This window comes from Canis lupus, chromosome 11, assembly GCF_048164855.1.
Source record: "Canis lupus baileyi chromosome 11, mCanLup2.hap1, whole genome shotgun sequence".
NCBI classification, from domain to species: Eukaryota; Metazoa; Chordata; class Mammalia; order Carnivora; family Canidae; genus Canis; species Canis lupus.
The window spans coordinates 11,834,448-11,978,626 of record NC_132848.1 but is presented as its reverse complement, the minus strand read 5'-3'; the positions used below and the strand labels follow the sequence as shown (position 1 = coordinate 11,978,626).

Here is a 144,179-nt window from a genome sequence, read left to right as displayed (position 1 = left end):
TGGGAAAGTTTTCTACCTAAAGTTGTGTTCAGTCTTGGGTGACACTGGTCATCCAGGTACTCTGCCCTCTGGAAGAGGTCCTGAGATTTGTTCTGACTCAATCTTATTCCCACTGCCTCAGTGCGTCTGCAGGGAAGGCATGTGTCCCAAGCTCAGCCAGTCAGCCTTTCTCTTAGGACTTTGCTGAAAAGAATGATGTGAAGACAAAAGAAACTTTTAAAAGCTCATGCATTCCAGCAGCTACACCTTTAACAATCATGAAACTTTTATCCTGGTTCTTACCTCATTTCCCAGCCTGATTTTCTGGTCTTCCTTTCAACTATGTGAATTCCCCAATGCCTTTCTGATACATGATTAAGTTAGCCACAGCCTGATTCTCTAGTTTGCCACCACAAAATGCTAACTAAAATTCTATTGTTAAAACTTAAAAAAAAAAAATCACTTAAGGGCATAATGGGAGCCAAATAAAAAGAAATAATTATCTTGTTTGTAGTCAGAAGGATTTGATACTTTAATGATAAAAAAAATTTTCTATAAAATCAATATGATAGTAAACCACCAAAAGGCTTGTTCCCAACTAAAATTTAAAAAGAAAAAAAAGAATAACTCTACTAGATATTGAAAGGCATTATTATACCCCAAGATGTCCAACTGCAGTAGTGGATTATTTAACTAAGGATACATCGATAACTATTTTGGGGGAAAAAAACCCTTCATATATCAAAAGAAATTCTAGAGAGATAGAAGATGTAAGTGTGAAAAATAATCATAAAAATTTTAAGAGAAAATAATATATTAATGTACTTATGTTCTTGGAGTGGGAAAAGCCTTTTCAAGTATGAATCAAAAATTAAAAGTCATAAGGGAAAAGACTGATTAATTTGACTAAATATGTTTTAAAAATTCTCTGTAGAGCAAAAATACCAAACACATGACCCCTCAACTGAATTGATTCCCAGTCTTCCCCCAGCCCTATAATATCACTAGCAATTTGCCATGTTATCACTTTAGTCATTTCTTTTTAAATCATAGGAAAGATACCATACCAGTGCTTAGTTATGTAATATTGATCCAGATTCAGGAATCTGGTGACAGCCACCTTGAACTGAACCACGTGCATTATTGAAATCTGTGTGAAATAATGAAGGCAGTGTTTTAAAATACATATTATATAAAAAAATACATATTATATGTCAAGGCAAGTGCTTTGCATCTATTGTCTCATTAAGCCTAATAAATCTGCAAAGTAAGTACCGCTATTATACCCATTTTACAGGTGAAAAAATCGAGTTGAAGAAATAAAATCACAGGCATAGTTATTAAAATGGCAGAGTGAAGACTTGCACTCAGGTCTATGAACCGAATGTGTGTTCTTAATACCTTTTGGTCCCACTGTTGATGAAATGGAAATATGACGTATCTCTATTTGGGAGGCTCAGTGAGCCTAAGACCAGGTGCTTCCCCTTGTTCTCCTCTTCTGAATAAAAAGCAAGCTTCGCTGCACACAAACACACATTTACTCATTCAAAAACCTTTACTGAGTACCTATTATGTGCCAGGTAGAAGTTGCAGCAGTTAGCGAACAAATCAGTGAACAAATCAAAGTGTCTGCTCTTAAGAGAGGAAGTAGATGGTACAAGACAAACACGTAATATGCTGGATGGCAATAAATGCTATTTAAAAAAGCAATTAAGGAGAATAGAGGGTGATAGAAGGCAGGGTGGGTGATTTATTATAATGGACGATCAGGGAAAGCTTCTCTATTAAGGGGACATTGGAGCGGCTACTTGGGGCATTAGGCAACCAAGCAGATATTGAAGAACAGAGTAATGAGCGTGAGATTTTCAAATGCAAAGGCATGTGCACTCCGGACATGCTCGAGGAGCATGGGGTGGTGGTGGCCAATGAGGTCAGGCACAGAGCAGAGGCTAGAACACCTGGGAAAACGTCCTCCTGCCACATTCACAAACAACCCCCTGTAGGGTCAGTGTCTGCGAGACAGCGCTCGGCTGACTTTCAAGCCGAAGAGTGTTTTATACCGTCACGCTCTGGGAAGAGCTGCACGAACTGATGGCAGACTTGAGTCACCTACCCTGCTGTACCCAACCAGAGAGACACACTGTCCCTTAGAGAATGGGAAGCCAGGAGGTGTTTATGATTAGCGTACACGTCTGCTAGGTAATCTTTCCCATCAGTGTTTTTATCAAGCGGAGTAGACTAAACAGTTGAAATGATCAAGTAGCTTAATTGCACTTGGGGCCTTGACCCCTACCGTGAAATGAATTCTCTCCACTTGGACTAGGTTCTGCATTTGAGATTTACATGTGCTAGTGCTACTGTCATTTGGGTTTAGAATTACTCTGATTGTCCTCCTTGTGGGTTCCTGTTAAAAAGGCGACTCACTTAACTCTCGATAGTTAACACATATTGAGTGGAAGTGATGCCACGGATTCTGTATTTTGTTTCTGAATTCAGTTTGGCTGTCATGAGATGTCCTATAAAAGCTTGTGTTTAGACCCCAAGTCTGATCAAAAATCAATGTCAAAAGATGAATTTCACCAAAACAAGAGTAAGGGATTGAGAAGATAACCTTTAAAAGAGAAGATTGTTTTCACTGCAGTTGAGTTACTGTACTAAGACATGAAATTCCTAAGGAGCAAGGATTGGCAAAAAAAATGTATTTTTTTTTTCATATAAAAGGCCAGAGAGTAACTATTTTAGGCTTTGTGGACCATGCAAATGTCTTTTATAACTTCTCAACTCAGTGTGAAAATAGTATGCAAGTATGCGTAATGGAAATGCATATTTCCATTTCATGCATAGTATGCAATAGAGTGCGGCAGGGCTTGTTCCAATAAAACTTTATTTACAAAAAGCAGGTGGCAGGCCGGATTTAGCTCACAGGACATAGCTTGCAGGCTCCTGTCATAGAGCCTCTGGTTATTTATTTTTACAAGTGCTTAGGAAAACAGGTAGGTAGACAGAAAAGTAGCACAAGTTCTTTCTTTGGTCTCCTGGCTCATGCATATCCAAATTAAATGTAATTTTCAAAAGAAATCCAATCAAGCTAAAACTAAAATAAATACCAAATAGAAATAATAAGTGGGGCTCAGGGGACAGATGACCTTTGCAGTCTTAGGACCATGGAAAATATTTTGGTGCCTAACCATGGCAGGGAGCACCCTACTTTTGCAATGGGTCATAGCAACTGTCTTGTTAAGAAAGGTCTCCGGTCCTATGTCCCCTCCCTCCTTTGTTGTGTGTGTGTGTGGAATTTGATGAAGATTTGGGAGCATGGCTATGGCACTTGCATCAACCTTCTGACCGTCACAGACTTTTCTGTCTAGGGCAGGCCAAACGTACTGGCTTTCTCCGGGCTCTAGCCGTGGAGACCCTCCTGGCTGTCTCCCCAGTCCCATTGTGGCCGCCTTCCTCGGGCTTTCCAGGACTTCTGCACACAGCATATGCAGCAAGTCCCATGAGTCTGAGGCGAGGCCCAGGTCACCAGGAGGGTGCTCCTCCAGAAAGAGGAAAGAGACAGAGGCAGTCCTGTCTCCTATATCTGCTCAACTCAACTATAAACCCTTAGAAGGTCAAGGTCGTAGGGTATATTCCTCCCCTCTGCCCTTTGAGCAGAGGCTGACATGGACCTGCCTACAGAGAGGGTGCCCCATGAGTGCCGGCTGGAAGGAGATGCCCGACACCGGCTGCCACATATCTATTGATCACTCGGGGCCTTTTGAGGTCTTAACACTCAGCAGCCTTCACCGGCCTTTCCCTCCTCTCGCCCCACATATTGCTTCACACGCCAGCCAGGAAATAAGCCTGGAAGTGAGATGCTTTACATGCTGGGAAATCTCAGAATTTTGCTTTAATGGCCCATCGAAGACACATTTAGGATTCTGTACCATGAAATCACACGAGTCCTCATTGACAGTGGTGGTGGAAAACCCAAGCACAGAAATAGAGAAGATGTGGGCAGTCTGGTGGGACCTTTGAAAGGTGCATGTTCTCCTTCACCACTAGTTTTTTGTTTTCCTTTTAAGGTTACAGTCACAGATTGTTCTCAGAAAAAGGCACAGGTTACCCGGGGCGCTGGAGGCTCTGTTGTCAGCAGCATCGCCACCCGTCTAGGGCTGCTCCCTTCTCTGCGTGGTCCAGGTGAGAGTTTGCCCGTGAGAGCAACTCAGGATGTTGGGAACACAGAAGTGAAGCCGAGAAGTGGTTGTCGGCAGATGTGGGGGCAGAGAGGAGATTCCCAGCTGCTTCCAGAGAGTTCTCGAGAACCATCGGCTTCGCTGCAGCAGACTGAGGCTGTTGAAGCTCCTCTGAGGTTCCTAAGAATTGCAGTAGCTTCCAGGCAGGCTTCTGAGAAGCCACCTGCTTAGGTGGTGCTGCCTGAGATCACCAGTGCGACAACCGTGATCTCCAGCGACAGCTTCCCTGATTTCTGCGTCCTCAGAGTCCCCATGAAAACCCCTAATTCCATGTTGAACCCTTTATCTAGCCTGAGCCCTCTATCACCGCAGGTAAAGACAGGGTAGCACATGGGTCACATCACCCTAGCACTTACTTTCCTGTTGGAAATTCCTGGGTGTCACGGAGAGCGGCCCCCGGGAACCAAGTGCTGGATCCCATGGAGTCTAAGATGTGCTTGACTTTGAGCCATACAGGCGCCAACAAGAAGGGAAACGGCCCCGGATCCGGAGGCCCACAGGAAGCCCCTCCATGAAGCAGGGAGAGCAAGCAGCTCTACCTGCGGTGCAGGCATAGACAAGAAATGAACACACCTGACGCCAAAGGAGGGGGAGTCACTGCAAAGGGGGGGGACGCAAATCCCCCCCAGGGGGGAATCTCCCCTGCATGCTGCTCATGTAGTTTTTGCATTCACAACGTCCCCTGCCCCAGCACCCCCCCCAGCCTGGGGCATCCCCCGTGGCTGGCCTCCCCCCACCCCGAGATGGCCCTCCCGTCCAGGTGCAGGGACTATTCCAACAATTGGAAGATGCCCTCTGATGGCAGAGACTTGGATCGTGGAGGAAGAACCCTGTGGGTCTTAGGATTACAGAAGACGCTGGAAGCGCTGCCTCCTGGCTGGGTTCTGCAGCTTCCCACCAAGACAAGGCTGGGGGGGGGTCCCCTTTGGATGAGCCACAGAGTCAGCAGGCTCTGCTCTGGGCCCAGACCATCTCCCCTGTCCCCCACCCTCTGAGCCACCCTCCCCGGTCCCCTCCAGCTCCCCAGGCCCCTGAGCCATCACCACCTTGGAGCTTCAGCACCCATCAAGGGATCTGCTCTGGGGTGCCCCCTGCCCCCCCCGGGGTGAGCCCTTCCCCGGGGAAGCTTTCCCTGGAACCTCGGCTCCGGGGCACCTGCCCTGTGCTTGCACAGCACCTGCCCCGTAGGGGCTGCAGGGCGGCTCCGTGGTTTGCGGAAGCAGAGCCTCAGTGAAGGGCTGGGCCCAGCGGATCACCCTTCTCCCTCCTCGGGCCGCAGTGTCCCGCTCAGGCCAGCAGGCCACTGTCCCCAAGTATGCTGGCCACGGCGCCCCGGCAACAGGCAGGAATAAAACACGGTCCCCGCCCGCGAATGACAGTCCTCAGAGAGAAGAGCAAAGAAAGTCAGCAGGGTGGCCTGACTTGAGCTGAGAGGCCCAGGAAGGGGTCCCAGGGCTGAGTATCTGAAGAGCCCACCCCCCTCACCCCCCACCCCACGAGACCCAGTTACCACCAGCCTGGTGGTGCAGGAGGTAGAAACTCATGAACAGAGACACAGGGGCGTGAGAAGAGAGCTCTAAGGAGGGAGGGGCAGGTGCCCCAGAGACCCGGCCTGGCTGCTGGGGGGAGGGAAAGAAGGAAGGGGTGGAAGGGAGGGGGAGGGAGGGGGAAGAAGGGAAGGGGAGGGAAGGGGAGGAGGAGAGGAGGGGAGAGGGTAATGGGGGAGGGAGGAAGGGAGGGAGAGGGGAAGAAGGGGGAGGGGGAGGAGGGGAAGAGGGGGAGGGAAGGGGGAGGAAGGGAGGGGGAGAAAGGGGGAGGAAGGGAGGGGGAAAAACAGGGAGGAAGGGAGGGGGAAGGGGGAGGAGGAGGAGGGGAGGGGGAGGAAAGGAGGGGGAAGGGGGAGAGGCAAGAAGGGGAGAGGAGATGGGGAGGGGAAGGGGGAGGAAGGGAGGGGGAGGAAGGGACAGGGGAGGAAGGGAGGGGGAGGAGGGGGGAGGAAGGGGGACAAGGGGGAAGTGAAAGGAGAGGAAGGGGGAGGAGGGGGGAGGAAGAGAGAGGAAGGGGGATTAGAAGGGAGAGGGGAGGAGGGGGAGAGGAGGGGGGAGGAAGTGAGGGGGGAGGAGGGGAGGAAGGGGGAGGGGGTAGGCGCAGAGGCTGTCTTGCTTTTAATCATCAGCTGGTCATGGGCGGGAGCACCTGTGCTTAGTCACCAAGCACCTAAACCAGGAAGGAGGGAGACGGAGGAAAAAAAAAAAAAGAAGCTAGAAAAGGAGGGGAGGATTTTAAAAATTTTTTGGTCGTTGTTGTCTCATACTCTTGATCTTACGCTCATTTTCTTTAAATTAAACCTAAGCTTCCAGGGTGCCCATCAACCCCAAGGAGACGCCCCCCGCCCCGCGCCCCAGAGCAAGGGCCCGCGTGGCTTCCACGTTGGCAGCTATTTGACAAGCGGCTCCGGCGGGGGGCGGTGGGGAGGCGGGAAGGTCTCGGGGGCACAGGTGCAGCCCCCACCTGAGCAGCGCGGTGCGGCGGGTCCTCGGCCTGGGCCACGGCAGGCTGCGCGGGACCCACGGCCTGGCTGCCTCCCCCCACCCAGCGGGGCCTGGTCAGCGCAGGACGCTCAGTAGGAGGCTGGCAGGGACCCAACTCCGGCCGCAGGGAGACCTTCGGGAGGCCCCCTTTTTGCAGGGGGGGCGCACCTCCCAGCACCTGGGGGGGTCACGGAGGTTTGTGGGGGAGGGGGCCGCCCCTCTCTGCACCCCAGGGGGTCACGGGGTTTGGGGGCTGCACCTCTCTGCACCCCGGGGGGTCACGGGGTTTGGGGGCTTCACCTCTCTGCACCCCGGGGGGTCACGGGGTTTGGGGGCTGCACCTCTCTGCACCCCGGGGGGTCACGGGGTTTGGGGGCTTCACCTCTCTGCACCCCGGGGGGTCACGGGGTTTGGGGGCTTCACCTCTCTGCACCCCGGGGGTCACGGGGTTTGCAGGGGGGGCCCGGAGGTGGCTGGGACAGAAGGCCTGGCAGGAATGCGGACCCTCCCGAAGGCTCTGCTGCCCTGGGGGTGAATCTGAAGTCCGACCCCCAACCCCTTCCCGCCACCCCAAGAGGCCAGAAGGCAGGGCGCCTGCGCAGCTCCGCGGCTGAGCATCCGCCTTCCGTCCTGGGGTCGAGTCCCGCGTCGGGAAGCCTGCTTCTGTCTCTGCTTCTGTGACTCTCAAGATGAAATAAATTTAAAAATCTTAAAAAATAAAAGCGAGCAAGCCAGAAGGCAGCTGTGTCGCCCTCGCTCTGGCCGGATACTGCGCAGAGCTGAACACCCAGGGGACCCCCGGGAACCTGCGCTGGGTGGCGGCGGGGGGCCAAGCCCCCACAGGGCGGGGGGGGGGAGGCCGGGAGGGAGGCTGATCACCAGGACCGCGTCCGAAATACTCGGGAGCATCCAGGGCCACTGGGCGCGTGAAGGTGGCGTGGAGGATGCCCAGGGGAGCGCAGAGGCCGGTGGGCGGAGGAGAGCCTGGGCTCCCGATCAGAAATGGCCAAGGGAGGCGGGGCCTTGCGTCTTGCCCTGTCCTCCTTCCTCTTATCAGCTGGGAGAGGATGCGGAGTGGGCGCAGAGCGTGGGAGGGCAACAAAGCAGTTCTCTGTAGTAAAGCAAACAGGAGGCTGTGGTTCCCCTGCAGAAAGCTGAGATCTCTCCTCCTTCCCCGGGCAAACGGGGCCCCCTCACCCCAGCCAACACTCCCTGGGTGGGATCAGAGTTCAGGCGGTCGTAAAAACGCCCAGAAGACACATCCACGCACAAAAAAAGACTTGCACAGGGATGTTCAGAGCAGCGTTGCTTAAAATAGCCAGAAGGTGGAAACAACCCAAATACCCATCAACTGATTAATGAGTAAACAAAATATGTTATATGCAGACAATGGGGCAGGGGAGCCTAGAAACAGGAGGGCAGTACTAATATATCCTGCCATAGGGTGGGCTCTCGGAGACCTTATGCTAGGTGAAGGGAGCCAGCCGCGGGACCCTGTAGGACCACATGATTCCATTCCTGTGAAATGTGCACAACCGGAAATCTAGGAGCTAGACATTCAATTTATGGTCACCCAGGACTGAGGGTAGGTGGGGGGGGTTGGGGGGGAAGAGGGTGGTTGCTAAGGAATACTGGACTGCCTCTGGGGACGATGGAAATGGTCTCAAATTGGACATGTTGGTGGTTCTACATCTCTATGAACATCCTAAAAACCATTCAATTGTACTCCCTAAATGGGTGAATTCTGTGTCACATAAATTATATCTCAATGAAGCTGTGTTTTTGAAGGCCTGATGGAAGCCGGTGTTTGAAGTCTGACCCCCCGGGCCTCAGTGCCTCCTCCGTGGTACCGTGGTCAAAGCATGGCCTCCTGCAGCCACACCTGCTCAGCTACGGGTGTAGGCCTCTTGCAACACTGAAGCAATGGACAATCAAAGCAAAGAAGAACACACCTAAAATAAGAGATTTAAGGTAAACAGAGCGTGCAGCTGTCATCTCTCCAGTCACCCAGTCCAAGCGCCCAGGAGTCATGCTTGGCACCTCCTTGACCCTCGTCCTCCACATCAGGTCCGTCATTGAGTCTGTAGACGGTGTCGCCCAAACACTTCAAATCTGTCCCCTTGTCCCCTTCTCCGCTGCTGAGCCCTGGTCCGAGTTATCACCTGAGCCCTCTGAGAGCATCCTACCTGGCTCCCTGCTTCCACTCCTGCCCCTTCTGGCTCATGCTCCATTCCACAGAGCAAACTTCCGAAACCCAAATATAACCAAGTCACAATCCCCAGTAACTTCCCACGGCTCTTAGGAAAAAGAAAGATCCTTAAGCTCGCCCACAAAGTCCTGTGGCCCCCAGCCCCTACCTTACCTGCTAGCCACGTGTTGCAAGAGCCTCCCCCTTGCTTTCACGCGCCAGCCACACCGGCTCTCCCTCGTGGTCCTTCAGAGGAACCGTGCTTCCTGATCCCACAGGCCCTTTGCACCTGCTGTTCTCTTGAACAGAAAGACCAATCACTGCCAACTCACTTGGGTCCTTTTTATCCTTCAAATTTTAACCCAAGTATCCCTCCAGTGGCTTCCCGTTACCAAAAGCGCCTGTGCCCCGTCTCCTACCCTCAGTCGTGCAGTCTGTTCATCCCTTCATAGCATTAGCACAGTCTGCCCTGGATTGAGTATTTATTAATTCTCTCCTGGAATGCAAGTCTCCTGATCGTGTCCCAGACTTCCCAGTCTCCCCCACACACCCGTGCCAGCTCCGCGCACAGAACAAAAGCTCAGTGTAAATGTAAGGAATGTGAAGTCCATCTTCAGACTCTTCACAAGTGTTTGTTGTTGTTGTTGTTGTTTGTTTTGTTTTTTGTTTTTTTCCCAGCTCTGCTATTCCCCAGGGCCCTATATCTTCTGGCTGCCCTGGGGCCTCCAGGCATATCCTCTAACCTGGCCTGGCCTATCCGGGAAAAACCACCTTCAGCCTTCCTACTGCCCCTTCCTCATCCCTGCTGCTGCTGCCCTCAACTACAGCATAAAAAGAAATCCCTCCTGGGCGGCTCAGTCGGTTCAGTGTCTGCCTCTTGATTTCGGCTCAGGTCACCACTCAGGGTCGTGAGATCGAGCCCGGTGTTAGGCTTTGTGCTGGGCGTGGAGCCTGTTTCCCTCTTCCCCTACCCTTCCTTCAAATTCCCACTTGCCTGCTCTCTCTAAAAAGGAAGAAATCTATATCCAACCTAATTAACTTCACCAAAGTGAAAACATGGCTAGCCCCTTAAACAGTTGTGGGAGTGATGTTTCTAGAGGAGCATCAGTGCGAGGGCCCCATCTACAGAGAGGGCAGAGGTATGTGAGGGTTTGGCCGGGTGCTAATTACCCCGCTTCCCCAGGGACGACTGTCCTCAGCTGTCCTGGCCTTTCACTGCCCTTCTCCTGCAGTCTCCACGGGGTCAGCAGCTCCCAGATGAGGACAGGGGAAGAGGCGGACACAGCTTCGACTATTTGTACGTGGGGGCATCCTTAAGGCCAGGCTCTGGATTTGGGGAGAGCCTATATCACAGTCCTAATGAACATATTTTTGTTTAATTTTTCCTGAACTCCGCGTCCAAAACTTACCCAGATCGTTGGCTCGTGTCACATCAGATGTTTTATGGTAGAACCGAAAAAAGAAACCACTCTAAACAGCCAACTCCATGCCTAAATTAATCTAGATCAAAGGACTCCAGATTTGGGGGGTTTGCTGGCCTTTGGGTCGGGTCATAAGCTCAGGCTAGGTCTCACCACGCGTGTGTCCTCTGGGCAGAGCTTCCCAAGGTCTCTTCACTCAAGAACCGTTTGGGACACTTATTACAAAGGCATTTTCTCAAGCTGCCAGCTTGCTGAATTATAAGCTTTAGGGCAGGGACCACTAGGTCTCTAGATTTGTTAGAGGTTATGGGGCATCTCCTCCAGGAGAGGCGGTGACTAGAGCAGCAGCGGTGCTTTTGTCCTTGGTGGTTACGTGCCTGTAAAACCCTTGTGGGAGTCCTACTGCTGGAATTGCCAATCCAGCAAGGTGGGACCCATGAAAGTGAATTCCTACCAAGGTCCTGGGTGATGCTGATGCTGCTGGTCCGGGCCCCACACTTTGAGAACCACGGTTTTAGAGCAAAATTCTTTGAAAGAATTGTCTGTGTTTGCTGCCCCCACCTCTCCCTTGCCATGGCCTCCTGAACCCACTCCATTTGGGTTGGACTCCCTTTCACTGTGGTCATCAGTGACCTACTCATTGCTAAGTCCAGTCTTCCTTCATCCTCCTTGGCCTATTCAACATGCCTCATTTCTCCCTCAACTGCGAAATATTTCCTCACCAGATGCCCAAAACACTCCTCTCTCTCACTTTCCTGGTTTCCCTTCTATGTCATTGTCTGCTCCTTCTCAGTCTCCTTGGGTTGGGGACCTCCTTCCTTTATTCTCTATACTCACTCCCTACAAAATCCAACCTATAGCTTTAAATGCCACCTGTATGCTATGGGTTCTCAAATGTACACCTCAAACCCGGCTATCTCTCTAGAACTAAGTATGAATTGTATATATTTTCATTTATCCGATTGCCTGGTTAACACTTCTGCCCATTTCCAGATCTCAAACTTACACTCCCATGCGCCTTGCCTCCACCATCCTACTCCTCTCCCCATCTCAATAAATGGCAACCCCATCCTTTTCATTGCTTAGGCCAAAATTATTCGAGTCATCCTCAACTCCTCCCCTTTTTTCACAACTTATACCCAATCTATTAAAAACCTTATTGGACTTCAAGGCTCATCAGCAGTCACCACCTTCACTACCACCACACTGGCCCAAGTGACTCTTGTTTCTTTCCTGGATTCTTGCAGCCACCTCCGAGCTGGACCCCTGGCTTCTGTTCTTGCCTGGCTTTGGTCTACCCTCCATGCAGCAGTCAGAGTGATCCTGCAACACGAAGGGATCAAAAATCATCTTTAGAGTGACCTGCAAAGCCTGTGCAATATGTGCATCCTCTTTGTCCCACGTTGTCATCTGTCACACTCTGCTCACCCATGCAGGTGCGGCTCTATTGGGGTCGCTCAAATATGCAGGACACCTCAAGTCTTAGCACTTGCTGGTCCCCCTGCCCAGAATGCTCTTCCCTTACATGTCTGCACAGCTCACCACTCTTCTCCTTCCAGGCCTTGCTCAAATGTCATCTTCTTGGAGAAGCCTTCTCTGACCAGGCTCTTTCAAATTGTTTAAGAACTCCACCTCTCATTCCCTGTCCCCTCTCATTTTTTTTCAGAGGACTCCTTCACTTAATTCTCTTATGTTATTTATTGCTTTATTCCCTCCACTGGATTGTAGGTCGATAAAGACACAGATTTTGTACATTTTATTGATGTATCCCTAGGCACATAACTGGCATTGAAAAACATTTGTTGAATGCACCAATGAGATCTGATTTTTATACCAGGTGCTCTGTGTAAGTCATCTTACTTATCCCCACTTCCCAGCTGAAGAAACTAAGGTTAATTGCATATGTAATTTGTTTAAGGTCAGTACAACCTTCAGGGTGAGCCCTTATTTGTCCGTGGCCTTGAAGGGTGATGCCAGAACTTTCTGACTGACTCTCATTGGATACTGGAACCTGTCCCCAAATGATGGGTCATTCTCAGTCGTAAGTACAGCTGGACGTGCACAAACAGGTCTGTTTGGCTCTAAAACCCCCTGATTTTTCCACAGTGCTACCATACCCCTACAGTTTCCATGATAGCCACTGAATATATTTAGTTAACTAAAAGCATTCCTTTTTTTTTAGCACTTTTTATTTAAATTCCAGTCAGTTAACATAGTGTAATATTAGTTTCAGGTGTACAATTTAGTGATTCAGCACTTCCATGCATCACCCAGTGCTCATCACAAGTACCCTTTAATCCCCATCTCCTATTTCCCCCATCCCCCCACCACCTCCTCTCTGTTCTCTGTAGTTAAGAGTCTGTTTCTTGGTTTGCCTGTCTCTTTTTCCCCTATGCTTATTCGCAGCTGAAAGCATTCTTCATTGATTGCACACTAACTGGTCACTCAGTCCAGTTCTCTGTCCCAACGCTCAATGCTTTCCAGATTTCCTACCTGCAGATTGTTTATTCCCACCCAGAGGCTTGCTGAGCCACTTCTCGATTTTGAGCCTGGAGTGGGGTTTGACTGGAGACAGAGCCTGCTCCTTCAGCCAGTAGGGAAACGGGTCCACACAACAGGGCCACTTCCAGCTTCCTTCTCTAAATGTCTCCTGGTCTTGCTTTCCACCGGGTCCACATGAGGATCTTCATAAAATAAAAGGAAGCCTCATTTTATAAGAAAACACAACCAAAACAAAACGTTTTCCAGGGAAGTTGGCTCTCTCCCTATCTGCCCCCATCTTCTTTTCTGCTTCCTCTTGTGGGGTCTTCTCAGTCTCTACCGAAGTAGTGCTTTGGCCCCATCGACAAGGAAGCCTCAGTTGTGAGACTTGGGATGACTTCTCCTGCGATTCCTTTGCTTTTCCAAAACTGCCTTGCAAAACCTCTACTTCTCCGTCCTTCTTTTTAGCTTTCCAGCTTTCCAACTCTCTAGTCTCCCTTCTTAAATGATTCTTCTTAACAAGAATGCCTCGAATTCCATTACGAGTCAATTAAAAGCCTCGAAATGCCTAAAACTATAGAGAGAATTTAACTTGTCTTAGGAGACCTGCTGGAGGAGGTGTTGCTGGTCCTTGTCACTAAGAATTGCAGTGATTCGGTGACGAATTACATCTATTGCTTAAGCAATGAATCAGAGGATGTTGGCGACACCCTCTTAGATATGGACAAATAAGGAATATTCCCTTGAGGAAGGGTGTACCCGGGCAATGTTCAGAGGAGAGACAAAGGTCAAGCTCCAGATAATCCCCAGGAGCATTGGTCAGCACTGCTGCTGTCCAACAATCAGAACTGGGGTTACTTAGAGCCATTTTCTGAGAAGGCCCCATCTACTATCTTCTGCACCTGGGAAGGCCCTGGGTGAAAATAGGGAAAATACATACAAAAAGAGCAGGGTCTCTGCTCAGAGAGCACATCTGGGCCTCTCTTAGAAACCTTCCCATCATGGCTCCAAGCATGGAGTAACTTTCTAACTTTGTCCTCTTGTCTGTCAACATGATCGAAAGTACCAAATAAGAATGCACCAGGAAATAGCAAATAGGTGGTCTTTCCAGTGCAAGATGCATGACAACTGACCATTGTAGTCAAGGGGCCTGTCTCAGGAGGAGAAGGTCCAAGGAGGGACTAATTACGATTTATAGAGGCCCTAAGCATTAAGAAGGATACAGTGCTCTCCTCCTCGTAAAGTAAATGTTTAAATACAAAATGCAAGCCATAAAATAAATATAATACAGTCTATTTTCCCCCATGATATCAAGTAATTTGAAAAGAAAAAAATACCGTGCCTCTGACGTCCTGGTGCCCTAAAACCACGCACAGGCTTGGAATAACACAGCCGTTCAAGGTAGAGGTTTTCCCCATAGAGGAACTCGCCTGACGGTAGGAGACATTTATCCAGATTCATCTATCCCTTATTAAGTACCAGCTCTCTGCCAGATGCTACACTCAGCAATTTTGCATAGTTCATTTCCTAATCCCAGCAATACAATTTTATGGCAATCTGGGGACAAATTCCATCCATTCTATCCAAATGAGAGTAAACCAAGGAGTTTGGTAACACCTTCCCAAACTGTGGACCGTGTTTCACAAACAAGAGAACTAAGTGTGTTGGTGAATCTACTAAGCATCGAGGTGCCAAAATAGGGTAGACATGTAAGTGATTTCTGAAGGAAAAAACAGGAATAGGCAGGGAGAGCCTCAGACATGATGCAGGCCCAGCCCTGGAGAAAGGGGGTGGGTCAAGGAGGAAGATTTGAGGGCTGCAGCACAGATCTAGGAAGGGCACAGCCAGGCTCAGGGCGTCCTCAAGCCAAAGGTGCTCATTGGAGGAGTCACGGACGTGTCCAGAATGGGTCTGCCTTGACGTCCCACCATGCATCACTGGTGGGGAAGAGGCCTCAGGAAGTTTGGCTGGGGTGGATCCAGTGACTGGGGAAGGGTTGAGGGAACAGGGCATCTGTCAATTATGTCCCTGCAGCAAGAGAGCTGAGAGATGTTTCCTCAGTTGCCACACTGAGGGATTAGAGAATTAAAATAAGTTTTCCTGTTCCCCTAGCTTGTTTCGGGGTGAAACTGTGATTCACATCCAGGCTTTTTGGATCCATGTTCCAGATTTTTCTCACTATACCAAGCAGATCCCTTATTTAAGATGATGTGGAATTGTGGAATTTTAGGTTATCTGAATTTATCTGTTAAATGTTTTTGTTTGTTTTTAAAGGTCTCCTTTCGACGTGTTGCAGTCTGCTGGCTTCCAAGTTGGGGAGTTTTGCCAACTACCAGGTTGCCCTGTGTAGAATTCTATCCAGGTTTCTGGGTATAAGCTGGAGTCAAGAGAAAACACGACACCCTTGAAAAGTAACCGAGCATCATTGTACCTCAGGCACCTCTGAAATAGAACTTGCATTCTTGTTGGAGACACGGCATCCTGCCCTATAAAACATCTTTTCTGCAGGCTGATGCCATAAGATAATGAGCAGACACATCAGCTTCTAGCTGTGACAAAGATAGGCTTTTCTGGCACGTTCGAGCTCCTCTTTCTCTCCTGCTAAGGAAGAGGTTTGGTAGCACAATAAGCCATCAACGTTGTGTTGTCAATGATAGCGAGAGAAAGGTTTGCTAGGTGGATGCCATTCTCTGAGGAATTCATTCGTTCCACAAATATTTACCGAATGCCCACTATGTCCCAGAAACTGGAAACGTGGTGACGAACATGGGGACAGACAAGGCCCTGTTATGAAATTTTCCCTCTGGTGGGAAGACAATAAACCACAAACAAACAATACCGAATAGTAGTAACTGCTGTGAAGAATATAAAAGATTACAAGAGGCTCAAGAGGAGTGGGGGAAGCTGGGGGTGCTTACGTAATGAGCCAGAGAAGGCTTCTGAGCATGGAAAGGTATGGATGGAGTCATCCACGTGAAGATGCAGGGGGGGAGCATCCCGGGAACAAAGAACCCTGGGGAGGAAGGACAGCACTGGAAGGCAGGCACATGCATCCTCATTTGAAGCCATGGAATGGGGGTCTGTATGGCTGAAGCCGGGAAGGTATGCGGGGTGGGGGCAGAGGGTTCATGGATCAGAGAGTTAGATGGGGGCCAGGTCACACTTTTGTACTTGGAAGCCACTAGAGATTTCTAAGCAAGTAGTGTTAGAAGCTGATTTAGAGTCGTGGGGAAAATGCGTGTGGGAGGCCAGAGTAGAAGTGGAGAGGCCATTTGGCTGGGATTGCGAGGGTCCAGAGGGAGATAATGGTGGCCATGGTGGAGGCGAGGTGTGACCAGGCTCTAAATGCCATTGGCCTGCTCCTGCACAAGCCTCTTGGGACCCAAGCTCATCTACTCAGGATGGAGACTGAAATAATGGTCTCTTGGCCCTGAACACAAAACATGTCATCTGAGATGTCAGTAGGATGCAGTGTAGACCTGGGGTGAGACAGAGGATCTTAACCGAAGACAGAGAAGGAAGCCAAAGGCACGGTCCCAACTCGCCTGTGCATGATTGAAAGGGGATCAGATTCAAAAAGCAAAAAACCTATTAAATTCTATATTTTGGGACTTGGGGTGCATTTGGGATCCACTGTTGCTTCTGGGCATGGCGTGTGGCTGCATAGCCCTGGAGACGCACGGGCGAGTTACGTGCTGCCAGGAGTAGCTACCAATTATACAGCGCTCACTAGGCAGCGGGTGCCAGCTGCTTTGCCTCTCTCATCTTATTTAATTCTCGGAGCAATTCTGTACTGTAAGCTCATTATCCTTACTTCATAGATGAGGAAACTGAGGCACACAGAGGGTAGTATATCAAACCTGATTACTCGGACTTTGATGGGTCTCTTCTGCTAAATATGAGTGGGGCTCCAATGACTCCAAGGACATGGGACCTCAGCCTGCCAACCACAGCTGTCCTGCACTTAAGTGCACCGGGGCCATTTTGAGGGGCATCTTCTAAGACCTGGAGCTGCGGTGCCACAATCACGGAAGTGAATTTTCCCACTAAGGGTGTTGCCAATAGACCCTGGCTATCAGACCCAATAGAAGACCTTAGAAAAGGGTGCTGAGGTCTCAACAATCAGAAATTGTTGGTCCCCGATGTCATGGCCCAGCTCTAACCAAGGTACTGTTGATTCTCATGGGGACGCTTAGCAATGAATTCATTTAGCGATTATTTACTGACCTACTAAACGCTGGGCACGGTGCTAGACACCCAAGGTGATGGGGGAATAAGACCACTCTGCCTTCAAGGTTGTTGCAGGTTAGTAGGAATACCAACCCGGTAGCCCGCCTAACGTTCACAAAACAAGAGAATTAACAACATAAAATATGTGTGTAAATATTTAACCAGAAAACCACGGGACATAGAAGAGAAATGTGTTAGCTGAACAGAAATTAGGATCTAGAATCCATGTGGGTCGGGGCAGGCAGGGAGAGAGGGATTTAAAAGAAGAAAGGGGAAGATTACTAAGGTCACAATGGAGGAATTTGCAGTACATCTAAGGATGCCAGACATTTCACTGAAAAAGGTAGCATCTGGCTGTATTTCTGCCTGAGGCCACTGTCCTCCTTTGAGGCTGAAAGCGCTTGCCATCTGCTGGGTAATGCTAATGTTAATACAAGAAGATTTTGCTTATGACTTGTATTCTGCCCAGGAGAGGTGGATGGCAAATCTAATAACACGTGGAATGGAGGGAAATATGTTCTTGGGAAGCTCCCAGGCTAAAATCCGACTGCTCTTAAGACCTCTTCATGAGACCAAGGGCAAGGTTTGCTCAGGGATCTTTTACCAATAATTTTTGTATTGGGAAAAACACAGATCTGCAGCAGAAGGACAAAAGTTGGGACTTTGAGAATTCTGGGGCTCTAATTACCCTTCTCCCTCAACCATCCCACTCGCTCAGACGAGTGAAAGAGTCACTTGGGTAAAGAGAAGAGGAAAACAGGGAAGGTTCTGGGGAAGGTCCCACCCTTGCTTCTGAGCTAGAATTGCTCATCTGGGTCGTATTACAGAGGTGGGGACAAAGTTTCCAGAGGGCTTCATTAAAATATTTTCTGGGAAAGGGAATTGGAGGCTTCTTTCTTCATTTTGTTGGCATGGATTATTAGTTCTTTGACACTTGGGAAAGAACACTGAGTCTGGGGCTTTGAGAAAGAGAAGGCTGTTCTGGGTAGAGTGCCTCCTCCTGACACCAGCCTCTAGAACAACCATCTGGAACATACCTCTTCATCTTTGCGATGAGTAAGAACTCTCCCACCAGTCATAATACTGGATTTTTGCTATTTAAATTACAAATACTTTTATCTTATTCATCTATATTTATTCTTTTTTTCATCTATATTTATTCTAATTCTTTAGCACTAATCTGTTCTACTTTTATGTATAACTTGAGATAATGATTTAATTTAATTTTTCCACCTGATTAATTTTTCCAGGACCACCTGGTTTTTTTTTTGTCCATTCCTTCAGTAATATGAAATACATCTTCATCATACACTAAATATTTTATATACTTAGGTGTGATAGATTGCAGTACCACAGAACCACAATCCTGACAAATATTTCAGAGCCCCTTCTTATGGTGCCCTGCCTACAGGAAGGGAAGACATATGAATTCAGGGATAGCCATATAACTTGTGTTGGTCAGTGAAACACAAGCAGGATTGACATGTGTCACTTATATACAGGGACTTTGAGAGCCAGTGAGTGGCCCTTCATGGTTTTTTCCCCCTTTGTAACAATACCATTACTGTTTCCAGACAGATACTGCTCCATCAGCCCACGTCCTGGACAAAAGCAGCATGGGAGAGGATAAGTACTCGGGGGGAAAGCTAAAGAGTTGGATTAAAATTGTCTTGTACACATTTAGTTTTGGAGTTTAGGTATTATCTTTCCTCCACTATCACAAGAGCCTTGGCAACACAATGGGTTCTCACGTGATTGTCTGCATCACCATCTCATAGATGACCATCTCTCTCTCTGCCAATTCCTCCATTTGGGCCTGACTCAGAGCTCCATTGTGAAATGGTAACATTGGGCTGCCAGAAATGATGTGGGAAAGTGAAGAATGGAATTTACCTGGGGAAATGCTGAAAGGTAAGGGAGGTAGGAAGCCAGTAAAAATTGGTCAAAATCCCATTTCTTCTAGTCACGGATGCTGTTTATTCCTCACGAACTCAAGAGTGTTTAGAGAAGTTGCTGTGGCAGTCACTCTGTAAGGCATGGAACTTTCTGAAAGGTGGCAGTGTAATTTAAGCACCACCGGGTCTGGAATGGTTGGATGCAGAAGCTGGAGGGGTTTTCAGGGGCAGGAGTTCTTTAATGCTCTCCCTCCATCTCAAAGTCACTTGCCCATCTCCCAAAGGACTGAGTGCAAATCCTTGCACCAGCAACTCAGGGGACATGACACTGAGGCTCTGGAGAATGTTCAGGTTTGCATTTTTCCAACTTCAAAACCTCTTCACAGCCTCAGACTGAGCCAGTAAGAGCTGATGGATTCTAGTCAGAATCACGTCTGAATGTAGTTAAGACCTAATTCTGCACCTTTGCCTAAATTTTGACATTGAATGGCAGCCAAAATGTGACTCTCTTTTGAGCCTGGAGTCAGGGTAAACTGTACTGTTTCAAAGAGCATTCCTACTCCAACCCCCCTCCACAGCCACCTCCACAACTTCGTAGAGATTCGCAGACGTATAAATCAGAGTTGGCTCAGTGTAGAGGAGGATGGAGAACTGGACACCACCCAAACAGAGAAGTCATACCCAGAACAATTAGTTACCAGCAACGTACATTCCAAACAGCACATCACAGAAACAGGAATCCCTAAGTTCAGGGCAATTAAGAACAGAAGCAGCTGGAAAAACAGGGGGAAAAATGGGTAACGATCCTAACATAAGGCTACATTTTTTCTGTTGACTGATTATTTCTGTGTCCTCTAAATTCATATGTTGAAACCTAATCCCTCCAAATGTGCTAGTATTTGGAGGTGGGGCCTTTCGAAGGTACTTAGATCGTGAGAGCAGATCCCTCACGAGTGCAATTAGTGCCCTTATGAAAGAGACCCCAGAGACCACCATTTCCCTCACCCCTTCCACCATGTGAGGATACAACAGACCACAGCCATCTATGGATTAAGAGGCAGGTGTTCAGCAGACACTGAATCTGCTAGCACTTTGATCTTAGACTTCCTAGCCTCCAGAACTGAGAGCCATGAATGTTGTTGTTTATAGGCACCCAGTCTCTGGTATTTTGTTATAGCAGCCTCAACAGACTAAAACAACTTTGAACAGTAAAATGAAGAAACAGAATTCTCTCCAGCTATTACAGGAAGCCCTACTTGAGAAAAGGACATTCAAAAACTGCACTGGGTGCAAGAAAAGTGCATCAGTGAATTAGATTATAGAAAGCCAAAAAAAAAAAAAAAAAGAGTACAAACAGGACCAAATCAAAGATATTCTCATTTAGCTCCTTCCTGAGAAGAGGTCCAAAGGAACATGTTACACCTGATAGGGTAGTGGTTATTGGTACCGTCCTACTGATGGGGATGTAGACTCAATGTGGTTCTTACTCCCTAGCTGAGGCTTAGTCATTCTGAATTAATAAAAAATAGCTTTCTTCATAAATTATTAAGGTAAATAATCTCATGAGGCTTTCTCTAGATGGGTATCTGAAGTAGGTAGACCCCACTACCAAATGAGGTCAGAATTCCAGTCCCCAGACTGGACAGCCCAGACAATCAGCACCCTTACAGAACTGCAGCAGAGCAAGGCTTAGTCCTGCCTGGGTGTACTACAAATTACACTTCCCGTCTCTAAACTCCTTTCATCCTCACAACACTGTCACAAGGCAAGCCGGGTCGATATTTTACAGATTAGGAAACAGAGGCACAGTAAAACCTGGGTCACAAAGTTGGCAAATGGCAATGCTTTACCATTGAAACGAACTCTCATGTCCTTTTAGCTAGCCCCTGCCACCCAACTGGGAAGATCTTCCAAAACAAGGTTGCAAATAGTCAATGTTCAAGCCAACAAGGAAAGATGTGTCCTAGACACTTTTGAGGATGGTGTCCAAGATTCTTTGGGATCACCCCTGAGCCCAGGGGTGGGACCTCAGCAGCCATACCTAAAACATGAGATCTTATGGCACCCTGGCCATGGCTGATGGATCCAAGTGGATGCTTGATCTAATGTAGGACATTTTGAATGTGTCGAAAGAAAGAAGAAGAAAGAAAGAAAGAAAGAAAGAAAGAAAGAAAGAAAGAAAGAAAGAAAGAAAGAAAGAAAAGGAACCATGAGAAATCCAGAGAGAGGGAGTCATGGAAGCTAGATTTTATTAGGGGCAACTCTTTCAAACAATTTTTCCTGGATGCTGTAAGATACTTCAGTATCTCCATTCAACTTTTTGGAAAATATAATTTAATCTTTAAGATATTTTGCCTAACTAATCATTTCTTGTGACTAAAGAGTCATAGTTAATAAACACAATTTTCCCAGTCTCTCCCACTCCAGATCTTAAACTTATCTTTCCATGTAACACCTGTTGCTTTTATCCAAACGCAGTTCTCTCTTCACTGATTATTTTCTCTGCGTTTGTCTGACAATTGGAAAGTTGGGGTACTTTCTATTTAGGCCACATTTTCCTTGGACTCACCAACTATTGACCTTCTCAGATGATCATGAAAAAAATTAGAGGCTAGAAGAGAAAAAAACACACTTACGTACTTAGGAGGAATGAGTGGACCGGCAGGAAGCCAATGGGATTGTGAAATCCCTGTTAAATTAATAAACTCCCTGTCAACTTGCCTCAGTTCCTCTGAACACTGAGAAGACACTAGCAGTCTGTCTCGGGCCCACCAGAACCAGCTAGTTGACTCACATTGCAGGTTAGGTCAGTTCAGTATCCTTAAATCACCTCCCTTTTGAGTCAAGTTTGCAGTTCACGTAATACCAGATCAGCAGGCCGGTAGGTAAAACGACACTTCGAAGAGTATTATGAGCTCTAAGCTTGCAAGTGGAGTTATATTAAAAAAAAAAATCATCAATTTAAAACTTAATCCCTCTTTGCTTGGACTCAGGGAGACAAGGACAAACTTTGGGCGGCTCTTCTATTTGATAAGGCTGAGTGCAGTGGCTATAAATTAGAAAATAACAAATGGAGTGTTAAGGAGGCACTTGCGGTGCCCTAGAACCTTCCCACTTTTCCAGAGTCCTGCAGGATTATGGGAAAGACAGATTGGGCAGAGACACCAGAAGGGAGAGGCCTGTACAAGCGCCTGAAGGACTTCACACGGAGGCCTTTGCATCTGTAGGTGGTGCCAAGCATGGGTAACCAAGAGTGCATGTTATGAGCCTCCGGTGTCTACTTCAGCATGGCTAAAGGTGCTCTTAATTGGTTTTCTATCCAGAGGCATTAAATTAACTTTAAAAATATTGCTTACTTAGTTCAACGAAGGAAAATTGGATTTAGATTTAAGAGTTGCTGTGCAGATGCAAAATAAGCTCTAAACCTTCACATTTTTTACCACAGCATATGGGCAAAGCAAACTGCAAATGATTTTGCAATTCTTGATTTGAATGTAAGTACTTTTGCGTCTGACACCAGCATACTTTTTCACTCATTCAGGTTGATATTGGGGGGAAAGAGGAGTGTTAGGGAAATAAAGTCAGATTTGGACTCTGCTAAGTTGTTAGTCACCATGCATGGCTAAACCATCTCATTTAGGGTGGGCCGATATCAGAGTCAAACAGATCAGGGCCTTGCTATTTTTTTTATTTATTTATTTATTTATTTATTTATTTATTTATTTATTTATTTATTTATTTATTTTTAAAGATTTTATTTATTTATTGAGAGAGAGCATGAGCAGCAGAGGGCAGGGAGATGAGGGTGGAGAGTGAGAGCAGAGGGAGAAGGCAAAGACCAGGTGCTTTGGGGCTTGATCCCACAACCCTGAGATCATGACCTGAGCCAAAATCAAGAGTTGGACACCTAACTGACTGAGCCACCCAGGTGCCCCAGGCCTCGCTCTTTTTGTCAGATATATTCAGATACAGAGAGCACTGAGCAGAGAGCTGGGAGACTCAAGTCCAAAGCTACACTTTGACAAGCCAACTGAAATAAGCTCATGGGTGAGCCTTGAAAAGAACGGCTCTGGAGACCAGAGTGTCTTTAAATCTCCTTCCAAGTCTATATCAGGCTTCTAAATGGCCAATTTCATCATTATTTCTCATTACCCTAAAATTTGGATGACATTTTATCTTCGAAAGTTTTGCACAAAATCCAACCATAGTAAACTCTTATTTCTTAATCCTCAGATGGATTTCCTGGTTGTTCAAAATAGTTCGATGTTGATCTGTGTTCAAGGGACGAGGCAAGCTCCGCCATCTTAACTTCTCCCCCTTAATAAACTCTTATTTATCTAAAATCGAAACACCCCTGGAATTCAAATAATCAGAATAGTTTTAGTCAGACCAAATAATATTCACAACAATGGTTAGTCACTATGTTGTATATCATAAGTCAGCTTCAGAATCACAAAGAAAAGAGTTTGGTTTTATGAAATGTGTTGTATTTCTCTTCGAGGGAAATTCTCAGGAAATGAGAAACCAATCAGAGTAGCTCAGAAGAGACAAAATATCTTCCATTAATCTACCAGCTTCTCTAAACCTCAGTAGTGAAGCTGTGGTTTGCATTGATTTTTTTTCCCTCTTGTAAGTAAATCTCCTTTCATTTTGCACTTGCCTCATTTCCATCAGTTATTCTTGGCATCCAGAAAAGACATAATGCTTTTGGTTTTGTTTTTTTACTGAAATTAGAATCCTGCCAGGCCAGCAACACCAAGAAAAGAGTCACAGTCAGCTTTATTTCCTCGGATCTTGAAAAGAATTGACCCAACTTGAATGAACAGTTCCTTTAAATCCAAAATCACGTTAGAGGAAACTTGTTTTTGTTTGACAATAGAGAGTTAAGTGCAGCATTTAAAATGTTTCTCTCTTCCTGGAGGGAACACAGTTACTCAGGAAAGATGCTCAGACTGGGCCACAGGCTGGTCCCTTACTGGATACTGACGACAGGCTGTTCACCAAGATGCTCTCCCATGTCCGAGGCCACACAGCCTCTCTGGGGACCCAGGGGGGTTCACCCGGGGAAGCCTCTGTCTCCCATAAGCACAACGTGCCATGGAGCAGAGAAAGGATTGGAGGAGACACCTCCTGAGCATTATTTGCCTTCAGGGAAAACATCAGAAGGGGTTTTACTTTAGGGGCACCCGGGTGGCTCAGTGGTCAAGCGTCTGCCTTTGGTCCAGGTCGTGATCCCTGGGTCCTGGGATCGAGTCCTGCCTTGGGCTCCCCACGGAAAGCCTGCTTTTTGCTCTCTGCCTGTGTCTCTGCCTCTCTCTGTGTCTCTCATGAATAAATAAATAAAAATCTTTAATAAAACAAAAAGAAGGGGTTTACTTTAGTTTTCCTTTTCACTCTTTTTTCTTAATTATTATTTTTTAAGGTACTATGTAAAAGTGGCCAAGTCAATCAGACTCCAGAGCTGGACAGGCTGGTTTCAAACCCCGGTTTGGCCACTTACTAGCTGTGTGACCCTGGGCAAGCTATTGAACCTCTCTGTGCTTCCTTTTTCCCTCATAAGATTCCTGTTTCTTAGTGTTGTCTTAAAGATTAATGTGTTCAGACCCATGGCTGGCAGGTAGTAAAGGGTTGCTTATAGATTCTGAAAGATCCTAAAAGTTTTTGGTTGTAATGAATCACCCACTTAACTTCAGTTAAACAACCTCAGTGCTTTCACATACGTCAGAGAATGTGAAATGGCAAGCTCTCCGAAGGGCTGGCTTGGTTTCTAAGCCACCTGGCCCCAATCTACCTTTCCCATCTCTTTGCTCACAGCTCCCCCACCCCTCCCCTCCCTCCCTCCTGCCCTTCCTCCCCACCCCCTAGCCCCCCATCCTTTCAGTGCTCCAGTCACCTTCCTCTTCCCCATCAGAGACCCCTGATCTCCTCAGGCTGCATTGCTTCTCCCTGGGGTGCTCCTGGGAACATCCTACTACTCTTAGGATACTTTTCCGCCTACTAAGTTTCGTCATTAGTATTTTAATGCTTCTTTTCATCTCCTAGCCTTCCTAGACTGGTCAGTCCTTGAAGACAAGGCTACGTGCTACTCATTTTAGTAACTCCAACAGTTCTGCTTCACACAGTCAGTCTCAAATTAGCTTTTGTCAATAAATATACAAAGTAAAAGTACACAAGCAAAAACCACGGCAAACAGAAGTGAAGTAGACAGTGGGCTCCGGAGTCAGAAAGACTTTAATTCTGTCTCCGTCCATATCTACCGGAGAACCTTGGACAGTAATTCTGTTTCCCATCTCCTTATCAATAAAGAGGAGATAATCAAGGTTACTTCTCTTAAAGGGCTGCTGTAGGATGAAATGAAACAATGTGTAAAAGGACCTAGAAGCGCACCTGGAACTTAATAAGAAGTCAGTAACTATCAACTATAGTTGTTGCTGCTATGGTCTCATGACTTCCCTCGTTTTTATAATTAGCCTGGGGCTCTTTTGTTTATATGGAAGCATCCTTCCACCCACCAAATGACTCCTAAGGAGAAAAATGTATTCTGATGCAGTACGATCATTAAGGGTAAAAATTATGATTCTGAGCTAATAAAAAAGAATTCTTAATATGTTAAGCATATCTGTTTAAAAATTCAAGGAAGTAAGTTTGGTATTTTAGAAACATGTCCATCAAACTAAGAGTATAAAATGTCAGCACTTCAGAAGACTTCCCATCTATGAATCACATTGTTAATATGATCTATAGTTCACCTGTATTCAGGTGTGTAAAGGTCACCTGGCTACTTTCCCTTGGTACAGTTAAAGAGAAATGAGGCACAGAGAAATGTTTGGCTCCAGGATAACAGAATTAGTTGCGTTAGCTTATCCAAAAAAATCTATTCATTCTCAAGTCCTTGTCCAAATACCAACCGCAGAACCAACTCTCATTTAGCTGTTTTAAGCATGCCTTTTAAGGCGTATCGTTAAACTGAACCTTCTAAGATCCAAATCTACAAACAATTAAGACGATGTGATTCAAATATATAGCATTCTGGTGGTCTTGCTTGCTGAAAGACCCAGCTTCAATTAATTTATCAATCCAAACGCAGTCAGGAGACACAAGCTACTCTGGTGATTTTAACAGAGAGGAGGTAATAGAAAAATATTGTTATCTAGGTACTGAAACACTGAGAAGACAAACAGATGCTGTGGTGGAAGCAGCAGGGCAGGAAGAGCTACCCTCCTAGGCCTTGGAGGAACAAGGAGAAGATGTGGGGCCATGGGGCCCAGTATGGACATCTCAGAAGGGCCTCTGTGTGGTGGGTTCTGGTTTCTCTGAGCTCCGATGGAGGATGGCTCCATGGGCCTGGGGCCCCTACCTGGCAGCCCTGGGCTGCTGCTCACACCTCTGATTGTGAGCCTGGGGAACCTCCAGCTTGGAGTCCCCCGCTGCTACCAGAATGACGTGAGCCGGTGGGACCAAGAAGCTTGGCGTGGGTGATCCCACAACAACAGGAGACAAATGGCAAGAAGGAAGGCCCTGCTCCCTCCTTTGGGTCTCTATCTAGCACCTGCAATTGGCAGAGGTGAACCACACAGCAGCTGGCAAAGCGGGAAGAGCTTTGCGGAGACAGCCTGCCCTGGTTGGCATCACAGTAAAGAAAAAGGTGGGTTGGGGCTCAGAGGTAGTAACTGAAGTGGTACAAGTGCCCAGGGGAGGAGCAAATTAAAAATACTTTGCTTTGCTTTATCATTGTTTATATACCCAATCTAGTGATCTGTCTTCTATACTTTTCTTGGCTCCTATTTGCATACTTTAAAAAAAATCATAATTGAGGTAAAGAAAGTTGACCTCCCAATCCAAACATGTGTTTTTATTAAAACCTTAGATTTAAAAAAGGGGTGATTTTCTAAAGCCTAACACCAGAGTTTTCACTTCACCCGGAAGCCCTACAAAATTATGATTTATCCACCGTGCTTATTTTCGTAAATGTTATTTATCTTCAAGGAAAGAATATATATGAATCTGTAATTTTAAATGATTGAAAGCTAATGACCCTAATGGACTATAACGCATCAGTAAATAATTATAATGGATGACTTTATGTAGTTATTATTAACCATATACATATAGTAATGAGAATCACTAATGGAACCCCCCCATAACTAGAAAATTCTCCATGTTTTTATCATTACTGTCTTTGTTAGAAATGTTACAAAGGATGAATTGTCCAACACAAGTCATTCCTAACCAAACCTATTACAACTTGATTTCATTTTACTCAAAAGTAACTAAGATGTTGCATTCAGACTCAATGGAGATCAAATCTGAAATACCTGGTCGGAGAATAGTACTCCTCTCCATTGAGGAGTACTATTGATTCAAAAAGCATTCTTGGGGTGGCTATTGCATGTCGTCACTGAACATGACTTTGTAGGTTAGGGTTAAAACAAGGTCTCTAATTCAAGAAGCTGATTGAAATATCGGCTTTAATTGAAAAAATGCTCCTAACACATCTCAATGGGCCCGATGCAGGTGACTGATCACCTCATGGCCATGGGGCATTTGGAAGCTCAGCTGTGGCGCATCTCCCAACATCCCCTCAGCAACCTGTGACTCTGTGATTCATTTCCCTCCGTGGACTGTGACAGAGTTGGGATGCCTGGGTCATACAATAGTCTACACGTGTCTCTCCATGTTTGTCCCTTGCCTTGGGGTTCGATGACACAGACGATGACTAGCGTGACATGAGAGGCCACGTGTGGAGACAAACAGAGTGACATCACTCTTGAGTTTCTACAGATCAGAGACAACCCTCTCGCATCTCCCCCACCGCCAGCCTGGACCTTCTTCCCTGGACTCTAATAGGAGAAACACACCTTGACTACACTTAAGCTAATATACTCTGAGTCTATTTGTCATCAGGGTTTAGCCCACTCTAATACATAGTTGAAGACCAATCCACTGAATAGAAGAATTTCAAGTAGTAGGGTTTGAGTTCCTAGAAGGGATAAAACCTAATCTGGGTGTTAACTAATTACAACCTCAGTTGATTTAGAGCCTTGCTGTGCCAACGACAGTCCCGAGAACTGACAAGTACTGCTAGCTGTCACAACAGCCCTTCGTGTTACGTCTTCTTAAACCTCACTTTGTAGAGGAAAAAATAGAAGTTCAGAGTAGTCGGGGTTCTTCCTCGAAGTCATAAAGCTATAATGAATGGTAGGCCTATAATCTGAGCACAGGTATTTCTTTTTTTCAAATTTAAATTCTATTAATTAACATATAACGTATTATTGGTTTCAGAGGTAGAGCTCAGTGATTCATCAGTCTTCTATAATAGCCAGTTTAGCACAGGTATTTCTGCCTTCAAAACAGCGCACTGGAGTGACAATAGCTGTGGCACTTTTGCTTTCCAGTATTAACCTCATTAAAAAAAAAGTCCACCTTGCTTTCCTGTTCTTCAAACCCATCATGACTTCTGAAATCTGAACCACAGTGCTCTTTTTGTCATCGATGCTACAGCATTGGGAAAGCCCAGAATAAATAATCAAGGCATCTAGGGCTGAAAAGGAAGCAACAACAAAAAAAAACCTCAGCCATCAAGGCCATCCCTAAGCTGCAGCCCAGTGTATCTGAAAGAGGAATAGAATGGACACCAGGGAGCAATAAAGTGAGTGACCCTTCGTACTTATAAGGAGTCCCAGGAGGATGAGAAGGGTGAGAGGCAGGGACCTTGGCCACAGAATAGGAGAAGAAACCCAATCAAAGGCAAATACACATTGCTCAAGATCACCAGCATTTGCATAGATAATCAAGAGCTAACTGTAAGTCATTTGTTTTTGGCATCTGGATGGCCCCAGAGGAATTCAAGGCAAATAAACAAATGTAGGCCTGGGATGTCTACACAAAACCACACCCAAGAGCTCCTGGGCCTTGGGAAACTATTCTGAGCTTTGGATAGGAGAGGTGGGCATGCAGGGGGCTTATGGACAGTATTTCTCATGTTGTCTTTGAGCTGACATGTTTAAAGTGTTAGAACTGGTAGTGGGTTTTTTTTTTTTTAATTTTTAATGGAGCACATTTATAAGTCATTTATACTGCAGATGGTCCAGTAGCCCAGATTGCCATGAAATAGCTAAATAGAGCCTTATGTTCAGCCTGCCGTACTCTAAGACACTCTGGAAGCCCTTCCCAGAAGCCTGCAGTTCTCCTTAACCAACAGTGACAGCCAGCAACCAACAAGGTGAAGGTCACTCCATCTGGGAGAGCCAAGTGCTTTCACTGCAGAAGCAGAACAGCCGCAGGAGCTGTGGACGTCCTCAGTCCTGTCCGCCCAGAGCGCCTGCACTATCTCCTAGGCACTGTCTTCACCCACGTCTTCCAGGCAGGGGGTCCAGTGTGTGACCATGTTGCAAATTCTGGCCAGGGAGTCGGGGACAGAAGTGACAGTGGCACTTCCAGCCCGGAGCATTTCACTGCTGGTGCCGGGCCTCCCACAATCCTGTTTCCTTGTGCCCACAGCAACGGGCAACATTTGAGATGGTGGCTGCTCCAGGAGGGACGCAGGTCTGCAGCAAAAAAGGCACATGTCATTTGAAGCCTCTGGGAGTTTGCACTTGATTGTCACTGCAGCATGATTGCGACTTTCATAGCTGGTGCCAGTAATACAGTGTCCCTGAGTGCTCCAGTCAGGGCGCTTCACCCATTGTCCCTTCATTCTCAGGGCACCCGCTTGAGATGACACCTATTGTATCCTCACTGCATGGATGAAATGGGGAGGGACAGAGGAGTCGGAGAAGTGAGGGTGGCACAACCAAAACACAGGGCCGGAGACTTGACCCCGGGGCTGGGCTGCCTCCTGCCCAGGTATCATGTGTTTGCACACCATCGCCGTGACAACACGTGATAAAACTGCGTGTCATCGTCGAGCACATACATGTTAAAACCTGCAGGAAGGACACGGCGACACATCAAAGTCACCATATGCTACCATCGAGTTTAACTCTTGTTTGCGGTGCGCTGCAATTATTTTATGGGGAAGGAAGAAAAACAGAATCCGAAGTAATTGCACCCCAGATGTCACTACGCCAGTCGCCACGTGGCCTGGCAATTTTTAAAAAGCAGTTGCTGGCACACGAAATAAATAACCTGTGATCGTGGAGGCCGCTCAAGATCGGGGTCTACGCCCTTGAACCTGGGCTTCCTGAGTCACAGTAATACCTTAAAAAAAAGAAAAAAAGAAAGAAAATCCAGGAACTGCGAACATTATCTATTTAGCATGTTTCGTTTTAGATTAAACAGATTTTACTCCCTGTTCCCTGGTAATTATATATAATTAAAAAGCACGGAGGAATGTGCGTAAAAGCACAATGAAGTAATAACCATGTGAACAGCGGCTTATTTTAACTCGCCGCCAAGGGGAAGCTGCTTTTATTCAGATTAATTTGTGAAAGGGCTGATGAGAACATGACAGGGAGGCAGAAGGGAGCGTGTTCTTCCAAGTGGCTTGGCTCGGAAAACGCGATTCACCAAACGCGTCTAATTGCACGCGTGTCCACAAGGCATTGCCACTGAACCTGCCTTGGAGGTCACACCCCTGAGGGACGGCAATCCCTTAGGGAGACCCACCCTAGAGAGGTTCTGGGACCTTCCAGAAGCCAGATTGGCTGGGACCACGGTCCTGCAGCAAGACCTGGTGAAGCGCTCCACCTGCCGGGGGTCGGGGCCTGGGCCTGCCCCCCTCACCCCAGCTCCCGCGCATCTTCCAGAAACGAGATCCATCTGCAGACCCTGACTCTGCTCATCAAGGCATTTCCTTGCTAAGGAGCAAGGCGTCGGGCCTCTGCCTGCAGCCAGGAGCTGGGCTGGGCACCTGGGCCTGCAGAGCCTGAGGCAGGAGCTCCCACCCCACAGCACTATCTTTAGAGCAGCTGGGAAATAAGGCTTAAGCTAAGGGATCCGGAGCGCTCTCCCCTGATTCTAAGTGTGAAGACGGAAAATACAGCATGGAAGGAAGGTGGGAAGGGCTGGGGCTCTATCACGCTTTTATTTAGTTAGTTTTTTTAAGATTGATTGATTGATGGATTCATGAGAGCCGCAGAGACACGGGTAGAGGGAGAAACAGGCTCCCTGCGGGGAGCCAGATGTGGGATTCGATCCCGAGACCCCAGGATTGAGCCAAAGACAGATGCTCAAACACTGAGCCACCCAGGAGCTCCCCCATATCATGTTTTTATTTTTTATTTAAGTTTTTTTTTAAGATTTTATTTATTCATGAGAATACACAGAGAGAGAGAGAGGCAGAGACACAGGCAGAGGGAGCAGCAGGCTCCATGCAGGGAGCCCGACGTGGGACTCGATCCTGGGACCCCAGGATCAGGCCCTGGGCTGAAGGCGGCGCTAAACCACTGGGCCACCCGGGCTGCCCTATATCATGTTTTTAAACAGGGTGGCAAGAGAATGTCACTAGAAAGTGACCTATGAATAAAGCCTGAAAGAGAGTGAAGAGGAAGGCCCAGAGCTCCTGGGGGAGGGCGCTGCCAACCCAGAGGACTTGAGGTGGCAAGACCGGAAGGCACAGCAGGAAGGCATGTGTGGCTAGAGCCAGGAGGGAAGTGGTAGGGGGTTGGTCTCTGCGGAAGAGGGCCCGAGTATGGAGGGTCACATAGGTCGCTGAGAAATGACAGCGACGGGGCAAGTCCTCGAAGCATGCTGAGCATGGGAGGGTCATGACCTGACAACGACAGAATCAGTTTGGCTGCCGTGTTGAGAACAGACCCCAGGCCAGCAAAAGAGCAGGGAGGCTGGTGCCCAGGCTAGTGCAACCCGTCAGGCACAGGGTGACAGCGGTCTGGGCCAGGGTGGCAACCCTGGAAGGTAGGGGAAGAGGCCAGATTCTGGATATGCTGTATCTTAAAAGTGGGAACGACAGGATGTGTGAGAGATCAGATGGGGAGTGTCCGAGATGGCGGGGCTGCAGATGGCCCCCCGCCCTTGGCCTGGCACCTGGAAGCATGGAGTAGTCAACAACTAAGGTGAGAGAGACAGAGGAGCCACCTTGGGAGCCCAGTTTGGGGCATTTAAATTTGAAATAACTATCAGATGACCAAGTAGAAATGTCCAAGAGACTAATAGTACTGGGCCAAAGGGATCTAACAGCTAGAAAGACACGCTTAAGCCTCATTAGCATAAACCTAGTATTTAAAGTCAAGGGAGTGAATGAGGCCACCAAGAGGAGTGTAGAGGAAAGGTGCTCGAAGCCTGGATCCTGGGTCACGCTCACGTTCCAGGTGTGGAAGATGAAGAGGAACCAGCAAAGGGCATCTGAGAGAGCCCCACCAAAGCAGGCAGAAAGCCCAGACCGCTGATCTGGGAGTCAACTAGCCAGAGAGAATCACATGATTGCAGCTCTGCCTACTTCGGTGGTGTTTTGAACTACAATGAGAGGACAAATGTGAAACTCTTTAAAAAAAAAAAAAAAGGTCATAATCCTGTATGTCTCTAAGATCCTCAAGAGCGTCCCAAGTATGTATGCAAACTATGCAGATTGACTTGAAAAATAAGTATACACACCCTTATTCTATTGATTTAAAATGCATGAGTTCAAATGAATCAATCAACCAAAGTTTGGGAGGTGGGGCTCTAGGAGTCATAATACATTAAAAAAATATATGCAACGAGTTATAAAAGCCACCAAGATTCATAAACATTGTTGAGTCTCTCTGCATCCTCCAGCCATCCCACCAATCTTTCCGTGGCTGCAGCAGCTTAAATAAGAGAAAAATATTTGCCGTTTATGGGATCAGTGTCACTGTGGGATTTAACTTCCAGTTCTCTACCAGAGGCTACAGAGCTGTCTCTGGAGAGTTAAGAACCAAGGATGAGCCTGTGTCCCCATTTCCCCTAAAGACAATGACATCCTACATCTCGCAACTCTTAACCTTGTGTGGTACCTGTCATATATTTAAGACCTATTTGTAGGATCGTGCTATTTGTTTTTATTGGACTTTGAGCTTATAATGAGCTTATGAGTCTTTAGGTGATGGTGATGACAGATGCTCCTTCACTTATTCGGCAGAAATGCTAGAGAGGCAACATAAAGCTCTTGCTTGGGGCGCAGGCTCTGGCTTCAGACCCCCCAGTTCAGATCCTAACTGCGCATCTATAAAATAGAGGTAAGCCTTGGACCTGCCTCATGGGCTTTTTGTGAGGATCCCATGAGCTGGTATTTTATAAAGCTCTCAGGACGGTGTCTGGCTTGTGGTCAGTGCTACAGGATGGCTGGTTTTATGCGAGGAAGTACTTCACACATGCCCACCATGCGCTCGATACCGACATCACAATGTCAGCCCTGAGGAGACGATGGAGGATAATACAAGATCCATACATGGGTGGTGGTGGGAGGGCAGAAAATAAGCAAGGAGATAGATGAGTGGGGGTGTGAGATAGATAAATGGTAAATAAATAACACGGAGTGTGTAAAGTGCTAAACACAGACATGCAGCGGGCAGCGAGTGGCTAGGAGCAGGGGCAGGTGAGGGAAGGCCTCTTTGAGCAGGAGAAATCTGAACCAAGGCCTGAGCACTGCCGGGCACCGGGCACTAGAGGAGCCAGGGCTGAGAGGACTCCCAGCAGACCCAACCACAAAAGCAAAGAGATACAGCCATGAAGACGAAATAACCAACTTGATCTCAGAAAATACACCGTCTAATTAAAGGTGGGGAAGGCGGATGAGTCAGACATGCAGCGCCAGATGAAGCCGTCCATTCAGGAATGGGCAGGAAACCTACCCACGGGGAAACTTCCACCCTCATGGGCAAGTCTCAGGATGTCCTGATGAAGCATTGATCAAGCTCGATGCAAGAGCTCTGACGTGATTCACCGGCGCCTTTCTACAGGATTCAGAAGTACGCGTCCTCCTTGTGCCCCCCGCTCATCCCCTCATTGATATGTTCCTATCATCTTTTTTTTTTTTTAAAGATTTTATTTATTTAGTCATGAGAAACAGAGAGGAGAGAGAGACAGAGGCACAGGCAGAGGGAGAAGCAGGCTCCATGCAGGTAGCCTGACGTGGGACTCGATCCCGGGTCTCCAGGATCATGCCCTGGGCTGAGGGCGGCACTAAACCGCTGAGCCACCCGGGCTGCCCTCATCTTTTGGATGTGTGCTTTGAGCCAAGGCAGGACAAGGGAGAGGCCAGCTCTTTCCTGGGATGAAATGGCTGATTTTGCCCACCTCTAGCTGCTGCTTCACGTCCTTCCTGCCTTCAGGAATGGCATGAATTCAGATAAAAGGGTTACCTGGTCCAACCTTCCCTGTCCAGGACTGTCCTCGAATGCTATCACTCGGGAAGGAAGGCTTTCAGCCTCCCTTTCTGCTGCGCGTTCTGGTGAATGAGCTTGGATCTTCCTGCCATCCCCAGCCCATGGCTTCGCTTTATTTTTGACAGCTATGGACCTCTCAGAGGAGCCAGACAGGTTTGCAAACCAGTTTAGTCCCAGCAGACCGACACAGCGGGAGCTCACCTCTACACCCGGGGATCTGGGGCAGGGCCCGCCCCGCCTGGACTCTAGGAAGTCGGCCCAGGCTCCCAGAGAGCCCTAGGCATCCCGTCTAAACAGATACATCAAGCTGCTCACTCAGAGAATAAAGCTGGCTCTCCCAATATAATTACAGGGCGGCTGATTTATTATTCTGAACTTTGGTGCATGGCAGGGGGAGTGTTATTTGTGCCAGTTTATAGTATTGGGCCAAAAGATGAAACAACACGCTCGTCTGATTGGTTCCAAGAATCCATTTGCACAAACAGAGCTCCTGCTTATGCCAATGTGTGCTCAGGGATTATGCCACATGGCCTGGTCTCTTTGGCAAAGCCTCTTGGAGAAGGAAATTACAAGTCTCCATATATTCAGAACCATTTAATAGCTGGCAGGCTACTGCCAACCACCTGAGCTACTGCCAAATCTCCTAAAATATCCTAAAGCGTCCATCCTTGTCAGGTTAGCTTTATACATAAATAAATACACCACAAATGACAGCTGCTACATTTTCTCTAAAGGAAAAAAAAACAAAAAACAAAAAACAACCAAGCATTTATCTCTAGCCCTGGTCCCTGTCAGGGTAAACATGCTAAACCCCGGATGGGGAAAGAACTCTTTGTAAAAGATTGTGGGAGGCCCTAGGAGGCCATTGGGGAACCGACCAGGGAATGGCAAAGACCAAGATTAGAATTACAGCCCTTCCACCCAACAGCTTCGCATCCTTCGGCAAGTTTCATGACCTCTACAGACCTCAGTCAACTCATCTGTGAAGTGGGAATTAAAATGTTGTCGTGGTGAGTGATTGGTTCTAGATAAGTCACCTGTACAAGAAAGGTATCCGATAAACGTGTCTCAAAATGGTAGGGGTCTGATGACAAATCTCCTATATTTGGAAGTTCTCTATGAAGCATTTTTATTTTTTTTAATTTATTTTTTTTCCATGAAGCATTTTTGCATTTATGTTTACCTTTCCATCGTAGTTTCAAAATTACTGTAGCCAAATTCTAGATGAGTTGGAAGACCCACCTGGATTAGACTTTAGAGCTCAGTTTGGAATCTGTGCTCGTGATTAGATGGGCACCAAGTAGTACTACTTGATCTGCCGTGAGCTAGAGTGAATAGGAGAAAAGAGAGTCGCTGTAAGGGAAGCATCCAGACCAAGTAAAGGTTCATGATCCCATGCGGGTTGTGTGCATAAAGGTTCTAAGGGTTCAGAACAGAGAAAAATGGTGGGAGAACCAAGTGACCCCAGCCCTGGCCCTATAGACACGAACAAGGTAACATATTCACACCGTAGCAGTGAGTTCTAGTTTGTCAGGCTTCATTAATATTATTATTTTGATTATTAAAGGTTGTGTAGGCTTGTTTCTAACATGAAAAGTCGTTTTGATTTCAGGGTTGTTTGTAAGGAGTAAAGACATTAATACCTGATTTTAGGCTTCACATATTTAAGTCAAAATAGAATCAGTTCTTATCGAGAGTGGATATTTACTCAAAAATTTTCCCATAGAACGGGTTCACAGATTACTCAATTTTCTGAAACCTGGTAATATCTCATTCACCGTTACTCTAATTATTATGAGGGAAATGAAGAAAATGCAAGGAATAAATGGACTTATGCCATTTTAAGTGAGACACGCAGGCGAAGTGACAAAGCAGGTCGTAACACGGCACATATACTAATGATTGACACGGTGTCGAAAAAATTTTGTCCAGGAAGGACAACATGATGGAGTATTTCAAATAGTAATTATTACGTTCAGGTGATGAGACTATGGATGACAGTGTTTTCTATTAAAAATTTTTCATTTGTCTTTAGTAAAGATGAATTTTATAGTCTTAAAACAAGTGTCTCAAATGCAAAGAGCCCCTGCAGGAGGGGGTGGGCTTGCGGCTGGTAGAGGCTGATTCCAGGTCAGCTGCTGCAGGAGGTGGGGGGAGCCCCTTCCTCCCCAGCATTTACATTGCCCCCCGCCCCCTGGTTTCAGGAGATTCCTGTACCACGCTCTTCAGATCTTTAAATGCTCCCCTGGTGGCTTCAACAGATGTGATTTACAGGGCAAGTTTCTCGCTTAAAACACCTTTCTGGGAACTCGCATTCTTTTTCGTACTGGTAAGTTCCAGGAACTGTCTATGCAGCGGTGAAGGTGGTCCCCCTCCTCCGTGTCCTCCCCTGGCGTGTCTCCCTGGCTCACTCCCGGCAAATGAGCAATAGGCCCGCTGGTGCTGCCTCTCTAGCACGACCCTGGTCACCTTAGCCTTCTTTCTGGCGTCCTTCCCCAGGCATTAGTCACTGCACCACGCCTGTGCCAGACCTTCCCCAGCTGGGCTTCCAGTGTCCTGCACCCCTTCCTCCTCCGCACTTGCTTTAGACGGCATGGTGGGAACCCTGCCTATGCCAGCTGCTCTCTTTACGCGCCTGAGGCTAATGGGGTTACACACACACACACACACACACACACACACACACACACACACACGTATTTATGTCCTTGTTTGTTTGTATTTTAAATACCCCACCACCCCGAAGCACAGGAGTCAGTGTCTTCGAAGCTGGCCCTGACATTGGGGATTCCAATGTCCAGCCAAAGTTGGGAACCACCTGATTCCAAAACCTCCCAAAGCAGAGGCAGGACCCTAAAGGACTGAGGACACACACCCTGAAACCAACAGCCTGAAATGAATCATGTCTCCACTGGGAATCTGCTAGCTGTATAACCTTGGGCAATTTATATCCCTTAGTCCATCATTTCCTCATTGGTAAAGTGGAGAAGATGCTGAGAGTGCTACCTGCCTGGTAGGTCAGGGCAAGGATTCAGTGCAATAAGGCTGTGAAGTACTTAGCCCAGCATACGGGGGGTGCTTGGCGCAGGCTGGGTCCTCCTGGTGATGATTGTTACTACTCAGTATCCCGTCATCACATGACTCAGGGGGACCCAGGACGGCAACTTCAGGAATAAAGGAAGAGGAGAGAGGCACCCAGGTGGCTCAGGGGGTTAAGTCTGTCTTTGGCTCAGGTCATGATCTTAAGGGCTTGGGATGAGCCCCATTTCGGGCTCCCTCTCCCCCTATGCTCGCTCTGTTTCTCAAGTAAATAAAATCTTAAAAAAAAACAAAACAAACAAACAAAAAAAGACAAAGTTTTAAAGGAAGAGGAAACTTGGATCTGCTCTGTTGGATCCGGAGGGAAGGCCAAGGCCGAGGCAGGTCCTGCTTTTTCTCGGAAACAAGGTCGGATGAGTGCTCTTGTCCTGAACAGATCTCTGCCGGCCGCCAGGCCCTGCCAGGTGCTGCTGAGAGGGATTCTGGGGAGACCTGAGCATTGGCCACACCCGTCTGGGCCTCCTAAGAGAGGCCCCCCGGAGCTTTAAGAAGCACCTGGTGGGAGCTTTTCATATCTGCAAGATGCCATTTCTGTGACCCTCTCACAAATCGGCCTGATTTTCGGGGAGGCATGTGTGCTGCAGCCCTCCCCAGTCTTGGGCAACCCTCAGGGCACCCGAGACTGGTGAGGCATGGAGGGGTGTGTGCGGCCCTATCCAGCCAGGGCTTACGCCCCCTCCAGTGTACTAACCCTCACCTCAGGATAAATGCCCTCCCACGCTCCGTGCACAGCACACCTGCCAGTGTTTGTTTTCAACTGACAGTGTTGATTGAGCGTGAGGCCCAGTAGGGGATGTGGTTACAGGGTGATAAGGGCTCTGAGCAGCTCAGCGCACAAGAGGAAAATCCCAAGCTGGGTCATGAAAACTGAACAGCCCCCTGCGCCTCTGGCTTAAAAATATCTTTACTGAAATTATGAAAGTGCCACAATAACAATAAAGCACCAAATGTCCCTCTCTCCAAGAGCTGAGTTTCCTTTCGCCACACTCCACCAGCCTGCAAAGCAGTGTGGCTTGGCGTGACACTCAGGGGAGGGCACCCTGTGTTTCTTAGAGACCTTGCAGGTCTCCCTGGGGGGCGTGTGCGCAGAGTTCACTTGGCCGCGAGCCTCCTTCTCTTTCCTCCGCTACAGAGAGGATGATTTGCATGCACGATCTCTCCCATTCCTCCCAGGGAGCCCATCACCTGCCTATCCTGGTGGTGAATTCACTGATGCATCCTGTGTTCAATTCCTGAGCATGAATGACGTGTCAGGCGGTGTGGGAAACCGGGGAGTGGGGTGGGGGACACTGTCCCTGGAAGCCAGTGTGTGAACAACCAGGCACAGCCAAGGAAGGGTACACTCTGGCAGTGACGTATGTTTAGGGGAAAGGAGATTTTCACAAACCAGATCGATTTTTCATAAAGAAGATGACTCTTGAAATGGAGTGTTGAGTGATGAAGAGGTGCTTGCCAAGGTGGGGTGGGGTGACAAGGGTGATGTTACAGGCGAAGTCTTGGCAAAAAGTGAGCTGCAAAAGAGTCTGGTGGGGTGGGGAATTGCTTGCAATTCTGACCCTTTAGGGGGTCTGAACCTAGATTGTGGTGCATGTGAGGGGGCGCGGGGCTGGGGAGAGAGGAGAGACCGAAGCCATTAGAGAACAATGCTTTTGGCTACCAGAGGGGATGAAGAGTGGGTGCATCAGAGCTGTATGATATAAAGGAATTCAGAGTTTAACCTACAAACATAGAGGAATCAACACTGTACTACCAGTTTTAAGCAAAACTCAATCAAATTTGGTCCAAAAGAGTTATTTGTGCAATTAGGAGATGAGAATAGGTGATTTCATCATTTGCTACTTTTTTTTTTTTTTCTTAAACAGCGTTAGATAACAGATGTGCAAGCCCTGGGTACAATCCCATTTCCTTGTTTGCTTCTTAAAGCAGCAGTGCTTGAGGCTTCCGGACAGAAGTCGTTGGCTTTAACTGGCAGCCTTCTTCTTAACACCTCTTCCATTTAGACAATACAGATTGGAAAATTATCACTTGCCAAAAGCTTTCTTTCTTTCTTTCTTTCTTTCTTTCTTTCTTTCTTTCTTTCTTTCTTTCTTTCTTTCTTTCTTTTTCTTACTGGCATCTCTATTAAGCTTTGATAAACACGCACCTGGGGTTATGTTGTCTCTCTCTTTTCCCTTGGGCTATGATTTTCTAAAAGCTTTCAAGATTTATTCTGTTGTACTCTTACCACTCCCTTACTTTCCTTTCTCCCTCTATTGTGCATTTTTCTTCTTTTCTTTTTTCTTTTTCTTTTCTCTCTCTCTCTCTCTCTCTCTCTCTCTCTTTTTTTGTGTGGACCTTGGTTATCATCTGGCAAACAGAGATTATATCATGAATATTTTATAACCCCACCGTGCCAGCATAGAAGATACTATTAATAGCTGACTGGCTTAAAAGAATATTTCCACACGCCTAGCACATGCCTGGCATGGAGCAGGTGCAGCATTAGAGGAAAACACATTAGCTGTAGAATCAGAAAGTACAGGAGTTCAGCCCTTGGCTAAGTCATTTAGTCATTAGTGGTCCTGAGCAAGTCATTTTACACTGAGCCTCAATATCCTCATCTGTAAGGTGGAATTAATAATATCATGGAAGGATATTTTTAAAGAAAAGAGAAAATCATGACTCCCCTAGAGAGATCAAATGAACACACGCTAAAGATTTTATTTAACAGATCAATGTTAAATTGGCTCAAAGGCGAAATGAAAGAAGCACAAACTTATACGGTGTAAAGCAATGTCGGAGTGAGTTTACAAATAGACAGAAACTGGCTTTTCCAATGAGGGGTTGAGCAGATGTCAGTATATATTTGTATATCTGCAGACAAGAGTCATTTGCATTGCTCTCGGTTGCCTATTACCTACAGAGCAGTAAAATCGCCTAAAGACAATGAAAGGCTCAGAGACCTGAATCAGATCATTTGAAAGAGTGTGCACTAAAACAATGTGTGGTCCTCTACGGAAGCATAAACTTTGTTCTGTAACACCTAGCTGGCATCCTGTGGTCACCAACGATTAGATCTCACATAGGTGGAACACCTTGCATAGGTCCAAGAATATACCAGATGCCCAGCAAATGATAACTGGTTTTATTACTATTATTATAAGTTATAAAAGAAAATTGCTTCTTTGGTAAGTTTTTGCTCATCTAACCAGAATGTGTGCTCTTCCATCACTATTATCTAAAGGCATCCAAGAGGGTGCCCGGGTTAGTACTCAGTTGGTTATATGAAGGATAATATTCCAATGAACTGTGAAATAGAATTTGAAAACAATTGATGATTAATCTTGTGAGTTAAGAGAGATGGTAAAGGAACCTAAATGACTCCTGCCATCAAGCTCTCTTTCTGAAAGTCAGTGGACCTTGGGGCCCAGTCATGTAAAATGAGGGTGGTTAAACAGTCCGACTCGACTCTGCTGGAGGCCAGTGTGAGTTCAGTTGAAATGAGCATTTGCTTTACCCTGGGTCTAAGTCCTTATTCAAACACAGATCTCATTGATGCCAGCCTCGATTTCCCATGTGCCTGCTGTGACATCCAGTAGCATCTTCTTCAAGGCACCAAACCCAGAGGAAGATGGCACCACTGCTGCTGGCAGTTCGGTTCTTGTGGGAAGCAAACTTAGAACAAACAAACTCTGTTTCCTGAACTTACTCATTTTAAATGATAAGGAAGCAGAGACAGAAGGGGAGCTCTGTAGGGTGAGTGTGTATGTGTGTGTGTATGCATGTGATTAAACAGTAATAAATAAAACAGCCATCCCAAATTTAAAACCATGTTCCTTGCATAAAGCTAAAATAATTCTCCGGTGATAAGGAGGAATGTGGGGGTGGGATATGAATAAAAATTGGGTGTATTTTAGAACCGTCTCTGATTTTAGTGATTTGGACCCCAAAGTGGTTTCACTTTTCTGTTCCTTCTTTTTCTTTTTGAAAGCCTTTCATGTTAGAATGGTAATAAGGAATCATCCAATTTGTACTCAACATTGGACTTGGCTTCTAATAATTTTTGGGAGTTAAAGAAAGAAATTTTTCTTTAAGCCCAACAGAGTTTCTGGAGCCCCAGCCCTCCTTGAACACCTTCCAGCACCCTACTTGGACTGTGGAGGAACGCTGACCTAAAGACAAACTTAACCTGTGCTACCCTGATTCCCATAGCTGCTCATAACTCTTCCGTGGATACAAAGAGCTCTTTGACCAGAAGGAAAACTGTTGTGGGAACAGGTAGGGGCCAGGGTGGTGGGAAAGGAATGTTGGCTTTAATCAGGAATACAACCCTCAACTGTGGGTAAAGACAGGGCTGGTCTTTTGATTTTAGGGTTATCTACAATTATTGCATGAGTTCCTGAGAAAGATCCATTCTGCCAAAAATAACTCCACTTTGCAAGAGAATGCCAGAAAATCCACAATTTTGAGTTTTAGTTCAGTGACTCAACCATCTGTTACTTTGCAAGGATGCTTGTCTCCATTTCTTCCTTGGATTTTCAGGGAAAGAAACGGCCATCTAATCTAGTGATTCTTAACTTTTTTTTTTTTTTTTTGGATGATGGATGCCTTTGGAACCATCTCTGATTTTAGTGGTTTGAATCCCAAAGTGGTTCCACTTGTCTGTTCTTTATTTTTTCTTTTTGAAAGCCTTTCATGTTAATGGTAATAAGGAATCATCCAATTCCTTCTTTTTTCTTTTTGAAAGCCTTTCATGTTAGAATGGTAATATGGTAATAAGGAATCATCCAATTTGTGAAATGGAGTGGGAGGGGAAATAGATCTAGAAAGCTTTGGGATCTAGAAATCAGGAACTAATTCCTAGTGGGGGTGATTTCTTCTGTGCTGCCTGTGAAATGAATCAGATTTCCCCCCCCTTGTTACAAGGAAGATTTCCCAAGAGGAAAACTGGCCTACATTAGAGCCTTTTCCACATCCCCAACCCTCACCCATGGCTAAAAGAAGTGAAGCTTATTAACTGGCAGTACCACCAAGATAGAACACTATGCAGAGGGGATCAAGGTTCTGAAGGGTAATTCGAGTCTTGATGCTACTGAGAGAGAAGAGTAATTTGAGTCTTGATGCTGGGCAGGCTAAAACTACCACTAAACACACTTCTACATAGACATCTGCATATCATGTGAGTGGGGGAGCCATGGACCCTTGGTCTAGACCCCAGCTCTGAAAACCCTATGATCAATATTTAAATATTTAATTCTCTAACATACTCCATCTCCTGAGAGTATGGCTGTTGTTAGAGGACCTAAAACCCAAGAAAAAATAGGGTACCTGACAGAAAAAATAACAATGAAGATACCAAGAAGTGATAAGAAGCAAATAAAGGAGGCGGGAAGAGTAAAACCAAGTTTTTCCCAGGCCTGATCCTAGTAGTCTCTATGTAGAGATGTATCTACTCTGTCACAGACTCTTATATCACAGATCTCCTGGACATGCACTGACCCAGTGGTAATATTACACTATCTAGAGTTTCAGTGAAGATGATCATGAGAGATCTACTGTATGCAGAATAGTGTCCTGGAGTGGGCAGTGCTAAGCCCAGCCTCTGGTCTTGACTTTTGATCTTGCTGGTATAGGTACAGCTCCAGAGAAATTCATGGTGGGAGGGAGTCTTTCATCCATCTTAGCAGGGAAGGGGCATGAACCTGGCCTTGTAGTGGCCTAGGACACATACCTTGAAGACAATGGACACAGTGCATATCTCTAAAACTGCTTGTTCTGTACATAGCTGTGGCCATTAGGGTAAAATGAGATTCTCTTAAGTGACTTCACCATTTCAGACCTTTATAACTCTACTTCTGAATAGGTGGTACAGGTACCCTATGAGGCCCAGTGTGATTTTTGCTCCTGCCTACTTCTCCAGATGTGTCTCAAGCTCCTCTCACTCTCACATACTAATCTTCAGCTACATTGGCTTCCCTCTAAATTTTTCATCTTCCATAAGACCTTCCATAAGGCCCCATCACATGTGGTACCCATGGCATGTACCATACTGGTAAAGTATGTGTGTGCTAATCTATTATACTCCTGCCTCCCTAACCTAATAAATTCTGGAAGGGTACAGACCACACCTGTCTCATTCACTGCTATAACTCCAGTGCCAGGCACATGGTAGGTGATCACTGAATATTTGTAGAATGAAAATTGTACAGTATTACACTGAATGGGAGGAGCTACAAAGGCAAGTAGTAGAAAGGAAAATTAGTTAAGATAGTAAATCTAGAGAATGATATACATGCTAATAAGTGTGGAGGTGGAAACAGATATAAAGCATGAGATGCTAGCAGAATTGTGAATTATCTTCCATTCTTTCAACCTTAGGAATGAAGGGAGCTGAGAAAGCATATGGAATGTAGCCAAAGAGAATTAAAGTTTTAGTTAAAGCTAAAAGCTCCCATATCACATTTGGATGTTGTCCTGGCAACAGAACTACCATCTTATGATAATGATATTATAATATGATAAAGCAAATACAAATAATTTAACAATTTATCAGTAATGGAGAAATAAATGAACTAGTTGGCTTCACCATTGGGGATAATCTCAGAGGAAAGCTTGGAGGGGTCTCCATGTTGCAAAGGATGCTGTCCTAGAACTTGAGTTATGTACAAAAGGGTTAAACCAAGTCATGGAATCTGACACCGATTTTAAAATCTCTGTGGGGAAGCACATAAAGCTATGATCAACAAAGATGGTTTTAAATAATGAAACAAAATATGAGACGTGCTCTGGATATCAGTTATCTTCTAGCACAATTATGTTGTGGAACCCACAACTACAAAACCTCAGTGGCCTAACACAAAAAACATTCATTTTAGCTCACAAGTTCATGGATCGATGAACAGTTTTGGTGGTCCAAGCCCTGTGTGGCTATTTTGGCTAAGCTCACTCACAAGGGCAGCTGGTGAGTTGACTGAGCACTGGCTGGTCTAAGCTGGTCTCAGCTTGGATTGATGCTACCCTGTACCACGTCATCTCTCATCTTTCAGCACACTAGCCTGAGCTTATTCTCATAGTGAAGGCAAAATTCCAAAAGAGGAATGGAAGCACACAACGTCTTTGGAGGCCTAAGTTTGGCACACTGTCACTTCCACTACATTTTAGGGGCCAAAGCAAGTAGCAAGTCCAGTTCCGATTTAAAGAGTGTAGAAATGGAATCAACTTCTTGATGCAATGACCTGCAAAGGTATACTGCTAAGGATACAAATACAAAGAGGCTATTGATTATGCCCATTACTACAATTAACCTACCATACCAGAAATCAACTTATTATAAGGCTATAGTAACTAATTCTGCATGATACTGGTGAAGAAGTATATAAACAGAATAATTATATAGTATTATGATCCAAAAGAAACTCATATGATAATATCATGACAGAGGTGGCATTGAAGATTCTCGATGGGGAAAATTATATACTTTTCAACAAATGATGCTATGACAATAGGCTATTCAATAGGGGGAAAAATGGATCTTTACCTCACATCATACACAAAAATCAGTTCCAAGTTCATTAAAAATCTAAACGTAAAAAGCAAACTTTAACACTTTTAGAAGAAAATATAGGAAAATATCTCTATGGCTTGAATGTTGAGAAGGATTTCTTAAACAAGACTCAAAAGGTACGAACCATAATAAAAATGTAGGTAAATTTGATTACATTTTAATTTATAACTTCACAATGAGTTATCACTTTACACCTGTCAGAATGGTTAAAATCAAGATCACAAGAAATAACAAGTGTTGGAGAGGGATATGGAGAAAACCGAACCAACGTGTACTGTTATTGGGAATACAAATTTGTGCAGCCAATGTGGAAAACATTGTATGGAGTATGGAGTTTCCTCAAAGAATCAAAAATAAATTTACCATATGGTCCAGTAATTCCGCAACTGAGTATTTACCCAAAGAAAATGAAAACACTAATTTGAAAAGATATATGCAGCCCTATGTTTATTGAAGCACTATTTACAATAGTTAAGATGAGGAAGCACCCAAGTGTCCATCCGTAGATGGATGGATAAAGACAATGTGGTATATATATTCAATGGAATAGTACTCGACCATAAAAAATAATGAGATCTTGACATTTGCAACAACATGGATGGACGTAGAGGGTATAATGCTAAGTGAAATAAATCAGTCAGAAAAAGACAAATACGATATGACTTCACTCATATGTGGAATTTAAGAAATAAAACAAGTGAACAAAGAAAAAAGAGACCAAAAACAGACTCTTTTTTAAAAATTATTTATTTTTTTTATTGGAGTTCAATTTGCCAACATATAGCATAACACCCAGTGCTCATCCCATCAAGTGCCCCCCTCTGTGCCCATCACCCAGTTACCCCCACCCCCCACCCACCTTCCCTTCCACCCCCCCCCCAGTTTGTTTCCCAGAGTTAGGAGTCTCTCATGGTCTGTCTCCCTCTCTGATATTTCCCACTCATTTTATCTCCTTTCCCCTTTATTCCCTTTCACTATTTTTTATATTCCCCAAATGAATGAGACCATATAATGTTTGTCCTTCTCTGATTGACTTACTTCACTCAACATAATACCCTCCAGGTCCCTCCACATCAAAGCAAATGGTGGGTATTCGTTGTTTCTAATGGCTGAGGAATATTCCATTGTATACAGACCACATCTTCTTTATCCATCATCTTTCAATGGACACCGAGGCTCCTTCCACAGTTTGGCTCTTGTGGACATTGCTGCTATAAACATCAGGGTACAGGTGTCTCGGCATTTTACTGCATCTGTATCTTTGGGGTCAATCCCCAACAGTGTAATTGCTGGGTCGTAGGGCAGATCTATTTTTAACTCTTTGAAGAACCTCCACACAGTTTTCCAGAGTGGCTGCACCAGTTCACATTCCCACCAGCAGTGCAAGAGGGTTCCCCTTTCTCCACAGCCTCTCCAAAATTTGTTGTTTCCTGTCTTGTTAATTTTCCCCATTCTCACAGGGGTTAAGTGAGATCTCATTGTGGGTTGATGTGTATTTCCCTGTTGGCCAGTGATGCGGAGCATTTTCTCATGTGCATGTTGGCCATGTCTATGTCTTCCTCTGTGAGATTTCTGTTCATGTCTTTTGCCCATTTCAGGATTGGATTGTTTGTTTCTTTGCTGTTGAGTTTAATAAGTTCTTTATAGATCTTGGATACTAGCCCTTTATCTGATAGGTCATTTGCAAATATCTTCTCCCATTCTGTAGGTTGTCTTTTAGTTTTATTGACTGTTTCTTTTGCTGTGCAGAAGCTTCTTATCTTGATGAAGTCCCAATAATTCATTTTTGCTTTTGTTTCTCTTGCCTTCATGGATGTATCTTACAAGCACTTACTATGGCCAAGTTCAAAAAGGGTGTTGCCTGTGTTCTCCTCTAGGATTTTGATGGAATCTTGTCTCACATTTAGATCTTTCATCCATTTTGAGTTTATCTTTGTGTATGGTGCAAGAGAATGGTCTAGTTTCATTCTTCTGCATGTGGATGTCCAATTTTCCCAGCACCATTTATTGAAGAGACTGTCTTTTTTCCAGTGGATAGTTTCCTGCTTTGTCGAATATTAGTTGACCATAAAGTTGAGGGTCCACTTCTGTATTCTCTATTCTGTTCCATTGATCTATGTGTCTGCAAAAAACAGACTCTTAATACAGAAAACAAACTGGTGATTGCCAGAGCAGAAGTGCATGGGAGGTGGGGTGAAATAGATAAAGGGATTAAGAATACACTTAAATTGATGGACACCGAGAAATATATAGAATTGTCGAATCATTATACTATCCACCTGAAACTAATATAACACTGTATGTTAATTATACTATCATGTAAAAATAAATAAGGTGTTAAAATATAAAGTTGACTACATTATAATTTGCAACTTCTCTGCAAAGAAACCTCTAAAAAGTTGAGGAGAAAAGCCGTAGTCTTCAGGAAGATATTTATAGAGCAAATAATGGAGAAAAGGTTATAGTATTGGGAACTAATAAAGAACTTTCCAAAATCAATGGGAAAAACATAAGTCAATAGGAAAAAAATGAGTGAAAATTAATAAATGAAGAAAGAGGTAATTCATAGAAGAAGAGACCTGAATGGCCAATAAGCATATAATAAAGGGACTGACCTCATCGGTAAATGGGCAAAGACAAATTGGAACAATGATGAAGTATCATTTCACAACCATTAATTTGGTGAGGATGGTGTAGGCTACTACCAAGGGTTAATGTCAAACCACTAGAAGTCTTACGTGGAGTGGGTTGGAACTGCACTCAGCATCACTCTGTGGACAGCAACTTGGCAATATCTAGTAAAACTGAGTATGCATATATGACCCAACAATAGATATACCAGAAAGTTTCTCATATTTTACTCAACTTATGCATGAAAATATTCATCATAGGATTATTTGTAATAGAGAATGGGAAACATCCTAAATGTCTACAAATAAGAATATGGATCACTATGTGTTGACTTATTCGCCTAGTAGAATATGGTACTACCATAAAAACAAATGAACTAGAGGAAATATATTAACGTGGAAAAAGCTCACAAGCATCAGATTGAACAAAAAAGCAAGCCCCTGCAAGATGTTTACAATATAACAGTTATATCAAGTTTAAAGACATGTTGAACCCCACATGTTTGCTGTTTAGGAATACATACATATGTAGTAAAAGTTTGAAGATAGGCGTATGAATGATACATAAGACATTAGGATAGTACTGGTAGGTAGTTACCTCTGGGGAGCAGGTGAGGTTATAAAGAAGAGAATGTCCTTGGGAAAGATACAAGGAGGTTTCAACTGTGTCGATAATGTCATATATCTTTTTTTCTTTACATTTTATTTTTAAGTAACCTCTACAGCCGACATGGGGCTCGAATTCAGGATCCCACGATCAAGAGTCACATCATCTACAGACTGAGCCATTCAGAGGCCCCCATGATGTGACATTTCTTAAGCTGAGTGATGTTAACATGAGTGGTTTCTTTTAAAATATTGTTCTCCATATGCTACTTGTGTGTCTGATATATAACTTAAAAAAATCAGTAGATATCTAAGAGTCTTGCCATGAAAGAGAAAAAGAGATGATGGGAAGAAGAAGAACTCACCTGATGTCAGAGCTTTAACTTCTATGTGTCTTTGGGTCTCCTTGCCCCAGCTTCTCTCTCTGGCCCACAGAACTTGCCCTGTAATGTTAGAGAAATACAGTAGTAAAAAGATTCCATGCTTAAGGAAGTTTTTAAAAGTGCTGGGTTAAATAAAGTTAAATAGAGTTGTTTTCAGCAAAACTTGCCAGAGTATTTAAAATGCTAGTGGGTGCCATGAGTCTCTGAGCGGGAGATAGAGTGATCCTTCCTTCCTCCTTCCTTCCTTCCTTCCTTCCTTCCTTCCTTCCTTCCTTCCTTCCTTCCTTCCTTCCTTCCTTTCTTTCTTTCTTTTCTTTCTTTCTTTCTTTCTTTCTTTCTTTCTTTCTTTCTTTCTTTCTTTCTTTCTATTTATTTATTCATTTGAGAGAGAGAGAGAGCAAAAACAGGGGGAGAGGTAGACAGACAAGCAGACTCCCCTCTGAGTGGGGGGCCTGACGTGAGGCTTGATCCCAGGATCTTGAGATCATGACCTGAGCTGAAGGCAGACACTTACCTGACTGACGCACCCAGGCACCGCACTGGCACCATTTTTTCTTGTAGGACATCAGGGCAACAGTTTCTATGAACTCTATTTTGGGAAATGTGCCCCCAAAAGTTTCCTTTCCTGGTCATCTGCCTCTATCCCCATGTCTCAGTCTGCCCCCCAAATAATTCCACTTCTTTTTCCACACCTGTGCCTTTTTCATTTCATAGCCACTTCTCCATACCACTCTCCCACATTTTTGTCTCCCTTTCATGGAGGCAGCAGGGCACCATGAAAAGAACACTCAGCTTGAAATCCTGGGCCCTGTGAGACAGGGGAACACTAGTTTCTGTGCCTTGTTCTCTGTCCACAAGATGGGGAGATTAATCAAATCCCTCCTAATAGGAAGACTTGAAAGTATGAACTAGATGCTTTTTTGAACTTACTGTTGACTCTTACTTATAAGAGAGGGGGAAAATAATAGTTTACCTGTCTTACGAGACAGTATTATTATTTTTGGAGACAGTGTTCATTTCCTAGGACTGCCATCACCTGAATGGCATAAGCCCTAGAAACTTACTGTCTCCCAGTCCTGGAGGCTAGAAGTCCGAGATGAAGCTATGGGCAGGGTTGGTTCCTTCCTTCTAAGGATGGAGAAATCTGTTCCAAGCCTCCTGCCTGGCTTCTGAAGGTTTGCTGGCAGTCTTCAGTGTTCCTTGGCTTCCGTTGCACCACCCTGCTCTCTGCCTTCATCTTCACACAGTGTTCTCCACGAGCACAGGTCTCTTTCCAGATTTCTCCTTTTTCTAAGGACACCAGGCATATTGCATGCATATTGCACTCTAGTCATCCAGCATGACTTCATCTTAGCTAATTACATTCACAATGACCATTTTTAAAATGTGGTCACATTCTGAGATGCTGGGGGTTAGGATTTCGACATAGGAATTTTTCAGGGGACACAACTCAGCCCCTAACAGAGACCAATGAAAATAATATCTATGAAAGTACGATAACATTCTTGTAAGGGGTTGCAAACTGTAAGAGTCTGTGTTTGTCACAAATGATCACATCCTAAAGCACCTAGTAAACTACGAGGTTGCAGCACACGGCCAGAACTTGGCTTGGCACAGCTTAGACAGTTTTGGGATGAACAATGTTAACAGAGCTTATCCAGGGACTCTTTAAAGCAAGTGCTCTGTTGGGTTCTAAATCTATCCTCAGTAATTGATTGCTTTACCTCAGCTAACGGAGAAAAATCCATTCTGCGAAGTTACTAGATCCATGGAGTTTATATATAAAAGGAGCTACAGCAGTATGTGGAGAGATTAAATAATTGCTTGGAGGCAGGGATTCGAAGAAATTTCCCAAATTAGCCAGGCTGTTTCATCATTAAACTAAACAGAGAATCCAGCTCTTTTTTAAATGCAGCCTTGTGCCTCACCCGCTGACCCCAGATGCGTGTACTTTCTTAATGGGTGACTTCTACAACATTGTTTACCCTACATAGGAATTCAGAATGACATTAGGGCCACCTTGAACCTAGTGAGACTGTTCGTGACCAAATGACCTTGTTGTTAAGGTGAAACAACATAGCATGGCGGTAAAAAGCATGAATCCTCAAGTTCAGCTGCCTGGGTTTATGTCCTGGATCTACCTGGGAGGCCTCAGGCAAGAGATTTCTGTGACCTTCACCAAATAACCTTACTGGCTTGATAGGGCTGTGATGAGGATTAAACCCGACAATCCATGAAACAGAACAGTATCTAGAACATAGACTATGTTTAGTAAATGATGGTTATTCTTACTTGATGATAAAACCTCAGAAAAATCACTTTGAGATCATCTGGCCCTTTTAAATTGTGGATGGTAAAAATACTGATACCAATCATCTCAACCGTCATTTCTGCATATCATCTCGAAGTTCCCAGGACACTTAGAGTGAGATATAATTTTGTGTCGTGCTGTTTAAATATAAGCAGTTTCTGGGTTCCTACATAGTTGTCCGAAATGGTGGTATAAGATTCCATTGAACTGATACAGCAGACCTTACCCAGCAGTTTTCTTATAGTTAAGCATTCGGAATTTTTTGGTTTTGTTACTGTACGTGCCACTGACTAATATCACTTTGTACAAACCTATCATTTTTTCTCATTAAGACAGATTAACCAGGACAATCTCCCTTAAGCTTCTACCTAAGGGCCTTTGCTTCCGTTGACTCCTCCTCCATACTATTGTGACCTAAATTACCTTCCTTATAATTTACTCCCTCAAGCTCCCCAAACTCTAGTTACAATAGCTAAATCTCCATTATTGTTTCTTATTCTCCCTCTACAGATTGCTGGCTCCCCATGCCGCTCCTTGCTCTGTCATGTACCAGAGACACTCATCCTCCCTCCCTCTCTTCCCAGAGCTCACATTCCACTTCCAGGGGCATCAAGTAGGAGGACCTCAGGTTAGGGCCACTTGCTATACCTTAGCCTCCCCCTTCTCACACTGGGCATGTACTCAAAGTCTAAAAGGGAAATAATGTAATTCTTCCTAAAGCATCCTTCCTCCTGTTCTGTGTCTGCCAAACTCCTACTCATCCTTTAGCACTCATCTCAAATGCACCAACCCCCAGGCATAGCTCACTGCTCCATCCTTACTGTTCCCAGGGCACTTGCTACGTATCTTGGTGTTCTCAACAACCAACAGTGATTGCACTGTTGTAGATGCTCAAAAATGCTCAAAGAACAGTGACTATACATTATAGATGAATAAGTCAGTTAAAAACAGATCTGTGTATAAGAAGTTAGAAACTGCTTAAATTGCCTGTCTTGACAGGATTGAAGTATAGTGGCTGATAGAAAAGATTTTGAAATCAGATAGATCTGGGGACGTCTGGGTGGCTCAGCAGTTGAGTGTCTGCCTTGGACTCAGGGTGTGACCCTGGGGTCCCGGGATCAAGTCCCGCATCGGGCTCCCTGCATGGAGCCTGCTTCTCACTCTGCCTGTGTCTCTGCCTCTCTCTGTGTGTCTCTCATGAATAAATAAATAAAATCTTTTTTAAAAAAAGTAAAGAAATTAGATAGATCTTGATTTGAATAGTAACACTGCAATCTAAGTAGGAAGCCTTGAGAAATGTAAACCAAGTTCTCTGAGTCTCAGTCTCCTCATCTGCAAAACAGGATCATTTCTGTCAACCTTCTTGGAGAGGTAATATGCAGATTAAGTGGATTAAGAGACGCAAAGTCCACAACAAACACATGGCTTAAGTGGCAGCTATTAAGACTAGCAAATAAGATGCTGGAAAGTCAAGCTGGCCCAAAGTATTGTTCCCCACTGGATTTTGTCAGTAGACCCCAGGCTCTCATTTCTTAAAATACAAATGGGGGCAGTACCATTAGCTTACCAGGAGGACTAAATAACACATGTTTTCAGTGAGGTTCTGGCATTAGCATTGGTGGGTACATTCTGCTCTGGTCTCTTACTATTTTTTGCTCTTTCTTATCAGGGATCCTCATTTAACATAAAGTGTTGCTAAAGGCATGCTCCATCCCAGCCTGTCCAACTCCAGCCCACCTTCAAGCCTTTTCCACAGCTGATTCGTTGTCTGAGATCCATCTCATTTTTGTCTTTTCTTTGAATTCAAAATTGTTTTTAGCCAGTCTGGCCAAACGTGTGAATTCAATTTGTGATCTGGAAGGATCGACATTATCAAGTCACAAACAATCATGACTCATGGGTTACAACCAATAACTATAGGTAATTTAATAAAAGATTAGTGACCCTAAAGAAAGTGGAATTGTTACTAATAGATGAGGAGCAAGCATAGTGAGAAAATGGGGGTCTGAATGGCACACCCAAAATATGGCCCTGAGCAGCAATAAGATAACAGACTGTGGGCATCTCTTGGGGAAGGAGAGGAGCATACACAATGGGGAAGAAGGGAAAAGAAGGAAATCCAAGGGAAGAGTGGTAGCCCACTTCAGGTTTTGTCAGGGATTAGCCTTCCTGTGCCTATTGACAGCCAACACTCACTTGCTAGGTTGGTAAATGGGCTGCTGGCTTAGGGAAGCCAATGCCACCAAGATTGGATCAAGCCTGCAGGCCTTGGTACCACTGGCCTAGTGCCTGGTAGTGCCAGGCATGCTTACTATAAGCTATCAGAACATCCAGGGGCTTGCTGGCCCTAGGAAGGCTCTTTAAAAACTCAAAGCTTTGCATTTGATTAAGGTGCACAAGATACAAGACAGAGTATTAAAATGTAAAAGTCTGCTAAGGAATAAAACCAAAGCAATGCCAAAGAATTTAATCTAAATGCAGACACATAATAAAATCATAACTCTGCTTGGCCCAGATGCCTGAAGCATCTTGAAAGAAGGCACATTTCTGCACCTGAGTAATGTTAATCTTGGGTTTAGGAGGACTTGAGGTGAATGTGGAAAACTTTGAGACTGTTAAAAAAAAATCACTTCGGGTTACAATTAGGTCTGCTAGTAAATCAACCAAATATTTATTAGAAAATTGCAATGTAGAAGACATTGCAAAAATGTCTTTTTTTTTTTTTTTGCAACGATGATGACAACAACCAATCTTTATTATGGTACTTTATAGTTAACACCAAGCTTTTTACATGGTGGAGGATGCTCATTGATCTCCAAATAATATGCATGTGTGCAATCTGGTATGAGGCATGATTTTCGCCCCTAAAAAGCTTACGGTCCAGCAATAAAAGAAAGACGTGACCACAATGTAATATAATACAAGCTGGATGATGATTAAAGCTATAATAAAGATAATAAATTATGATTTCAAGGACTCAGCTACATAAAGGAAGTATAATTTAAAATGTACTTTGAACTTTTGATAGGTAGAGGTGTGAGACAGGCATTTCGAGTAAAGAAAACATCACGTACAAGGGCAGGAAATGGAAAATTGCAGCATGTGTTCAAAGAATGATAGGAAACGCAGGAAGAGTAGGTTGTGGTGGACATCTGTTACTTTTGCCTACTCAATATCCATTCTTTATTCTCTTGACAGTGGTAAATATTTCCTTTGGGGAAACCTATCCATTCTCTATTCTCTTCAGAGTGGTAAATATTTCCTTTGGGGAAACCCATCTACTCTTGGTAACTAATGAGTGGAGTTGACCCTACTGTTGGAGTCAGGACAGTCTAGTGATCATCACTTGACCAATCACTACCTTCCATCTCCCTGAATATAACAATTACTTCAAAGCTGGGCACACATCTCAAGTTATCCAATGTCTCAAGACTAAATCTCAGAAATTTTGTTGGAAGTTTAAGAAAGAGATAGTCTCTTTCCATGAGATTGGTAGCCATAAAGAATAATGAAAAACTAGAATTTCCAATGGTCTCTCTGAGGAGAGTGACTGCCATAGAGAAAAGGCATCACATTTATACACTTGGATCTTGTCACATCTAAAACAATCTGCTCCTTGACTTTTCCAATACAGGAGATAACACTTTCCCCCATGGGTTTAGCCAGTTTGCATTTTTTTTATGCAATGCCAAGCTGAAAACAGAGAGGGCCTTGAGTGCCCCCATCATGGGAGTTCATTCTCTGGTCGACAAAATTCACAGGATGTTTTGGAAGAGTGATGGATTTTGTATTCCATGCCAAAAAACAGTTGGATGCAGTGTTGCAGATGAGAAAACCAAGAAAGTGACTTCCACAGAGGCAAAGCCAGTGGCAGGAATTGTTGGCTCTTTGTGCACTCCCTGTGTGAGTTCCATGGAATCATCATTGCCTCCATTTCTGAAGCTTAAGGTGTGTTAGCATTTTTCTACGCATTTGCACACATGTTAACTCACATGATGTTCACCCCAATCCTATGAGAAAGGTCCAGTGATGATCATTTAACACTCACACCAACTTTATGAGGAATGTCCAGCTATCATCTCCATTTCTCAGAAGATGGAATTGACACATAAGGAGGTTAGCAAACCTCCAAGTTTCCGCAAATGACCAAATGGCAAAAAGTAAGATTTGGACCTTGGGAATCAGGTCTCAGAACCTGTCTTCAAAGAAGATTGCCAACACCGTAAAGGCTTGGAAGTGCCAAATTATCTTCCCCAGTCGTCTATCCTTTCCTCCCACTAGCCTGGATGCCCAAATTTAGAATCACTTTTTTGACCTAGCGAATGCAGTTGGAGGTGTCGCTTCAAGAACACTCCAATTACACTGTTACTTGAGTAGGAGAATAGGATGCTGGCCTTTTCACATCAAAACAGCAGACCTTTAAGGGAGACAGGTAAGTTTTGAAGAGAAAAATGTGGATGTTGGGGTACTATTTGGGGAAATGTCCATTTTCCCTGGTGCTGGTAGAAGGGCAAATGGTGTGCAGGTGAGCAAAGAAGTGGAGTGGGGGGACAGAGAGAGAGAGAGACTCGGCCTCCTAGCAAAAATGCCATACCTCCTTCAAAATGCAGATTTTTGTCAAAATTCCCAAAAGCACATTCTTGCAATGTTATGCTCACTTCCATAAATGGCCCTTGTCTGTGTTGTTTCAGTCAGTCCCTGGATACGAGGAGATGAAGTCAGGCCTCCCAAGTACTGTCACTGTCAAGTACTTTCTCTCTGCCAGACCTTCCCACAGCCCCAGATGGTCTAGCTTCTCCTTCCCTGTCATTTCCTGAGGGGGTGGGAGAGAGGCAAGAGTTAGAGAAGAGGCAAGAAGTATAGAATTTGCCAGTACCAGCCCTGGCTCTCACGCAACCCACCCAGCAGGGTGGGTTTCAAACAGACCATTGGTTGGGAAGTGGTTGAAGCTTGGCCCTGTGCCCACGCCTCCCTGCCTACCCACATTCCCCTGCAGGAAGTACCACCCACTTCCTTCTCACCTCAGGCTCTCCATTATCATAAGGATTCTCATTACATTTTCATCACACTGATACAAATGATTAATTATGCACAGAAGTCATAGCTTCCTAGGTCACTGGGGTGATCACATCAATGGGAGCATTTTGGAGGAGAACCTGGAGAAGACATCATGCTTCCAGAGTCCTTTGTTTATTCACTCATTAAACAGATATTTACCACGAACCTATAATATACCGGGAGAACTCTCGATGCTGGAGATAGAGGGGTGAATTTTCACAGAATTTTATTCTTGTAAGTATATAAGCTTGTGTCAGGTGGTAACAAGTGCTATGAAAAAGAAATAGAGTCTGGGGTTTTAATTTAGGAAAAGGAGGAGTCCACACAGAGGGGGAAGCACTGAGATCCTGGGCTGAGTGAAAATCAGAGTGAAGATCGTGTCAGGCTGAAGGAAAGGAAGGAGGCAGAGCCATTGCTGAGGACAAGAAGGCTTGTGTGGCTAGAGCACAATGACCAAGTGGAATAGTCATTGGGAAGGAAGGTGGAGAAGGAGCCATGGATCAGATGAGAATTTTGTATTATATTCTTAAAGTAATAGGGAGCCATGGAAACATTTTGCTCAGAAGAGTGATGTGATGTACTTTCAGGGACGCTTGAGGCAAAAAAAAGAATGTAAGACAAGGAAGCAGGAAGACCAGCTGGGAGGCTGTGTAAAGGCTCAGGAGAGAGACGAAGGTGGCCTGAACCAGGGTGATAATGGTGAAGGTGGGGAGAAGTGCTAAAGTTCAAGACATGCTTTGAACCTAGACACCTCAATCTCACTTTGTGGCTGTGTGGCGGAAACCTCTGGTGACTGTTACTTGCCTTTGACTCACGTCTGATTTCAGCTGTGGCTGTGGTGGACAGTTCCCAGGAGCTCGCTCTCACCTGGTGTTACCTCTCCAGTACTGAAGGGGTCCTCTCTACCTGTAGGCAGGCTGGGGGGGGGCGTGCAGGGCAACCCTCAGCCAACAGGAAACTGGAGTCATATAAACGCTCCAGCTGTTTTTCAGGTAGAAGTTTCTAGAAGGCATTCTATAGACTTCTCAGAGGTCCGCCTGTATCGGTGACCTCGAACACACACCTTCATGTTAACTGGTCCTTTTTCCCTTGCTCCCCCTGCTTTCTCACTCCTGCCTCCTAGGATCCCCTCCCAAATAAACTGCCGTCACTCAATTCCTTGCTGCAGTCACTGCTTTGGGGGAGCTCAAACTAAGGTAGCAAATTTGCCTTCTCTACCTATCTCTCATTTGCCAACAAGTCCAGACATCTATAGTTCTCTCTCCATGCTCAAGGCTCTAGAGAAGAACATCCAGGAGATACGAACCTCAACCTCATAGTCTAGTTTCTAGTTTTCTTCCAGGGATCTGTGAAGTTTGCAAGCAGAAACAGAGCTTTTCCTCAGCTCCTTCAAAACCCCCATCATCCATCCCCACTTCAAAGGTCAACATCTAGAGCCCACCTTGTGGAAATTTAATGCGAAAGCAATTGCGCATTATAGGGAAAAATAATCAGGAATGTCTTCCAGCTGAGAGAATATGGGATACTGTAAGGAAGACATAGTCTTAAAATATGTAAATGACTTTGTAATGGACCTGAATGGACACACTGCCAAGTTTATAAATGATAAAAGGACAGGGATATGGTTGAGTGATAATTCGGCCGAGAGATAAAGTGTTTAAATGAGAGTTGGCAAGAATCACTTAAAGCGCTTTGGCTGGTAGGTTCTGAACATTCTTTATTAGAAATGACTATAGATTAAAGAGATATGAGACAAGTAAGTAATACAAAGCAGAAGAAATCCTTAAATCAAAATAGACATTTTAATAACTATGCTTTAAATAAATCCCCCGTCTGAAGTCTTCTAATGTTTAACAGCTGCAAATAAATATGACACCAGGAGAATCTAATCAAATAGTTTAATAATGCAGGAAACAAAAAGAGCAAAAGGGAAACTGAAACAACCCATTTTCAGTCCCTCCAGGATTTCAATTTCTCTCTTTGGCTCTCCCACCCAGCCTCCCAACACCCTACGGGTTGGGCAGCCTCCTGGTTGAGAGCTGTGGAGCCAGCCAGCCAGACTGGGTTTGAATCTCAGTTCTGTCCTGTTTCACCTCTGTGTGCCTGGGCAAGAAATTTAACCAGCCAAGCCTTAGTGATCATGTCCACAAAATGGGACCAAACTACCTGATAGGGTCGTTCCAAGAGTCAATTGGGCTCCAACCTGTGAAGACAGAGTCATTAGTGGATGAGGTATCAGCTATTGCTTTATGACTACCACGTTGCTCAAAAATAGTTCAAAAAAGAGGGACTAGAGGAAAAGAAAGAGAGAATGAAAGGCAGACAGAGAAGACAACGGATGAGAAGTGTGCCCTGAAGGCACTGAGTCTGCCATCCAAGTAGGGCCAATATTCGGGCAGAGCACCTTGGCAGGCTGACCAGCTGGCCTCAGTTTAAGTCAGTACCAATGCTCCAACGAGTTGATAAATTTTGACTATCATCCCTGCCTTGGCTCGCACATTATTCATCCATAAGATACAAAACTTTAGCATCCTTTAAGAAATCAATATGGTGACACGTATCAAGGGCTGTGAGATTGTTAAAGCTTTGCCCCGCTCATGGGAATTTATTCAAATACCAAGGAAGAATAAGCTACAGACCCACCGAGGCCTAGGGAGAGGTTATCTACGAAGGCAAAACACCACAAGCAGTGCTAACTTCCAGCAGTTATTGTCACTCCTGACATCAGTGAAAATCATGTAGCATTAAAATTATAATTGTGAAACTCAGAAACCCACAGGGAACGTGAGGTGCTTATAGTATAATAGTAAAAAAAAAAAAGGTAGCATAAAAATTGTGAATATATTCCAAGGGAACACATAAGTTACACATGGACGGGACGCACAGAATGTGCAAGGATAACCGTGTCCTTCCTTTGTTCAAAACTGTTTAGTATGTTTGTTATAATATTTTAACAATTAAAAAGGGGCTGGGATTTGGGCTTTCTCTTCCCCAAACCCCATGCTCAGAGGCAAGGAATAATATCTGCAGAGCACGGGCCAGAGTTCCTCTCCCAGAGACACTATTATCCCATTCGGGGGGCTTTTGTGCAAATGAGGAAAAGCAGCCCCTCTCATGAAAACCCTCCCTAGAATGCGGACTTTTCTTTCATACTGAGGTCTGTTCCGAGCCTCACCATCCTCCACTGGAGGCTAGTGAAATAGGCTTCTTCCAGGAATGTGTTGGCAGGATTACCAAGGGGTGGGGGGCGCTACCGCAGACCCAGAGATTAATTATTTTCGGCGGCCTGCAGGTGAGAATTAGGACGATGGTGGCTGAGTGAACAAACACGAGGGGGATAGAACTGAATTAGACGGTATAGAAGTCAGATCTGCCTCCCCTTGACACCAGCAAGTTGGGTACTTTCTAAGCATTCCTCTCCTGCCTACTGAAGATTATATTTAGACCAACCCAGGAAAGATTGCACCCGAGATCCCACAGAAAGCTGGTGATGTGAGTCCCAGATGTAGAAGGAAGCGAATTTGCCACCCCGGGCTGTCTGCACCTTCAGAGGCAGCGCCGTTCCAGGTCTCCGGCGAAGGGGTGAGGACAGGTGTCCCCGGGGCGGGGGGAGGCACCGGACCCGGGGTCCCGAGTCCACCGGTGAGGGCCTTGGTAGCGCTCTCTGCTCCACAGGCATCCAAGGGGCACAGCGTGGATCCCGGGCACCCAGCCCCCCCACCCCGGATGGCTGGTGTCTTTCCAGGGAGACCTCGAATGTGTAAACACGTCCAGGAGCACATCACACAGTTTCTGTCAAAGGGAGCTCTTCAACGCTCAGCAACCCGGGGTCAAGGACTGGGTCTTTGGAGCCATGCCCCCCCCCCCCCCAAATATCTGAACGACATGACCACTCAGGCGTCCTGAAGAGAAGCAGGAGAATGCAGCTGATGCTCCGGGTAAAGAACAAGCGAGAAAGTTCTTGCTCCCCTCCTTGGTGCCTCTACCCACCGGTCCCATCAGACTCTGCGGGCAGTTGACCTTGCCACAGGCGTGGAACCACTTTCACTAGAAGTTTGGATGGAATCGGTTTGGGACTGAGGCACACGGTTATGTGAGGTCCCTGGGCTCGGCGCACAGAGTCCTGCACCTCGAATGTTCTTTTCACATCCTCCTGCAGGGGTGTGTTGAGGCAATGACCCCACTGACCTGGCCCGGCAGCTGTGATTCCTCCCTGGTGACTTGAAGTTCATGCCCGACCAAGCCCCAGGAGGCCTGAGGCAGGGTGGCACTGCCCGGGGGTGGCACTACCCTCACTCCTGAAACCTATAATTCGGGATCTTGCAACTACAGGGCTTGCCTCGGGCCTGCTGGCCTCCAGCTTGTGGCTCCTGATGGCACAAGTACTCGCCAACAGGGAGAGCCTCCTGTGTGCCTGGACAGTCCGAGCAGACCTGCCCGGGGCCCCAGCGATCGGGCCACTGGGTGCTGGGACCGGGGGCCAGGCGACAGGGCCGTGGCCGGCAGCCCCAGGACACGCCTGCCAGGCCAGGCCGTGCTCTGCCCTTCGCACGCATGTGCTCTTAAGTTCTCTGGAACAGTTCCCCACTTCGTGCTGTGCTGGGGTAAACAGGAGGCCGTCATCGGGAAGGTACTAGTACAAATGTCACTGTGCACGTCACTGCCCCCAAAGCAACAGCAGCCTCCTCGAACGCCAAAGGATGTCGAGAAACGGGTGAGGAGGCGCTGGAGACAGAAGCCTAGCTTTTCTTTTCCTGGTCGTGCAGCAGACAGCTTCTCGTCCTGGCAGCCCTCCAGCTCCGCTTTCCCTTCTAGAAGTTCTAGGTCCTGGTGGCCTGCTCCCGGGAAGCACAGTCACAGCCTGCTTTGAAGAGGCCGGCCGTGGGTACAGCGCCCAGGGGAGCCCCGGGCAGGCTTCGCCCCGCTCGCTGCACTTTCTCAAAAGAGGGAGCCACCTTCTGAGACGTGCTGGTGGCTGGCAGTTCAACTTTCAGTGTGTCACCGCCTACGAGCCACAGGCTTTCAGCTGGGTGACCTCTGCCTAAGGCAGATCTGAGAAGGAGCTTCCAGAACGGCAACGTGTCCGCGATCCACTGGCTGGATCCACCCAGCTGGGGAAAGGTGTGCTAACATTAGTTAGAGCAAGCTGTGCCATCCTCTCCGCCTTGCCTTGGGCTTCCTCTGCCCCCGGAGGATGGCCACCCATGGTCACGGCCAACTCCCAACTCTCCAAGATTCAGATCATACCCTTCCATTCAACAAACAGGGGTTAAGCACCCGCTCTTGTGCCATCGCTCAACTCGGCCTCCCAGGAAAGATGACAGTTAAAGACTGTTGTGTGCACCTCTGGGGGCTCTATCTGTTAGGGGAGTAACTTCACTTGGATGGGGTTGGGGGATCACAGAAGGATATCACCTCCTCCCCCAGATCCTTCCTGGCTCTCCCAAAGCCGTCCTTGCTTATTTGCTCCCATGTCTTTCCAAAGGCACGTATCATCCCATCAGGCCACTGCATGGGATTTCCACGTGACGCCTCTCCCACACCTGCCATCCTGCCATTGCATCGAGGGGTCTTCAAGGTCATGGGTTATCTCAGTTACCTGGTGAAATGGCCAGTGAGTGAAATAAATTCTCTACAAAAGTAACTGTTGTCTACCCACCCCAAAGTGTGATCACTCCACTTAAACATCTTTGTTAGGGCCATCTCACAGGTGACCATGTATTTTACTCTTTGGAACGGGAACGTGTAGACGAGTGTGACTGAGCAGGTGAGCGAAGGCTCAGTTAGGTAGGTAGTAGGGGCGGGTGAACGGAGCCACTGACACGAGGGAAAGAGCAGGGAGTGCCTAGAGCGGCTGCTGAATGGGGGTGGGGGTGAGGGGGGCATGCCAGCTGCCAGCAAGGGCGAGGACAGAGGCCAAGGAAAGGCAGGTGTCACACAGGTACTTCTGAGTCATTCACGTCCCAACTACTAAAAATGTGTGAAAGTTATCTCAATGCCAGGGAGACGTGTGGAATCTTATTAACCTCTTTGCACACGTGCCAAACGCTACAGCTTGATAGTAATTAGCCAACCCAGGGCGGTAACGGAACAATCGGGTGAGAATGCCCTAGAACAGTGCTGCTCCGACATCAACGTGTCCGTTAGCTGAGTAGCCTGATAAAATTCAGATTCTGACGTAGAAGTCAGGCGAGGCAGAGAGTGTGTATTTGGAATAGGTTTCCAGCTTCTGTTGGTCCACGGTTCTCACGTTGAGCAGTCAGTTCTAAAAGATGAAGAAGGACAAGCTGTGAAGTCAACAAATGACACTATTACTCTTCTTTTTACATTTTCACTATTTATTGAAATTTTTCTGATAGTGGAATTAATACACAGTGTGATGGTAAATTTGGAAACCATGCAATGTGCAAAGAAAAAAAAAACAAACCCCGAGTCACCTTCAATCTCGTCATCCAGAGATAAGCTATACAGCTTATTTTGATGTTTCCGTCTCATCTCTTTTTTTCTGTTTTTACATCATACCCTCCTTACATTTTTTAATCTCAATTTTATTTTCTTTTGCAGTTGTGAGGGTAATATGCAGTTAGGTTATTTGAAAACATATTTTATAGGAAGCCACTCCACAAGTATTGTGAAGGGCTCCAGGCACTCTTCTAGGCACTCAGGGTACAGCAGTTGAAGAAAGAGTCCCTGCTCTTGTTTTATAGTGAGGGGAAACAATCTGATAATAAATAAGATTAAATGGATACAATTCTCAGTTTTTAAAAAAATTTTATTTATTTATTCATGAGAGACACAGAGAGAGAGAGGGGCAGAGACACAGGCAGCGGGAGAAGCAGGCTCCATGCAGGGAACCCAATGTGGGACTTGATCCCGGGTCTCCAGTATCAGGCCCTGGACCAAAGGCAGGCACAAAACCACCGAACTACCCGGGCTGCCCAACAATTCTCATTTTAAATGACTGCATTATATTTTATGTTACAGCTGGTCACAATATAGTTAACCTCTTTCAGAGATGTAATTTCCTTTCTTTTACTAGTGTGTGTGTGTGTGTGTGTGTGTGTGTGTGTGTGTGATATACTATATATAGTATCCTAGTATCCTGATTTCCTTCAGGTAAATTCTTTTTAAGTGGAATTTCTGAGTCACTGAGTATGTGCAATTTTTAAGTTTTTAATACATGTTGCCAAGTGGAACCCCGGCAATGTTGCACCACATACACCCCTACCAGCAATCAGGAGGGTGCCCAAAAAGCTTCGCCACATCTTTTCCAGTATTTGTTGTTACTTATTTTATATTTGTCATGTTATTTAAATTCCCCTTATACCTATGAGGTTAAGCATTTTCACATGTGCATAAGCCATTTGCTGTTTTCTTTTGGTCAGGTATCTTTTCCCTTTGCCCACTTTGGCTCCGAGGTATTGCTCTTTTCTCCTTATTAATTTGTAACTGTTCTTTATATATTAAAGATATTAACCCTTTGCTCTACATTTTGTAAATGTTTTTCTATTTATTATTTATCTTTTTATTTTGTTTCTGTTTTTTAAGAAAACATGTTATTTAGAAGTATGTTGCTTGATCTCCACATTTTAGGATTTTCCAGTTATCTTTGTTATTGATTTCTAATTTAATTCTGTGGTCTTAGAGCAGGCATTGCATGATTTATATTCCTTTAGACTTGTCAAGGTGTGTTTTATGGCCCAGAATGTCATCTATCTTGGTGAGTGTTCCATGTGAACTTGGGAAGAATGTGTATTTTGCTGTTGTTGGATGAAGTAGTCTATAAACGCCCATTATATCCAGTTGATTGATGGTGCTGTTGAGTTCAACTAAGTCCTTGCTGATTTTTTGCTGGCTAGATCTGTCCATTTCTGAGAGAGGGTTGTTGAAGTCTTCAACTGTGTTAAAGGATTCCCATATCTCTCCTTGCAGTTCTATCATTCTATCAGGTTTCGCCTCACATTATTTGACACTCATTGGTTAGGCCCCTACTTCTTGGATAATTGACCCCTTCATTATATGTAATTCCCTCCTTTGTCCATGATAACTTTCCATGCTTTGAAATCTATATGAAATTAATATTTCTACTTTTGCTTTCCTTCAATTAGCAATTGCATGATATAGTTTTCTCCAACCACTTGCTTTTAATATATTGGTGCCTTTATAGTCAAAGTGGGTTTCTTATAAAAATATGCGGTTGACTTGTTTTTTATTTTTTTTATTTTTTTTATTTTTTTTAATTTATTTTTTATTGCTGTTCAATTTACTAACATACAGAATAACCCCCAGTGCCCGTCACCCATTCACTCCCACCCCCCGCCCTCCTCCCCTTCTACCACCCCTAGTTCGTTTCCCAGAGTTAGCAGTCTTTACGTTCTGTCTCCCTTTCTGATATTTCCCACACATTTCTTCTCCCTTCCCTTCTATTCCCTTTCACTATTATTTATATTCCCCAAATGAATGAGAACATATAATGTTTGTCCTTCTCCGACTGACTTACTTCACTCAGCATAATACCCTCCAGTTCCATCCACGTTGAAGCAAATGGTGGGTATTTGTCATTTCTAATAGCTGAGTAATATTCCATTGTATACATAAACCACATCTTCTTTATCCATTCATCTTTCGTTGGACACCGAGGCTCCTTACACAGTTTGGCTATCGTGGCCATTGCTGCTATAAACATCGGGGTGCAGGTGTCCCGGCGTTTCATTGCATTTGTATCTTTGGGGTCAATCCCCAACAGTGCAATTGCTGGGTCGTAGGGCAGGTATATTTTTAACTGTTTGAGGAACCTCCACACAGTTTTCCAGAGTGGCTGCACCAGTTCACATTCCCACCAACAGTGTAAGAGGGTTCCCTTTTCTCCGCATCCTCTCCAACATTTGTTGTTTCCTGCCTTGTTAATTTGCCCCATTCTCGCTGGTGTGAGGTGGTATCTCGTTGTGGTTTTGATTTGTATTTCCCTGATGGCAAGTGATGCAGAGCATTTTCTCATGTGCATGTTGGCCATGTCTATGTCTTCCTCTGTGAGATTTCTGTTCATGTCTTTTGCCCATTTCATGATTGGATTGTTTGTTTCTTTGGTGTTGAGTTTAATAAGTTCTTTATAGATCTTGGAAACTAGCCCTTTATCTGATATGTCATTTGCAAATGTCTTCTCCCATTCTGTAGGTTGTCTTTGAGTTTTGTTGACTGTATCCTTTGCTGTGCAAAAGCTTCTTATCTTGATGAAGTCCCAATAGTTCATTCTTGCTTTTGTTTCTTTTGCCTTCGTGGATGTATCTTGCAAGAAGTTACTAAGGCCGAGTTCAAAAAGGGTGTTGCCTGTGTTCTTCTCTAGGATTTTGATGGAATCTTGTCTCACATTTAGATCTTTCATCCATTTTGAGTTTATCTTTGTGTATGGTGAAAGAGAGTGGTCTAGTTTCATTCTTCTGCATGTGGATGTCCAATTTTCCCAGCACCATTTATTGAAGAGACTGTCTTTCTTCCAATGGATAGTCTTTCCTCCTTTATTGAATATTAGTTGACCATAAAGTTCAGGGTCCACTTCTGGATTCTCTATTCTGTTCCACTGATCTATGTGTCTGTTTTTGTGCCAGTACCACACTGTCTTGATGACCACAGCTTTGTAGTACAACCTGAAATCTGGCATTGTGATGCCCACAGCAAATATCATTCTCAATGGGGAAGCACTGGGAGCCTTTCCCCTAAGATCAGGAACAAGACAGGGATGTCCACTCTCACCACTGCTGTTCAACATAGTACTGGAAGTCCTAGCCTCAGCAATCAGACAACAAAAAGACATTAAAGGCATTCAAATTGGCAAAGAAGAAGTCAAACTCTCCCTCTTCGCCGATGACATGATACTCTACATAGAAAACCCAAAAGTCTCCACCCCAAGATTGCTAGAACTCATACAGCAATTCGGTAGCGTGGCAGGATACAAAATCAATGCCCAGAAGTCAGTGGCATTTCTATACACTAACAATGAGACTGAAGAAAGAGAAATTAAGGAGTCAATCCCATTTACAATTGCACCCAAAAGCATAAGATACCTAGGAATAAACCTAACCAAAGATGTAAAGGATCTATACCCTCAAAACTATAGAACACTTCTGAAAGAAATTGAGGAAGACACAAAGAGATGGAAAAATATTCCATGCTCATGGATTGGCAGAATTAATATTGTGAAAATGTCAATGTTACCCAGGACTTGTTTTTTAATTCACTCTGACGATCTCTGTTGGTGTATTTAGGTCATTGATGTTCAAAGTGATTATTGAGGGCAGCCCGGGTCGCTCAGCAGTTTAGCACCTGCCTTCAGCCCAGGGCATGATCCTGGAGACCCAGGATCGAGTCCCACATCGGGCTCCCTGCATGGAGCCTGCTTCTGCCTCTCTCTCTCTCTCTCTCTCTCTCTCTCTCTCTGTGTCTGTCATGAATAAATAAATAAAATCTAAAAAAAAATCCTCTATTAAAAAAACAAAGTGATTATTGATACAGTAAGATTAACATACACCCTACTTGTTACTGTTTTCTGCTTCTCTGTTTTGTTCCTATTTTTGTCTTCCATTCTTTTTTTGCCTTTGTGGTTCTAACTGAGCATTTCATAAGATTCCATTTTCCCTCTTTTCTTAGAATATCAGTTATATTTTTACCTCTTTTAGTGGTTGCCTTAGAACTTACAATACATACTTAACAACTAATCCAAGTCCACTTTCAAATAACACTATGCCACTTCATGGATAGTATAAACACCTTATCATAACAAAATAATCCTAATTCTTCCCTTCTGTCCCTTGTATCTTTGTTGTCATTCATTTTACTTATGTATAAGTATGCATATATATATATACATATGTATGCTTGAATATATGAGCATACACAATAGAATACATTGTTGCTATTATTTCAAATAAACTGTTATCTGTTAGACCAATTAAAAATTAGAAAAATAAGTGTTTTATTTACCTTCACTTATTTCTTCTTATTGTCCTGCCTTTCTTTATGTAGATCTGAGTTTCTGGCCTATATTATTTTCCTTCTCTCTAAACAACTTCTTTTAACACTTATTGCAAGTAGTAACAAATTCCCTCAATTTTTGTTTGTCTGAGAAAGTATTTCTCCTTCAATTTTGAAGGACAATTTCATGGGGTACCGAATTCTAGGTTAGTGGGGTTTTTCTTTCTCTTAAAGAAATACTCTTTTAAATACTTCACTCTCTTTTTGTTTTCATGGTTTCTAAGTAGAAGTCAGCATAACTCTTGTTCCTCTATAGGTAAGGTGTTAGTTTTTTCTTGATTCCTTCAAGATTTTTTTTTATCTTTTATTTTCTGTACTTTGAAAATGATATGTCTAGGCGTTGGATTATTTTTGCTTCGTTTTGTTTTTTTTTTTTTTTTTTTCTTGGCATTTATATTGTTTGGTGTCCTCTGAGTTTCTTGGATCTATGGTTTGGTGTCTGACTTTAGTTGAAGAGTAATTCTCAAGTCATCGTTTCAAATATTTCTCCTGTTCCTTTCTTTTTTTCCCCTTGTGGTATTCTCATTATGCATATGTTACATCTTTTGTAGTTGTCCCATAGTCCTTGGATATTCTGGTGTGTTTTTTTTGTTTGTTTTTTTCAGGCTCTTCTCTTTGCTTTTCAGTTCTGGAGGTTTCTACTGAGATATCCTGAAGTATAGAGATTCTTCCCTCAGCTGTGTGCAATCTACTAATAAGCCCATCAAAGGAATTCTTTATTTCTGTTAGAGTGTTTTTGATCTCTAGCATTTCTTTTTGGTTCTTCCTTAAAATTCCCATCTCGCTGCTTACATTGCCCATCTGTTCTTGCATGCTGTCTACTTTATCCATTAGTGCTCCTGGCATATTAATCATAGTTATTTTAAATAATTCCAACACCCCTGACATGTCTGGTTCTGATGTCTCCTCTGTCTCTTCAAAGTGTGTTTTTTTGCTTTTTGGTATGCCTTGTAATTTTTTCTTCATAGCTGGACATGATAGACTGGGTAAATTGAACTGCTATAAATAGGGGGCGTGGGATGGGAAGAGAAGCATTCTATGGTCCTATGATTAGATCTCAGTCTTTTAGTGAGTGTATGCTTATAGACTGTGAACTTCACAAGTGTTCCTCAGTTTTTTCTCTTCATCAGGTGCGACAGGATGGCTAGATTGGGCTGAAGTTGGGTATTTTCCTTCCCCTACGTGGAAGGTTGGGGCCAGCTGGAATGTGGTGTTTCTCTTCTCCTGGGGTTAATTAGATTCTAACAATATTCCAACAGGTTCAGAATTGGCTAACTTGTTTCTGCTGAGGGAAGGCCTTATTAAGAAGAATGGAGTGCTCTAGCAGTATTTTAAAATGGCTCGTTTCTCCTCAGCCTGATGGAAGCACATCAAAGGTTTTTTTTTATATTTACTGTGAGAATTGGTCAATCTCCTAGAGGTAAATCCCACAAAACAGTGGGGGCCCCCTCTATGATGGGATCTCCCTAGAGTTTTTGATTCTCAGAGTTGCCTACACTGGGCCTCCAAAAATTTATCAGTTTAAGTGTTCATACCCTGGCTCTGCTTCCCATGGCGTTTCCATCATGATTCTCCACTCTGGTAAGCCACAGCTCCCTGTTTTAGCCTGTTTGTTTTTCTAATCTTGGGGGCAGCAGTTTGCCCTGTGTCCTCCCCTTTCTTAGGAATCCAAGGAGAGTCATTGACTTTTCAGTTAGTTCAGATTTGTACTTGTTTGGGTTGAGTGGCAACTTCCAAGCTACTTATATGTGGGACCAGGAACTGGAAATCTGTTTCTGTTTTTTAAAAGCCTATATACCTTGTGAATTTTTAGGTAAATCCTAGCTATTAATCTTGTCCACTGCGAATTTGGTGTTTATTTTTATATTTGGAATAGCCTTGCCCACAGCAAGGTGGGAAAAATACAGATCCATGTTTCTAGTTCTGTAAAAGCGTCTTATATTATCGGTATATGGGAAGCTTAGAAGACAGTGTCGCAAAGACATTCTCCTCTCCTGTGACATGGTTTTTTAAACATTGGTTGTGCAATGGGTTTCTTATTAGAGAACCAGGAACAGGGAAACACTGAAAGTTGACATGTTTCAGGATAGTAAGAGGCGTTGAGAGGCCAGCTGCCCTTTGTTCCATGCATGCTTCTCCACAGGAGGGATATGATGGGGTCTTTCATCTATGCTTGGTATATGGTAGACGGAGTAATACTCTCCCACAACGTGCATATCCTAATCCCCGAAACCTGTGACTATGTTACCTTCCATGGAAAAGTACTTTGCAAATGAGATTAAGTTGAGGAACTTGAAATCGATCCCCCTCCCCCCGCCCCAGGGCCCAAAGCAATCACAAAGGTCCTTTAAAAGGGGAGACAAATGGAATATTACTCAGCCATTAGAAACGACAAATACCCACCATTTGCTTCAATGTGGATGGAACTGGAGGGTATTATGCTGAGTGAAGTAAGTCAATCGGAGAAGGACAAACATTGTATGTTCCCATTCATTTGGGGAATATAAATAATAGTAAAAGGGAATATAAGGGAAGGGAGAAGAAATGTGTGGGAAATATCAGAAAGGGAGACAGAACATAAAGACTCCTAACTCTGGGAAACGAACTAGGGGTTGTGGAAGGGGAGGAGGGCGGGGGGTGGGGGTGAATGGGTGACGGGCACTGAGGGGGGCACTTGACGGGATGAGCACTGGGTGTTATTCTGTATGTTGGTAAATTGAACACCAATAAAAAATAAATTTATTATAAAAAAAATAAAAAGGGAGACAAAGAGAATCAGAAAAGGCAATGAACAATATAAGCAGAGGTCGGAGAGAAAGAAAGAGAGTCTGCTAACTTTCAACATAGAGGAAGGGGCCAAGAGCCAAGAAATGCAGGTGACTTTTTAGGGACTGGAGAAGTCAAGGAAGTGGATTCTCCACTAGAGCTTCCAAAAGGAATGCAGCTATGCCAATACCTTGGTTTTAGGGCTTCGAACCTTCATAACTGTAAAATAATAAACCTGTGTTGTTTAGGCCATTAAGTTTGTAGTAATTTGTCACAGTAGCAATAGGAAATTAATATAGGATTGTCAGAGTACAGGTCAAGTACAGGCCCAAGCCCCGCAGTGGTTTCCGAATACCGTTGCTTCCTAGCCCCTGTCCAATTTAGTTGGCTACTGCCAGGATAGTAGAATGGATTTCACCAACATTGCATGGTCTTAGAACACTGGTATCTTACCCAGAAAGAGCTGGTTGGAGTCAGGTGCCTCAGAGTAAAAGGGCAGGACCTTGAGGCTTTTGGTTCTTGCCCTTGAATTAGCCCAGAACATTCCTATAAGTCATCAGAATATTTCATTCTGATTGGTTTCTGACAGAGACAAAAATTTCTCACCTTTTAGGATTCCCGTGAGGATGCAGTGAGTTAGTACATACCCGTGTGCCCCTTAAACCATTGCCTGGTACCTTTTAATGTTTTTAGTAGGTGTTAGCTGTTATTTGTGTCAGAGTTCTCCAGAGAAACAGAACCAATAAGATGGGTGTGTATATTCTGTATGGAGGTTTATTTTTAGAGAGTGACACAGTTGTGGAGTCTGACAAATCTGAGATCTGCAGGGCAGGCCAACAGGCTGGAGATCTAGGGAGTAATATTTTTTTAAAGATTTTATTTATTAATGAAAGACACAGAGGGAGGCAGAGACCTAGAGGGAGCAGGCTCCTTGCAGGGAGCCCCACATGAGACTCAATCCTAGGACCCCAGGATCATGCCCTGAGCCGAAGGCAGACGCTCAACCACTGAGTCACCCAGGCATCTCTAGGGAGTAATTAATGAAGTCTGGAATTCAAAGGCAGTCTGGAAGCAGAATTTGTCCTCCCTTGGGGACTTCAGGCTTTTTCTTTTATGGCCTTCCAATGATTGGAAGGTGTCCATCCACAGTATGGAGGGCAATCTGCTTTATTCAAAGGCTATGGATTTAAAAGTTAATCACATCTCAAAAAAATCCTCACAGCAACATCTAAACTGCTATTTAACCAAGCCTCTCAGTGCCATAGCCTAGCCAAGGTGACATAGAAAATTAGCCATCATGTGGTTATTTGTTTCCTATCTTATTTCAGTGGCTAAGACTTCCAGTAAAATATCAAATGGTAAAAGCAATACTGGGCATCCTTGTCCTATTTCCAGTTCTAACAAGAATGCTATATGAGGTCTTCATTTGCTATCTCAACTAAGTACAACTAAGAAACTATTCTCTAACCCCACTTTAGTATATTTTTAATCCTAAATGGGTACCATCTGCTAAGATGATTATATAATTTTTCTCTTTTGACTTATTGAAATGATGTTTTATTTATAGATTTCCTATTAATAAACCATTCCTTGCATTCCTATGGCAAATCTTGGTCAGACTGTAGTCTTTTCAGATGCTGCTGAGTGCGATTTCTTTGTATTTCAGTTCATTTTCGACTTGTATTCCCAAGTCCTTGTCAGTTGTCTGAATGGTTTTATTTTTATTTTTTATTTTTTTTTATTTTTTTTTATTTTTTTATTTTTTATTTTTTTTTGGTTTTATTTTTAATGGTTTGAGGTGGAGGGTCTGTTTGGGTGATCTTTGTTAAAATTTGGTGTTTTCGTTGTTCTCTCTTCATAAAGTGGGTTGGTAAGGGTTCCATGTTTCTCTGTGCCATGTAGCCATTCATAAAACACAGGACTAAATGTGTTCTTGTGGCAAGATACATAGATTATCTCATAACAAAAGTAATTTAGTTCCCCCCCACCTGGCAAATTCCTTTCCGTTGACTCTGTATTAACATATTAATTCAATATTACATTAAACATCAATTTAATATTTTTCAATGTAAATTTCCCTTACAAAAACATGACCTTTTTTTTTTTTTTTTTTTTTTTTTTTTTTTTTAAACTGTCTTTTGGATCACCTACATTCTGGAATTCTCTATAAACCTCCCAACTTAAAAAAAAAAAAAAAATCCCTAGTAAGAATAGCCAGCTGTTATTCAAGAGGGGTGGCCATCCAAACCCTGGTCTCCTTGTGAATCATCCTACTTTAGGAGTCAATCCTATATTCTTTGACAAATGGTAATTTTCCTCTTCAAAAGCATCACTGTGTGGAGCTTCTCCTACACTGAGACCAGCATAGGCTGACTCGTTTTACACTTCATGTGGTTTCCTACAAAACAAACTCAAACAAACAAAAGTATAAAATACGTGTGGCCATTCCTGGCTTTTAAAAAAAGCCAAGGTTTGGCCTGGGTGGTCTTAGTATCATGCAGAACTCGAGGCTTTTCTTTAGGGGACTCGGCTGCCACTGAGAGGTCTGGGTGACTTTTGTTTAAAAGTGAAGCCAGCAGTTGGAACAGTAAATTCTGATTCAGAATTTAAAAGCCAGCCCTGCCACCCTGCATGCTGCCCTCTTCCCAGCAGATGGCTCAGATGATGATCTCCAGCGAGGCCAAGAGCCAACTGCAACATTGGTCCAATATTCACTGAGGCCAGGCTTTATACTTAAGCTGCTTTATATTTAACTCTTATTTGCTTTCTGGTGATGCATTTTTTTAACTAGTCACACAACTGAAAATTGTTTTCACAAACCGGCATCATTCAAACAGTGTCCTGGGGCACACTAGGGAGGTCAGTGGGTGTTCGAAGAGGGGGAAAAAAGATTCTCCAAATAAACTTGGGACACGCTGGGTTAAACAAAACTCTACTGACTTGGCTGCACAACTCCACAGAGTCATGAGTACACTGATATTTTCTGTGACCTCTGAAACTTTTCTCCTGCAGTACACCTAATAACATTTCCAAGGACGCTGTTACTGGGCTGAATATATTTTGAGGAATATTATCCTGAGTAATTACAGTTGTTATCATCTACACTGAATGCTTACTAGATACTAAGTACCGTGTTGGGGATTGTACATGGCATATCTCACTTAACCCTTACAACATCCCTAGGAGATGGGCATTATTCTATTCATTGCACAGTGGTGTCCTGGTTAAGTAGTTGGCCCACAGTGATGGTACCAGTGCATCACAAACCCTAATTTGCATCCAGGTCTGTCTGATTCCAAAGTCTATGTGCTTAACTGGTAAGCTACATTTGTCTTTGCGCTACTACTCTTTGAAATAGCCGCCTCATAAATTACTATATTGCATTACATTAGCATTTGCTTTCTCTCATACTCTGAGAACTAGCCTCATCCTCATGCCCTGAGAGCCAGCCTGGCAGATCCTTGGGTCAGTGAGCACCTTCCCACCATGCTGCAGCCACTCAACCGATGAGCGCTGCATCAAGCCTATTGGGAATGTACGGTGGTTTCTGCCTCTGTCTGACATTAATGTGTGTCAAGAGGTGTATAAACGATGTCACCAGGCCTTCTACAAAGAAACACCCAAGGACACCAAGTTGGATATTAAAGTTTGATAGCATCTTCAAGGACATAGTAGAGGAAAGAGAGGGTAAAGCTTAGTGGGTAATTAGGGGTTGGTGGAAATTCTTTGGCAAATGAAGAGCACCACACCGCTGTGGTCTGGGAGGAGTGACCAGCCATTGTGTGAAGCTCTGGCTGGAGGCTTGCCCATAACCTCAGGATTTAAAGAGGAGAGAAAAGTGAATGCCAAAAACTTGCTGGAAACACCTCTCTGCAGGAATCATTCCATGCACTGCCATGATTGCTCCCATTTAAAGATCCCATCCCTGGTGCTAATGGGATAGCCTTGTGCTGCCTCTTTTAATAGCTTCCATATTTCTCTATCCAGTGGCCAGCCTTCTTCCACACTGCCCTACACGGTCTTCCCCACACAGAGGTAAAAAATTTACAATGATATAATTTTATATATCAAAGAACTACTCTGTGAGGGCCATGGCAACATGTTCTATGGGAAGAATGCCCAGTTTAGAAATCTCCTATCTCAGGAAATCTGGGGGTGAAAATTGCTAGACTTGGAATATGTAGCTTAAGGGAACCCTCCTCCTACAATCTTCACTCTTAAGGTGTCTCCTCACCTTCCCTATTAAAAAAGGTGAGGTCTTTTCCACACATAGGAGTTAGCGATTGTTATGTAATAAGCCACCCCTACTGCTAGTGGCTTAAAATTGCTCGTACTTGTCACATAGGACGAGTCTACAGATTGGTTGGGGAGTTCTGCCTGGGGCTTGACTTAACTGATCTTAGCTTGGCATACACAGGCATCTGTGGTTGGTTGGTTAATCAGGGGGCTGGCTGGTCTAGGACGGCCTGAGCTAGGAACACTCCCCTCTGCTCTCTCTACCTCATCCTCCAGCAGGCTAGCCTGGGTTCATTCTCATGGTAATTATAGGGGTTGAGAAGAGGAAAAAAGCAAACTCCCACATATAAGAAGTTTTTAAGCCTCCGGTTGTGGTACATTTGCTAACATTCCATGGGCTAAAGCAAGTCTTAGGATGAGCTCAAGCGGAATGGAAGGAAAGAGCAAAGCCATAGGGGGAAGGCCAGGGTAGGCACTCTGGTACATCAAATGGATCTCTTGACTTGAATTCAAATCATATGCTAATAGAATGATAAAAGTGGCTAGGTATATAGCAAAGAACTATATTAACCTTGGCCCTACGGCGACTCACAATTCTAGAATTAACCTAAGATCTAATTCAGACCCAATTCAGAATACTGGATTGACCTCTTTGTATAACTTTGACAACTGACAGAGATCAGGACATGCCACCCCAAAATATACCATTTTGGTGTAAGTATTATTTTAAACTGAAGACATTTTAAATTCAACAGAGACAGAAAGGCAGCTTTGTGGTGCTTTCCTTATCTGACTAAAAGCAGAAATTCCTGGGAAATCAGTCTACCATAAATTCCCTTGTTGGGGTGGTTCTGTTCCCAGGACAGAGACCAAGAGTAAACCTAATGTAAATCCTCTCTCCAGGGCAATTTTATGGCCTTGAAACACATGAAAACACACATACCACTATAGACAAGCATCACAAACTTCTGTATCTCCTTTTCTCCTAAAATTTCATTTCATTCCTTAAAAAAATTTCCCTGTAGAAGCCTTTTCTCCCCTCTCTTTCCCCTACTAATTTAGGCATATAAGCCCTAAATCTACCCACCTCTTTAAGTAACTCATCATTGAGCACTCCTGCATATATGTATCTAGATGTGTAAATAATAGATGTGTATTAGATGTGTAAATAAATGTTTTCCTCTGTTAATCTGCCTTTGGTCAATTTAATTTGTAGGACTCAGTCACTCAACATAAGCAGGTACAAGAAAAGTTTCCCTCTCCCATACAGTACCAATTCTATGACCCACCCAGGTCAGGAACCATACCCTAAAAATTCCTTGCTATTTAAACTGCTTAAATTGGAGTCTTCTGTTGTTCATAGCTAATAATATCCTTTTTTTTTTTTTGGAAGATTTTATTTATTCATGAGAAACACACGTAGAAAGGCAAAGACACAGGCTGAGGGGAGAAGCGGGCTTCCTGTGAGAAGCCTGATGCAGGACTCAATACAAGGATTCACAATCCTGGGATCACAACCAGAGCCAAAGGCAGACACTCAACCACTGAGCTATCCAGATGCCCTTAATAATATCCTATCTAATTGGATATTGTGTTGGAATTGCCTGTTGAACAGCTGAAGGGAGATATCAAGGAAACAAATGCACGTGTGAATCTATATTTGAAAATAGACATAAGGGTAGGAGATAGAAATTTGGAGGTCCTAGGCACGTAGATGTCATTTAGAGCCATGTGACTAGATGAAATCCCATTGGAAGGAATGGAAAAAGAGCAGAGAAAATAGCTCAGAACTGAGTCTTGGGGAACTCTAACATTTAGAGTTTGAGTAGGGGGCAAAGAGACTCAGTAACCAAGGAGGTAGGAGGAGATCAGAATGGTTGATACAGAAGCTCAAGGGGAAAGAAAGGATCTTGAGTAAAGCGGACTTGGATTATGTTGAACCCTTGTGAGAAGTCCTGCTCTAAAGTCTTTCTGCATCTACAGAATTTCATCTCTTCTAGAACCCACACCCTTGCCCTCTATGCTCCAAGTTACTGGACTTCCTTTTCTTCTGTCTCCCATCTCCCAGCCATGCTCTCCTTACCTCTGTGGCTTCACCTGTGATTAAACCTCCACATAAAACATGCCCCCTCTTTACCTCTCCTCTCCAACTCCTGCTGCTCTTCTGGGTCTCCGCTCAGATGCCACTGCTCTGGATCTGGCCTCAGGTCTCCTGCAAGATGCTTCCAAAGAGCGGGGATCCCTGGGTGGCGCAGCAGTTTGGCGCCTGCCTTTGGCCCAGGGCGCGATCCTGGAGACCCGGGATCGAATCCCACATCGGGCTCCTGGTGCATGGAGCCTGCTTCTCCCTCTGCCTGTGTCTCTGCCTCTCTCTCTCTCTGTGACTATCATAAATTAAAAAAAAAAAAAAAAAATTTAAAAAAAGATGCTTCCAAAGAGCTCCACGCTTCCCCTGTTGAGTTAGTCTGCTTGGGCTGCCTTAACAATACTACAGATGAGGAGGCTGAAGCAACAGAAGTTTATTTTCTCCCAGTTCTGGAGGCTATCCATCTGATATCAAGGTGCTATCACTGCTGGTTTCCAGTTAGGACTCTCTCCTTGGCTTACAGGTGGCTGGCTGCCTTCTCACCATGTCCTTGCATGGCCTTTCCTCTGTGTGTGTGTGGAGGTTGCTCTGCTGCCCCCCTTCTTAGGAGGACATCAGTCCTGCAGGGTTAGGGCCCTACTCTTAAGTCTTCATTCAACTTCAATCACCTCCTTAAAGGACTTAGCTCAAAAAAACAGTCAATTGGGCTTTAAGACTTCCACATGAAAATTGGTGGGACACGATTCAGTTGCTAACACTCCTCAAACATGTATTGGAAGACAATGTCTCTCTTCTCTATTTGACTATAAGTGCTGTGAGGCCAAGTCCAGGCAATGTGTACGGTAGGTATTCTATTCTCTCCACATAGCACAGTGCCTCATGGTGCTAGAAATATTTATGGACCGAATGAATGAGCTCAGGGATGAGGGGTCTTCATCTTCTATGCCATCTGGCTACCCCACAGAGCTAGCCAACGCTGCACCCTAGCTGGGAATGCTCCTACCACGAGTGTCCCATTTTCCATGCTCCACAAAATCTCACCCATTTGGAATAAATGGAGGGAAGCCTCGTGTGAATTAGGGGGAAATTATAGAATTTTAAAAGAAGTTTTGGCATTCTCAAGTAAGCTCAAAAAAACAAAAACTTCATATCTGAAGTTCTCCTTTGCAACGCATTCACTAATCTTTTGCCTTCAAACAAATGATGTTGAAATGGTTTAAAATGTGATGAAGAAGCTCTTTCTTCAATAAATGAAGCAATCCTCCTGAAAGAGGTCTTTTGATCCCTTTATTTGGTAAATTCTACTTCTACCATACAGATAGGCTAGAAGTAAACTGAATCCGGCCTCGAGGAAAAGAGGGAAAAAAAAAAAAAAGTTCCCAGCTGAGAATTCCGAAGGTCTCCACATGTTAGGAGAGCTAAAAATGATGAGAAAAGGGGGTTGCAGAGAGGCTCAGAACTGCAGTGTTTCAAAACTCTTTTGCTATATAAAGTCAAAGTAGTGAGTTTGATTTATAGATATTAGGATACTATCTTTAGAAATAGGAAGTCAGCAGTGGTATATATATTCTTCTTCTCCCTTGAAGATTACACACACACACACATTTTTTTTTTTTTTTTGAAGATTCAAAGATGATTTGGGAGCATAGAAACTGGCTTTTTTTAGGCTATTTCATTTCTAGGTTTTCCAAAACTCTAAAATATGTTAGGGGCAGGGAAGGAAAAAAAAGTCTCTCAACAAGTTCCCAATGGTTCACTGGTGTTTAACCCTTCACGTGTGCCTTTTTCCTTTCTAAAAAAATAGAATGTGTTTTGGTAAAGGCTGACTTGGGATGTAAATGCCTAGTTGCAGTGAGAGAGAGACAGAGAAAAGGCGCTCAACCCCCCGAGGGTTCCAGCTTTCTCTGTGGGGCTGGATTAGGGCTATTATCCCAGTGGTTTCGCAGTGAGGCTCAGGGACATGTGACAAACAAGCTGACTTGCAGCCGTGCTGACACAGACTGTACTAACAATAACACCCGAGCTGACACACCCAGCCTGTCCTCTCCCTCCGACCACAGGCCTATCAAGTGGAAAAATGCCTCTGAGAGGCAGCACAGACAATACCTCTGGCTTTAAGGACATCACCAGAAGCCAATTTTCTTTTCTTTTCTCTTCTTTTCTCCTCTTCCCTTTTTTCTTTTTCCTTTCCTTTATTTTCCTTATTTATTCATGAGGCCAGAGAGAGGCAGAGACACAGGCTGAGGGAGAAGCAGGCTCCCCACGGGGAGCCCAAAGCAGGACTCGATCCCAGGACCCTGGGATCACAACCTGAGTCAAAGGCAGATGCTCAACCACGGAGCCACCCAGGTGCCCCAAGAGCCAATTTCTTAAACAACCATACAGCGTAGCAGTGAAGGGCCAGAGGCAGGGAAAGGAGTACTACACTTGTCTATTTTAGCACAGCCCAAGAGCAACACTACTTCGACTCCTTGGGCCCTTGACATAAATGCAGATTTGTGGATATTTTCTGTGATGTGGGTCCGTTCTTGTGATATTATAGAGAGGAACAAGTATGGCCCAGAGATCTGAAGAGCTTGCCCCGAATCAGTAATACCCAAAAGGAAAAAGCACAGTGGGCACATGTGCCATGGGCTAGCTCAGGTGTGGCCTGTTTCTTTAGATCTATTAAAAGCCACCTCTAACATTTTTCTCATTGGCCCACAGGCAGGTCTGCAGGGTGATTGCAGCCTGTAGGCCCTGAGTCATTAGAGGCTTTACTTCTGTCACAGTGCAGAGTCTGGAGGTAAGCAGAGTGCCGTGCGTGAATTCAGAGACTGTGAGGCCTGGGGGAAGACAACTGGAAAGATGTGCTGGGTCATGTGTAGGTGAAGGCTCTAGCTTAAATGTCTGGAAGCTCTTGGCAAAGTCCAATTTGGCTCCAGGAAAGGATTATGGGCCTCTCTCCAGCACAGAATTTGAGACCACAAGATGTACACTCTGGTCCTGGCAATAACCCACTGAGAAAATTGCCTTTGCTTGCCTTGATGGGATAAGAAGGACCTCAGCACCTTTCAGACCCTCATAGGCAGCCGCGGTGACATCCGCACACACACATGCCAGCCTACAGGCTACAGGGGGTAGTGACCCAGACCAGTAACAGCAGCAATCCTTGCCCTCCTTTGGCCCGGGATTTCCTCTGTCCTCACTGAATCTCCTCCCGGTCAGGAAGGTTATTAAACTTACTTTGTTCATATCTGATAAGTCAAAACTCTCTGGAGAGGAGCCTGCCCAATTAGCTTCGCCTTCTGAAATGGAATGTCAGTCCTCAGCCAGACTATATTCACAAATGCCCCTAGGATTGACTTGGCTTTCATCGTTTCATGACTTTGGGCCTTAGTTTTTTCATCTGTGCGGGGCATTACAACGACCTACTCACAGAATTGTTATGAGGCTTGAATGAGAGGAAACAATGTATGTGATAGAGCTTTGTAAACTAGGGGGTTGGGGGGAGCAGGGGAAGTAACAGTCATTAATAAGATCCGTTGATCAAAGCCAAATTTATTCGTGTAGCTGTGAGTCGGGGATTCTGGGAGCATGCATTCTTTGCCATTTTCTAGCAGTGTGAACTTGAACAAGCTAATTAAATTCTTACAGGCTAACTGTTCTTCCCTATATTATTAGGAAAACAATGTCAATTTGTATCAAGCTGTTATAAGAGTTCAAAGTATACCCTCTTCCCCTAAGTGGGATGGGAGCACAGAGCAGATGCTTTCTAAATGGCAGCAATGGCTGTTGGGTTAACCCAAAAAACATATGTGCAGGGTACTTCTTTCCTCCCTAACTGGCTAGTATTCTTTCCCACTCAAGAATTGAATCTTGACCCCTGTTATTGTTACGAGCATGCAAGACTGTGGCCCATGAGGCTGATGTCTGGGGCGTGAAGGTAAATAATTCATAGACTGTGAACACCTTGCACACATTTACATGAAGATTAGTATTTCAGTTTCTTAGACTGAAAACAGAAAAGGTACCAAGGAACTTAAAAAAAAAAAAAAGGGAAAAAAGATAGGGGAAGGGTGCAAACCAAAGCAATTAATGAAGCTTCCTGGGACAGCTTGGTAAATTTTCTATCAATTTAGCCAGTGTTGGGATCTTTACCGACTCAAAGGTGAGGTGAGGGAAAGTCGCTAGGCCTCCCAACTGATAAACTGTAACCTTCAACTTCTAAATCAAGTAAAGGGAAAAAGACACTAAATTGTTTCCATATATAAGGTAGCTTTCAGAGCCATATTACGGTCTGTCAAAAGAGAAAAGAGGAGGAAGCAGATGAGCTAGAGAGGGTGTAGTCTTCCATCACTCAGGATGCCATCTTAGGACCTCAGGGTACAGCCATGTCCCACATTTGCTCTCAGGTGCTCACATAAGGATTTCTTGTCCCTTTTCTCACTGGAGTAACTTGAGACAAGTTCCACGACAACACAAGTCATATGACGAAGTTAAGTACATTCCTGCTGTCATTCAGGATCCAAAAGGAGCTCACGGGTCCCGGAGTCAGCATCAGCCGTGGATGGCTGGCGCTAGATTCTAGTATATCCTCCAAAGAAAAGAGAAGCTAGTTCTGGGGTGAAATCACAGAAAGCAAGGAGGCAGCAGTCAGAATTGCAGTGACTGGGGGAAATAAACCCAAAACCCTGTGTATCTCACCCATTCCCCAGGCTTCAAGTGTCTCTCTGCCTCCTTCTGTCTCTGCACACCAGGTGATCCCAACTCACTCTTGCCAGGATAGTCCCATTTCGGTGCCATTTGCGTGAGTGCAGATACCATGGCAATGCAGCCTGGGGCTGCTGCCAAACTTTGTCCAGGAATGAAGTAACCTGATGCCCGGTTAAGGAGTTTCTATTTTAACTCTGAATAGAGCTTTCTTATTTTATCACTTGCAAACAAACACATTGAGAAGACCAAAAACCACTTGCAGAGCCTGCAGATAGATCTCCCCGCTCACCCCAACCCTGATCAGTCTGATTCCTGTGTAGAGCATGGCTCTGAGACCATTCTCCTGGCTGCAAGTGGTATGATTGTGAGCCTCTGCTCACCGAGGGCTCCGAACGTGGTGGGGGGGGTGCTGTGAGATGTATTTGCCATCTCCGGGCTACAGCTGTAGACTGTACAGACCAGTCTAGACATGCAAACCAGTCCCCTGCATGTAACACTAGCATTAGCATCTCCCATACAGGGCAGCCCGGGTGGCTTCGTGGTTTAGTGCCACCTTTGGCCTAGGGCGTGATCCCGGAGACCCGGGATTGAATCCCCCATTGGGCTCCCTGCATGGAGCCTGCTTCTCCCTCTGCCTGTGTCTCTGCCTCTCTCTGTGTGTCTCTCATGAATAAATAAAGTCTTTAAAAAAAAAAAAAGAAATCAGCATCACCCACACGTTGCTATCCTCTGCAGCATGTTGGTCTTCAGGGATCAGTGGTTCCTTCAAACACCCTCACCCCACCTTCCAGAAAGGTATGGCCTTTCTCACACCAGCCCTGCACGCAGCGGAGTTTCTATGCTACCTGGCTTGGGTGTTTCTGCTTCTATAAATTTTCCATCTCTCAGCCTTTGTATTTGCAAATCCCACCTAAATTGTACTGCTGGGCTGGAGAAACACCTCCGGCTAGTTATGGAAATCAGTGACTCTCTTTGTTTTAATCTGCACTTGGTCCTTGAGAGCTTTCACTTAGGCTCAGGGGGCTCCCTTTATCCTGGGCAACCCTAACCTTATAAGGTGTGCTCACTAATCCGTGCCCCTAACCGTGTTCCTTTTTTGCATCTATTTCCCAAGGTAGCGATTTTTCTTTGGCACCTGCTCCCCTAAACTAAGTCTAAGGTCTTCGGGTCCTTTAAGACCACAAGCTTGCCCAAACGACTACCAAACGAATGACCTCACCGACTATGGAGTAATGGACCCAGGCTCCAATAACCACAGCCTCGGGCCATCAGTAATGCTCTGTGTGTTATTGTTTCAGTTCTGCTTCCCAGGAGGGGCTACCCCATGGTGTGGGGGCAGGAAAGACCAGCTTCTAGGCAAACTGCCAATAAAAGTTCTTAAGAAACAGACCCATTTCAAAAACTTCCCCCTCCCTGATTAAAATGGCTGCTACCTCTACAGAAAAAGTCCTTTGAACCTTAAAGACCCTTTTAGAGTCTTGCCTAACTTTGGGCAGGTGACAGACGATGGCATCACCTTTCAGGGCACCCACAAGTGCAAGGAGGTAAAGAGGACACAGAAGAGGAATTTCATAGGTGACAAAAAACATTCATTCCCTGCCCCCCCCCCAAAAAAAACTAGACTTGCTTTCCATCAGCCGTGGTTCTCTTTGGTCTCAAGTGCCAACCCACACTGTCCTATGCAAGCAGGTAGCCCAAAGGGGGGCAGAAATCCTTCTTCATAGTGGGGAGAAAGTAGATAGAGCTTGTTAGCCTGAAGGGGGAGAAGTACAAATAAAATAGTTCTGTGACAGTCACCTGCCCCTTTGTAGATACCTCTGGCTACTTGGGGACACCCCTTCAGACGCTTTCTGGATATCTTATTCTACTTATTGACAGCAACCACCTGATGATCTCGTTGCTACCAAAAAAAAAAGTTCATGAAAATTCATGAATGAAAAATAGATTCTGAAGTAAAAATTAAGAGTGCATTTAGAGATAAATCGGGAAGAGTAGCTCCTGGTTCCCCCATATTATTAAATTGATAAAGGACGGTCAGAATGGAAGAGAGAGGTGATTAATTTGAGTCAGGGAAAAATGAAGGTATATTTCTCACATTAGATTTACCTTCCAGTCTTCCATGTGGGAAAAAGATTTTCTTTCATTTTTCAGCCACTCATGACAAGTACACCATCTCGAATTCCCATGATTGGATTAAACCACTATAAATAGACCTTGGAAACTCCACTCTGACTTTTAGACCCTGCCATTTAGGTTCAGGAATTTCCCCCTCTCCTTCCTGATATTTAAAAAGGAAAAAAAAAAAAAACTTTTCTATGCTTTTTTGGTCTGTGAGTTTCTCTTCCACAGGATTTCCATACCAAGTGATGAAAAGCCTGCAAGAGGAGAGAGAATACAGAACTGTGTACACTTTGTTAAAGTGAACAGAAGCCTTGGAATAAATGCCTATGTGTGAGCCTTAGAGCTAGTTAATAATTCTAGGCACCAGCAGGAAGTAAACACAAATTTGATAATCTGAGAAAATCCTATTCTACAACTGGCCTATTTAAATTAATTTACAGTGTGCTTAGTTGTGCTTAAATCATACATTCTATTCAAGTGAAAACACAAATAAATATATAATGCTCACCAGATCTCCAAAGATGGGTTCCTGTGGCTCTTACCCTCTCAGAGGAGGGAGCTGTGGGTTTGTTGGAAGGATAACTTGCCCTGAGTTACGCAGATGGCCGCAAAGACACATTGTTCCTATGGGAAGGGATGCGATATAAAAAAAGAAAAATACCAGTTCGTTGTAATCTGCTTTTAATGGGCTCCCATCTATCTTGAAGGGAAGAATGAGATTCACAAGAGACATAACTATTACACCAGACTTTATATCCTGAAACTTGAGTTTTAATAAAAGAGGGGCTATGCCATTTCTCTAAGTTGGCAGTGGACATTATTTTTATTTCAAGGGATTAAGCTTTTACTGCTTCCGCTTGGTAATCTTAGCCTAAGAAACTCTGCCATTGACATTCACATGTATGGACTGTAAGTAGAGGTAGGATGCTCTCCTACTCTTCCTCTACTCAGGGCCACAGTGAGAGTGTTTAATCCCGATTGTTTGGCACTAATTTGTTAGGCTAAATAAATTGTTGTCGATAGTTGTATGCTATGTGATAAGCCCCCTGCAGGTAAAATATAATTCATATACAATCTGGAGGTATTTATTATCTTTGGTGACGATGATGGTTGGAATGTCTTCAACATTTTATTAGTGACTCCCATCAAAAGCTTTAAAACAGTTGCCAGGATAGGGTTTTAAATTTTGAGATGGGACTTCTTAAAAATTTTGACAAGGTTAGTAGAAAAATCCTCAAAGCCAGAAAATGGAAAGAGCCCTGGATTCAGCAGTCAAGACAGGAAGCTATGTCATGGGGATGATGTAAAGTGATTCCTATAGGCCCAGTGACACACAAGGCCAAAGATGGGGATGAAGAAAGCCTGAGTGGAATTTTGCAATGAGGTTAGACTCCAGGATGGATATAAAAATTCTTTCTGTGTCTGAAATGAGCATGGGCATGAGGTGGTATTGTTCTTCAGGGTACTCTGGGATAAGGAAAGAAATGTTTGTGTGTAGATGCAGAAGGAAGAATGCTGCTGGTTCCCTGGCACCCAGAAGCCTAGAGAGATTAACTGGACCAGTAAAGCCCCATCAATAGCATAGAACCCATGAACACAGATGTCACTACTGCCAAGGCCTCCTGACGTCCGAGCTCGTGCGGCCTATGCCTGCATGTTTTCTAAATAGGATGGGGCTGCCCTCTGACTGGTATCTTCAGATCGGGCCAGCAAAGGCACACCGGTGTCTGGCACACAGAGGAGGCAAGCCGAGCTCTAGCTCTTTACCACCAATCGGTCTTTCAGCTCCGAGTGACTTAGGAAAGTGGGTAGTAGATCCTCTTGGCACATCTTGCTGAATAAGAAAAATAAGTCAAACCAAATAATGACTTCTCTTTCAGTAACTTTTTTTTTTTTTTAAGTATTCACTTCAAAGGCACCAAAGCATCCTTCCCTGGCTCCCTCCCATTCCTGTTCCAACCACAGTGGTTGCCTGTCTACAGAAATAACCCTGAAGGAGGGGTTGGGAAGGGAGTATGATGGCTGCCATTGTGGGTGAGTGGTGCTCATTCAGTCCCCACACTTTGGAAAGTCTTGGTTGTGCAAAAGTTTCTGACCAGTCTTGTGGATTATATTGCTGCTCAGTGTTCTCTTTAGAGACCTCGTTGGTACTCCATCCCTCAGTAAAGAAGAGTGTCCTTCTCTCTGCTACCATCGCATCATTCCTGAGGTCTGACCCTCAAGCCTCACTTAATATTTCATCCCAGTGACCACATTGTAGGGATTCAACGTTCTGAAATTTAATTGTAAATAATATTTCCAGGCACCGAAACAGTGAGTCAGGTAGGTCTAACCTTTACCAGATACATTCACCACCACCTAGAAAACGAACAAGACATAAATACCCTAACGGCTCAATTTTGTCAGATGGAGCTTTTTTTTTTTTTTTAATGGAAAAAATTTGTTCATAACACCCAATATAAAGTATTTAACTACTTCAGATATTTCTTAAAAGAATAGCATTCATGCCAGAATGGATATAAAAAAATTGCATGACCCTTCATTGCTTAGATAAGAAAACAGACATGAAGAGGCTAAGTTACTTGCTCAGGGTAACTGTATAGTCCCAAATTCCTTTTATGTCATTTAATAAGAGTTTAATACACTTAGATATCCCACATCCCTGTATACACTTTATCAATAAGCCTGTGAAAACCACACTATATATATTCAGGGGTCCTTTCTGCTGAGGACGCTCTTGCTCTCCTTTATCCAGGAGAAGGCGGGTGAGTGGAGCAGACGCTGCCCACAGATGGTCATGGGGTGGGATTTTCCTGCTGCATACAGAGAACTTGTAGATCCAGGGGAAGGATTCCTCCCTGATCAAGGCTTCCTGGAAAATTTCACTTTAATCCGAGAATCAGAGAAAAACTGGAGGCAAGCCCAGTCCTCAAGCAGAACGGTTCTTAGCCCCGGCTCTGTATGCCGGCCCTGCCTCTGCTAACAGACATGGTCTTGCTCAAAAGGGTTCCTGCTCTGCCCCTGTGCTCTCCTGGTCCTGCCAGGCCGGGCGGGGGGGGGGGGGGGGGGCTTCAGGGAGGAAGAGAACCAGAGTGCTGAACCTTAAGTTTTCTGGGAGCCCTGAACAGGAAGAGCAGGGAGGAGTGCCACAGTGGCCACCCCTATCCCCACCATCCCCACCCCTAGAGCCTCGCTGCCATTCTTTGGTTTCCTAAGTTAACATCCTTCAGGAGGCCTGGCTGGTTTCCTCAGGAGAGCCTCCGACCTCTGATGTCCGGGTTGTAAGTTCGAGCCCCATGTTGGAAATAGAGGTTCCTTAAAAACAACAAACAAACAAACAAAAAACTAAAAAAAAAAAAGTGCAGAGGTAAATAAAATACCATCATCCAGAGAAATCCCCAGGGAGGCCCCACACCCCCAATTATCTCGATTTTTTTTTTCCTCTTGCCTTCCCAGCAGCTACACAGAAGTAAGAAAAGGCTTTCACTGCAGTGTGGAAGATAAGATCTTGAAATATTAATCATCGTGTTTTCTTTTTTTCCGGCACTTCCTGACCTTTCCCTTAGTGGGCAGAAGCACCTACTTTGCAGAATAATTCGTGTTGCTGTGACTAGATGACTGAGGGAAAGGAAGGGTCAGCTTTCCGAGGTTGCATTTCCACCCAAGGGCAGATCAGGGCATTGGTGCAACCACACAGATTTGCGGGGGGGGGGGGGGGGGGGGTGAGAATCCCTGCAGGCCACCTGTGCCCTGTACCACCCCCCGGCCTCCCACTGGTCTCTGCCCTACCCTGACAGGTCCCCACACCTCAGTCACCCCTGTGATCCTCCCCTGACCCGAGCCATGGGCCGCGTGGACAGTGCTGTGTCCAACAGTGCTTGGGGCTGGACTCTCAGAGTGACCGAGGGCACTGGTTCCAGAAGGGAAAGGCCCAGCTGGGTGTGTCAGTGGACCCAGGGGTGGGGCAGACAAATTGACCCCTGCACCCCAGCAAGCAGTGGTGCTAATGGAAGAATATTTTGAAACAATGTACAAAAAAAGGTTTCTGAGGCCAGCCTCTCCCAAATACCTAAGGGTTCTGCAGAGATGCTTGCTAAGGGGATTGTGACCCTGCAGGGGTGATGGTGGTATTTCTTGCCGGCCTCCGTTAATTGGCCTGTGCCAAGCCAGCAGTGTGTACTCGCAAAACATTATTTTATTTCATTTTTTTTATGACCAGCCAGGGGAGTAAATATTCTTTTATGGATGAAGAAACAGACTCCAAGGCTTCTGGCCCTTTTTTTTTTTTTTTTTTTTTTTTTAAGATTTTACTTATTTGTTCATGAGAGACCGAGGCAGAGACCCAGGCAGAGGGAGAAGCAGGCTCCATGCAGGGAGCCTGATGTGGGACTCCTGATGTGGGACTCGTACCCCAGGGGCACGACCTAGGGCAAAGGCAGAAGCTCAACCGCTGAGCCACCCAGGTGTCCCCCAGGGCCTCTGCCCTTAACCAGTGGACTGTACCACCTCCTAATGAAACTAGAAGATAGAGAATAAAGGTAATACTTCCCTCCCCCCGAATATTCTACTTCCTAAAATATATTTTTATGATATATTCTAAGTACAGGAAACTACCCTTTTCATTGGTACCTGGAAGTTCCCCCACTGAGTAAACTAAAATTTGGCCTACTGGATGGTTTAAGACTCAGCCCCGAAGTGAGCTAATACATTAATTTAATCCAAATTTGTACAAGGAAGGGTCTCCTCAGCCACTCACAGGAGGGTGTAGGCATCAAAAGCAATTCTTTAAGGGCCTCGGATGGGAGGGTGACCTCCCCTTCAGGGCGTGGAGGGCCCACTAGCTTGCCCCCTGCAACAAACTGGTGGTGTCACTGGGCCGCAGGCACCCCCTTCAAGCACCCTGAGAGGCGGTAAGCCTTTGGAGAGTTTGGCCAATGGTGGGAGAGTACCAGAGGAGATGGGTTCCCTGCTAGTGTTCCCATCCTGTCCCTTCCAGGGGAATCTGAGGGGGAACCCCCTTCCACCTCCCACTTCCCTTCCCCATACAGCTTAGCACAACAGAACAAGTGGGTAAACACCCATCCAATCTTAAAGCTCATTTCAGGAGGTTTGGGGTTATTTGCAAATGAGGTCCTTCAAATCATTTTTGCCGGTGTATGTAAAGCAACATATTTCTGCACCATTTAAGAGAAAAGAAAATTAGTGTGAGCTGCCAACAGCTGGCTGACAGCCTCGAGCCCTGGGTGTGTTGGCCATGCTCCAGCTTTCACATAAGGAGTTCATTTTTGGTTCGTCAAAAAAGGGAAGGAGTTGGCCGAGATCCTGTTCCACAGATTCAGGAACAAGGATTCGCAATTCCCTTCAGAAATTGCTGGAGGGTGGCTCTGCAGGTCCCCTTGTTTCTCTACCTGCTGCAGGGAGAACCGTTTAGCCGTCCAGGTTTGTCCTCCGATGACTCAGTGATTCGGGGCAGCGATTAAACCCAGCGAAGGTTAATTCCCCCTTTTCTCCAAATCCCTTTTATAAAGATCTACTATTTCTGCAGATTCCAGATTTTTTTTTTAAGCTGCTTTTTCTTCCTCATGAATCCCACTCCCCCTCACTTTGAATTTAGCTTTTTAGACGGGGGCCACGTTTACTAGAGTAATAAAGAACTCAGTTATTTGTCAGAGAAGGAAATCCTCTTATTTTCCTAATCTGTGCCTCACCGTTGCAGAGTAATAAAAATTTCATGTTTCAGAATGGCAATAACCATTTTTATTTTCAGAGCAACAAGTAATCAATGTACAAAATGTAGGCAATGCCGGAAGGGGGAAAGAGAAAAAAATTAAAAATCATTCTAAATCCCACCACTGGAGATAACTAACCACAATTATTAGCCTTTTAATGTATATGATTTTATATCCATTTTTTTCCTTTCACAAACGAAATGACTAATTTGACATTTTTCTGCATTTTGGATGTTGTTAGATGAAAACCGAATAGACCAAGGTCACTATTTTTAAAAGGGGCAGTATACTGCAGACTATGAATGTGCTTTAACTTATCTATAGAAATAGATATTCTTTGCTCATAAATACGGCTGCAGTGAACTCCTTGTACATCCATCCTTGCTCACTAGGCTAATTATTCCTTACAATAAATTCCTATGAACAAACTTTGCTAGATCAAATAATACTCTTTTTTTCTGATACATATGCCAAATTGCCTCTCCTCTCAGAAAGCTTGTCCTCATTTTCAACCTCACTACCTTCATTAGAGTGCATTTTTAAATCAAACACTCACAAATACTAAATATGGCAAGCCCTTTTAAGATCTTTGCTTGTTTGAGAAAAAATGGTACCTCCAAATTAGTTTTTTTATTCTTTAAAAAAAACAACAAAACTTTAATTCCAGTATAATGAACAGTGTTGCATTAGTTGCAGGTGTATAATACAGCGTTTCAACAATTCTATACATTAATTACTGCTCATCATGAAAGTACACTTTTATTCCCCTCCACCTATTTCATTCATCCCCCCACCCACCTCCCCAGTGGTAACCATCAGTTTCCTCTCTATGGTTAAAAGTCTGTTTTTTGGTTTGTCCCTTTTTTCTTTGTTTTGTTTCTTAAATTCTACATGAGTGAAATCATATATTGTCTTTCTCTGACTTCTTCATTTAGTATTATCCCTCTAGATCTGCCCATGTTGTTGCAAATGGCAAGATTTCATCTGTTATGACTGAGCAAATATCCATTGTATGTGCACCACATCTTATTTATCAGTTCATCTATGGACGGATCCTTAGGCTACTTTCATAATCTGGCTATTGTTAACAATGCTGCAATAAATATAGAGGGGCATGTATCTTTTTGACTTAGTGTCCTCATATTCTTTGGGTAAATACTCAGCAGTGGAATTACTGGATCATGTGGTAATTTTACCTTTAATTTTTTGAGGAACCCCCATACTGTTTTCTACAGTTGCTGCACCACTTTGCATTCCCACCAACAGCGTGGGAGGATTCCTTTTCCTCCACGTCCTTGCCAACACTTGTTGCTTTGTGTCATTTTGATTTTAGCCACTCTGACAGGTGTGAGGTAATATCTCATGGCAGTTTTGATTTGCATTTCCCTGATCAGTGATGTTGTGCCTCTCTTCATGCGTCTGTTGGCCATCAGTATGTCTCCGTTGGAGAAATGTCTGTTCATGTCTTCTGCCCATTTTAAAATTGGATTTGTGTGTATATGTGTGTTGAGTTCTAGAAGTTCTTTATATACTTTTTATACTAACCCTTTATCTGATATGTCATTTGCAAATATCTTCTCCCATTCAGTATAGGTTGTCTTTTAGTTTTATTGATTTTTTTTTCCTTTGCTATGCAGAAGCTTTTTATTTTGACATAGTCTGAATAGTTTATGTTTGCTTTTGTTTCCCTTGCCTCAGGAGACATATCTAGAAAAATGCTGCTCCAGCCAATGTCAAAGAGATTACTGCCTGTGCCCTCTTTAGGATTTTTATCAGGACTTTTCAGGTCTCACAATTAGGCCCTTAATCCATTGCAAGTTTATTTTTGTGTGTGATGTAAGAAAGTGGTCCAGTTTCATTCTTCTGCATCTGGCTGTCCAGTTTTCCCAACACCATTTGTTGAAGAGATGGTCTTTCCCCCCTTCTCATTTATGACTCCTTTATAAAAGATTAATTTTTTAAAAGATTTTATTTAATCATGAGAGACACACAGAGGCAGAGACACAGGCAGAGGGAGAAGCAGGCTCTCTGAAGGGAGCCCGAAGTGGAACTCAATCCCAGGGTCCCGGGATCACGACCTGAGCCAAAGGCAGATGCCCAACCACTGGGGCCCCAGGTGTCCCTATCAAAGATTAATTGACCGTACAATCATGAATTGATTTCTCGGCTCTCTTCTGTTCCATTGATATATGTATCTATTTTTGGCTAGTGCCATACTGTTTGGATTACTACAGTTTTATAGTATATAGTATAGTATATCATGAAGTCGGCGATTGTGATACCTCCAGTTTTTTGCCCCCCCCCCTTTTTTTCTGAGATTGCTTTGGCTATCCAGGGTCTTTTGCAGTTCCATGCAAATTTAAGGTTATTTGTTCTAGTTCTACGAAAAATGCTATTGGTGTTTTGACAGGGATTACCTTAAATCTATAGATTGCTTTATGTTGTGTAGACATTTTAACAATATTCTCCCAATCCATGAACATGGACTATCTTTCCATTGGTTTTTTCATCTTCCATTTCTTTCATCAATGTTTTGTAGTTCTCAGAATACAGGTCTTTCACTTTCTTGGTTGATTCCTAGGTATTATTTTTGGTGCAATTGTAAATGGGACTTTTTTCTTAAATTCTCTTTCTGCTATTTCCTTAATAATGTATAGAAATGCAATGGATTTCTGTATATTTTGTATCTCGCAACTTTATTGAATTCATTTATCAGTTTTGGTAGTTTTTTTGGTGGACTATTTAGGGTTTTTAGGTATAGTAACATGTCATCTGCAAATAGTAAAGGTTTTATTTCTTCCTTACCAATTTGGTAAGGATGGCTTTTTTTCCTGTCTGATTTCTGTGGCTAGGACTTCTAGAACTATACTGAATTAAAGTGGTGAGAGCGAAAAAATAAGATACTATGTTGAGGCATCTTCCCTCTAAACCTACTTTGTTGAGGGTTTTTATCATGAATGGATGTAGTATTCTGTCAAATGGTTTTCTGCATCTATTGAAATGATCATATAGTTTTAAATTAAAAAAAAAGAAATGATCATATGGTTTTTATCCTTTCTCTTGGTGATGTGATGTATCACATTGATTGATTTGCACATATCAAACCCACTTGCATCCCAAAAATAAATCCCACTAGACTGTGGCAAATAATTTTTTTAGGTATTAATTGAGCTTGGTTTGCTACTATTTTGTTGAGGATTTTTGTGTCTATGTTCATCAGAGATATTGGTCTGTAGTTCTATTTTTTTTTTGTAATGTCTTTGTCTGTCTTTGGTATCAAAGTAATGCTAGCCTCACAGAATGAATCTGGAAGCTTTCCTTCCACTTCTATTTTTGAGACTAATTTGAGAAGAATACATATTCTTCTTTAAATGTTTGGTAGAATTCACCTGTGAAGCCATCTGGTTCTGGACTTTTATTTTTGGGGAATTTTCTTATTACTGATTCAATTTCATTGCTGGTAATCAGTCTGATCAAATTTTCTATTTCTTTCTGATTCAGTTTTGGGAGATTATATGTTTCTAAGAATATCTATTTCTTCTAGGTTCTTAGCATATGGTTTTTCATAATATTCTCTAACAATTCTTTGTATTTCTGTGGTGCTACTTGTTACTTCTCTTTCATTTCTGATTTTGTTTATTTGAGCTCTCTGTGTGGGTATGTCTTTTTTTTATGAGTCTGGCTAAAGTTTTATCAGTTTTTCTGATCTTTTCAAATAACAGCCCCTAGTTTCAGTGATTTTTTTTTTTTTTTTTTTGGTTTTTGGGGAGTTTTTTGTTTTGTTTTGTTTTTTTTAGTTTCTGTGTCATTTATTTCTGCTCTAATCTTTATTATTTCCTTCCTTCTGCTCACTTGGGGTTTTGTTTGTTTTTCTTTTCTGAGCTCCTTTTAGAGTAAGGTTAGGTTGTTTATTTGAGATTTTTCTTGTTTCTTGAGGTAGATCTGTATTGCTATAAACTTCCCTTTCAGAACAGCTTTTGCTGCATTCCAAAGATTTTTGACTATTGTGTTTTCATTTGTTTCCATGTATTTTTAAATTTTTGATTTCTTGATTGATCCATTCATTGTTACTAAACAACTAATCATGTTATTTAACTTCCATGTATTTGTGTTCTTTCTATATTTTTTTTTCTTGTAGTTGATTTCTAATTTCATGGCATTGTGGTCAGAAAAGTTGCTTGGCATGACTTCTATTTTATTTTTCATTTGTTGAGACTTATTTGTGGCCTAACATCTGGTCTGTTCTGGAAAACGTTTAATGTGCACTTGAAAAGAATGTGTATTCTGCTGTTCTAGAAGGGAATGTTCTGAATATATTGGTTACATCCATCTGGTCCAATGTGTCATTCAAATTCACTATTTCCTTGTTGACTTTCTGTTTGAATGATCTATCCATTAATGTAAGTGGGGAATTAAAGTCTCCTACTATATTTTTGTATTACTATCAATATCAATTTTATTAGCTGCTTGATGTATTCAGGTGCTCCAATACTGGGTGCATAAATATTTACAATTATATTTTATTGGATTGTTTCCTTTATTATTATGTACTGTCTTTAACTCTTGTTACAGTCTGCTTTAAAGTCTATTTTGTTTATGTAAGTATTGCTACTCTAGCTTTTTACTTACATTTGCATAATAAATGCTTTTTTGGTCTGTTCACTTACAATCTGCGTGTGTTTTTAGGTGTGCAATGAGTCTCTTGTAGACAGCATATAGATGGGTCTTGTTTATCCATTCTGTCACCCTATGTCTTTTGATTGAAGCACTTAGTCCATTCACATTCAGTAATGACTGATAGGTATGTACTTACTGCCATTTTGTTACTTGTTCTATGGTTGTTTTTGTAGTTGCTCTCTGTTCCTTCTTGTGCTCTCTTCTCTCATGGTTTGCTGGCTTTCTTTAGTGATATATTTGGATTCCTTTCTCTTTATTTTTTGCATATCTGTTACCAGGTTTTTATTTGTGATTACTATTAAGTTTATATATAACACCTTCTGCATGTATCAGTCTATATTAAGTTGATGGTCACCAGGTAGTTATTCCTCTCACCTCCCAGGTTTTATGTACCATACTTTGCATTCTTTTATTTTGTGAATCCCTTGACTGATTTTTGTAAATGTAGTTAAATATACTTAATTTGACTGCTTTTATGCACCCTACTTTTCTTACTCCTGCTTATGGTCTTTCCTTTCCACTCAGAGTCCCCTTTAACATTGTTTGTAAGACTGGCTAGTGGTCATGAATTCTCTTTAAGTTTTGTTTGGAAAACTATCTCTTCTTTTACTCTGAATGATAGCCTCAATGGATAGAGTATTGGTTGCAGGTTTTGTTGTTGTTGTTGTTGTTGTTTGTTTGTTTCAGCACTTTGAATGTATCATGCCACTCTCTTCTGGCCTGCAAAGTTTCTGCTGAAAAATCATCTGATAGCCTTATGGAATTCCCCTTGTATGTGACCATTTCCTCTTCTCTTGCTTTTTTTTTTTTTTTTAATCTTTTTTTAAATTTTTTTTTATTTATTTATGATAGTCACAGAGAGAGAGGCAGAGACATAGGCAGAGGGAGAAGCAGGCTCCATGCACTTGGGAGCCCGATGTGGGATTCGATCCCAGGTCTCCAGGATCGTGCCCTGGGCCAAAGGCAGGCGCTAAACCGCTGCATCACCCAGGGATCCCCTTCTCTTGCTTCTTTTAAATTTCTCTCTTTATCACTATTTTTTTGTCTTTTTAATTACTGTGAGTCTTTGTGAGGACTTCCTGGAATTGATTTTATTGAGGGCTGTCTGTGCTTCCTAGATCCAGGTTTCTGTTTCCTTCCACAGATTCAGGAAAATTTCAGCTACTACTCCTTCAAATAAATTTTCTGCCCTTTCTCTATCTCTTCTCTTTCTGGGGTCCCTCTACTGCAAATGTTGTTATTCTTCATGGTGGTGCTAAGCAACTTTAGTCTATTTTCATTTTTTATTATTTTTTTTCTCTCCTCTTCAGCTTGATTGTTTTCTACCAGGTTGCTGATCCATTCTTCTGCCTCCTTTAGTCTAGTCTTGATTCCCTCTAGTGTAGTTTAAATTTAGGTTATTGAGTTCTTCATCTCTAATTGACTCATTTTTTATGTTTTTTCTTCTCTTTCATGTTTCTCTCCTCTTTGTTGAGGATCTCACTGACAGTCTCCACTCTTTCTTCAAGTCCAGTGACAGTGTCTTTATGACTATTACTCTAAATTCTCTATTGAGCATATTACTTATCTTCATTTAAACACTCTTGTGATTTTTATCCTATTCTTTCATTTGGGACATATTCCACTTTGTCTCACTCTGTCTGTTTCTTTTATCTTTTTTAAGATTTTTTATTTATTCATGAGAGACTCAGAGAGAGAGAGAGAGAGAAAGAGAGAGAGGCAGAGACACAAGCAGAGGGAGAAGCTGGCTCCATGCAGGGAGCCCAACTTGGGACTTGATTCCCAGGCCCCCAGGATCACACCCTAGGCTGAAAGTGGCACTAAATCACTGAGCTACCCGGTCTGCCCTCTATGTCTGTTTCTATGTGTTAGGAAAGTCAGCTACATCTCCTGCTCTTGGAAGTAGTGTGTGGCCTTATGAAGAAGAGGTCCTGTAGCGCCTTGCAGCACAATGTCCCCTGTTCACCAGAACCTGGCACTTCAGGGGTGTCTCCTATGTGTGTTGCATGTACTCTACTGCATGTAGTATACATACAGCTGAGCTGTGTTTGCCTTCAGTCTAATTGTCTGCAGTGACTCTTTGCTTATTGTGGGCAGAGTTTGGTCCCTGTGTCAGTGGGCCAGGATGGGGCTGTCTCGGGCTTGAGTTAAATCAGACCAGGCATTTGCCAGCGCTAGGCACTTTCCCCATGTTGTTGCCTGAGAAGCTTTCATTGGTGGGCATGGCCTGTGGTCAGTCCAGATGTCTACCCCCAGGCCATCATTGGGGACACAGTTGGACTGGTATGTGTGGTTATCTTCCCCTCTCCCCTCCAAGTTGGTGGTGATTCCTGTCAAGGCTGCTTACACACTGCCAGGCTTGTAGCACCACTTTGGATAGATTCCTGCCAAGGGCATTTGGAAGGAAAAAGCTGGGGGCAGGGTATGTGGTGCCAGCAAGATTCATGCTGGTCTGTTGTGAGAGAGGTTCTGCAGTCACCCAGGAAAACTGCTGAGGCTGAGATGGAGGGGGCCAGTCTGCAGGAGAACACAGGGGCAGGGCATGCTCTAGGTGGAGAGGGTTTGTGCTAAACTGGTTCCCACAAGTGTCTGTATATCTAGGTTTGAGAGGGAAATGGCACCCTCCAGCTCCTTTGTTCTTAGGTCTTCCAAGGATCCCTGCTCCTCCAGCACCAGCTCTTAGTCTAGTAAGCAAATCTCTCTCCCATACACCCCAGGTGTTTTCAAACTGCTTCTTCCAAGCAGTATCTCCATGGGGCTGTTTGTTGTGCCATCTTTGTAAGGGCAGAGACTCAGTTTCCTCTCACCCTCCCTAGTCTCCCAGAGCCAAGCCTGCTCATTTTCAAAGTTCCAGGTGTTAAGTCACACTAATTATAAGAACTCAAGTTAAGCAACCCTCTGGTTTTGATTGCCACATGTTAGGGGGATTCGTTTTCCCCATGCAGGTTCCCGGTGCCTGGGGTCTGCTCCTCTCCCTTCTCCCCGCCCCCCGCCCCACCCCAGCATTCCTCTCTCCAGCAGACAGTCCCACAGATCCGTTTAGCTTTCAACTGAATCTCCATTCTTCCTACCCTCTTTGATGTGGCCTCTTCTCTACATTTTGCCATGGAGAATCTGTTCTGAGAGTGTTTGGGTTGTTTTCTGGATTATTTACACTGATGTGGGTATTATATAAATTGCATCCATAGGACAAGGTGATTTTAGGGTCCTCCTATACTGCCATCTTCCCTATGCTCTGTTTGTTTTGTTTATTCTTAACAAGGTTGATTATGTATTCATATGCTAATAACTATTGGTACTTTCTTTTCTTTTTTGCATTGTCTGTTCTCTTGTGCTCATTTTTCTATTGAGGTATTAATCGTTTCTTTCCTGATTGCAGGAACTCATTACACTTAAGTGACATTTTCTAGACTGTCATTCAGGGAACTTTATTACACTTTGAGATATTAATAGGTGTGTTGAAGGGAGGAAAAGATTTCCATGGTCAGATTTAACACATCATTTCCTAAGCTTAATTGACCATCAAACCTTTTTTGCTTTATTTCTTTTCTTCCTTTGTTTCTTTTCTTTCTTTCTCCCCCCCCCACCCCCCTCCCCCCACAAAGAGCACCCTCTAGCATCATTCAGGATGTGAGAGTTCTGGGCAATAACATTTGAGAAAATATTCTATAAAGGATATTAATACTTTATATGTTACATATGTAGCATGATTTTTCCCCATTACCATTTGTCTTTACTCTACTTTTTTCCATACAGCATTCAGTTCATGTATTGAAATCTCTCATTATTTTCCTTTGCAGTTAAGTAATCTAGAATATGAATCCTGAAGTCATATTTGTTTGCTTTGAATCCTGGCACCATCGCTTGTGGGGACCCTAGGAAAATTACTTAGAATTTTATCTCCAGAAAATGGGAGAGGTATTTGAATATAAGAACCTATAAAGTTGTGGGGATTAAATTACTTAATACGGGTAAAGCACTAGAATTGTGTTTGACCCAGTGTCAGATATTTATGATGGGTTATTTTTTGGATGATACAAAAAGTCTTTCCCCATTATCCATGTTGTAAAAAAAAAATTTTTTTCTTCTAGTATTTTTGTGGAAATTAATTTTGCTATTAGCTATAGAGCAAAGAGTCTACTGTTTCCCCAATGGTTAGGTAAGTTTTTCCAACACCACTTATTAATTATTTCTCCCTTTATCATTTACTATTACTTTATTTTTCTAGATTTTTCTCTCCTGCTTGATCTGTTCTGATACCAAGACCCCTACTTTCCTATTTCCTTTCAGAAGAGTCACAGCCATGTTTGCCTATACATATTGGATTCCCTGTTAGAGTTATCCCATGAGATACTTGGTCAGGATGAGGACTTTGAAAATGGGGTTTGGATTTTTAAATACAGGTGGGAAATATAGATCCCACAGGCTTTCGATTTTAACTGTTACTATGCCTGTCAGTACTCATGCTGCTGAGTCTAGATGGGATTATAGCTTGTGGATTCCCTCAGGAATGTTTGAACCCTAGTGTTCACTGTATCGCAGGAAAATTAATGTCTTTGAATTCCATCTGGACTCTCTCCTTCCTTTTACATCAGCCACATAACCTCTAAATAGCTGGGAAAGATGTGAGAGGGAAGGGGTAGTAACCTGATTCATCTCAGGTTGTGGGGGGAAAGCCAAATGGTCATAGTTGAGAGGAAGATGTGATACTGGGAGGCTTCATAGAGGTGGGGCCAGAAGAGAGTTGAGGACATTTCATTCAGAGCTGAGGGAAAACCAAAGTCCTGAGAAATATCCCCAAGGCCCAACACAACATTCTCCTTCTCTGCACCCCACTATCTCTTGTTCACCTTGTTCCCAGCAGCCTCTTTGCTATTCCTTAAACATTGCTCCCACTTTGAAGCATTTGCATGTGCTGATCTCCCTGAAAGGTTTTTTTTCCCCCCCAGGACCTATATTGCTTGTTTTGGAGTTAGTATGAGCCCTTTGCTCAAATGTCAACTTGGTGAGGCCATCCCAATGAGACATTTTACTTTTTGTTTGTTGTCTACCTCCCCATCCTAGAATAGGAACTTCCTAAGAAGTTTGGTTCTTTTGTTCTTTAATTTCTCTCAATACCTAGAACAGTGCCTGATGTACATAGGACTCCATGATTGATTGAAGGTGAATGAACAGAGGAGTGTTGTACCAGCCAGTGTCACTTGCACAATAATTTGGAATGTGTCTGTTAACAATAACATATTTCCTCAGGATGTAGCTGCCTGAAGGACTCTGGATTTTCAAGCTCACCTCTAAAAACAAATTGTTTCTAAAGTGGGGGGTAAAAGATTGCATCTCTGGAAAGTTAGAACAGGCACATGTCTATGGTGGCTTCTTTCATTAAATGCCCGAACTTCATACCTGATGCTGCCACAAAGCCAGGCAAGGTGAAATGCAAGTTAAAACCACAGTGAGATACCATCACACCCCCACCACTATGGCTAAAATAAGCATACAGAAAATGCCAAATGTGGCAAGATTGGGAAGGAAAGAATTCTCACACATGTTGAAAAACTGTTGAGTAGCATATAGTAAACACATACCCGTGACTTAGCATTTCCACACCTATGTAGACCTAACAGGTAAAACTAATCCATTACGCTAGTGAGTCTGGAGAGACTAGAAAAGAACATGAGTGGTGCTCTGCGCTTCCGATAGCATTATGCTCTTTGATCTGTGTGCTGGTTATGCAGGAATATTCAGCTTTTGAAAATTCATCAAGCTGCATATTTACATGTTTACTGTATGCAAAATTTCCTGAAAACCATCAATTAGAGATGCAGGTCACTCATTTGCTAAAGCTACTTGTTACTTAGTACAAACTGAAACTATTTCAGGAAGCACTGCTCCAGCACCTGGTGTAGGGGTAGAGTAAGGTCAAGTGGAGGGTTTGGAGAGGGTTGGGAGGACAATTTCCAAAGGTGGCAGGAACACACCTCTAACATGATGCAAGAATGAAAACGGGCAGGAACCAGGTGGGGTGGGGAGGAGGCAGCTGGTAGAAAGCCTTGAGTGCCTGTTTGAGGTCACTTATGGCCTCAAGGCAAACCCTGCCTCTGCTCAGGGGCAGAATGGGGAAAACTCTCCAGGCAGCCTCTGGGAGAGCAGCTATAGGCCATGCAGGTCAGTTTCCTAACCAGATATTGAGGAAAGAGAATATCCTCTGCTCATAAGTTGAATGTAGAAATTTTGTTTTAGAAGGCAGCAGAAAAGGGGCACCTGGGTGGCTCAGTGGTTGAGTGTCTACCTTTGGCTCAGGTCATGATCCTGGGTCCTGGGATCAAGTCCTGCATCGGGCTCCCCAGAAGGGAGCCTGTTTCTTCCTTCTTCCTCTGCCTGTATCTCTGCCTCTGTGTGTGTGTGTCTCATGAATAAATAAATAAAATTCTTTTTTTAAAAAAAGAGTAGAAAGACAGCAAAAAATATATAAGGCAGGTCTTTAGTAATTTCTGAAGAGCAAGCTGCAGCAGAAACTGGCTGGTAGAGATAGCCCCACATTTCTTTCAATTAATGAAACTAGGAAAAGAAGGACCAGAACATACAAGAACTCCAAGGCCCCATTGGGGTGCTGATGGCTCCCCCTACACCAGATCTACACACTTTGGAGCATGCAGTGTAATGGCTCTGGCAAGGCTTTAAGGATCCCACTGCTAACATTGAAATGTGGGCATGGGAGGAAGACAGGACCTGAAGAAAGTAAAAGACCATCCCATTAACATTCAATTGCTGTGGAAAGGAAGGGAACCAACAAAAATCTATAGTTGAAAGAGAACCCCTCTTCAGTATTCCAGGGTTAGGCCTCTTGGAGAAGGTTGGAAAATGGTGGCTCAACGGTTTAGCACCGCCTTCAGCTCAGGGCGTGATCCTGGAGTCCCAGGATCGCGTCCCATGACAGCTCCCTGCATGGAGCCTGCTTCTCTCTCTGCCTGTGTGTGTGTCTCTCTGTCTCTCATGAATAAATAAATAAAATCTTAAATAAAAAGAAAATGGTAAATTGGCCAAGGATTTGCATTGTTTCCAGCCTTCCAGGAGCAGGTTCTTGCTAGAGAAAACCTCTAGCCCTCCCTCTCCGGGATCTGAAAAGGCCCAGCAGAAGCTGCGAAGAGAGGAGAGATTGGGAGCTCAGTGTTGCTAGTTAGAGAGTCTTTAATGATACTCGAGAGCCAGAACCTGCACCATCATCTGGCTTCCCTGTGGCCACAGTGTGGAAGCCTCCCAGCACTTGTACGTGTGAGAGGCAGGGAGGAAGTGGGAGTGGGTGGTGGGAGTTGAAGAAGTACAGGGCAAACCCAAGAGGTTTGCAAGAGGGAGATGGGTGCATAGGGCCAGCTCTGGCATGCTTACTGTGCATGTCCAGGCGTATATGCAGCATATTTGGGCAGTTAGTATGGGTATCGAGCCTTGAGTATGCACCATGTGCAGAAAGCTACACGAACAGAAAATATTCAAGCACTGGCTTGTCCCATTTCCTCTCTCAAGAATGTCCCAAACAGATCCCTCAGAGGTGGAAAGTTCCAGTTTTGTACCTGAGGAGATGCAGATAAGTCTAAGAAGGATGTTCAAGGTCAAGTCAACTGAACTTCTAAGTGCGGTGTTCTCTGTTTATGGGCTGAGAGCAACCTAGAGTAGACATGTGAAAGTCCTGACCATTTAGGGAAAGTCTATGTGAATTGTACTTCCTGTGAATAACCATTTAAGAGATTGGAGCTACTATCTTTAAGCCTCATAGCATGTGCATTGCGAAGAATAAAAATTCAGATAAAGGGCAGCCCCAGTGGCTCAGTGGTTTAGCGCTGCCTTCAGTCCAGGATGTGATCCTGGAGACCGGGTATCAAGTCCACGTCGGGCTCCCTGCATGGAGCCTGCTTCTCCCTCCCTCTCTCTCTCTCTCTCTCTCTCTCTCTCTGTCTCATGAATAAATAAATAAAATCTTTAAAAAATTTTTTTCAGATAAAACTTAGATTTGGATAGACTACTGCTTTCTAAATAGACACCAAAAGAGACCCAAACCCAAAACCTAGGTTCGGAAGGCCCAACACTGCTTTCCAGAGACATTTTTTAGAGCCAGTTTTTAGGAGCAAATCGTATCAGACCCAGTTGCCACCAAGGACAAGGAGAAGACAATTTTGCTGCATGGTGGGTTCTCTCAGTTTTCAGCAATGTGCACAAGACATCTGGGCCCTCCTGGTACTTTCCGGTAGCTGATAGAAAGAATGATTGTTGATATGAAATATGTGGAGGTACTAATTTCTTTAGATAATAAAACTGTATTTTACAAGGCCTCAGAGGCACAGGAATTCTGATCCTCAAAATTCAGAATTGCCTGGAAGGCTCAGGGTTGACGTTCTTCATTTTCAAATACAAGTTCCACTAGATGTATAGCATCGGAACAAGGGAGGGGCATATCCAAAATAGATCTTTCCTAGCTTTCATTGACCATTTCCCACAAATCTTAGAGAATCAAAGACCCATAGGCTTAGGGCATATTATAGGAGATTTGAGGATAACCATCCATTAGGACAAACCCTTTCTCTGACCTGACCCAGGCATATCAGGCCAGAGCTAAAAAGAAAACGGGCCAGAAGAGGCATCCATGGAAAAAGAGAAGCCAGGGTCCTCTATCTTGTCGAACCTTTTGTAAACTGGTAAGGAAAAACTGTAAACAGATGCTCAAAGCCTTAGTGACCTGTTTCAACCAGGTTCTTATACACGTATTAGTTGTTCACAACCTGGTTTTAAATCCCTTAGATACACACCTCTATGGAGGGCATCAGAGCTGTGCTACAGCAGGAAGAGGCTGGGAACAGGGCTGAATTTTGCTCCAGAAGCTTGGACCATGTGAGATCCAATATCCTGTTAGCAAATCACAACTTTTGGCTCGACGTTAGGCAGTGAGATACAGGTTCTAGGAAGTGTGCATGTGAGGTATGGGGATGGTCAACAAAACCCCCTCACCTCTGGGCACGCCAAGGCCAAGCAATATCTGACAGAGCAATAGGGGTGGTAGTCTTGATTGACTGTTTTTAGGGCTGATGTTCTCTTGCAGTTTCACCCACAAGATGCCACATCTCTTGAAGGCATCAGAGTCCTAGGAGATCCCCAGGCTCTAGAGAGATGCGGTATTCTTTATGCCAGAAAGGCTAGGGCTTTCCAAGTTGGGGTCACTGCCCACTGGTGATTCTCACCACTGGGGCTCTGCTGAATCTAACTACTCCAGCAGGGAGGGACCAAGGGAACTCAGAATAGCTGATGGCCAAGGAAAGAGAGACCCAGTCCTGTTGGACTAGATTTTATATAAATTTTATATAAATTTTTATTTATTTGTGATAGTCACACACACACACACACACACACACACACACAGGCAGAGACATAGGCAGAGGGAGAAGCAGGCTCCATGCACTGGGAGCCCGACGTGGGATTCGATTCCGGGTCTCCAGGATCGCGCCCTGGGCCAAAGGCAGGCACCAAACCACTGCGCCACCCAGGGATCCCTAGACCAGTTTTCTATAAGTGAATTTGAATTTGGCATTGAGAGTAGTAGAAATCACAATTGTTTAATAGTATATCATTAAAATGAGTACTGGAATGTCCCCCGTGAAGACACTTTTTCCCCCAAGAGTCTTGCAGTTTGGTTCTGAAAGACTGACAGAGCTTTGAATGGAATATTTGAAAGTTGGAAAGCTTTACACCTGTGGAAATCTTTAACGAGGGAGCAGAACTCTGATGAGTGTTCCACTTAGAAGTCCTACCCTGAAACTTTTGATGATACTTAAAATAATAAAATTTAAAATCACATTCAGTTCTCCAAAATCTTAAAAATTTTATTGCTATGAGTATTATCCCCAGAATTCTTTCCTGTTTTCTCCTGGGAGTCACAATAGGGGTCTCTCTCTCTCTCTCTCTCTCTCTCTCTCTCTCTCTTTTCAGATAAAGTTAGAGCCATTGATTCTTGGTCTCTAGCTCTGCCCTCAGCACTTACCTTTGATTCCCATAAACTTTCACTTTAGAGGTGCCTTCACCTGATCAGTGAGTTTCTTGCCTGACATCTTTCAAGACCTCCTGGAAATATCTTGCCAGAAACCTACTGTTCCATTATTTACAAATGGTTAGCTAACTCTTCATTTTCCATATTCTTCTTTTGATTCCAAGGGTAGCAATACCAACCAAAGGGTACATAACCTGTTTTTTCTAAAGCCTCTCCAGCCTGGGGTTTATTAAACTCTTAATTACTCCTCTTTGCTTCCTCTGTCTTCCATGCCAGTGTGCCTACAGAGGGATCGTGGAGGGGCATGACTCGCAATCAAGGAGCCACTCCCTTGCTGGCATGAGGCTCTCCTAACCTACTATGACCAGTTAGTCCCAGTCCTAGCTTTCAAATACAATTACCTGGGGAATTAAAAAAAAAAAATACTACTGCTGGGTTCTATCCCACATCAAGTAAATCGAACTCTTAGTATGAAACACTAGCATCAGTATTTTTTTGAAACCCTGCAAATGTGCACCCAGAGTTGTGAAGAACCACCGGGAGCCATGGTTAGCCACGAGCCTTTGCTGAGCATCTGTTTGTATCCCGGTGTCAGCCCGTGCAATCACAGCACAGAGAAGTAGCACAAGGACTCTCCAAGTTGATCAAATTCTCCCACTCACTGCTTTTTGCCTTTTTTTTTTTTTTTGCCTTTCCCACTCTTCAAAGGGGCGCTTCTGTCATTTAAATGACTTCTGAGAACACAAGGGTGCTCTCTGCCTCTTTCATGAACTCCTCTGCAAATTTCGAAGCAGTTAGCACTTCAATCACTATTATTCATTCAGAAAATGTAAATCACCTTTTTGCTTTGAATTAATCATTTTCCATTTTCCCAAGGTGATTCAGAAATCCAGAGCTCACCAACAGTGAGTGAGCAGGTGTGTGGGCCCAGAGACACACCTCACCGTTCCATTAACAGCAGAATTACACCCTGAGAGGTAGCTGACGGTGCCAACCACAATAAAAATCAGTTTCTGTCCAGTTATGGTAAACTAAAGAGACCTGTCTTTGAAAACACATTTTGATTTCTCTAGATTTCAGGCAGTGTTAAAATACATAATCAGTTCTAACCTTGTTTGCATTAATCTTCTTTACAGAAATTGCACATTTGCTTTCAAAGCACTGGGTTGGAGCATTTTGCTGCTATGTGGAAACCATATCAACAATCATCCTCAGGACATGAACTGCACCTGCACATAGAGCCCATGCAATTTTAATAATGTCTGCTAACCTATTGATAAGCACACAGGCAGGAACATACAAGACTAGACTAGAGAACCATCAAGCCAGCAAATGTTTGCTTTCTAAGAATCCTCACTTTCTGTGACATCTCATCAGAGGTTTAAGTCATTCATTCACTCACTCATTCTTCAAGAAACATTTTCCTAGATGTCTATTATGTACCAGGTCCTGTGCTTTGAGTTGGGATTGGACTATTGAACAAAACGTAGCCTCCGCCTCCAAAGTCTATGGTCTACAGCTAATCACATCAGCAGACAATGACCTTTGCAAACTCTTTTCTTCTCTCTCCCTGATAATGTTCTTCTCCCATATCTTTGTTTGGCCCAATTCTATTCAACTCTTTAGATCTTGACAAGGTATTACTTCATCTGGAAAACTCTCCTTAGTGCGTCTTGTCAGGGTTTGGTACCTTTTCTATGTACATCCATATGCTCATATCCTAGGACTTGGCATTTTGTATTATAGGGACTTGTTTACATATCTGTACACCCTTAATGAGCAAGTTAGGGACAAGAGCCATGCCATGTCCCCTTTTGTGTCTTTAATGATGAGCACATAACAGGAACTCAAAAGATAATTGAATGCGTGATGGAGGAATTCACAGGGTATTATGAGAATGCAGAGGAGATACACCAAAAGAGACTTTCTGGAAGAGGTGGCTGTTAGGGGAAGCCATAAATGATAAGTCTGAATTACCCAGACTGGGGCTCATTAGAGGGTGGAAGCAGAAGGGCAACATGGACTATGCCAGAAAACTCCCAGCACAGTGGTGTTGATAGGAAGCAACATGTGAGGTAGGGTGAGAGGAGAGAACAAGTTGAGGCAGCTAGAGTAAGGTCATGGGGGGCGGGGATAGGGGGCTCTGACCAAACCAGACTCAAACTCCATTTTCCCTTTGGTTCTCATCTAAATGAATGAGCACACAGATTCAAGGAGTCCCAGGATCTGATCTCCAGGGGTTACACATTCGTTCCCAGCATAGACAAGAATCCCTGAGACACAAAATATACTAAAAACTCTTCTCTGATATAAGAACCATTTCATATACTGCCCCATGAGATTCAGTACATGGGAGGAGGGGAGCTCCATAGGGGAGCTGCCCCTTACTGCAAGTTATGGGTAAAACACCTTATCAAGTGTGATGGATGCATCTTTGCTCAGTGTCTTCCTAAAACCCAGCTCTTCTTGTTTGACCTGGGCAGACCTGGGAAGAGCGTATGCCCTAATTTCTCCTTACTCGATTGTGTTTTTAATATACATTTCAGGAAAATTTACAGTCAATGCAACCCATTTAAGGTAATCCCAGGCCTTTAGAAAACCTTCTGTTTTAGGATCAGCTGATAGGATTCAGTCATTAATTAATTCAACAACCGTTTAATGAGTACTTTGTGCCAGACACGAGGCTGGAGTCTGGAGTCTGGTGATTCGAAAATGAATGAGGCATGGTCCCCACACTGCTCACAGCCTAGTGGAAGAAGCTCTAGGATATGGAAGTTGCTCCATGCAGGCAGTGTTGAGGCCATAGTTGACCTACAGAAGCCGGTGCTTCTTGAAATGTCACCTGGGAACTGCCTAGAAAAGCACAACCTGTGGTGTCTAAATGTGGTGTCTCTCCCGATCAGATGGGGGGGCCCCAAATATGGGCAATGATCAGATGGAAGCCAGTGGTGTGGGAGGTGAAAAATTTACTCAAGACAGAACAAAGGAGATCGAAGTTGACTGAATAAACTCCAAGGGAGCTGCTGGTAGGACCTGGAGGGAGCCAGTGGGTAGAGGCTATATTTCAAGGGGAAGGTGAGGAGGTATGAGAACATATGGAATCTTCCCTTTTTTGGCAACTGTGCCTGGTTGTAAGAAGCCCATTGGTCAGTTAGGGCCTCTGGATATTTGGAGGTGGGTCCCCTGACAGGCCTGTCTGTATCCAGCCAGGGGGGCGCTGTGGGCCCCTTCTACATCCCATCACTCAAGCCTGTGTGCCTAAAAGCAGCCTCTACACAACCTTGGGCCCCTTTTCCAGATCTACTGAATCAGAATTCAGGGGATGGGGCCCAGCCATCTGGGTGTCAGCAGACCCTGCAGATGATGCCAAAGCTCATTTTTGTTTGGGAAAGTCTGGTATGAGATTGAGTCCTACCAGGCCATGGTGGAGGATCCATTAGCCTTTCCCAGCCTTCCTCTCCACAACTCCCCTTCTTAGCAAACTCCTGCTGATCCTAGAAAACACCAATCCAGAAGGATACTCCTCCAAAATGAAGTAAACGCTAAGTTATCATGAAATGGCAACCCCAGACCCTTCTAGCTAGAATCACAGGGATGGAGAGCTTCATGAATATCAGTGTGGCACGGACTGGACGGGCCAGAGTCATTTCAGTGTCGACAGACAAGGAATCCGAGGGGGTGATGTCATCCTTGTCTCCATTCCGCTCCCTGCCACTTGAGGGTGGGGAAGATTTTTTTTTATTATTTAAATTTCACTTTTAAAATGTGTTTTAAAGAAACTATCAGCTTGGCTATTCAAACCAACCAACCAGCCAACCAACCAACCGACCAACTGACCAACCAGGAGCTTCAGAGTTATTTCAGAGCATGGGAATAGACACAGGGTAAATTGAAACAATAAAATAAGCAACTTGAATGCTTCGGAAAATAAAGGAAGAGGGAATGAGGTCACAATCGGAGCATGTGAGTTTTGTAATCTTATGGTGGCTCTAAACAAATTCAAGCAGATTGCTTGCTTTCTGGAGTTCCAGTAAAATGGATCTTGCCACCAGTGGACGGTTCAAAGCTCCTGGCTGGGGTTTTCTGGCTTATTGCCTTGTGTTATTAGTGACCTATTTTCACTGCAGTGAGATCAGCCATGTCTGCGGGCCTTGAATCAGCAGTTTCCCCTCCACTCACTGGCTCCAGGCTGGCAAAGCTGACACTAGTTTTCACAGAAAGCACCACCCCTGCGCTCTCCCTGGAAGTGGGGAGAGCACCGTTTTGTCATAAAGATGTTGGCTTTGACCAGAGGCTGCCCTGACAGCCAGCTGTCATGTCTCCTTCAAATAAGCTGCTAAACTTGGAATTAGCGTGGCCTAATAATTAAGCAGGACTAAAAATAGCCCCAAACTGCCTGAGCTTTGCTTAAATCCTACCCAGGTGGGAGAGGTGGTTTAAAAAAAAAATCTAACTGCAAAACCATATTTTGTAAGGCTTTGCATGAAAATATGGAAATAACTGCCCAATATGCAAGCTGGGGAGACGATTCAGGTCATCTGATTCTCAAAAAACAACCTTTTGAATTGCACACTGATTTGAGATGATCAGTCCTTGGTGGTTATTGTCTTGGTGGACACTGAAAGCAGCCAGGAGCTGTACTCCGAATATGCTGAGAATACCCTCCCACACATTTCACGGAGAGAAAGTAGCTATTGGTTTAGGGCTACAGAGAGCCTGTTGCCAGGCAGATGAGACGATGAGCAGAGTTCCACGAGAGGGCGCGCTCGCCACTGTGCCTCGGAGCCCAGTGGCCTGCATTCCCCGCGGTGGCAGCTCTGTGCCCCCTGCAGGGTGCCCCTAAGAGCCAGTGCTCTGTGTCCTGACTGCCTTCTGGCTGAGATCAGCAGGCAGATGCGCTCTCTGCGACATCAGAGAAGCAACTTCAAAGGAGGGGAAATCAAGCAAAACATTAAAAATAAAAGGGAAAAAAGTCCCCAAATACATCTAGAGTAACTTTTCTCTGTAGTGATTGGCCTTTGGGTGTTCACTTCTTGATGCTCTAACGGTAGGAATATGATAAAAGGAAAGTACGCTTATCACAGTTACCCGTGTCTAGCCCAAAGTCAGAGACAGCCATGGCCCCAACAAAACAGGGACAATGGGCAGGGCGGGGGGTATTTCAGGAGACCCTTCACTCTCATTGGCATTTCCCCCCTCCCACTAAGACACCTTGGCCTCACACTAAGCTAGCCCCCCCTCCCCTGCCCCAGGGCCATTTCTTCCTGCTCTAACTACCCTGGCCTCCACTCATACTCCCTCTCTCCCAGTTCAAAACTCACCTCCTCAAAGGCATCCAGGGAGGGCCAGCTGATGAATGGAAGGATAGATTTGCTTCATCTAGCCACCAGGGAAGAAATGGAACAATGGAGAGAGCAATGATGCAAGATGGAGGACTTGGACTCAGCGTGACATACCTGACAGGCAGCAGGGTTTTGCAAAAAGACCTCTGCCCCCACCTCCACCTCCACCCCACCCTCCACATATCTGGATTCAGAAACCAAGACTCCACCATGTACCAGCGGCAGAAACTAGAGGAGTCACTCATCCTTTCTAAGCTCAGCCTTCTCATCTGAAAAAAAAAATGATAATCAAAATATCTGTTCTATTCTATAGGTTATTCTGAGACTAAAATAAAATACTGTAGGTGAGACTCTTTGTGCATCATAAGGAGCTTTATAAATATAGTGAATACCTAACCCTGAAGCTGTTCAAGCATTAATAAATTGACAGGCGTAGCTGAGAAAGGAAGGAAAATTTGAATTAGGTCATATCATCATCACCACCATCATCATTTCACATTTCAGAAAAAAAAAAAAAAGCATCACTAAGTTTCTTCTTGAAGAGAATCTCTGATGCTATGAATCTGTCTCTTGTCATAGATTACTCAGGGTAGGGACTGGGAGTTTGAGTCACCCCAGAATTCATATGTTCAAACCCTACTCCACAGTGGGAGGATATTAGGAGGTAGAGGTCTTGGGGAAGTAATTAGATGAGGTCATGAGAGCAGAGCCCTCATGAATGGGATCAGGGCCCTTGTTAGAGTCACAAGAGTTACTGCTCTCTGCCCTCTTCCATGTGAGTATGCCATGGGAAGTAGATAGGCTGCAACCCGGAAAAGGGTTTTCACCAGAACTCAGCCACGCTGGTACTCTGATCTTGAACTATGAGAAATAAATTTGTTGTTTATAAGCCACCCAGACTGTGGTATTTGTTACAGCAGCCAAAATGAGCTAAAACATCCAAACTGCCTTGACTCAGAGAAGTGTTCCTAAAGATAAATATCTAGAGACTCCTTGCAAAGATTTTTACTGTGAGAAATGTTTATTATAGACTTGTGCAAAATTGGAAACTCTATCCCACATGGAGTGGTTTAATTAAACCTCTCTTCAGAATGAATTATTATGCATCCATTAAAATGACACAGAACAACATGTAATGATATTTTAGAAAGAGTCCATAATAAGGAATTAGTGGGGGGAAAATAAACAACACGTATCATAGACTGACACTGAAATTGTGTGCACAAATGCATGTAGAAAGCATACCGAAGAGTTCAATAGAATATATGTCAACATGCATGCTTATAATCTGAGAAGGCGGGAATTAAGAATTTCTCTAATTTTATACTTTTGGTTTGGATTTATTTTTTACTGTCCTATAAAGAACATAATATTATTTGGGTAATACAAAAAAAAAATCCCTAGTAATCATTACATATAAAATAAACAATTCTGAGCTCTGGAGAAGATCAATGGGAGACTTTTGAAGCCAGGAGCTCTCCGAGGGCACTTAGTACTTCTCTGGAAGAAGAGGCACCCAGACCAGACCCCTGCCCCTCTGGAGCCTTAGTATCTAAGATGACTCAGGACCTCATCTGGGATTGCTGCTCAACTACCTCTATTGTGTTCGCTTATCGGATGAGGCCTGAGAGGGGGAGTTTGCCCCTAAAGTCTGTGTGAAGAAAGAAATAACACCAAAACCTAATGAATATTTAGTCTCAAGCCAATGGGTGACCAATGGGTGACTTAGCAACATAATGATTCTATAAAAGGAAGAGGGTCCCTGGAATACAGCAAAGGTATGAACTCCTGGTTCATTGCCTTTGACATGGGCTGGGTAAGAATCACAAGGAATAAGAGAACAGCTGTAGTAATTGGCACAGAAATCTACACTGTTCATCTTGAAAGATCTCTCTCCTCGAAGTATCTAATAGACTTTATTGATGCACTTTTTTCTATTTAGTGTATAGTCAGTCGATATGTAGAAAGAATGCTAAAGGTCACAGCTTATATTATTAAAATTCTAGCAAGTACACCAGGTCCTGGGCTTGCAAATGCATGCAAATCTCCTCATTTTAACAGCTGATTTATTATTGTTAGTTCTACCCTGTATCATCTGGTTAGAGATCAGGTCTAATGAAGCCTCAGGAGCTGATTTTATTCCCATACAGGCTTGTTAGCTTCAGAGAGAGAATTTTCCCCATAGCCACAAAACCCTTCTCCTAAGCCCTTAACCTAGATATGTCAGAAGGAGCATGAGGCATCATAAGTCCTGGGAAAACAACCCTAAATCCTTGTCTCACTGAGACAGTAGTCCCGTGTTCCTAGGAACAGGAAACCGCTGGTCATTTGTTGTGGGGTGGCCAGAGGAGGCTAGGAGGGAAGCTTGGTTTGGCAAAAATGATGCAGAGAAGGGACTTGCCAGACAGGAAAGGTAAAAAGATGATGTCTTCAGGCTAGCTGTGTGGCTGAGAGTCAACCAGTTGGGCAGTGATGACTTGCAGCCTGTCGCTCTACAGAGCCAGGTAGGAAGAAGAAAAGGCAATGGAAGTACCTAGAAGAAGAGACTGGCAAAAGCAGAGAGAGATTTTTCTGCCCCTCTTCAAAACACTAGCATCCTTCCCTTCTCTCCTCTGTGGTCCCCATACCTCCTGTTTTATTCCTCCAGAGTACTCGTCGCCCCATGTCACTCTTGCCTATTTGTCTATGCTCCTTAGTGAACTTCAAGCTTCCTGTGGGCAGAAGCCATGTTTACTTATCCACAATGGGGAAGAGGCTGGTAGCCTCCAAGCCCTCCACACCGCAGGCTCATAGTAAATGCTTAATAAGTACAAATCAGTGAATGATGTGTGCCAAAAGCCCTGTCCTGAGGCAGGGGTGATCAACACATCCTCACGAAGAGGAGCACAACACAGAACTTGGAGATTGAAGTCAGCCCCTTGGGTGGACTTCAGGGACACGTTGTTTCTATTGATTTAAATTCAATTAGCCAACATATAGCACATCATTAGCTGCAGATGTAGAGGTCTGCTATTCACCAGTTGCATATAACACCCAGTGTCTAATACATCATGTGCCCTCCTTAATGCCCATCACCTAGTTACCCCACTCACCACCTCCTCCCCTCTTCCAACCCTCAGTTTGTTTCCTGTAATTAAGAGTCTCATGGTTTGTCTCTCTCTCAGATTTCTTCCCAGTTTTCCCTTCCTTCCCCTATGATCCTCTGTGTTGTTTCTTATATTCCCCATATGAGTGAAACCATATCACTGTCTTTCTCTGACTTATTTCACTCAGCATAATACCCTCCAGTTCCGCCCATGTCAATTTAAATGGTAAGATCTCATCCTTTTTGATGGCTAATATTCCTGTGTGTGTGTGCATACACACACACACACACACACACACACACACTACATCATATCCATTCAGGGACAAGTTTTAAACAAGGAGGCAGGAAGAACTCTGACATTCCTTGTTGATGAGAAGAATGAGACTCTGGAGTTGAAATGGCCTAGAAATCTTGTATGCTTGCTATACCCACTTTGATATGAGTTGTAGAATATTTTCTTTGGTTCCTTATACCTTTTAATTTAATTATGTGGGGAAAAGTGGTTGCTATGCATTTCAAATACTCCCAGGACTGATGGGCACATAAACAGAAAAAGGGTGGAGAGGAGCCACGTCACCAGGCAATTTCTTCTAGGCATCTGGGGAGACTTGTGTAAAATGCTCTCATGGGGTGTTACCTTGCACGTAAAATAGTCCTTAACATCTAGTAAGTGCTTTTCCTCTCTGAGGGCTGCTTCTCTTTCTCCTACATCATTGATTTATAAAGGGAGTTGTTCCACTCCCCATTCTTCTTAGTGGTACAAACCAGGAGACTGGTCTATTCACAGGTGCCCTTTCTTAAATGGGCATTCTTTTTATTTTTTAAGCATTTATTTATTTATTTGAGAGTGAGCATGAGCACGGGGAGGAGCAGGGAGAGAGGGACAATCAGACTCTGCACTGAGCATGCAGCCCTACGGAGGGCTCGATCTCATGACTTTGAGACCATAACCTGAGCCAGAACCAAGAGTCAGACACTCAACTGACTGAGCCACATAGGTGCCCTAAATGGGGATTCTTACAACCCATTATAAGTTCGCAGACTGACGACTGTGTCTGAAGATTAAGGATCAGAATTTCTAGCAGAGGAGAAGGTGGAGGAGGAGTTAGGAATAATTGTGTACCAATTCTGGCTTCAGTCAGCATTATAGAAGGAGATCTCTGCCAAGGTTTAGGGGGCCTACCTAGAAATAGGGGTAATTGAGGAAAGGGAGTAATCTGAACTAGCACTCTTTGCTAGAAAGAGCCAGCAATAAGGGGGAAAATCAGCAGAGAAGCAGATAGCCTATATTCTTAAGCCTGTGGGCACCCACTAGTGACATGGTTTAGGGAGCAGAAAACTGGCCTGGGAATCTGGACACCCAGCTGTTCTGAGTGTCAGCAAAGCAAACATTGGCTCCTCAGCAAGCGAGATGGGCCTTCTCCACCCTCACACTTGATGCTTCCCCTCACACGGAATGCTCTGTCCCAGATCCCCTTGTCTTCGGGTCTCAGCTCAAATGCACTTCCTCAGAGAGGCCTTCCTAGATATCTCTCCCCTCACTTCGTGGCCATTCTCTGCCAAGTCACCCTATGTCATTCGCTGTCTGAAGCTGTTCTGTACACATTCTTGTTTGTTCTATTTACTGTGTCCTCTCACTGCCTATATAAGCTCCATGAAGGAAGGGACTCTCTCTTTTGTTCACTACTTTATTTCAAGCACTTAGAACAGTGGTACCTAGTAGGCCCTCGATTTATAAATGAATAAGTGAATGAATGAATGGAATAGCCTGCATATGAGGTTCAAGATAGCAATGGGAAAGTACTTTCCATTACCAACAGGATAGGTCTCTTCCCTTGAAAAGGAAATGTGCATTTCCTGAAGGTAAGGACCAGAGTACAAAGTGGTGTTTACATCACAGGGAAAGCCTTTATTTCCATACTGAAGCACTAACATTTCCTCCCCAATATGCATGTGTGCATGTGGGTGGACACACCAGAAGGCAGCTGTGAAGCTGGGGTGGGCCGGGGCCAGTAGGCAGGACAGAACTAACAAACTAACCAAGTTATCACTGTGATGTAGAGGAGATTGTTTACATACAGCTCCCAGAAGGCAGAGGATGGCTTTGTCTTACTATTTGGGTACAGTGACAAAATATAATTTAAAAAATCCCCAGGAACTTGTTTCATTCTCTTGAACAGCTGCTGCCCATGGGCAGGTGCTCAGGGAAGGGACACCAGCAAGCTTAGACAGCTCTCATTTGGTTGTTTTCCATCTATCCACACCGCTCAGAAGACGAAAGAGAAACAGGCCTTCCCATCATGTCCCCTCTGCCCACTGTGTGTACCTCGGATCTGGGCTTCCAGGAGTGGTGGTAGCCTGGCCCTGCCCAGAGGGGGCCGTGCTCCAGCCTCATTCTCTCTAAGGACCTTTTTCTGGTAGAATGAGGGAGGACATTCACTATTGAACAGTATGGAGCTAATGCCTTCTTTATTAATCACTTCATTTATAGAAGATGTCCTAATGAGAGGAGTGGGGGAAGGGTATGCTGAGAACAATAACCCCCCCATATGTTGGTATTTGATACAGTTGATCGCTTTCACATAGTCCATCTTGTGTTCCTTTTAGTCCTCATCAGTGCCCTTCATGTAAAAAAAAGAGCAGGTATTTTTCCATCATCATTTTACAGAGGAAAAATCTGAGTTCAAAAGAGGTGAATGACTTGCTCTAGGTCATGGAGGACTCAGTCTCCTCATCCCCACATGCAGTATCCAAAGGCAAATTTCTAGGGAATGAAACAAGACTGACAGTCTCTTTTGTCCCAACCAGATTCTCTCTGTATAAAATTTTATGCAGATACAAGAAGAACCTATTTTATAATTTATAATTTTGTTGTGTCAGACAGGCTTAGCATGGTGCCTGGTGCACAAGGTAATTCTTGAACGGTGGAAAGAAGAGAGTTCTTCTGTTTTAGGGAATGAGATTGGCTACCCGGTACACCAAAACCCTCCTTATGAGAATAGCATTAGGGCAGAAGCCCAGTACAGCTGACTGCAACTCAGTATATAGGAACTGACTAAATAGAATTTTGGAAGTAACAGAGACCCTAGAGGTCATGAAGAGCCACGAAGCTTTGTTGCTGGTTACTTAGGCTCCTCTGCAGCTGCTTGTCTGTTCCTGACAATCAGCTGATCTGAACTCACATTCCGTACACCAACATTTAAAGCAAATACTTCCTGGACTAAAAATAAAGTACACATAAAAGTCTGTTTAAATGAATCATTCTTCTTTTGGAAGCTAAAAAGGGGAGGGAAAGGAACAGTTGATATGCTCTGGGACTAGCAGCTATGAACAGCTTTGATCCTCTGAGAATTTCCAAGTTGAAAACACCATGTGAGATGATTCCTTCCCTTGGGATATGGGCTGCATCTGACCTTGTCCTGTGAGTGTTAGTTTTGACTCTCTCTCTATCTCTTTTTCTCTCTACCCCTCCCCTTGCCCCTCCCCCTTCCCCTCCCTCACTCCTTCCCTCGCCCTCGCCCAGCCTGTAAATGACTTACTCAGTAAGAAACTTGGGGCTGACGAGATAAGAGAGGCTGGAATGTGTCCTAGCCTGGAGTCAAACAAGGAACCTTATTATTTAGAATAATGTTAGAAGTTGGCCACCAGTTCTGGGGAATGGCCTTCCTTTTCCTTTTGTCTTCCATCACATGTTCATTCACTCATTTCTTCATTGATGGTCCTATAAACATTCATTCATTGTTCCACAGATGGGTACAAATATGAATAAGAGATCATCTCTACTGTCAAGGAGCTCTAGTCAAGTGGGAAGGTGCAGGAATGAGGCTGAAGTGTGGTAGAGACAAGACACAAAGGACCTTGTGTGTTGTTCTAAGGAGTTTGCATGTGATCCCACAGGTCAGTATTTCCTGAACTTGGGGTGGAAAACTGTCTGGGTCAATTTTATTAGAAAGAATTTATTAAATATCGTTAGTATTGACAACTTGTTTTTATTACAACATAAACCAGGTAATATAATCCCAACATTTACAATCCTTGTACAATAATAAAACCAAAACAAATTTATATAAGGTAAAACCCAATCTAATGCAAATTAACAAAATTCACTTAATGCAATGGATGTTACTGTTTAACTGAAACCAAATGGCTCCTGGCGTGTGACTGTGCACTCACAGAAAGCGTGTACGTACATTATTTTAAATTCAATATGCCTAAATGACCATGCGCTAAGTAATGACTCAACTCATCCAATCCTTCTTTCAAATCAAACTAGCATGAAACTGCCATCCAAAGAGACTGTGGTGATGTCACATAGCCATCACATCCCTTACCTAGGTGTCCCTTTCATTTATTTTCTCAATAGCCCAGGACAATAAAAATAAGGCTGCTTGGCTCCTGGTCACAAGAGTCCATCAAATGACCCAGAAGATGCATCTATTTAAATTTTAAATGTTCTTAAAATTAAAAAAGGATTTTTACAAACGTCTAAGAGACCCCATCAGCCGCAAGAGGACAAGGCCAAAGACCATAGCCTGATATTTGAGGAGATATTACATAAGTGCTTGGGGCCCGCTGCTGACAGATTTTGAACAAGAAAGTGAGGTAATCGGATTTCCCTATCAGGGCAATTATACACCAGGGGCAGCAATGATGGCACACGAGAGGAAAGAGAAACCAGGAATGAGGAGTTCACTTCGGAGATAACTATGATCCTGTAGGCGATTGATGATGAATGACCCAGCGAAGGCAGGATGAGTAATGAGGTGTAAGAGAATAGATTTTTAAAAAAATGAGAGAATAGATCAGAAAGGTCTGCAAAAGGCAAGATGCATAGAACTCGGGGACTGACGACATGTGACAGGTGAAGGAGAAGGGACATTTCTAGCTCAGGTGACATTATTAAACCAGAGTGACAATGTAAAGAAGGTGAATTTAGGCCACTTAGGCAGGGGGCTGTGAACTACTGGGATGAAGATAGGCAAATACTGTGGGCTAGAACTTTAAAGAAAAGGCTTCTAGAGATGAGGCTGGTGTGCTAGGATGGCCAAGTGGTCACCATCCTGCAAAATGTAACTTCAACATCCAAGAGTGGCTCAGTGCCCACTCCCCCAACACCCAAATACAATGATTCTCCTGCCTCCCCGTTGCTACCCAAAGTCCCACCCCAAATGACCACAGCTGCAATAATCTAACTTAATACTCTGATATTGAATATATATTTAAAGTGAAAAATCTGAAGAGACTGGCCATCGATGATAGATGGCCTGAATCCCAGAATGTGATGGAGCAACTACAAACATGGCATTTGTAATCACTCAGACCATGGCTCTAATTCCTGGTCCACCACTTGCTTGTGATGAAATCTCGGCAAGTCACTTATCCTCTGGTCTTCCTTTTTGCAAATCGGGGTTATAGAATCTGAGTACAAAAGCTAATTAGGAGCATTAAGTAAAATACTGCCTATGGTGTCTAGCACAGTGCCTTCAACGTCCTGGTCAACGAATCTGTCCCATTCTCCTAATATAACAATCAAGAGCATGAACAAAACCAGACTTCCTGGATCTAAACCGTGATCTACCACATTCTAATGACATGACCTTGGATAAGTAAACTAACTTCTCTGTAACCCAGAGGGATAACTCTATTCTCTAGTGCAGCGAATTATTGGAGTCAACTCATTGAGTTAACGTTCACAAAACTCTGAGCACCATGTGCCTTGCACATAGTATGCACTATCTAAGTGTAAGCTGTTATCAACATCATAATTACTCCACCATTCTTCCAGTAATTAAATTTGAGATTCTTTCTTGGTCATCGTTTTGGTGGAAGAGGATGGACATACAGTGTGGTGCTGGGCAAATAAGCCACTGAGTGCAAAGCCCCATGTAGAGAGGAGGAAAAGAAGGTTGACAGTCTTCAGGGTATGCTTTGCCCATCTCTCAATTTTGTCCAAGACAGGCTGGTGGCTGCAGGGCCTCAGGAGTGAGATGGAGAATAACTGAAGTCCAAAGTCCGGTGATGAAATGGGAAGACTGTCATCGTCAGATGTTTGCCTGAGAAGGAGGCACCTGGATGGAAGTTCTGTGGGTGCTTCTGAGATATGACAACACTTATTGTTTTCAGTGAACTTTACTTTTCACTTAATGGTAGTTAAATGCTACAATTATGCTGGATTTTGTCCCAAAGTAGGAAGAGAAGCAGAAAGCAAACACACACACACACACACACACACACACACACACACACACATACACACACACAACCTTCAAACCAACATGCATTTCCCAAGGGTTAAATCCAGAAAAGTTAGAAGCCCAGTTAGGAACATGGGCCAGTGAACAAACATAGATTTTTCTGACATATTCAGCATTATCATGTCAAGTTTCTGACCCTAATCAACCAAGGTCATGAACAGACTAGTCCTTTTAAAAATTCTATGAAAGAAACTGCTGTGCGTTTTTCTCTCTGGACTCTGGACTCTCTCACTTGGAATACAAATGTGGCCTGGCTCTTTGCTGAAAGGACTTTAAGCCTGAGCTGAGTTCTCAGTGATTTGCTGCCTCCATCAGGATCAGAGAAGAATATTCCTTAATGCATTTCAATCTGTTTAACCCTGAGAGGATGCAATGACTTTGGGTGAAAATGAAGCAGAAGGGTCTATTGGAGACGGAGACATTGTTTATCTGGGTACAGATTTTAATTAGACTTTTTCCCATATTAAAAAAAAAAAAAAGATGCCTAGGAGTATAATGTAGAGAGAGTGCTTTGGGGTGAGGCAGATATTAGATCCAATTCCCACTCTGCTACCCACTCTGTGTGATCCCGGGCACATCACTTAACCCCCTGAGCTCACTGGCCTCACCTGTAAGACAGCAGTGGGACCTGCCTTATAGGTGGATTATAAAGCCCATCAAACTCTGTCCCTGACTCCTGCCTCTGCCTTCTAGCCATTTCCTGCCAGCACAGCCCTCGTTAGGCATATCGGGCCTCTCAGGGCTCCCTTTTTGTCTCTTGTTATTAAAAAAAAAAAAGATTTTATTTATTCATTCACGAGAGACACAGAGAGAGAGGCAGAGACACAGGCAGAAGGAGAAGCAGGCTCCCTACAGGGGAGCCCAATGTGGGACTTGATCCCGGGACTCCGGGATCATGACCTGAGCTGAAGGCAGATGCTCAACCACTGAGCCACCCAGGTGCCCTTGTCTCTCATTCTTATTCGAGTCAAGATTCATCTGCTTGAAACAATCTCCCCCACCCCAATTTTCCAGGCTGATAGCCATTCATCCTCCAGACGTCCCTATGGATGCCACTTCCTCCAGGACGTCGTCATCTTTAACACCCCACCCCCACCCCAGTTAAAGTTTAGTTTGTGTGTCCTATGAGCCCAGAGCACTTGTGCTTATCCCATCAAAGCACCTAAAATGCTACCCTGTTGATTTTATCAGATCATCCCCATGGACTGTGAGCTCTGTGCAAGCAGAAATCCTGTCCTTCTAATGGAGCAGTATCTCCAGGGCTTAGTGCAAGACAAGACACACATGAAGCATCCAATATATATATTTGCAAAGTGAATGAAAAAAATAAGTGAACGAAGACTGGCAAATATTATTGTGTTGCTCTTTGTATGATCCTGAGATGAAAGTTAGTGCGTGAGAAGTCACACTCTTAGAGCATACTCCGGGGTATTTTTCCATGTTGCAGCGCCTAATATTTGCAGTAGTCCCCAGGGCCAGACCACCCCCTTGAGCTCAGACTCCACCTTCCTTTGAAGCTGAGACTGCTGGCTTTCCTTGTGCACACCTTCTATTTCCTGTGAGTGCCGCCCACCTATGGCACTCCAGCCAGGACCTTCAACAAAGCTTGAGGCCCAATCTCCTGCCCTTGCTGATCTAGCATGTCCTTCGATCCCATTTCTGCCCAGTCCCATGCGAAGGGTTACACAAGATTCGCTCTGACTTGCTATCTTTGAAACTATGTGACCAAGTAACAGTCCTATTGATCTTTAATGAAGAAAGATCTAACCCAAGTATTGTCCTTTCTTCCTCTCCCATAGGTCAGATTTTCTAAGAACATACTAGAAGGGGGAAATCTACCTCACATCACTTTTCTCCTTGGAACTCGCTTCTTAGTGCCCTATTCTCCTTCCCATTCTGCCATAGGCTCCCACTCTTCCTCACTGGTCATCACTGGGAACTCCCAGTCAACCCCCATTAATCAGTTCTTCTCCCCTCTCATGGATTCAGACAAGAGGTTGATGCGGGGCTGACCACATCCCTGTCAAGTGCCTGGACCTTTCATTCTACATTGTGTCAACACAAAGGGGTAGAGATGTTTCGGTCTTGTCTAAACAACTAGGGTAATTCAAGAAACAAACAACATATTTTCCTCTTAACTTAAATCTGCACACTGCCCATGAATCTTCCTATGGCCTAAGGAAGAATATCAAAAAAGTAGACTTTTCTCGTGCAGTTTCCATCAGGGTACAAACCCATTCCCAAAGAGGCTCTCACTTCTCAAATACCTTATCCTTCCCACTCGGCAGAAAAATGACATCAAAGTGAAAATCTAACTCACTACCCAAAAGACCTGCTCCTGACCCAGAAGCCATCACCTTCCCAGTGCTACATTTCTCTAAGTCTGGGTTATTCAGCCTAAGGAAACTCAGGAGCACTCCTTGGCAATGGGGGAACACCCTGATCTCAGTGAAGTCTGGACCCCAAAGTAAAAGAGCTATGCGACTACAAGCTGGATCTCTAGATCCAGGTGACAAAGGCTTGAATACAGCTCTAATTTTCCCAGCTGTGTGACCTTGGTCATGTTTCTTAACCTCTCTGTGCCTCAGCCAATTATTTGTGATATGGTGGTAATAACAGTGAGGCTATACAAGGACTGAGGCTTTAAAGAGTGAAAACACTTACAGAACAGAGCTCAGCAAGGAAGATGTACTCAATACATTTTATCTACAGCCATATATATATATAGTTCCCCACTGATATAGACATGTCTATTACCTTTTCTGTTTGTCTAGCAAATAATTGTTGAAGCAGACATAAATATACTCATAAGCATTTTCTGAGAACAAACACTAATTCCCAGAGATAGTGCAATCTGGAAATATTTTTCTGAATGACTCGTGAGGAAGTCTCAAAATGGATCCAGTACAGAAAGTTCACTCCTTATGAACTTTCAACTTACAGATGCCCATTAGGTGCAAATGGAACTTTTCCTGCTGTCTGCATTTTGGCTGAAGCCCCTAAAGGGAAGGTAATAAGTAGCATGCACCTCCCTCCTCAACTCCTCAATCCTATAGGGACCTGTTGGATACCAAAACTCACTAAAAGGTAGCCCAACTAGACTATATATATAGACTATATAAATGGAGACTAATCTAGTCTAGAGAGACTAGAAAGGAAGATGAGAGGTGCTTTGAGTTCTGATAATATTCTGCTTCTTGATCTGGGTGCTTAAATCTTGAAATTCCCAAAGGGAGCTCACTGAAGGGAATCCCCAAGACTAAAGATCATTCAGTTATTCTCATCACAGGAGAGTGTGACACATGCCCTCGAAGGCTTGAGGACATAGTAGTTGAACGTAGTTGAACAGAGACCAAAGCCTGCCTCATGGACAGACCATTTCTGAAGGCAGGAGCCTGCCTCAAGCTGCCCAATAGGGCAGTTGAAGACAGAAGCAGCAAGGGAGTATGCTTTCAGCATGGTGGAGCATGACTGCATGAGTCCTTGTGAGCCTTGTGGACACCATAGAAGATGTATTGAAACATTGTAAAAGGACCCCACCTTACAGAGTGGTCTGCAAGAGCAATGAAACCCCCATAGTAAGAGGCTAGAGATAGGACCACTGGGATGGGATTTGAGATGGACGGAGGAAAGTGGGTCACAAGAGGTCAGCTGAAGAAGGCATCAGCCATATCAGGAACCAGTACAAAGTCCCAAAATGGAGGAGCCACAGATGCACATTGTGCAAAGGGGTATCAAAGGGCCTAATACCGTGGCAGTGCCAGCCAAGAGAGAATCCAAAAGAGCACCAACTACATGAAAAGACTATTTGCCCTTCTTTCCCTTTTGCCCCACTCCCTAACCCTGGAGAAGCCCTAGGCAGCAAAGCAAATTGAGGAGGAAGAGTGAGTCAGAAAGAACATTGCCCAAGCAGAGCCCAAGATCAACCCTCCTTCCCCATTTCAGGACCCCCAGCCAAGGGTCAGCTCCATGCTATGGAAATGAGAGAAGTTTTAAATTGGATCTGAGATCAAAGATTTGATTTAGACTCCACTGAGTCTTTTAATACTCAAAGAGTCACAATTATCAAAGTAAGACTTGGGGTTTGTTTTTTGTTCTTTCATATAAAAATGACCAGGCTACAGAAGGGGACAAGAGAAGAAAATGCAGCAGCGTACATTTTCAAGGTGGTCATAGTGGGGGAAATTTGGCAGTTTCCTGTGTGTAGGTGTTGGACCCAGTGCATTCACAAGACATCAGTTAAAATAGGACAAAACAAAACATATGTCAAGCAAAAATCTCATCAGTCATGCCTTCTCCCACCAGACGGTTCTGAGCTATTGCTCGCCTGGGCTTGTCATAAATTGACCTGATCCTTGGCAAAAAGGTCTTTCTCCTTAAGATTGTTATGAAGGACCTAGATCCTTCCTTTCTTTTACCCTTTTTTCCTCTAACCTGCTGGGCAGAGGACAGTATGCCCTTCAACCACTCCTTGAATCCACAAACACCTACCCCAAGGACAGAAAGCACTGATCCTACTGACATCATTAGATTCGAAATCAAAGCCCTGTCTCAATTTCTCTCTAGGGAAAGAGATGCAGCATGTTTATTTTTCTGGCTACAAAGATATTGGGTATTTAATTTGGGATGGGGAAAGAGAGGTATGATTTAGTTGGGGAGAAAAGTAATTTAAGGACCTTTCCCAAGACATGAAAACTTTCTCTGAAAGAAGCAAATTTAGAAACTCCAAATGACTTCCAAGAGGGCTCACGAATGGACTGGAATGATCTTCCTTTTCTCAAAACAATAAAACAAAAGCAAACAAACCACAACCAAAAGCCCACACCATGCCAGTAATGCCAGTAAACATCAAGAACTCAGCCAGGCATTGGACATCCCCCTTCCTTCCCCTTCCCCCTTTTCTACTCTCTTCCCTTCAGGACAGACTTAAGTCATTTCTCATCACATATCCCACCTTATTATTGGTTCCACCATTCTTTGAAAGCGAGCCCCTTGGTCAGCCATATCTTCCTTTCACACTCAGGGAAGCCAATACAAATTCCACATGGAAACCAGGAGAGCCCAGAGGAAAGTGCTGGTCACTTTCTCTCGATTTTCTACTCTCCTGAAAGCTTATGGTCTAGTAGAAATTCTGAATTTTCTTGAAGCGTCTAGAAGAAGCACAGCTGGAACAGCAGTATCTAAATAAAAATGCTGCTGACCTGCTGATATTAACTAGTCTAAAAATACCATGAAGCATGTGGTTTTCGTTAGAGCAACAAAGCAACTATAGTATGACAAGCAGCCTGCCTTCCAAGATTACCCTCATTTACATGATATTATGTTACACGTGGAGCTGGACCCTTGGGTTTAAAGAAAAACACGAGTTCAGCAGCAAGAGGTGAAACGAAGAGCCAGGCGCTCGGCCAAAGGTTTGAGACTACCCAGGAACGACTGAGCTCACAGTCACATGGCCCCACTCCACTCAACACTCTAGTCACACGTCATTTGTTCTACTCATTTGGAACTTCTCACATATGGCTCTTATCGCAGGTAATGGTACATAAGATCAGGGCAGAGCCTGCTTCTTGATCAAGACCACATCCTGCAGAGCATTTTCCACATGGGCTTTAGCACCTATGGAGCTGATGGGCAGCAATCCCATGTAGCTAGATAAGGTATGGGTGGAAAGCACACAGACTTTGGTGTCCTGGAGCTGTGTTTCAAGCCTCAATGGTTTCTTTTTTTTTTTTTTTTAAGATTTTATTTATTTATGTGAGAGAGCAGAGCACACAAGCAGGGAGGGGAGGGGAGAGGCAGACTCCCCACTGAGCAGGGAGTCCAATGTAGGGCTCAATCCCAGAACCCCGAGATCATGATCTGAGCTGAGGACAGATGCTTAATCAGGTGAGCCCCCCCAGGTGCCCCATGATAGCCTCTTTAAAGCTCTTTAATCTTGGACAAGTTTTCTACTTTCCCAAGTCTCAGTTTGCTCATCTATAAAAAGAATATTAGCACAAAGGGGGATTAATGTTACTACATTCAAAGCTCATATTCATCGCGTGCTTACAACACACCAAGGATTCCACTTCATGTTGCTATAATGCACTATTCTAGTCAATGTCCATCGACACCTCGTGAGGAAAGTAGTAGTAGTATCCGCATTGAGAGATAAGGATGCTGTGGACCAAAGAAGTCACATAACTTACAGATGACACAATAAGTTAGTGGCTGAGCTGGGATTCAAACCCAGGTCTGACTCATGTCTTGCGTGGCTTGTGTTCTCATCCACAGAGTTTAAAGTCAACACCTAACCTGACTACAACAGGCAAAGAACTAAGTGGTTAAAGGCAAAGACTCTGGGTTCTTCCTCGCTGATCCTTGTGTGAACTTCAGTTTCCTCCTCTGTAAAATGGGGACAATGGGGCCTACCTCATAGTAGGGCTGTAAGATTACACGGCATAATATGCATATGGCTTTGGGAACATTCCTGCCACGTGGAAGTGACTCTGCTATGTTTACTGGTTTTATTATGCTAACACAACCGACAGGTCAATGATGATGGGGGCTGGAATAAGGGCATATGAGAGAGGATGAGCATGGGAGGCCACCAGGTGACTGCTCTGTGGCACCTGTAAAACCCCCATGGGAAACTTGCAGGGTGACTAGGAACAATTTCAAGGATACTGAGTCCGTACTTATGCAGATAGAGGAATCCGGAGATTTTACGATATTTATAAGACTTGAGCTGGTGAAACCAGGAGACATCTGGATAGGAAATGTGATGCTAAGCAGATAGATGTACACCTCAGGCATGGCCCCACAGCTGAGGGCTGGGGAGTCAGGTTGGGGAAGTTCACTGCTGGCTTGGTCCAGGGTGCGCCCCCCCCTCCCCAGGTACCCCTGCTGTCTGATGATGTCACTATGTGAAGTCACACGTGATCCGGGGGATGCCTAGTGATGGAGCTGACTTGTCTGGCTCATCAACCCCATAAAATCATTTTCAGATCATGCCTATTTTGAAAGACTAGAAGTATAGCCAGTGGGAGGCCTCCATGATGATAAGATGTTCCAATACTGACTTGGGAACTTCTTAGCAAACTGTGCAAACAAGGAAAAAAAAAAAAAAAAACAACCTCTCTCCAAGATGCGATGTGAGGCAGGACTACATGATCAAGTAGAAAATGCAAACTGCTTTCAAGTAATTTATGGAATTGCTGTCAACAGTGAAGCTGTGGATATTGACCAATTCACGTCTCAAAGAGGATCTGAAGGAAGAGCGTTTACGTCTCAAGGGATAAATGGGAGACCAAGAAAGAACCTTTACGATACAAACCCAGAAACCACTTCATCTTGGACTGTGTTCCTGGATTTTGGTTCTGGGTGTGAATTTCTGGCTGTAACAAAAATAATAAGTAAGCAAGCACTCTACCTCTTTCCAACTCTTTTTTGCACATATCAGATGGAACCTCAGGTCTATTGTTTTAATTTTAATATCCACCACCAGCTAACTGTGTCCTGGAAATAAAGGCTTATCTTACAAAAAAAAAATCTGAAGAAAATGATGACAAGGCTGTTTATGGGAAAGGATCTCAGCCTTAGGAGGCAATATGTAGAAATGAGCAAAGAAGATGGAAAAACAGGAACATAAAATCCGGCCATCCTGAAGTCTTCTCTCTCCTTACTCAGTGATTTTCAAATTATAGCTTTATTTTGGCAATACTATAAAAGTAATGCTGATAAGCTAGTTACTAAAATCTGGGTATGACATATTTTAATATAGCAAGGAAATAAAGTTTTATTTTTAAAGCTGTTGATGAAATTTCTCTTAAGGAGAAAGCATCTTTTGCTTAGCAAAATGTCTTGAGGAGCCACTTGGTTGTGGAAAAGTAGGCTCTGGAAATATTGTTCAAAGGAAGACCATTAAGCCAAAGAAAGATCTATTTCTCTGCCTAATAATAGAAGAAAAAATAGGTTTCCAAGGGCAGATTGAAATGGCGGGGACAGAATAAGCTGATAGAGAGGTAGGTGGAGACACAAGGGAGGAGGGAGAGAGTCCAGGAAAATGAAATCTGGAGGGTCCAGGAGAAGAGAGCTCAAGAGAAATTCTCACACTGGTAGAAAAAGCTGGGAATGTGTCAGTCTAGAAATCAAGAGATCTCTCACATTTAGTTTTAAAGAACTGGCCGTGCTCCGAGGCAATACAATCCCCACTGTCTCGAACTCTGTAAAAATGGGCTACACACGAATGACATCAAAGGAAAAAGCAACTGTGCTCACGATTGGGATGAAAAGAACCCCATGAAGCAAGAGAGAAGTAAGATTGAGAATTTAGTAGGAGCAGAAAGCCTAGAAGAATCAGCCCAGCCCCTGAGGATTTGCACAGTGTCTAGAAATGCATGCTGGCTTTCCCTGTATGTGCATGTGATGGGGCCCCAAGCCATCTTTCTTTGAATACCGATGGTTGGGGTGATCCAGGAGTTGGAATTGGGGAACACCCCGAGAGACCGTATCTGGATTAAGTAAGTGTCATCTCGCTTGGGATGCAGAAATCTCCCTTGCTAAAGGAAGACAGCGCAGCACCACTACGTAGCCCGCAGCTGGTGCCACTGCCAAACTGTTCTAATCGTTAGGGAGGCCGCTGGTGACACGCAAGTCCAGCCGTTACAGCTGGGCGAGTGGCTCTGGCTCTAAGGTGATTGTTCGGGATGCAGCTGCCAGAGCACGATCCCTTTATGTACGGAGCAAACGTTCCCGTGAGCTTTTGGGGTGGCAATGGAAGGAGTGAACCTATGGGCCTAGAAGTCTGCGTGACTTGGACCAAGACATGACTTTGGGGGGTGGGAGTCGAGCTCTTCCTCGTGTCCACCCTTCTCCTCCGGAGGTGATGTCCTCTGCACTCGGTGTATTTTCAAGATCTGAGAGGCACTAGTCAGGGAACCTGGCTACGCATCGCACAGTGCCCAGTGGGGTATTAGTTCTCCTAAGTTTTCTATGACCCTGATGGTGATTTTTTTTTTAAGAACTTTAAAAAAAAAAAAAAAGAACTAGAGGGTATTACGCTAAGTGACAGTGATTAGAAAGTCCTGACAGTGATGGTGCGTCGAACTGTTGCATCCTGGTCCCTGCAGAGGGGTGTAAAGAATATGCACCTGGCCTCTTCCCTCGGGTGCCTCCAGGGGTCCTCACCCCTACCTTGCACCCTTGCTCCCCACGCTCCCCCAGCGGCTCTTCCCAAGGCCAATGGTGACCAGCTAAGGGAGACCGGAGTGGCCTCCCTGCGTCCTTCCGGCCTCTGGTACCCTCTCAGGTGAGCGGTGACGTAAGGCTGCCCAGGGCTGAACTGACCAGCAGGTGAGGTACTTCAGCCTCGGGAACCCCAAGGGCTCTGGGGATCTCTTCTGCTCCCGCTCAGGAACCGTCGTTGATGAGGCTCTCCTTTGCCCGAACTTGGGGGGCTCTTCTAAGTGGCCCCCTCGGTCCTGAGCTCACTTAGTCAGGTTTGGACAAGAACCTGCTGTGTCAGTTCAGCAAGAATCCCTCACCCTTGGTATCTGAGCGACCCCCGACATCTGAGCCAATTCCCCCCATGTGTGCTCCCCGCACCGGCCTGCCTCCCGTCGAGTCCTGGGACACAGCCTTAGCCAGGGCCCCAGGCTGGATGGTTTCTCTCTGCTCCGTGGCTGTGCATTTCCACTTTTCCTTGTGGTCTCTGAAATCCCGCTCAATCCCCATCCACCCCACTGGGAGGCACCTGTTGCAGTAGTTTCTCTGGATAGAGTCTTCCTTTTGGTCTTCTTCTTCTTTTTTTTTTTTTTTTTAAGATGCATTTATTTATTCATGAGACACAGAGAGAGAGGCAGAGACACGGGCAGAGGGAGAAGCAGGCTCCCTGCAGGGAGCCCGATGGGACTCGATCCTGAGGCCCCAGGATCACACCCTGGGCTGAAGGCAGGTGCTCAACCGCTGACCCCCCAGGGGCCCCCCTTTGGTCTTTAACAAGTAGCTGAATGCTTTCTCTTTCACGCCATCCGAGAGGCTGGTTCCACAGTGCTCTTCTGGAAAAGCCGCCCTTGCGATCCTCCTCACTCCCCCAGGGCCCTGAACCCCAGATCCGCTCTCTGAGGCTGCCTCCAAACCTCTCCTCCGTCCCCGCTGCTGGTCCCTTGGGCCGCACCGTGGGCTCCTGTGTGCCCACGGGACTGCTGTTGTCTCTGGCCTCCTAATGCTCTCACTGCTGCTTCCCAGATCTCTCCACTCGCGTACACTCACACCCCGTCCTTCCTCCCCACCGATGTCACAGTAACCTAAGCACGGCTCTGGCCTTACTCCCTTGGCATCGCTCCGCCGGCCTCTCCCCATGCACACCTACATACAACCTTGTGTCGCATTCTCCAAGTCTTTTTCGCTATTCTCCTGGCTCCAGGAGCCCGCCCTCCTGAGCCTGAGGCTTCCCCCACCGGGACCACCCCTTCCCCTCCCTCTGCCTTTCTAATGCTCTCCGAAAGTCAGCGTAGCCACCACCTCCTCCGGGAAGGCCTCCCTGACCCTGCCCAGGGTGAAGCGGGGTGGCCTCCTGCGCTGCCTGTCCCAGGCCTTCCTCCCCACAGGGCCACGCTGCAAAAAGGAGGACAGGACGTGGCCGGTGGACAGGGATTCTCAGTGTCCCCTGCAACTCAGGAAGGCCCACCCAGCTTGGTGGCGGGCTGCGGGCATCCGAGTGGGGCACCGTCCCCAAAGTCCAACGTGATTACCTTCGGTGGCTTGGCACCCAGCCCATATGGAGCCACACCTCCCCGAGCCTCCAGGTGCCCCAGGCTCACCATTATCACCCTGCTATCGGCTGCGCAGGCCCCGGGCACCTGCACGGTGGCCACCATGCACTGTTGTCTCCACTGTCGCCAGACCTCAAGGGACTGAGAACTGCAGGTGCCGGAGGCTACGGCCACATTCTCGCGGAATCCTAGGTGATCGGACGTGTCAGACACACGCGAATCTACTGCAGCATTTGGTGGCCCCAGAGTCACAGTAGTTGCATCGCTTGTCAAGCAAGCTGCAAAGTCCTTGTGAGCAGGGACGTGTCTCCTTCAACTTCACATCTCCAGGAATCCTGGTTGATAAGCAGTCGCTGAACGTTGGTGGAGGGAAGGAGGAAGGAAATGGAGCCGGGAGCTCCCGAGGGCTCACCCAGGGCCAGCACTTAGGACACTGGTGTTCTTAGGGAGGAGTCTCCAAAGTTAAAGATTTGCAGATAAAAAAAAATTAAATAAAGATTTGCGGGTGTACATGCTGACATTTTTCACGCGGTGCTTATGCTAGATTTACGATATACGCAGCATTGCAAAAATCCTGAGCTATCCCATTACCCCCCAAGCTGCTGCCCCAGCAGGGGTTGTATCAGTCCGGTGTAGAAGTGCTGCTTTTAGCCAACGACAAGTTGTTCTGATTCGTGGCTTTTCATATATTTATTCCGTACAGCGAAAACAAACCCGTCATTATTTAGGATGATGCTTTGGTAAGCAGAATTGGTCACATGCAAGAAGAAAAAGAAGAGATGTTCTCGGTGCCCAGTGCTTCGAGAGCCAGCGTAGTGCAACTCAGTTGTGAAGAATGAGACGTCACTAGTATTTACTTTTAGCAAAAACTGTGGTCAGAACAACGGCGTCCTCAGTTATGCGGGTGTGGCCTACACGAGGTAGAAGAAGAAGAATCGGGAGACTGAGTAAAACATTCAGCTGCTCCATGTGGATGGAGAAAAGCAGGAACAAAGCAGAGGCTTCATTTGTTCCTGGTTGGTGCCAAGAGACAATTCACCGGCCCTCATGAGATCCTCCCTGGAAGAGGACTGGTATGGAGGGTAAGTGAATCCTATTTGTTCACTTTCTATTTGACCAGAAATTCCTGCATATGTTGTATTAGCACACTGGTCAATTTCAAATGACACGTATCCAATTCAAATCCGTTTGGCCCTAATGTCCATTTATTCATTCTCACAGTTGAAACGATGAGGAGGACCAGGTTGGAGTTCAGGCATGGCTGGATCCAGGACATCACATTGTGTCCTGAAGATGCAGTTGCTGCATCTCCGCCTTTAAGCTCTGCTCCATTCCTCCTTAAGCAGGTTTTCGCTACTTGGCAGCACAGATTATTCAGTAGCTACAGACTTAAACGGCTCTTTGCTTTTGCCATCTCTAGAGGGAGCGAACTTCTGTTAGGCCCTACCACGGCTCTGAATGGCTCTGCTGGATGAGATGTCCACCTCAAGACACATTAGTGAGTTCGAGAGATGGGGTATGCTTGTCTGGTCTGGCTCAGATGCCCAACCCTCAGGAAAATCTCTGTGTGACGGACAGACCAACAAAAGTCTCTAGAAGGGGAATTTCCCAACAGAAAGAAGAGTTGCCTACATACTAAGAGTAAGATCTGTGTGGAGCATCTCCTCTGCCATCCTGTCCACAACCTCCCCACATATGACCTAATCCTATTTTTTTTTTTCCTGAAAGGCCTGAAAAATTTCCTCCTAGGTCTCGTGCAAAACAAAGCAAAGCAAAACAAAACAAGACAAAAACTATTTGAGGTTGGAAAAGCCATGACTTTCCAGGCACCGTACTAGGATGGAAGGCTTCGAATGCTCAGCTTCTAACAAGTACTTGCTCAACCTTGATGCCTCGGCTTCAGTAAAAAAGTACCTGTTCTTTACAACAGATTTACCTCTTCGGCCGAGATGGAGATGCTAAGACAGGATAATTTAAAAGCTGGAAGAAGCCAAATAACAGTTTTCATCAGGGGAATAAAATAGCATCAATTCTCTGGATTGGACACCACCCAAGAAAAGCCATTATCCAGCAGTGACACATGAAAGATCTGCTTTGATTTCATGCAGGAGGGTATTTAGCAGTGTCAAGACAAAACACGCCAACTCCCATGGGCTGTCAAAAAAAAAAAAAAATGCCATTAGAAGCACAACCCTGAAAAAAACAAATCCACTCCCATTGCAAATGTCACCAAGCTTTTGATGGGAAATGGATGCATTTGGCTGGAAAGAGTGAAAGAAGTGGGGGTAGCAGGGGACGAATGAATGAAGAAGGAGAGAGACAGTGGGAGAAAAGTGACCTTTTATCTACTCCAGATGTACGTGAAAGTGGAATGCTCAAGAATACAGACTTTGACCAGAAACAGGAAGACAAATACTGTGACGATCTCACTCACATAATAATAAAGTGGTCAAATAATAAAATAGTCAAGTAATAAAATAGTCAAATAATAAAATAGTCAAATATTAAAATAGTCAAGTAATAAAATAGCCAAATAATGAAATAGTCAAAATAATAGTCAAACTCATAGAAGCAGAGGGGCTGGGGGGTCAGCGGGAAGTGGAGAGGGGATGGTCAAGGGTATACATTTTTTGTTTTGCACAGTGAATAAATTCTGGCTACGGGCTGCCTACCCAGCATAGTGCCTCAGAGCCAACAGTACTTAGAATTTGCTAGGTGGATACGTCTTATGTGAAGGGGTTTTACCACAGTAATAGTAATGATGACGGCGACGGTGATAGTAATAAAGGGGGCAGGGAGAAAGTTGGGGAGGCGACGGAGAATGTCTGTGGCCCCGATGGTGGGGATGGTCTCACGTTTGTGTACTTACCCTCCAACTCATCACCTGGTACACATTCAGTATGTACAGTTTGGTTTTTGATTTTTTTTTATATATATATCAATCATACCTCAACCAAGTGGTTTTTAAAAAAACTGATCACCTTAGTGATAGCTCAGGGGCTCAGGGTTCCTTTTTGGGGTGATAAAAAGGTTATAAAAGAGATCACAGTGATGGTTGCACAACTCCATAAATATAATAAATCACTGAATTGGACACTTTAAATGGATGAATTATATGTGGCTTAAATCTCAATCAAAAAAATAATATAAATAAATAAATAATAAGTTAATAAATAAAATAAAATAAAATAAAAAAATAAAAAGTAAATAAATCTCAATCAGGCTGTTTAAGAGGGCAGCCCGGGTGGCTCAGCGGTTTAGGCCCCGCCTTCAGCCCAGGGCCTGATCCTGGAGACCCGGGATCAAGTCCCACATCCGGCTCCCTGCAAGGAGCCTGCTTCTCCCTCTGCCTGTATCTCTGCCTCTCTCTCTCTCTCTCTCTGTCTCTCATGAATAAATAAATAAAATCTTTAAAATAAAAATCAATAAATAAAACCTATTTATAAAAAATAGGCTGCTTAAGAAAAAATATTTTTGAAAAAAATATTTTGATTAAGAAAGAAAAAAAGAGCGAGCACAGGCTTCGGACTCAGATGAGAGGTCAAGGTCAGGCCCTGCCACTTAATTGTTACCTAAGCTTGGTTACCCAACCTCCCGAGGTCTCTGATTCTTCATGTGAAAAACAGGAAGAAAAATAATAGTGCAGTTAAGGCTTAAAAGCAGCCATGCCCCAGTGGTGCTGAGCCAGGCCCGCGCAGGGCCCACACTGAGTCCTCGGTGAATCCGCGGCATTACAGGGTGGTGGGGACGGTGTATCCTGGCGCTCCATGGAAAACATTTCCAGAACAGAGAAGCTATTTAAATTCATCCACTTAAAAATACCGAGCTAGAAATCCCGGATAGGCTTTGCCTCTGTATGTCATGGATAGAACAGCAAAGTGTGAGTAAACACACTCCTGTTTGACAGCTGCACACTAGGAACCCGCATCTAAAGAACCTTCAGCATGATGGAGTTGGCCTTTTTTGCAGAACACTAGAGGTCCCTGTTGGCACTGAATCTTCCAGGCCTCGGGACTGAGAATTCAGAGTGACAGTTTTCTCCTTCGGCCCCACTAGATGTCTCTTCAACAAAGTTCTGGAACCCTCAGCGCCCTGGCACCAAGTGGGTTTGCCCAGAAACCTTCACACGGAAAGGTCTCAGCTTTATTTATTTTTATTTTTTTTATTTTTATTTTTTTTATTTTTATTTTTATTTATTTTTATTTTTTTGGTCCCAGCTTTAAATTACCAACTTGCCTTCATGTGGATACATCCTAGAAGCCACCTTTGTGCTGCCACACATGTGATCCTGATAGAAGGCGTTTGTTTTCCAGAAGCATTTTCTGGTATTAAGACATGAGGGAAGCAAAGAGGACAGTGACGATTAATTTAATTTGGGGTTAATTTGGAAATCACAGAGGGTACTTGGAAGCCAGAGGGGAAGTCCTCTCCAAGAAATTAAGAACAAGGTTGCTGTCTCAGAGCTAAATTGTCAACTCCGGGCAGCCCAGGTGGCTTAGTGGTTTAGCACCGCCTTCCGCCCAGGGTGGGATCCTGGAGACCCGGGATCGAGTCCCATGTCGGGGTCCCTGCATGGAGCCTGCTTCTCCCTCTGCCTGGGTCTCTGCCTCTCTCTCTCATTCTGTCCCTCATGGATAAATAAATAAAACCTTTAAAAACATTTTTTTTTTTAATTGTCAACTCCACAGAGGCCTTAGGGATTCGCAGTTACCTTAACACACCAAAGCCGCTCACAGGCCAGAGCAAGACTTGGTTCTGTGTTGTTGGAAGGGGCTGATGCATCAAAAGAAAAACAGCGTTTGCTGGCAGCTGGGCATCCAGGGAGAGCTGGAGAGAGTGCCAGAGGCTTGCTAGGGTAATGTAGCAGAGAAAGGGGGCCCCTGGGCCTGGGTCTGCAGCAGAGCAAGCCCCAGTGAGGGACTGGACCCTCGCGTATTGAACCCTGAAGCGCCTGGGCAGTCACGTCATCAGAGTCCATCCTGACCAACAGGACCTCCAAGGTCCTGTGAGCTCCTGCGTCTGCCCACAGGGAGAGAAGGAGCTGCTGAAGGCCCACGGGGGAGAGTTCTGCTCCATGTGACATGCATTTCTCATTCTGAACCCTGCATCTGGCATATTCTTCAATGCCTTCCGAGTTTGGGAACGTGCACTGGCCTGTGCCAGCCTCCTGAGCTCTAGGACAGTCACAAGACTGAGGTTCCCACCCCGTAAGGCAGAGAGGGGGTCATGTGCTGGGTCGAGGTGTCTTCCCCAGTACTTCCACCTGGGAAGACCTCTCCGTGAGGCTGTGAGCTAGCTCCTGGAACGCATGGCTTCCTTATTCGGTGTCCAGTTCACATGGTCCTGAGTCTTACCTCGTGGTGAAGCCAGCTGTTCTCCAGCGTCCATAAAGGCCATGCACTGAGACAACGCCCTCCGCGACGGTACCGACGGCGGCGCTTTCCTAGGGGCAGAGGCTAAAGGATTGGGGAAGGCTCGCATCCTCTGGGCCTTCTTTCTTATTGACACAGGATGACAGCTCCAGTGAACCCCCGGCCGACCGTGGGAATGTAGTCCCTCATTCAGCAAATAGCCCGTATGCACCTGCTGCCGCTGGATGCTGTCCCCAAGCCAGGGGTGCGCACTGAATTAAACCAAAACTTTCGCCCTGGGGGAGCTGTTCTTTATGGTCGCATAAACAGAACCAGGAAATAGGCACAGAACTGAAGTACAGAATGCGTCCCCACTGTGATGAGCACAGCGCAAAAATAATAAATAAAATAAAAACCCCACAAGGAAGAAACACCAGAATGGGAGGTGGCGAAAGTGATGGGGGTGAGGCTCCCTGAGGTAGACCTTGAAGAAGGCCGCCGGAGAAGCCTACTGCAGCCAAGTACAGCAAGTGCAAAGGGCCCGGGGCGAGAGTGTGTGAGGAACACCCATGTGGCTGGTCAGGAGTGGGGGTGGGGGGGGGGGGTGGAGGGGGGGGAGAAGGTTATGTCGCAGACCTAAGGGTGGGAGGAGGAATTTGATCAAGCTGGGCGTTGGGAAATGTAAACATAACCCAGAATTTAAAATGCGCTGATAGGGGATCCCCGGGTGGCTCAGCGGTTTAGCGCTGCCTTTGGCCCAGGGTGTGACTTGAGTCCCGGGTTCGAATCCTACATCGGCCTCCCTACGTGAAGCCTGCTTCTCCCTCTGCCTGTGTCTCTGCCTCTCTCTCTCTCTCTCTCTCTCTGTTTCTCATGAATAAATACATAAAATTTAAAATGCGCTGATAATTTTCCTCATTTCACCATCAAGGCTGGGTTTTGCCACACGCACACGCACGCACATGCATTCAGAAAGTGTGCGGTTACTACTTTTTAACGGAACAACCCAAACCCGCAGCAGCCCACCGAGGGCACGGCTGTGTGCTGGCCTACGTCGCGCCCGCCTGCTGACACAACTACGGCTCTTCCCCACGCGGCTCCTTGCTTCACGTCCCCCGGGTGGCTCTTCGCACATAATTATGTGACTATCTGTCTACTGGTCTGTCTTCCCCTCAATTATGAATGACTTTAGGCCAAGAGCCTCACTCATTTTTGTGACTCCAGTGTGAGCGAACCACAGGGCACAAAATGGGAGCTCGATAATGACCTCATTTAAATTGAACTTGGGATCTATAAAGAACTTATTAAACTCAATACCAAAGAAACAAACAATCCAATCATGAAATGGGCAAAAGACATGAACAGAAATCTCACAGAGGAAGACATAGACATGGCCAACATGCATATGAGAAAATGCTCTGCATCACTTGCCATCAGGGAAATACAAATCAAAACTACAATGAGATACCACCTCACACCAGTGAGAATGGGGAAAATTAACAAGGCAGGAAACAACAAATGTTGGAGAGGATGCGGAGAAAAGGGAACCCTCCTACACTGTTGGTGGGAATGTGAACTGGTGCAGCCACTCTGGAAAACTGTGTGGAGGTTCCTCAAACAGTTAAAAATATACCTGCCCTACGACCCAGCAATTGCACTGTTGGGGATTTACCCCAAAGATACAAATGCAATGAAACGCCGGGACACCTGCACCCCGATGTTTCTAGCAGCAATGGCCACTATAGCCAAACTGTGGAAGGAGCCTCGGTGTCCAACGAAAGATGAATGGATAAAGAAGATGTGGTTTATGTATACAATGGAATATTACTCAGCTATTAGAAATGACAAATACCCACCATTTGCTTCAACGTGGATGGAACTGGAGGGTATTATGCTGAGTGAAGTAAGTCAGTCGGAGAAGGACAAACATTATATGTTCTCATTCATTTGGGGAATATAAATAATAGTGAAAGGGAAAATAAGGGAAGGGAGAAGAAATGTGTGGGAAATATCAGAAAGGGAGACAGAACGTAAAGACTGCTAACTCTGGGAAACGAACTAGGGGTGGTAGAAGGGGAGGAGGGCAGGGGGTGGGAGTGAATGGGTGACGGGCACTGGGTGTTATTCTGTATGTTAGTAAATTGAACACCAATAAAAAAAAAAAAAAAAAAAAAAAAAAATAAATTGAACTTGGGTTATATTTGGGCAGCAGCTGCTTGCTTCTTCAGGAGCCCTCAGTATATCGATTTTTAAAAAATTTTTAAATCCACATCTACTCTTAAGTGTAAATAACACAGTAGGGGCGCCTGGGTGGCTCAATTGTTTAAGCGTCTGACTCTTGATTTTGGCTCAGGTGGTGATCTCAGGGTCATGGGATCGAGCCCCTTGTCAGGCTCTATGCTGGGTGCGGTGTCTGCTTGGGATTCTCGTCCTCTTCCTTGTCTTCCTCTCCTCCCCATTCATGCCCTTTCTCTTTCTTTCCCTCTCTGAAAGTAAACAAATAAATGTTAAAACACACACACACACACACACACACACACACACAGTGAATCACTTCCATAAGCTCAACACATGTTGTTTCGATGTGGTAATAATATGTAATGGGGATGGTAGGCCTTGGATCAATGAATCGACCGAAATGTTGAAAATTGAAGTAGGAGCGCAGAAATTATCTGATTATTTTTCAGCACAGCTGATGACATTTCCACTACCCACTCAAGTACAATTAAACAAAAAGCCCTGCCCTCCGCCTTGGCCTGGGTGCAGTGCCTACGGTTCGCTGAAGTCAGGGCGGCACGGGTTCTACTCTCAGCTCTATTGTTTATTGGCCCGCTGACCTTGGGCAAGTTACTTAACCTCTCTGATCCTCAGTTTTCTCATTGATTAAAAAAAAAAAAATAGTACTATCCTCGGAAAGTTCTTAAGAGTAAAACACGATATAATCAACGGAAAGCACCCAACATGATTCCTGACAAGGCACCCGCCTGGTGCTACTTGTCGTAACGCACAGAAAGCCAGTGTTCTGTATCTTATCGTGCTCCCCGGCTTTCATCTGGTTTTCCTGATTTTCATAATTGCCACTCTTTAAAAAAAAAAAAAAATCTGGGTCATGGAGCTCCACAGACCAAAATCTATAGTAACAGATCCTTGAGCAGCTCCATAAGGCCTTCCCTGCAATTCCAAGACACAGAAAGTCTTCAAAATTTGGAAACTCTTCACAGGTTCTTTGGAAGTGAAATCTGAGCTGACCTAAATCACGCGCTGGGCACCCTCACAGGGACTCGTGAGGAAACTGATGCAGCCTTTATTTATTGCACTTGACTGTGACTACTCACAGTTTTGCTGCAGACTTGTTCACGTATTTGGCGAAACGAGGCACGCCCCCGACTCTGCTGGTAGCGCATCACACGTGGTATGTGGTCCGTATTGCTTTTCTGAAATCTGGAAACATCTGGATTCCGCATCCGGCCACCAGGGTTTCAGGTAAGAGCCATGGGCCTGCCACCTGGCCGCACCGAGAGGCAGGCGCCTCGTGCCCAGGTGTCGGGCCAGGACCCACAAAGGTCCTCGTTTGCGCACACAGTGCCTGGGATGGCCCAGACCCCTCTGACCAGACCGGGCAGACGTCTGTTGACATCAGCTCGTGTTTCCTTTCCTAGGGTCCCCTGGGTCCCAGGCTGGCCCCGCTCGTCCCCAGCAGCAGACGGGCCGCGGCCTAGTGTTCCGGGCGTGATCCTTGCCACGCCGCAGCGCCAACCAGGTACTTATAAAAGCACTGTTTTGTCTCACGTTGTACAAGCCTAAAAGCTCACAAGGTCACCTGCCCTTTATAACCAGCACTTACCTGCTCACCTGGACGGATGACGGGTTCCCTTTGGGCATCATCGGGGACCGTGGATGTGTTTTGTGGCAAAGCCCAGTGGCTGCGACAGGACACGGATGGGAAACCACATGCTTGGGGTGGGGGTGGGTGTCTGATGCTCCAAGGACTCGGTAGCTGGTGTGGACCTGGGGCCACGGGTGACTTAGTCCACCACTGTGGTTCGAAGACATTCTAATTAAAATGCCTCAGGCCTGGCAATCGCCCTGGAGACCCCCCCATTCCTACCATAGCCTGTTGCCTCCTGTGGTCTTAGGCCTCGGCTACTTTGATGTTAAGCACCAGGCCCTGTCAGCTTGGGCCAGAGCTTTCTCTTGCAGGGGTGGGGGTGCAGAAGGCGGTGGTAGCGTACACGGTAATAAAATTACTGGGACAAGCCGAAAGCTGTGACTGCCATTTGTCGATTAAATGACACTATTACAACAAGGTCAACAGGCCGGTTTGGGTCCTTGTACTGTGATTAGGAAGAAGGTAATCTTATTTTTCAGAAACGCCCACTGAAGTGTATGGGAGTGAAGGGACAAGGTAAAAAAAAATCCAGACCTACAAAATGGGAATCCCAAAAGTGAAGCCCAGACACAGGCATTTGTAGAAAGTGGGCCGGGGCCTTTTCGGCCGCACTGACCTTTGAGAACCGAGGAAACCTAGCGCTGCTGCCCCAGGGGCGCTCCGCTCACTGCAGCCCCGGCCTCACCTGGCATCTCAGACCTCACGAAGACTGGCTGCACCTGGACCCATGTCCCTAATGCAATCCCCGGAGGTCCCTTGCACCTTCAAGTCTGAGAGGCCCTGATCCAGATGTATCACCCCCGATGGACACTTAGAGGTGGCAGGGCAGTCCTCGCCACGGAGCGGCAACTACAAGCTTAGTCGGATCCGGGGCAGGGCTAGTCCCCGTCCCAAAGACTCACTTAGCATTTCAGTAAAAGCACCTTATGAAATGGGCCTCGATGGTGACACAAAACAGAACAAAAACCTCCTCTTGCCTCAAAACGTGTGAAGCAGAACTGATCTTCCAGGACCGAGGATAAGGCTTCTCTAGTCCCTGTGAAGCCTTCTTTCCCAAAGAATATACCAAAGCACACTAGCCTAACGGATGCTCCTGGCGCAAAGGACCCCATCACTAAATAAGGAAACACTATCTTTGGGACACTGTAGCTGGAAATGCTATATTTTTGTTTCTCCTCCTAGAAACTGAAGATGTATATTAGTGTATTAAATGCTCTGAGAAGTCCTGCATTGAAAAAAAAAAATCTTCTGACTCTGCCTAGCAGGGTTTTCCAGATGGATTCTTTGGTGGGATTCCTTTTACATCCAGTACCCATTAATATTTTCTAGAACTAATGCTTCAAGGGAAAACCCAAGGGAACATACAGCGGAGAACGTATACAGGGAGGAAGAACCCAACTCGTGCCATACCTGGAAAGTCAAAAGGAGACGGAATGGCAGCTGTGAAGCGCATCTAAAAATATTGACACCGGGCCTCAGCACGGGGGAACTGGCTTCCATTCCCTGCCGGGAAGCCGCCATGGGGATGCAGGGGCTCCTTGGGTCCTGAACAGAAAGGACGCGGTGGTCCTGGTCTGCATCGGAGTGAGGAATTGGGACGATGGGTGAGCTCCTGGGAGAGCCATCTCCCAGCGTCCCTGTCCTTCAGCGCCACCCACTCCACCACCGAACCCTACTCTCCTTCTCAACGTCCCACACTCCCTGCATCCTCTGCCCCCACCCTGACTCCAGCTGACTGGTCTATTAACCAGTGTCCCTACTCTGACCCTTTGCCCCCTCCTGTGCCACCCGCAGTGCAGCACCCTGTTTAAAATCTTTCCAGAGCCGCCCTTTGCCAGGAAGAAGCCAGGAAGATGGCACAGGCCTGGCATGGCATTTTCCAGCTTGCTCATCCTCGTTGCCCCCTCCCCCCTTCTCCAGATCCCCGTGCAAGACTCCTCTCCTCCGGGAAGCCTTCCTTGGTTTGAGAGTCTAGGTCAGGGCTAGTCCAAGCGCAGGCCACAGTGCAGTGCCAGTCCACGAGCTCTCTGCAATGAAATAAATGCACAACTTGAGAAGCACCTAGAAGCTTCTCTAGAATTTTCCTGTTACTGTGGGGTCCAAGCACGCGATCGCTGGACTGATCCCGCTGAAGAGGATAAAGACCAGGCCAAGCGTTCCCTAAGTCGTGTGGTGAGTCGCTTATGACACCAAGTGCCACCGCTTTGGGTCCATGACGGGATAGAGGGGAGCCGCCCTCCGGCCTGCAGGGATCAAGAAGGCTGGTCTAGACCATGATGCTTTTCCCCACACACTCGCGGTACCAAGCTCCTTCCTCTCAAAGCCTTTATCACAAATGGTAATTTTACGTAGATGATTCTGTTCTGTCCGACACCGTGTCCTGCACGGACAGCTCGCTTCACGAGGGCGGGTGTCTTGCCCCCATGTCCCGGCTCACACACCTGGCACGTGAGCTCCCCCGACGGGTCCCACCACTAAGGCCCAAGAGCGGGGCGCGGGGATCTTAGGTGTATCCCCTGCTTCCCGACCCCTGTGCCTCCTGAGTCGCCGACGGCTACTGTGCGAGGACAGGCAAGGGGCAGGGGGGTATTGACAGGGGACAAGGGACTAATAATTCTGTGTTGTGACCCCCGCCGCATCCCTGTCGTTGGGTTTCGATAGCACGAGGACCACAAAATGCAGAGCGGACCGTGTTGTTTTGATGGGTACAGAGGGACGTACTGTCTTGGGTAACTCAGATCTGGAACATTCCACGGCCACACATCGCAGGTGTGTTGTTCGATATCCATATGTCCCTCTGAGTAAGATCAGAAAACATCAGAAAACACCCTTGCCCTTGGGGGCTGGCCTGGCCAGTGGGGCCTGTGCCTCGGGAGCTGCTGTGACCCTGATGGCTTGACTTCTGGCACCTTCCTCCCTCATAGGTTATTGGAATCGAACACCCCTGACTCATCAGGGTTTCTTTCTTTATTTTTTTTAGATTATTTATTTATTCATGAAATACATAGAGAGAGGGAGAGAGAGGCAGAGACACAGGCAGAGGGAGAAGCAGGCTCCATGCAGGGAGCCCGATGTGGGACTCAATCCCGGGTCCCCAGGATCACACTCTGGGCCGAATGTGGCACTAAACCGCTGAGTCCCCCAGGCTGCCCTCATCAGGGTTTCAAAGGCTGCAGCTAACCAGTTTAATTCAAGGGGATTATTCCAAAACAGCTCAGGACGTGTGGACGCTGGGCCCCCTAACTGTTCCTCCCAAATAAGCATCAGAGGCGGCTGGGATCTCAAACTTTCTCCAGGAAAGAGAAGAGATTTCTTTTTTTTTTTTTTTTTTTATTGGTGTTCAATTTACTAACATACAGAATAACACCCAGTGCCCGTCACCCGTTCACTCCCACCCCCCGCCCTCCTCCCCTTCTACCACCCCTAGTTCGTTTCCCAGAGTTAGCAGTCTTTACGTTCTGTCTCCCTTTCTGATATTTCCCACACATTTCTTCTCCCTTCCCTTATTTTCCCTTTCACTATTATTTATATTCCCCAAATGAATGAGAACATATAATGTTTGTCCTTCTCCGACTGACTTACTTCACTCAGCATAATACCCTCCAGTTCCATCCACGTTGAAGCAAATGGTGGGTATTTGTCATTTCTAATAGCTGAGTAATATTCCATTGTATACATGAACCACATCTTCTTTATCCATTCATCTTTCGTTGGACACCGAGGCTCCTTCCACAGTTTGGCTATTGTGGACATTGCTGCTATAAACGTCGGGGTGCAGGTGTCCCGGCGTTTCATTGCATCTGTATCTTTGGGGTAATTCCCCAGCAGTGCAATTGTTGGGTCGTAGGGCAGGTCTATTTTTAACTGTTTGAGGAACCTCCACACAGTTTTCCAGAGTGGCTGCACCAGTTCCCATTCCCACCAACAGTGTAAGAGGGTTCCCTTTTCTCTGCATCCTCTCCAACATTTGTTGTTTCCTGCCTTGTTAATTTTCCCCATTAAGAGAAGAGATTTCAATATAAAAGAGCAGCAGCTGGCGTCAGACAGGCCCAGCCTCCACCCAGGCAGAGGTGCCTAGTGCCCCTGGGGGGCTTTTACCTCCTCGTAGGCCAGAAAATGAGGATTTGAGCAGGTGAGCTCTCCAGGCCCCTCCAGCTCTGACCTGCTCCGCCTGTGCTCTCGGAGGCCTCTTCTAGCTCTGAAATTGGGGGACTGAATAATTCAAATTCCTCTCGGCCACGAGCATCAGGAAGGCTAAAGCGCTCTGGCTCTGCTCCCTCGCCTCAATCTGGCGCTGAACCAGGTGGTAAAGGTTCTGTTTAGATGAAGGACTTCCCACCTGCTACCCACTGAGTCTCAGCTTCCCTCTGAAAAGTCTGCAGCACAACCTCAGGCCGGGTATTGTGAAAACAAAATTATTTACAGCATCCCGTGACTCTGAGAGCTCAGGCTAGTTCCATAAATGGAAGCATCTATACTACTATTATCACCCAGAACAGCGTGCCTGGGAAAACGGTTCTAGGATCAAATACATTAGTACTGTACTCAGTACCCTCTTGTTGATGTAGCACCTTGCACGCCCTGCACCGGAGAAAACCTTTGCTTACCTTGGTATTTCTCAGCATTTAAGCACCGAAGTCTATTTTTGTCCCTCTGACACATTTAGTATCATTTTCCAAACCAGGGCTCCACGAAACCTATGGAGGAAATGCTGCTCTCAGCATCACCTTCCACTTGGTAGATGCAGTAGAAGAATTCCACTTCCACTTGGAAGAATTTGCCTTCCTTCAAAAGGAAAATTCTTTTTTTTTTTTTTTTAAGATTTTACTTATTTATTCATGAGAGACCCAGAGAGAGAGGCAGAGACACAGGCAGAGGGAGAAGCAGGCTCCATGCAGGGAGCCCAACGTGGGACTGGATCCCGGGACCCTGGGATCACGACCTGAGCCAAAGGCAGGCGCTCAACTGCTGAGCCCCCCAGGTGCCCCACCTCAGATTTGCTGAATCCGAATCTTTGGAGATGGAGTCCAAAAATATCAGTTTTCCTAAGTCCTCCACGCAGTGATATACTGGGGCTGGTAAGTACCAACTTCCAATAGCACAGTGTTAAATCTCAGGAATTTTAAGAATTTGTGAGGCAATTGATGCCACCTTGACAGATTGAAATTTGCCTTGGGAAAAGTATTTTCACCAGGAAAACCTGCAAATGCTGTAATTCCGGGCTTCCCCCACCCCACCCCCCCACCCCCCGCCCTCCCCTCTCTCTCTCCCAGACCATTGAGGGTTGAACACTTAACCTCAGGTCGCTGCCTCCAGGGGATCCTTTTGCACAGCACAGTGTGAGAACCAGTGTACTGCAAATACGTGCTAGGGCCACCGGGTAGCGTGTGTCCAAATTACATTGAGGCTTTCAACGCTAGCTTTACCAGGATTTTATTTTATTTTATTTTATTTTATTTTATTTTATTTTATTTTATTTTATTATTTTATTTTATTTTATTATTATTTTATTTATTTTATTTTTACCAGGTTTTTAGATAGTTCTTACAAATCACAACAAAACTTGGCATGCAAAAGGAAGTCCTGCGTCTTGTCCTTAAAGTAGGCAGGAATTATCTAGGGATCAGAATAAGTTAGAGGGAGTTTTTGCTCTTTCAGACTTTGTAAATTGAGGCAGGAAATGCTCAGTCATCATGCTGACCAATACAACTTGATTACTAAGAGACGAGACCATAATCCGGAGGAGGAAAAAAATATCTAGAGGAATAAAAATATTCCCAGAAAATATTGAAAATATTCAATAGATGGGCACTTTTTCTACTTGATTTTATAAACTCCCCTTCACCACAGTTCAAACTGAAAGGCTGAAAGTCCCCCACCTGTTGAGACTCATCCCTGGGCTCCTTTGTCCCTGGAGTGCCTTGGTGGGGGACTGGTATGGCAGGTTCTTTGTTTCTTCAAAGGGACCGCCTCTGACAGATCCAGCGACAGGCCCATTTCACATCTGAGAGTAAACACAGAGCCCAGGGTGATCTCTCCCTCATTCCTCTGGTTCAGGCGAAGTGCGAGATCCAATGACAGAACCAGAAAGAACATTGTGGCACTGAACAGTTTGAGCTTCCCCTTAACATTTGTCCTTCTATTGCCCCTGAACATGGACAACCTCAAGGTGACTGCGGGACTCCATACAGTTTCGCTTGAACAGCTTATCTGGCATAAACACACCCCACTGGGCATTACA

The 144,179-nt window shown here is 44.8% G+C and overlaps 1 long non-coding RNA gene across 2 annotated transcripts; it reads right to left on the bottom strand.

Moving 5' to 3' along the window:
- Positions 1-60,639: 60,639 nt before the first annotated feature.
- Positions 60,640-123,130, bottom strand: LOC140642501 (uncharacterized). 2 transcript variants are annotated; one of them, XR_012038918.1, is made up of 3 exons: positions 122,899-123,130; positions 83,336-83,451; positions 60,640-62,160 (listed from the first exon to the last, which is right to left on the bottom strand). It is a non-coding gene; the product is annotated as an uncharacterized lncRNA (long non-coding RNA). The 2 variants fall into 2 exon arrangements; XR_012038917.1 differs by lacking the exon at positions 60,640-62,160 and adding an exon at positions 79,531-80,611.
- Between the last annotated feature and the right edge of the window lie 21,049 nt (positions 123,131-144,179).